The following is a 128,834-nucleotide window of genomic DNA, read 5'->3' on the forward strand; positions in this document are numbered from 1 at the left end:
TTTTAAAGATTTAAGCATACCTACATAGGGACAGACATATATGTATAGGGACAGAGAAAGCGACTTTGTTTATAGTGATTATTCAACACTCGATACTGAAATTTAACTTTTTTTATTTTTTATTGCCTTTGTAGGCAGACGAGCATACGGCCCACCTGATGGTGAGTGGTTACCGTCGCCCATGGACTTCAGCAATGCCAAGGGCAGAGCCAAGCCGCTGCCTACCGCAAACTGAACTGAAGTATACTTTTAATTAAATTGACCATGAATGGGTTGATTAACACATGCAAAAGGGCATTGGAGTCAGAATAAATTTTAAAGGAATTGCATGTAACACTTTTTTTTCTATTATTTGTTGTCCGCCACTTTGGGTTATGGTCACCATAGACGCCAAAGACACATCCTTACCGATCCGCCCAATCCCCTTATATTGTCACTAGACACTTGCACTAGGAGCAGGCATAAGGAACCTGAGTTAGCGATAGGCAGCGGCTTGTCTCTGCCCTGGCATTGTTGACGTCTATGAGCGACGGTGACCACTTACCATCAGGTGGGCCGTATGCTTGTCTGCCTGCTCGGGCAACAAAAAAAACCATAAGGCACCCTGGAAACTGTACTCGTCAAACTCGTTAAACAGTTCAATGTGAAACTTAATCTGTACATCGTCCCGCTGGATTTCTCTACGGCATTCGCGAATCTGCTGCCCTTGAGCTGTTAGGTCTCCTTCGGAGGCTCTCAAATCCCAGGCTGGACCTGTTTTATACTCGATCCGGTGGACCGAATGGTAAACAGTCGACGTCGCCCCAAAACACGTCATTACAGATCCTTCCGATCCATTAACGGTGCTTTTAGGTAGGCACAAGCACCGGTCACCGTCCTTGCCGTACCCGTCGATTGCGACGAAGGGCTCGATGAATAAATTAACCCATAGACACAGCCCACTGAGTTGCTCCCGGATCATCTCAGTGGGTCGCGTTTCCGATCCGGTGGTAAATTCTGCGAAGCACTGCTCTTGCTAGGGCCAGTGTTAGCAACACTCCTGGTTTGAGCCCCGCGACCTCACCTAAAAATGTTTAATCACTGATTGAAGCATCTAATACACAACACAGTAATATCTTATAGTCGGAAGACTTCTTTAAATCTTAAATTTTTCCATCAATCAATGGAACATGTCAGTCTGCAATTATACTTAATAGCGTGTATTTATATACCGAACTCTTAATTAATAGAAGCGTGTTAAACAAACACCGCTACAATGTATACAAACATTTATAATATCTAATTTCAAATGCGTTAGCTCATGGGAACCAATAACAAACGCCGGTTCCGGTTTTTGCAGGAGCCAAGGCTACTGATTCAGAGAAAAATTTGTTACACTGACTAAGAATTATTGGTTGATTACCAATTTCATCGTCGTAGATATGAATGACATTAATACAACGCACAAAATTTTCGTCTGTCTTCGATTTACACTTGAGTTATTTAACTTTACGTCACAGGATGTATGTAGTCACTGTAGTCAGATCAAATACTCAGTATTATAATTTTACGAACATTACTTTTGAATTAAATCGTATATGGCCTTTTTTATTCCATATTTTTCTATAATTCTTAACAGGTATGCGTTGATACGAATATGTCCGGTCACCGTTCTCGTCGAACCCGTCGCTTGCGATAAAAGTCTCAACGAGTAAATTAACCCTCAGACACAACCCACTGAGTTTCTCGCCGGATCTTCTCAGTGGGTCGCGTTTTCGATCCGGTCGCGGTGGTAAATTCTGCGAAGCACGGCTCTTTCTAGGGTTCGTGTTAGCAACGTCGTCAGGTTTGAGCCCCGTGAGCTCACTTACTAGTTAAGGCGACGCTGATATAGCCTCTCAAGGCTATCTATCAGCTTAGGTAGGAAAAAAAGAAAAAAAGAAAACGAATATGTATCTTTGAGACCCCCTCTAACAAATCTCACAGGTTAATGTGCTCTAGGACTACTTATCTTTAATTCGTTACTCAAAGGGAAGAGAGACCGTATATCGTCACACTAGCAGCTGCGATCGGTCTTGGGCGTCCTGGTTCATCGTGCTAAGATTGCTCACTAAAAGATCTATTTATAGCCCTCTTTCGACTTTTCCCAAACCACTAATATCGATTCTTCACTGTTTTTACTTTCAAACTGCCCAAAATACTTTACCAAATTGGTTACTAGCTCTATTCAGTAGTGAGGTCATCTTGAAAAAGTATTGGTAGCAAACTGGTGTTAAGGCGTCTTGTTTATTTATTTATTTATTTATTTATAACTTCTTATACTATAAAGTATAAAGGCGGACTTAATGCCATAGGCATTCTCTAACAGTCTACCTTAGGGGAGTGCAGAGATGAAGCTTGGTAGGTGTAGTGTGAAGGTGATATTACTGAAACATAATAATATGTGTAAATATAACATACATAATATTTATAGATACAAATACTCGTACTTAAATAAATACATATACATAAATATATAGATATACATATATATATACATATACGTATCATAAATATATACATATAAAAACATATATAAACAAATATTATCAATTAGATGACTCTGCTAACTCTCTGAGAAACAGTTCTCGAACCTTCGTCTTAAACGCTTCACGTGTAGTGGCCGACCTTATTTTGAGTGGGAGCGCATTCCATAGAAGAATAGACTGAATAGTGAATGAAGAGTGTAAAAAGTCAGAACTATGTGGAGGACAGCGAAGAAGAAGATTGTGAGATGAACGAAGATTTCGGCTGTGGTCAGACCCTAAGTATTGAAAGGAAGTAGTTAAATAAGCAGGTGGATTTGGGGAGTGCAACAAAGAGTAAAGAGTACTGAGAGCACGCAAGCTACGGCGTTGACGAATGGGGAGCCATTTGAGTTGGGAGCGATAAGAAGATACGTGATCGTATTTCCGAAGATTATAAATAAATCGAATGCAGTTATTGAGAAGATGGTTAAGTTTATTGAGTAGATCTGCATTCAGGTCAAAATAGCACACATCACCATAGTCGATCATGGGGAAGACCAAAGTTTGAACGAGCATTGTCTTGGTCTCGCGCGGAAGGAAATTCTTCAGGCGGTAAAGCATACGGAGTGTAAGTGTAACTCGCTGACACACGGAGATGACCTGGGCTCGCCAACTCAGACTGGAGTCAATAAGTAGGCCTAGGTCCTTTACAACTGAACACCAGTTGATGGTTGAGCCATCATATATAACCGATGGGACATATGCCATATCCAACCGATATAACAAGCGTTGACTTCCAACAATAATAGCCTGACATTTGGCGGGATTCACGCTTATGCCGAAACTGTCAGACCAGGATTTAATGTAGGACAGGTCGTTATTTATTTTTCCAACTGCCGAAGACACACTATCGACTCCAGCCTGAGCATAAAGCTGCAAATCATCGGCATATAGATGGTACGCACATTGAAGATTTTCGGTAATGAGATTAATAAAAATTGAAAATAGTAGAGGAGAAAGAATGCCGCCTTGAGGAATGCCAGAGTGCAGATCACACCAACTAGACGAAGACTCGTTGATGTGTATCGACTGCTGACGACCTCGAAGATAGGACGAGAACCAATCCAATGCTCCAGATGACATCCCAAGATGGGAGAGAATGGATAAGAGGATGTCGTGATTGACGTTATTAAAAGCGTTAGAGAAGTCTATCAGAACCAATACCGTAACCTTTGTGTCCTCCATACCTACTCTAATATCGCCAATCACTTTAAGGAGTGCGGTAGTAGTGCTGTGGCAAGGTCTGAAACCAGACTGTAATGTACTCAATAAATTGTGTGAATGAATAAAGTTAGACAGTTGTTTGTGCGCACAAGCTTCTAAAACCTTAGATAGGAAAGGAAGTATGGATATAGGTCGGAAGTGAGTAACAAGGGTAGGATTCGGTATTTTAGGAAGAGGAATGACATAAGCCTTACGCCATTGGGAGGGAAACATCTTGGTACTAAAGGAGAAATTAATGATGTGGGTTATGGTGAGAATAAGATGATCTAAAGCTGTGGTAATCATGCGACGGGTGATTTTGTCATAACCAACAGCATTAGATCTAATGGATAGGATAATCCTTTTAATATCATCTGAAGTCATTGGAGAAAATTGGAAGGGGTCAATGTCTGGTTTAGGTAACCCAGCTATAAATTCAATAGTGAGACTTTTGACTTGATGATCAATGCCGGCAGATGCGCTGAAATGCCTGTTAAGGTCATCTAAGGCAACGGTCCCCTGGAAGTCTTTATTCTTCTCTCTACCAATACCCAGAGTCTTAAGGAACTTCCAGATATTAGCTGAAGAAGCGGAGGTTATATTTTCGAGAATATGGCGGCGCTTAGCGTTCCGTACCATCTGATTACACCGATTCCTCGCAACCTTAAATGATGTCCAGTTTTCCTCCGTGCGGCGTCTCCTGAATTTTGCCAAGGCCCGATCCCTACGCTTCATCGCCATCCGAACCTCACTCGTCATCCAAGGTGCTGGAGGACGTTTCAACTTGAATTTCCTGACGGGAGCATGAGTGTCATAAAGTGCCTGGAGTTGAGCGTTAAATATAGTCACCTTCTCGTCAATAGATGTAGCTGCCGTCAGTTCATCCCAAGTAATTTTAGCAGCATCCTCACACAACTTGCGTCCATCCATGCGACCAAAACAACACACGCGCAAAACCTTAGGCTTGGATTTGGGAGGTTTAAGGACGTAGGATAAGTAAATGAGGTCATGATGGGAGAAACCAGGAGCAGGAAACTGACCGTGAGAATGAACAAGATCGGGAGTGGAAGTGAGTATTAGGTCAAGCCAGGTATCCTCTCCTTCAATGTTGTGGTGAGTGGCTTGTAAAGGGAGGATGTGTAAACTGACTGACTCAACAAGGTCAAGGAGTTTTCGGGAACGAGTGGAAAAAGGGACAAGGAGGTCGGTGTTGAAGTCTCCCATGATGATGTGGTGTGCGTAATCTGACCCTAAAGATTCCAGAGTTGAGTCAAGACTGGAGAAGTAATCAACACAGGGAGGACAATAAACCACACCAAGTAAAGTTTTGACTCCCTTGACCCAAACCTCAAGGAAAAGGTATTCAGCGGAATTGGAACTCGTGGAAGAGGAAGAGGCTATGACTTTATAAGAAAAGGAGGCTTGGAGATAGATAGCCACACCACCCCCTCTCCTGTCCACCCGATCATTTCGGATTAGAATAAATCCAGGTAGGGGGTATGCGGCGGAAGGAAGATGAGGTTTGAGCCAGTTCTCAGAAACAAGGACGGCGTGCACGTTGGCGTCGGTGAAAGTTACATCTAGTTCACTGTAGTGACTAGCTATACTTTGCGCGTTTACATGACAAACGTTTGTTTGTCATGTAAACATGGATAATGACATGAACGTCTTGTTCATGTCATTATCCATGTTGTGAGTCTGCCCTGCTAGGTACTATCCTTTTAAAAGAAATCCCAAAGTCCACACTTAGACCGGTTAATGGCTTTACAAATGCAAGGGCTAGCTGTTATCTAGATTAATTTTAATGGGTACGTTTTAAAAATTCTTAATCTGTAGACTGGTGGTAGGACCTCTTGTGAGTCCGCGCGGGTAGGTACCACCACCCTGCCTATTTTTGCCGTGAAGCAGTTAATGCGTTTCGGTTTGAAGGGTGGGGCACCCGTTGTAACTATACATACTTGAGACCTTAGAACTTATATCTCAAGGTGGGTGGCGCATTTACGTTGTAGATATCTATGGGCTACAGTAACCACTTAATACCAGGTGGCCTGTGAGCTCGTCCACCCATCTAAGCCACAAAAAAGAATAAAGAAAAAAAAACTTGAAGCGTTGGTGGAACGCATTTAATGTAGTTTCGAATAAATAATAATTATATTGCGCCAATCAGAACCGTTCGACGCAACAATTCGCTCGTCTCGTGTCAACCCGTGTATGCTTTTGCCAGGGCATTTCACGGAATTGGCGCCATTTCGTGGAATTACACTAACGCAATTACTTCATTTAATACAGTTAAGATTGAAATAAAGTTTTGGAATAAAATAATTAATATCCACAGATAAGTTACTTACTTAAGATACGTTACTAATTTAATTTGAAAATTTTTATACAGAATGCCATGTTTTAAATTTTTAATACAAGTAGAAGAAGTTCATTGAACCGATATTGAAGCAACGCCAAACGCCATTACTGTAATCATAACCATACATTTAAGATTCGCGATTATTTAACATTACAATAGAATAATCTTCATCGTTTGAATTTTCACTGGGAATTGAAGTGTTTTTCTTTTATTCCATTTAACTCCACTGGATCTTTAACAAAACTCAAGCTTAGAACCTACCTGTACCTAGGTATATGCTTTAATATAATGCTTGGATAGGTTTTCAAATATTATTAATTACCATTAAATAAAACATATTTTTAGAGGAATAAAATATGAGATACCTAATTAAATTATAGGAAGCTAACAGAGTATTTTAATAAATTATTTGTTGAACATAGCATGTTCTTAGTACGATATGTGATAGTTCATTTATATCGTTAATTGATCATTATACCTTGTAAAATAATTACAATAGAATTGAAATATGTAATTTAAATTTTAAATAATCAATAACTTTTATAGTGGATCTTTGTTGGAAAACTCCTGACGTAAAAGTTTTAGCAAAGTATTCAATAAGTAAATTGATCAGTTTATGTTGTTAGTCGATTTTTCATATAGTTCTGGTACCACCGGCCATATTCTGCCCATGTAGAATGTGCGGTCCCAAGTATCAGTCAAGTCGTACAGTAAACCTCTGAAACATTGAACGTTCGTAAGGAGTTTGGAAGTCGTTTGGGTTGTTAATAGATTTTAGGATCACCAGGCACAATAACGAGTCCGTGATAGGGTAGACAGTTTATTCCCAATCACAGACAGAAGGCACAGATAAAGCGGTAGGAAGTCGAAGAACAATATTAGAAAATAGGCCCAAGCAATAGATCGCAACAAAGCAAAAGAGTACGCGTAAGTGAGGAGTGACATAGGCTTCGCGTGGCGTAGATCAAACCCGACTTAAACCTACCTTAAGCTCGTCGTTAAACCTACAAGGAGTATTTGAAACGTTAACGAGGACCAGAATGATGGAACTGGCTGGAGTTCAGGGTTTTTATTTTATACCATAGATGGGTGGACGAGCTCACAGCCTGGTGTTGAGTGATTAAATGCCGCCACCCACCTTGAGATATGAGTTCTAAGGTCTCAGTATAGTTACAACGGCTGCCCCACCCGTCAAACCTAAACGCATTACTGCTTCATGGCAGAAATAGGCGGGGCGGTGGTACCTACCCGTGCGGACTCACAAGAGGTCCTACCACCAGTAATTACGCAAATTATAATTTTGCGGGTTTGATTTTTATTACACGATGTTATTCCTTCACCGTGGAAGTCAATCGTGAACATTTGTTAAGTACGTATTTAATTAGAAAAATTGGTACCCGCCTGCGGGGTTCGAACACCGGTGCATCGCTAGATACGAATGCACCGGACGTCGTAACCGTTAGGCCACGACGACTTAAATTCGTAAATGGAGGAACAAGTTAAAACCACAAAAAAATATCGCATTGCCTATTTCGGGCGCCAAGCAGTAAAGCGTTTCCGTTTGAAAGATGGGACAACCGTTAAAAGCGTCCCGTGTTGGATGGTAGTGCTTAAGTTGTGGGATCTATGGACTTTGGTAAACATTTCACACTAGGTGTGTTCATTGTACTCATAGCTAGTAGTATTAAAAATAGTTACAATTGATGGTTATTAGATTATAACCATTTTGGAGGGAACGACGAAGGAAAGATCTTCCATCGAGCACGTGAAATTGCTCCTTAGACCGATGCTCTGAATATTATTGATCGGTACTTGTATACATGCTTACTTTGCAAATGCACAACTTTTCTTGCAAATGTTGTTATCGTGATTCAGGCATCTGTCGAAAGTTCTAATTCAAAAATCTGTCATTCTTGTGCTCTATAGTAGCTACCGTTAAGCCATCCATTATATTTTTAATAGCGGCCCGCTCCGGCTGCGCTCGCGTTTTTAACAAAAATTTCAACGATATTTGACGCTGTTTTATTTTTTTAAATAAAATAACACATTGTGCCAAAACTATATTAGACATATGCCGCCGCGACACTTTTTGTAAATACTAATGTTTTCTACAAAGTCGTAGTACATTATTTTATTCTATCACTAGCGACCCGCCCTCGCTTCGCTTCGGAAACATTAAAACACACATGAAACCAAAAAAATAAAATAAAATTAAAATTAAAAAAAGTAGCCTATGTTCATCAGGGACAATGTCAGCTTCTAATGGAAAAAGAATTTTTCAAATCGGTCCAGTAGTTTCGGAGCCTATTCGAAACAAACAAACAAACAAATCTTTCCTCTTTATAATATTAGTATAAATAAATAGTTTTCGCAGGGCACGCGATGTAAAGAATATTTTAGGTAATTTTTTTACACCTTGGGTCCTATGAAGTTTTAGTAAGGATCCCTAACTTTTTTCAAAAAAGATTATAGCCTATGTCACTCAGAAATAGAGCAGCTTCCAAAGAGTGAAAGAATTTTTCAAATCGGTTAAGTAGTTTCAGAGCCTCTTCAATACAAACAAAAAAACAAATCTTTCCTCTTTATAATATTAGTATAGATAGTATAGACTACCTATTGCTACATTTAAAACATAACGTGGAATAATTCTAATTTTCTTTAGAACTAATCATATGTAGCTGGTTTCTAAATCATAAAATAACCAATAACAATATTCGAGTCTGTACTGTAACCTCTTTACTTTGGCGCCAAACTGCTGTATTCTGTTAAAATTTGGCGGCAATTTTGACAAATAAGAACTGTCTGCTTCCTTCACCCAATGCAATTTCATTATTCACATTACATACAAGTTCTGACGGCTATAAAACTTATAATAGGTTGAGTGGCCGAGAGTGACGCGTGGCTGGCGCCTTCCAGACTAGACACTATTTGCTCTCAAGAGCTTAGATCTAGACACAAAGCGTAGATACAGAGTATAGAACGGCGGGTGTGTTGTTTTTTAAATATATGGGAACTTTATTCGAGGCATTCAGAATAAAGTAAAATAAAAAACTTAAAATAAAAAAGTGAAATGGTAAAAATCATGATAAATGATAACAACACGAGCACGACACGTCTGCCGCCGGATGAGTTCTGTCTAAAAACGGTTTAATAAATTTGCAAGAGGTTATAAAGGTTACTGGACTTGAAAAATGACGTCATCGGACATTGTAATACTTATTAGATAGAGAGACTAATTTGAATACTACCTAATACTACTAGTTAAGGTCGTAGCTACTTACGAGAATAATATTGGAAAGCAGTAAAGTTTTTTTTATTGCCCTTATAGGCAGACGAGCATACGGCCCATCTGATGGTGAGTGGTTACCATCGCCCATGGACGTCAGCAATGCTAGGGGCAGAGCCACGCCGCTGCCTACCTTGTTTACTATATTTTCTAAATCTAACTGGTGGTGACACCTTTGACACCACTACTTGGATTAACCACCTCCGGCCTGATAAGCTGAGATATCGGGCGGTCTAATAACCTCAATCTTCTGATTACGCCGTAGTTCCTTAAAAGAAGATATTTTTTCTTATTAATTGCATTTCTCGCATTGACAGACGACATCCAATATCAAGGGCTCATTTTCCAATAGTCCTAGTGGCTAGTGGACAAGTAACCCGGACCCCAAGCCACATGGACTCTATAATCCTTGTCAGGACACCAACCTTTTACGAACTATTATCTATTGTAGCAAATACACTACATATTTCTCAAATTTTAAAAATAACCTTTGCTGATGAATTATTTAAAACAACTCCGTCCAAGATTAAATATTATCAACAAGGAATTAAGATGAACCCTTAAAATTGGGAAGTGGTGATGATTTACTACTACCTCTCCCTGCCTCATGCGAACACCACATGAGCAAACAAAATCTATAAACTTCACTAAAAAACTGTCAAATATCTCAAGATAATGATGATGTAGGCCGCGACTTGGCTCTGCCCCTGGCATTGCTGACGTCTATGGGCGACGGTAACCACTTACCATCAGGTGGGCCGTATGCCTGCTCGGAAAGGTGGTGGCATATGGTAGCAAAGAAACCGCTCGGTCACTTAAAAGTATCCAACAAAAGTGAATCGATAAATTGTGAGATTTTTTTTAACAATAAATAGGTGATAAATTAAGAGTAACAGCCGATGTCGCGACGTCCCTAAAACCATAGCCGGCTCAGAGCGACGCCGAACGCGTTTCTGTCTGTACGTGTTACAACGATTTTAGTTAATAACATTTAAATAAACAAATAGATTGAAATGCTAAAGTAATGTGTACGAAATCAAACAATGTGTTATTAAAATAATTTTTGAAAAACGGACCGTTGAAAAAACATCAATTGTTTGGAGTGTGGGAACGTGTAACCCTGACATGGAAAATTTACCTTAATGGTAAGTTATATGGTAGTTGTTAATTTAAAATGGCCATTTTATTAATGCGCTGGTGTCAGGATTTAGGAAACTATAAAGGAAGGATCTTGGCGGACAGTTCGAATGTTATCTGAACTTGTGAATAAAACGCAAGGTTAATTTAAAAATGTCAGGTTATTTTTTTGTCAATTATCTTGTGGTGCATATATGATAGCCTGTGATGATAGCCAACGCTAAACATTTTTTTAGCGGATATGAGTCTCCAAACTCCCAGCCACCTTGAAGATATGCGGCTATATCGGAGCTAACAGACACGCCAAGCCCTACGAACTGAGCCTTTGCTCGCCCACCTGTCCTGGTAAAGCTAGGGTGTCCCGAAACCACCATTAATTCTTCCTTTATAAAAAAAAAAACATTGCAATATCAATCGTATTTACCTCTAGATATAAGATTGAAGTTTTAATTGCATCGGTACAGTGGTTATTACAGAATAAAACAGTTTCGTCCATAACAAAGTAAGCACGTGAAGCGCTTCCCCGCGGATGACACTCTGTTGGCCTTAACATTAATGTCATGTATTATCAATAGACAGACAGACAGTCACAGTTGCCCGCTGAGTTCCTCGCCGGATTTTCTCAGTGGGTCGCGTTTCCGATCCGGTGGTAGATTCTGCGAAGCACTGCACTTGCTTGGGTTAGTGGTACCAACGTCGTCAGGTTTGAGCCCCGAGAGCTCACACGTTAGGGTTACGCTGACATAGCCTCTCAAGGCCATAAGCTTAGGTAGGAAATAAAAAACAGTTTAATCCATATGCTAAGGGCCAGTGGGAACTATTAAAAAAATATACAAAAACTTCAAAATGTAAATTTGTTTTATTTTAACTTATTATCTATGTGATAAACTCTCTAATTTAATGTAGTAAGCATATTATCTATATTATGTCATCCTCGGTAAACTTTTATCTTCAACTTATGAAGGCACTAGCGACCCGCCCTCGCTTCGCTTCGGAAACATTAAAACACACATGAAACAAAAAATAAAAAATAAATAAAAAAAAGTAGCCTATGTTCATCAGGGACAATGTCGGCTTCTAATGGAAAAAGAATTTTTCAAATCGGTCCAGTAGTTTCGGAGCCTATTCGAAACAAACAAACAAACAAATCTTTCCTCTTTATAATATTAGTATAGATAAGATGATTTTATTCCGCATCTGAGTGTTTTATTTTATTTTTATTAAACACGTTTATACACTCAAATGAGGAATAAAAGTCGCATTGACAGCGAGATCAGCTGATTCTGATCTAATACGAACGATGCATAAATTTACATAATAATTCAGAGCGAGCGTTCTTAGGAAGTTGCAGATTTAAATATCTTCTCAGTGGATAGCGTTTTTTTTTATTGCTTAGATGGGTGGACAAGCTCATAGCTCACCTGGTGTTAAGTGGTTACTCGAGCCCATAGACATCTATGACGTAAATGCGCCACCCACCTTGAGATATGATATATATGATATAAGTTCTAAGGTCTCAGTATAGTTACAACGGCTGCCCCACCCTTCAAACCGAAACGCATTACTGCTTCACGGCAGAAATAGGCAGGGTGGTGGTACCTACCTGTGCGGACTCACAAGAGGTCCTACCACCAGATTCCGATCCGCTCGTAGATTCAGCAAAGCACTGCCCTTGCTAAGGCCAGTGTTAGCAAATTCACCAGGCTGAGCTCCGTGAGCTCACCTACAAATCCGGTAAAGCTAGTATAACCTCTCGATATATATACATATACTAGCATATATATACCTACATAGGCAAAACGCAAGATATTTAAACTTTGATTTTCGTTTTCAACGCTTGTCTAAAATCTCCGTAGCAGTTTATGCAGACCGTACTTACAGTAATAGTTCTGAAAACTGTAGAATTAAAAGTACAATAGTATTAACTCGCATTTTTATTTTAATTATGTTAATTCGAATGCTTTATAATTTGTTGTCACGGAAATGGTTTTTATTGTTCACGATTCTCAAAAACTTATAATGCTGCTTTCTTATTCGATTCCTTGAAGTCGTATACATAATCACAACTAGTTTTATGGTTTAATCGAGACGAGATTCGCCCGTTGTGACCATGAAAACTGTGAACTGTCGAAAACATTGGAGATAGTAGCACGGAAACATCATACCCGAGATAAAATCGTAATAGTAATGTTAATTAAGCTTTGAATTGACCGAAATAGACAGAATGGTTGTAACTAATTACAATTTGCGGGGACAAATGCAATGTGTGCATAGTGTACACTAGTAATTACGCAAATATTTATATAATACATTGTCCCCTAGTGGCAAACGTAGGCAAACGTTCCAACTCCATACAAATTTTGAGTTAACTTTTACGCTATCGAGAACGTTAAAAAACTCGTTCTAAGCACACTACACTCTTCAACGTGCAAATCATACGTGAACACGTTTTAGAAATGTATTTAATGAAATATTGATACCTGCTCGAGGATTTCAATATCCACTAACTAATAGCAATAGAAAAACAAAACATAACTAGAACATGCTCATCCGATTTAAAACTTATCATGTTTGTGATAAACAATAAATTCTATTGACGCAGTAGCTCCTTACGACCTTCAGCTGCTATATCATGGAAGATCTAAAAATGACGAGTTAATTTATTATCTAAACATAATACTCGTATTACTTAGTTTTCGTTGTCACTCACGGATGACTAATGATATTATTATTATGTATTAATCGTGAATACGAACCGCTAAATACAAGGACACGTTTGCGGGAATGCAAAACGCAACTTTGACACCTAAATTTTAAAGTTTATTTTATATAATTCAGAATTAAAGCTTCGGACCTTGTTCTGAGATGAAAATTAAATCAGTCCGTCACGCTATGTAACGCCATCACATTATGTTATATTTGAAATTGTATGTTAATTGTTAAAGTTCCTATTTCGAACGATTCACAATTTTCGTCACTATTTAATTTGGAAGAGCCTTAAATGAAATTACATTGTTGCAGATCTCAGATCCGCAGGCTTCAGCTACATAGTTTGAATTATTATAAAAATGGTTGAAACAGACGGTACCGGTGGAGAACCAACCGAAAAAAACAGTAAAATAGTTAGTAATAACAGGGTTATCAACAATGCTAACGATCGTCTTGATCATGATGTCGTAGCGCAGTACACTAAGGAAACAGAGCCTGAAGCGCTGCTTGAAAAAGTAAAATTTGAAGGACTTGATGATGAAAAGATCACACGTAGGGATGCAGTCACAGCAAGAAAGATACCTGACGGTGGCTGGGGTTGGGTGGTAGTGGCTTCGGCGTTCCTTGTCTCCGCCTGCGCTGATGGTCTCGCCTTCTCTTTCGGACTACTCCACGAAAGGTTGACCAGCTATTTCAACACTACACAATCAAAGACTTCATTAATAGGAAGCCTGTTTATAGCCACTCCGCTACTAGCGGGACCGGTAATGAGTGCTTTGGTCGACAGATATGGCTGTCGAGTTATGACTATAATTGCCGGGCTGCTGTCAACGGTAGGATTTCTGTTAGCAGCTGTGAGTAACTCGATCGGCATGCTGTGTTTGACGTATGGGTTCATAAGCGGTTTGGCTATGGGGATTATGTACGTAACCGCAGTGGTGTCTGTAGCCTTTTGGTTCGACAAAAGAAGGAATCTGGCCGTTTCGTTAGCGTCATGTGGTGTTGGTTTTGGGACGCTGCTTTATTCGCCGATGACCAGCTACTTTTTGGAACTCTACGATTGGAGAAGCACAATAATATTGCTTGCTGGAACGTTGTTGAACATGTGCGTCTGCGGCGCTCTGATGAGAGATCCAGAGTGGCTTATAATTAAACAGGAAAGAGAAAGAAGAGCGTCCAGATCGAAGTCTAGGTCTGCTAGTCTTTCATCGAGAGCCTCGAGTCAAGATTCATTGTTTCTTGGAGCCGATGAAATCAAATCTTTGCTTGAGAGCGGTCAAAGTCCTGAATATATACTAGCAACCTTGGCTTCTAGTATAGCCGAAGCTGAAGAGTTGGAGAACACAACACAAGCTAATGTTGAGCAATCTTATAAGAGAATGCATTCGGCGATACAGCTGCCGACATTCATTCAGCAAAAAGAAAAGGTATGATACAAAAAGGTTTAACTCTTAAATACTATTTACTCTTGCTTATTCGACTACCAACCTATTTTTTGTGTAGGTACCGCCAGAAGTAATGGAAAAATTAATGCACAATAAGAAAATTTACAATATAATAGTAAACAATTATCCTGACTTAATTGCAAGGAGGAAATCTGAAGCCAGTCTAAGCGTTGAATCTCCAACTGCGGATGTCGTCACAGAAGCAGCTGTAATCCCAGTTGAAATACAGGCTATAGATCTTAAAGCGTCTGGATCCAACGCTCACAATAGCGAAGATAAGAAAAAAACCTCAAAAGAAACGAATAAGGCCAAAGATAATGCAAAGCATCAATCCAAAACCGTGCCACCGCAACAGAATTGGTTCAGACAAATATCTATGGACCACCATTATTTGAGAGATGTGCCACTATACAGGAACACGATGATGCGACGCGGGGCCATGATGAGTATCCAGCGCTACCGGCTGAGGGCTGCTTCGTTGCCGGACATGTACAAGAATACAACGGATTCGGAGTCGGATGATGAGTCAGTGAGTGAATGCCTCTATTTCTTTATATCGATGAAGATATTATTACTTTTTAATACGCTTTTATTAGCTTCAGACGTGTGTATGTTAGTATGTAACGGAATCTTTGAATATGATTTTGACCCCCTTCAAAACGTCGGATTAACTGAAAATTTATAAGGTAATTATAAAGGTAAGGTATTCTTATTAAGGACCGATGACAATTCAATATAAAAAAAAATTAAAAAAAAAATTGATACAATTGAAAATCAACTAAAAAATAGAAAATAAATTTTAATAAATTTGAATTAAAAATACTGTAACTACTGACTGAGTTATAACTACTGATACCATGCACCTCACGCTTTTTTACAATAAAATCATTTTTTCTTACAGTATTTTTAATTCAATTTCATTAAAATTTATTTTCTATTTTTTAGTTAGATCATCTATAAAAGCATATTTTGTTAGTTTTTTTAAACTATTATTTATTATAAGACAATATTGCTGTAGGCATCATAAATATATGGCTAGTGGAGAACACATTCCAGTCAATTCAATGAAGCTAAGAATAGTGATGCCCACGTCATTATCTGTAACATTTTGAACGTTTCTCGCTTAATTGTCCTTATTGTTTCAATACATTCAATATTACATATCAACGCTTGAAAGGCAAACGTTACTAAGCGACAATAACTGCTTTACACATAAATGATAGGCAATAACCATATTCGAAGCGCAAAAAATATATATTTTTAGGTCTATTAAAATAATTTCAATCCTACAGCTAGATTCGTTAAAATGGATTTTTTTTTCAGGTATTTCTCAGGTATATTTTAAATTAATTTCAACTTTAAATTAGTTTACTGTAAAGTTCACGCATTGTCGCTTAGTCACGTTTGCCTTTCAAGCGTCGATATGTAAAATGTACACGAAGCGTCAAAATGTCTTTCCTGTTCATTAATTGCATGGACGGGTGGAAGAGCTCACTGTCTACCTGGTGATAATTGGTTATAAGAGTCCATAGACACCACAACGTGAATGCCAAATGAAAAGACTTGAAATCTATGTCGCAATGGTATGTTTACGCAAATGAAATTTTTTGGGGGTTTGATTTTTATTACACGATATTAATCCTTCATCGTGGTAGTCATTCGTGAATATGAGAGATAATTAGTATTTTCATTAGTAAAATTAGTATTTGCGGGATTTGAAGTTGTAGTATGATAGTATAGATTAAATTCAAATGACGTAAAAGGCAAAATTCTTTGAAATTAAATATGTACTTGTTCCTAAAAATACCTTCACATATAATGCTTTATTAGGTAAGCATAAAAAACGCATGGTACCGTCGCATCACTCCTTATGAGTACACCGGGCATCTTATTATCACTTAGACCATGACACCTATCTTTTTTTTTTTATGATTGAAGGATTACTGGTGTACTGTACTGGTACTTTCCAGTTTCACCAGGAGGCACCTACCTCCATATGGAGACGAGTGAACTAATCGAATCGAATTGTATTAAGTCACAATATCGAGCGGCTCAATAAATCAGTTTCAGTCCTGGATACAATACCAACATAAAAAGAAGAAAGAAAGAAAGAAATCATTTATTCGCTAAGCATACCTAGTCAAAATGAGTTATTCCATAAGTTAAAAGCAGCGTGTATGCTTTGTCATTATTTTAGATGCGAATTGTAGTGCAGTGCAAGATATTATCTATATTAATATATAAATCTACAGTGGTTTTTACGGATGTTCCGTTATAACTACTGAACCATGCATCCGATTGACTTGAAACTTGGTATCCATGTATAATATACATGTACTTAATGGATAGGCTAATATTTATATGAGTGTTGGACTCCCTACACCAGTTGCAGGGGCGTTAATGATGTGAATCTTTGTGGGGGTGAGAAATAATAATGTTAATTTTAAATGCCCAGCGAAGCGGACGGGTACAGCTTGTAATATTATATAATTTACCATTAGTTCATCCATAATTCCACCAATTAATTAAAAAATCCATTTATTTTTAATGTCGTCCCTAAGAAAATCATTTATGTGATAATAATTTTTACTAATAAGATTATTTTTTCAAAATGTAAGACAATATCAAAATACGTCATAATTTTCTTCATCTCCTTCCAGGAATGGTACGACCGCTTCGTTAGCGTCCTCAAATCTACATTCGACTTCCGAATGTTCACGGAGTTCCATTTCTTGATGTTTAACCTCTCCTCCCTCATCCTCTCAGTGTGGTTCATTGTTCCTTACTTCTTTCTTAACTCCTACATGTCGAGCCAAAGGATGGACGGTGGTGCTACGATGATCAGTATCATTGGAGTCGCTAGCAGTATTGGAATTGTAAGTTAACCTGTTTTATTGCTATACTTGGGCAAAGGAGCTCACAGCTGACTTGGTATCTAGTTGGTGCCGGAGTCCACAGATATTACAACGTGGATACTGCCATCGACCTTGAAACCCATACAGCAACGTGTACAAATCCAGCGCCATTGTATTTTTTTTATTGCTTAGATGGGTGGACGAGCTCTCAGCCCACCTGGTGTTAAGTGGTTACTGGAGCCCTTAAGCATCTACAACGTAAATGCCGTCACCCACCTTGAGAAATGAGCTCTAAGGTCTCAAGTGTAGTTACAAAATCAGCACCATTGTGTGTACAAATTCACCACATTTGCCTTGCTTAGTCGTGCGCGCATGGCTTATGTTTTGGAAGCCAGTTTTTTTTTTTTTTACCTGTTGTTATTTTTTGTGTATCTTTTTAGCTTGTAATGTGTATTGTGTGTCTAATAAATAAATAAATAACCTTCAGATGTGAGAAGTCTCAATTGTGTAATGTAACGGTTCTCCGATCCCCTGCTTAACGGCAGGAATAGACATGGTGGTACCTAGCAGGCAAGCTCCAATAAAATCTTCAATTTTGGCATTACAATTGATTTGTAAAATTTTAGGTGGCTCTCGGTTGGGCTGGAGATCAGCCATGGATCAACGTCACCAAGACATACGCGGTCTGCCTCATTATCTGCGGCTTCTCCGTTGCGGCCTATCCCCTCTTCATCACCAACTATTGGGCGCTGACTGTGATCTCCACGGTTTTCGGCCTATCATTTGCCAGCTCTTACTCCTACACTCCGACGATCTTGATGGAGCTCATGCCCATTGATCATTTTACCGTGGCCTATGGTCTTATCCTGCTCAGTCAAGGCATCGGTCATCTGGTCGGCCCACCTCTAGGCGGTGAGTTGATTAACTATTTAAATTTATTTTTTATTGTTTTAAGCGGGTCGACGAGCTCACAGCCTACCTGGTGTTAAGTGGTTACTGGAGCCTATAGAAATCTACAACGTAAATGTCGCCACCCACCTTGAGATACGAGTTCTATGGTCTCGGTAAAGTTACAACGGCTACCCCACCCTTCAGACCGAACTGCATTACTGCTTCATGGCAAAAATAGACGGGGTGGTGGAACCTACCCTTGTTGACTCACAAGACGTCCTACCACCAGTAATTACGCAAATTATTATTTTGTGGGTTTGATTTTTATTACAAGATGTTATCGTGGAAATCAATCGTAAAAATTTGGTACGTATTTCATTAGAAAAATTGGTACCCGCCTGCGGCATTCGAACACCGGTGCATCGCTAGATACGAATGCACCGGACGTCTTATCCCTTAGGCCACGACGACTTCGATATATGCCAGCTTACATAACTTGAATATTTCGTAAGTGAGATTCCGAATCGGTTCTGAAGCTATTACAATTTCAATGGGTCTATAAAGACTTACATCAATAAAAGAAAATTTGACAATAATTGTCTTTTTATAATATTTATCCATTGCACATTGCTCATAGAAATAATGACCGTTGGGGCCGAAAGGTTCTTAAGTGGCGATCGTGTAACGGAAGACGTAGCGAGGGTAGGCCTCCCACACACAAGATGGACCGACGTCCTATTGAGGCTCGCGGGGATCCGCTGGATGCAGACAGCACAGGACCGGTCTTTGTGGCGAGCCTTGGGAAAGGTCTATGTCCAGCACTAGACGTCTGTGGGCTGATAGATTAGAATAAAATAGAATACCACCAGTTAAAACTTATCCCAAAATTTTATTTGATTGTTTTATAGGAACACACTAACATAATTACTATTCTAACAAATTCTTACTGAATTTAAAAATGTATCACCCATCATCCTATCTCTTTTAATATTTAGGTCTACGAATAACACCTAAACAATTAGTTAAAGATCTTATCTCTTAGTACACGTGCAAACATGCTTTTGAGATAAGTAAGTGCGTGCGAGAATGATGCAATTTATTTTATGTTATGAAATACTTAGGAAAAAAACAATATTTGAAAAAATCGTATTATAATTTGCATTCTCCAGATTGTGAATGTCTTTTATATGTCTAATGCTAAGAAGAAATAGTCAAAATATCATTACTTCTCATATTGACATATAATAAGATAATAAGATAGATGGATTACGAAAAACTTAGGACACAACATAACAGTATTTTTCTTTTTTATTATTATATAAAGCATAAGTTTGTAAATAAGCGGACGGCCCATCTGGTGAGGTTTCGATCTTCACGACTTAGAACTGTATGTATCTTTAGGTGGCGTCAGAACGCTAGTTTAACAAAGCGGCGCGACACGGATAGAGTAACTTGGCCGCCGCGAATTGCTTAACTGTCACAGGCAACCGAAACAAACGACACGGCTCACGGCTTCTTCGCCCGCTGCCTATGGTCTTCGGTAGCCACATAAAACTCCAGCACGTTCCATTATTCTGGTCCTCGTGTACAGTTCAAATATTGCTTACGAACGTTCAATGTTTCACAGGTTTGTTGTACGACTTGACCGGTGCCTGGGACCTCACATTCTACGTGGGCGGAGTGTGGCTGGTGGTATCAGGACTATGTGTAGGAGTCATCCCTTACACCAAAGACAAGAGGATGTGTGGGGCTGCGCCTCTACTCAAAGAGTCAACGGAGGTGGTGAATGTCTGAAAAGACGAACTTAGTTCCAAGTTTAGTTGAATTTTAATGTCTTCATCGCTGCTCCGTTGCTCAGACGCTCGGAAGACCGGCAAGGCAGATTCTTTGAAAAAAGAGTATTATCTGGACATTGTCTTTTAACGTAATTTTAAAATCGAAGTGTAACGTAGGCCCGTTGTCTGAATCATGCTTCTGTCAAACAACAATAGGCCGACAATAGTCATTGTGAATGCGAAATTAGTCGTCACTCCCATGTTTAATTGTTATATTTTTTTCTATTACGTATTTGGGACATGTAAATGTTCTCTGTGATAAATACAGTTATTATGTATTCGATTCGATTTAGTACATAAGCTTACATTAACGTATTAATATCTCCACGGTGTAATGATTTACAAATAGTTGGTTTATGTGGCTGGCCTGGTTCTGCCCCTGGCATTGCTGACGTCCATGGGCGACGGTGACCACCAGCATCAGGTGGGCCGTATGCTCGCCTGCCTGCACGGACAATAAAAAAAGTATTACTGGTGTAGTTTGTACATATTTGTGTTGTTTAGTTACTAATGTCTTATGTCCGACATCAATCGCATTTGAGTGGTAGCCGCGTGGTAGGAAAAGACCTGTTCGCCCTGTACATACTTGGCGACGCACCGTGGAGAGTAAGATGAGGACTGCCGACGTGTCCTGGAGGAGTGATGTCAAGAAGCAAGACAGGCCAGGGTCAAGTGGAGACGACTTGTGAGGGCCCTATGTACCAGCGGTGTGCCCTAGGACTACAATAACAACAATATCCGAGAGCTCTTATATGTTTTATATAAGTATATGTCCAGACCTCTATTTTGTAGTACTTATTTGTATTCTGTAGCGTTGATTGGTAATTAAAGTTGATTTACAAAAAAAACGAAGTATTTAATATTTTTCCACTTTGAGAGGTATTCCACTTTGGTCACCTCGAAGTCAATTAACATTAGAAAACTGCTGCGTTGAAGTGGCTTGTGACAACCAGCCACCGGTAAAGGGAAGAAGGTTGTCTATTCATTTCTCTAGTCGAGAGGGAGGGAGGGGGGCGGTATTTAGTTTCAATTTTGTTTCTTCTTGCTAACCTAGAGAATTATGTCAGCGTAACCAGGCGAGTAGGTGAGCTCACGGGTTCTAACCTGAGGACATTGCTAAAACTAGCCCCAGCAAGAGCAGTACTTCGCAGAATCTACCACCGAATCGGAAACGCGACCCACTGAGAAGATCTGGCGAGAAACTCAGTGGGCTGTGTCTGTGTGTTAGTTCGCTTGTCGAACTCTGCGTCGTAATCGACGAGTATATTGATGGTTATGGACATCAGCAATGCCAGTGGCGCTGTACTACTACTTGCGAAAAAAATTGAATGCGCGGCTGCCTTTCAAGCGATTAATAAAAAATACTTTTGTAAATTCGGATTGTAGATCGGAAGCGACGGGTTCGAAGAGAACAGTGATTGGTGCTTGAGGCACCTAAAAGCATCGTTAGTGATTCGAGAGAATCCGAAATAATGTGTTTAGGGCGACGTCGACTGTTTACCATTCGGTCCGCAGGATGGCAATGTAGTTACCAGCGGCCACGACAAGAGGGTTTTCATGTCGCGCTGCTTTCTCGAAATGGCGCACTGATGTCGAATATATTTACTTACTGATGGAGTTCAACTCCAAGTCATCGTAAAGATCCACGTTCCTCACGAGCCATGGTGCTCCGACGGCTATCCTGCAAAAACGGGATTGAATGAATTGAAGGGGCTTTAAAGTAGTGCGGGCCGCGTGAGCGAACCCTATACACTTGTATAGATATTGCCTGGACGTATGCAAGTTTTGTAAAGTCACCTTATTACGAAGATACAATTTACTTTATTTTTTATTTTTTTTATTGCTTAGATGGGTGGACGAGCTCACAGCCCTCTTGGTGTTAAGTAGTTACTGAAGCCCATAGACATCTACAACGTAAAGGCGCCACCCACCTTGAGATATAAGTTTTAAGGTCTCAGTATAGTTACAACGGCTGCCCCGCCCTTTAAAACCGAAACGCATTACTGCTTCACGGCAGAATTGGGCAGGCTGGTGGTACCCACCCGTGCGGACTCACAAGAGGTCATACCACCAGTAAGTTACTTCACTTAGTTTCAGAGTGTGGAATAAGTATAGAGCGGTACGGTTCATCGTTGACCAAGATTCACTTATAAGACATCATCCGAATATCCAATCAGCAGCCTTTGTCCAAGCACTAGGAACCTACATTACTTGGTACCAGATGGGAAATAAGCTCGACTGCCCGCCTATTTCTGCCGCGATATAAACTTAAATACGTAAAGTATTACAAACGCCAAAGTATTATTATTATTATTATTATTAATTCTTTATTTCAGTTTTGTTTTTTAAAACCATAACATTTTGTTAGTAGTAATTACTTATATCTATGTTAGTGACTTAAAAAATCTAACACATAACTCTCATTATATATATACATTTTAAACCATTACATTTTTTATTTTATTTTTTTCTCCTTCCAAATGCCTACTGCAAAGGCTATTGATCAGCAGTCCCTCGATCTTGCTCGATATGATTCTCAAAAGACTGTTGCCACTGTCACGAACTCGACGCAATAACGATGCACTTCTCTTCCGCATTATTGCAAAGAAGTCATCGGTGTGAGATGTCGCAAACATTGTGGATGCACTGCAAAAGCGCGGCAGTGACAACATCATCCTAAACGCATTATTATATTGAACGCGTAGGGCATTGTAAGCTCTCCGCGTGTATGTGGTCCACAGACTACTGGCGTAAAAATTCTGGCAATAAGCTTTAAAAATTGTAAGTTTAACATAGCTATCGCAACCAGTAAATCTGCGGGCCAGCATATTGCATCTTACTATCAACGCCCTACGCTCCCTATCTATATCACAATCATCCGTACCATCCTCTGTTACCCAGTGACCGAGGTACTTGAAGCGCTTGACTTGTGTAAGCGTTGCGCCCGCTAGCCAGATTGGAGGTACGTTCTCGTAAGTTTTGTTCTGCGCTTTGAACACTAGCAGTTCACTCTTCTTGGCATTGTACCTCAGCCCGTGGGACTCAGCATAGTTCTCACAAATTTTTAAAAGTTTCCTGAGAGCACTCATAGATGGGCTCAGCAATACCATATCGTCTGCATAACTAATATTGTTAAAAGAAACTCCATCGATCATGCAGCCGACACCCGCACTACTGAGCTCATCGATGAGCTTATTCATGTATATGCTAAATAGCAAAGGTGAGGTTAGACCCCCCTGCCTCACACCACATTCTAAACGGTACGCATCAGAGTGCGCACCGGCCCATCTCACACTATTATTTTGATTGCCATACCAATACTGAAAAATTTTAATTAATTCAGGCGGCAGCTTTACTTCCCTAGCTAACTTATTCCATAGTAAATCATATCGAACAAGATCAAAAGCCCTGGACAGATCCAGGAAACATGCGTACACAGGCGTCTTCCTCCCAGTATAATACTGCACAGTACTCTTAAGTGTCATTATCGCAGTATCAGTCGATAACCCATTCCTAAAACCAAACTGCCTATCATTAAGATGCACTTGTTTATTTAGGCAACTATTTAGTAAGCTATCGAAAATTTTAGCTGCAATTGTGGCCAAAGAAATCGGCCTGTAGTTATTGATGTTTGACAGATCACCTGTTTTGTTCTTAGGAATGGGCGTGACTATAGTCTTCATCATTTCCGCCGGGAGATAAGAATGACTTAAACATAAGTTAAACAATAAAGCCAAAATTCTAGGTAGGTGAACACCCGCGTTTTGTACATGTTCAATACTAAGGTTATCATGTCCTGGAGACTTACCCCTAGCCATATTTTTGACTACCGCAGCAATGTCACGGGCTGAGAAACGCACCTCAGGGCCACTGACGTCATAACAATGCGCTCGAGTAGATGGATCTAACGGTGATGAGATTTTAAAATGTTCTAAAAACTGATTGGCAATATCTACCGGCTCTTTTTTCCCTTCAACATTCGACGGAAGACTCGATCTAGGACTCAACCTATTTACTTCCCTCCAAAAGCTTCCGAAGCTACCATTTACATGATGGGACGCGATTATGTCCATCTTAATCTTACGCTCGTTGTTTTGACACCACTTTAACTTTGCTTTGAAAGCTTTCCGAGATTCACACATTTGCGTGTAAGTCATGCCAGAACTGGGCTTACCATTTTGTAGCCACAGCAGAAACCTATATCGAGCCTCCGCGTGAGCTTCCTTTACGTACTTATTCCATCCCGTGACATGATTGCGCTTCCCACTAGTCCCGCGACAGCAGGTCGCCACAGCTGACTCACTTAAAATACGTATCACAGATTTATATAATTTATCAATATGAAGTCTATGTTCTACGTTCTCACACATCTTATCACCGCACTCCCGAAAAACAATAGGGAAGTCAATGTCTCTTAATTTACTATGACACAGTTTTTGATACTTATCAATATGAAAGGAATCCCGAATACCCCACAAAACCCTATTTACCTCGTGTTTTATATTTGTAATTTTAGGTTCTAACACTGTTATATTACATGTCATCTCCAAAGGTAAGTGATCTGACCAAAAAACATCATACTTTATATTTACATCAACAACAGCCTGCATAGCAGCCTTCGTGAGCACGCAGTGATCCAACCATCTACGACAGTCATGATGAGCATCACTTATATATGTGTATGTGTCCGAATTTATTCCTAGTCTTTCTATATCTGCACATAGCCACTGTTGTTCGTCACAGAAACTCAGCAGTTCATTACAAAAACGCTCACCTGGATGTGAATTGAAATCTCCCAACATGTAAACACTTTCAAGGTTATGGCTTTCAATAATAGTACATATTTCACTAAGACACTCAGTAAACTCATTTAAATTATCTGCTGAGTCTGTCGGCATATAAACTGAAAATACTAAAAACGCACGTTCCGCCACCATAAACTTTGCCGCCGTCATACGTACATTATTGCAATCGATTACTGATACCGATGTAAACAAACTTTTCCTCCACAACAACGCGACACCGCCGTACGGCCTCCCGTGTAGCACTTCAGTGGACGTATTTACAGCTGATTTGCCGGTGAATGCAAACTCCTCGTCTATTGTTCCTAAGAAAGTAATATCATGCGGAAGTAGCCACGTCTCTTGGAGTGCAATGATATCAGCAGATTTACATAATGACTTGACACAATCAATAGATCTATGGATAGATCTACAATTAAAACTCACAAAATGCAATAGATAGTTAGCTTTGTATATCATGTTGAGTGGTAGATAAACTCGTTCGTTCGTTAATTCTATTTCTAAAATTAATAAACTTTCTAAACTTTACACCCTCTGGCCAAAGATTGTCATTCAAGAAAACTGTCAACTTATTATGTGGAACAAAAATCTTGTAGGCATTATATTCTTTTTCTCGTTTCATATCGACTTTTTCTATCTTCACAGACACCTGCGTTTTGTGCAGTATGTAACTAGCTATATCATTCATTACCACACTTTTGTCCACATTATTGATAAATAAGGGTACCAAAAATGAAAAGAAAAAAATGAAAATAAGGAAAATGTCCAACATTTTTAATACAATTTTCGTGGTACGTAAAACGTACAAGCCCTACAACTAATTATGTCAAACTCGCGAAAACAGAAGAAAGTTTTATATCAACATTAAACAACGAAGCAGACTTCTGTCTTTCTTCTGTACTATCACAACCTGGGCAGCAGCGTCCAGAGTGCTGTCCATGGACTATTACAACTATTTAATATAAGACGGGCCATGACATCATAGCCATCGTTAATGTAACTAGTTTTATTTAACCAACTAATGTACCTACAGCAATGACGTCACAGCTTATGTACATATTTAGTGAGTATTTATATAATGTTCAGTTAGATACACGTAGAGTATGAAAACACTGAATAACATGTTTGTGGTTCCAACGGTGATCCGTGTTTGCTTGAAGCGAACACTATCGCCTTACGAAGGATAATAATTCCGTGACTTCCACATTTGAAGAGACGTCTTCGGTAATACGTCCGCATTTTTTCTTTGACGTCAAAATTCCGACTGGATATTCCTCGTCATCGGAACCATAAGAATTGTATATTTGTGGAATCTATATGTAAAGAAAAATCTCTTTGGTTTTAAATAGAATAATTCAAACTTATATATATTGAAGTCGTCGTGGCCTAAAAGATAAGACGTCCGGTGCGTTCGTGTTGAACCGATGCACCGCTGTTCGAATCTCGCAGGCGGGTACCAATTTTTCTATTGAAATACGTACTCAACAAATGTTCACGATTGACTTCCACGGTGAAGGAATAACATCGTGCAATAAAAGTGAAACCCGCAAAATTATAATTTGCGTAATTACTGGTGGTAGGACCTGTTGTGAGTCCGCGCGGGTAGGTACCACCGCCCTGCCTATTTCTGCCGTGAAGCAGTAATGCGTTTCGGTTTGAAGGGTGGGGCAGCCGTTGTAACTATACTGAGACCTTACAACTTATATCTTAAGGTGGGTGGCGCATTTACGTTGTAGATGTCTATGGGCTCCAGTAACCACTTAACACCAGGTGGGCTGTGAGCTCGTCCAACCATCTAAGCAATAAAAAAAAAAAAAAAAACGCGCACATCCCTATTTGTTCTCCTCGTGGCCCTCAGACACAGCCCACTGAGTTTCTCGCCGGATCTTCTCAGTGGGTCGCGTTTCCGATCCGGTGGTAGATTCTGCGAAGCACTGCTCTTGCTAGGGTTCGTGTTAGCAAGTCGTCAGGTTTAAGCCTCGTGAGCTCAACTACTAGTTAAGGCTACGCTGATATAGCCTCTCAAGTGCTTAGGTAGGAAAAAAAAAACTCCTCGTGGTTCTTGGAGGGGCATGCATGCGGGGGAGCGGCAGGGCCGGCCGACCACGAAGTTTCGAGAAAGGAGTAATTTTTTTTTCTTTTCTTTTTCCTACCTATTCTGATAGCCTTCGGAGGCAATTTCATCTTCTCCTTGACGTGTAGGTGAGCTCGCGGGGCTCTAACCAGAGTGCTGCTAACACTGGCCCTAGCAAGAGCAGTGCTTCGCAGAATCTACAACCGGGTCGGAAACGCGACCCACTGAGGAGATCCGGCGAGAAACTCGTGGGCTGTGTCTGTGGGTTAATTCGCTCGTCGATCCCTTCGTCGCAAGCGACGGGTTCGGCGAGGAAGGTGACAGTTTTAGTGGTACTTAAAAGCACCGTTAGCGGATTGGGAGGATCCGTAATGACGTGTTTAGGGTGACGTCGACTGTTTACAATTCGGTCTACAGGATCGGGTATGAGGAATCACTATAGTCGATACCAATATCGAACTATACCTTACATCGACATAAAAAAAATTCAAAACTTAAACTGGGATAGTTTTAATTCGTTAAAAACTTACATAATATAATAATATTATTTAAAATATTTATTTGAATGTTGTTTTCGCATTTATGCTGCTTCCCCTATTTTTGTTGTAAAGCAGCAATGCCTTCCGGTTTCAAGGGTGGAACAGCCGTTATACTATAAAATGTAAATTTTGAGATAGGTACTTTAAAACGCTGGTATTCATGTGTCAAAGCTTCGGTAACCACCGGTTTTATTTTTAATTTTTAATAATTATTATTATATTATAATCCTTTGTATTAATTGTATGTATATTTACGGAGATATGTGTGTGTATATGTATGTGTACATATATGTATATGTATTTCACTGGAATGGTACACCGCGCGTAGTTCGTTTCCAAATGATTATTGTCCACCTGATGGTTGTCTGGAAGAGATCGCTCTTAGCGATAAGACCGCCCATTGTACTTTTTTGTTTTTAATGTATCGCACTGTTTACTTGTTTTTTGGTGTACAATAAAGAATACTCACTCTCTCTCTCTCTCTCTCTAACCACTTAAGATCTAGTTGGCTGTAGACTCGCTCACCAGATTGCAATAAAAATAAAAATACTACGACCATGAGGGTCAAAATGGCGGACAGAGAGCATTGACTGCAAAATAAAATACTGGTCTTCATCTGTTCATTTAAAAAATAATTGTAAATAGACATGCTTCAACAAAAACCGACTTCAAATAGAAAAAAAAGATATTCCAAAACAAATTAATATACACTAAAAACAATAATCATCGAAATCGGTTGATGTAATATTGAGTTATTCAGGTATTTGTCGCGCACGTATTTAATGCAAATTTAAGACTTACTATTTGGTTTTCTCATGGATACCATTATCAGATCTGGACTAAATCGGGACCACACGAGAAACGTCAGCTTTCTAATAAAAAAAGAATCACCAAAATCGATTCACCCAGTCAAAAGTTATGAGGTAACAAACTTAAAAAAAAAACAACATACTGTTGAATTGAGAAGCTCCTCCTTTATTGAAGTCCGTTAAAAAAGGGAAATAAAACCAACAAAAATACAATAACAATATATTCAAGAAGGATACAACAACACAGTAGGAACAATCAACAAATTTAATATTTGTACATATCAATAGGTAATCCTACTTAGCACTTGATGTGTTGAATCTTTAGTTTCAGTTTCTAAGGGACGCTCAATCAGACATAATATTCTCTAAAGCCTTTGTGGGACATGAAATTATCGTCTAATCTCGGTAACGATAGTTTTTATTCTTATTAAATGTTTTAAATAGATAATCACTTACATGCATTGACATATAACGTTTATCTTCTCCACGATAACTTAAAGGATTGTAATCACTACATAGTATAAAACAAAGTCGCTTTCCCTGTCCCTATGTATGCTTAAATCTTTAAAACTACGCAACGGATTTTGATGCGGTTTTTTAATAGATAGAGTGATTGAAGAGGAAGGTTTATATGAATAATAACATCCATTAAATAGTGGAGAAATCAATAATACATTACAGTTTCCGAAGCGAAGCGAGGGCGGGACGCTAGTCTATTATAAAGTATTTGAATATATTAAACTTTTCAAATTACAAATCTTTGACCGAGGATTCTTCTTTAGGTTATGGATGTCGGAAACACGCATGCAATTTAAGAATGACTACACAATAAATAACGTGACTATCACCGAGAATCGAACCTGGACCACTGAAGTAGTATAAATAAAACAGGAAGAGGTCTGAGCGCAAATTTTACATTCGATCAAACTATCTACTCGTATAAGCCTTACAAACTGATAATTGTAATTGATGATTAGCGGAAACATCGGAAAATTGTAGGGAAAAAATCGTTGGAAACATGAATTATTATTTTTTATTGCCCTTGTAGGCAGACGTGCATACGGCCCACCTGATGGTGAGTGGTTACGGTCGCCCATGGACTTCAGCAATGCCAGGGGTAGAGCCAAGCCGCTGCCTACCGTTGAGTACTCTCCACAAGCCTCGTTTGAAGAAGGACAAGTCATAGCGCTCGGGAAACATCGTATTTGAGGTAATGGTAAACCTTCATCCAGTTCGCGGAGAATCTAATACTTTAGGATTACATATTGATAAGTACACAGAGTGACATTCATGTAACACAACCTAATTAGCAGCTAATTTAAATTACTAAAAATCACATCGAATTGTACATATTTTTGAATATCGCTCAGTGAATCATTATTTTCCATCCGAAGTTTATGTGAACGCTGTTTTCAATATAATTCATGTACATTATCAGACATGGACTCGATAAATGCTTCTTATTGTTTTAATTTCGATTTTTGCCGTGCCCACTGGCGTGCAATTAGAGAGGCCTATCATACCTTTTGACACACAACTGATTTTACCCGGCTACGCCTTACTGCAAACTGGCAGCAAAATACTAAAAATTTTCCTCCATATTCTTGTGTCATTTTTGGATAAACACATCCAATTGTACGATGAGCCATTTTTAATTGTACTAATTAAGTTAATCTAAACGCATCATCGTCCGCCCACCGAAGTGCGGTCATCACTGAAATATACATACATAAATATGGAGTTCTATGGAGTTCAAAATTTAGTGAACCTAGAAATTCCGTGTTTGAATATTCATTTTTAATGAAAGCCTGAATCGAGCAAAACTCGTTTTCTTAACCTTTGACCTTGAATAAAAACAATTCTATACACGGGAATGCAATGGCGGATCCAGGGGGGGGGGGTCATGGGGGTCATGACCACCCCCTGAGCTGGTTCCAGGACTTAGGTGGACCACTAATTGAATATAATGATTTTATTTATATATTTTGTCACCATACAGATTTTATGTAACTACATACCTTCAATATTTAATTAATTTAATATAATATAATAACTTTGTATAATGGCAAACGTTTCGGAATGAACTCATCTAAATTTGACTATGTGACCCCCTCCTGGTGCCAAAGCTGGATCCGCCCTTGCGGGAATGATGGGGAACTTTTAAATATTATTTATAATTATGTTTCGAACAATTTTACTGATTTTCAGCTTGTTGGAATTTTATGTACCTTCGCTCTCATTTTTTGGTCTAAATTGATCGGACTAATAGTATCATTGAAACATACTTAAGATTACCAAAACCAATCAAATAAAAAAGATACATTTATTAAAAATAATTATCAGTTACATAAATACATTTAAGTATTACAATGAGTACATTTAAAATATTCCATTCAACTGATACTCATTTTGTACCAACCATTATTATTATTTTTATTGTTATTTAGTCCGCAAGTGAACCATGGTACAATGGTTCAAGTACCGACAGTCATAACGGTCTGTTATTATATAGTTTAAATAATGCCGGTGGGCTAGGTCGCAGAACACACCGAGCTTTTGTATGTACATACACATATGTGGGTTTGTACAAGTTATTAAAAACAAATAATCACTGAACGATATTTTCGATTGAGCAATAATTATACATAAAAATAAAATCGTAGTCCAAAATAGTTTTGTAGTTAGTTTAGTAGCAAACATTACTTGTAACACTAACAGATAAATAGTTTTACAAATGAATAATGCAAGTTGTACTTATTGGGTTATTCGGGAGAGATCTGTTTGATTTCGAACAAAATTATTATAAACAGTATGATCGTATATCACAATTGAGCGAGTAATTAGAAACTAATGTTTATTCGAAGCTATTGGATCGAGCGGAAAATTTTGAAAAATTAATAATCGGGAAAATTTTCATCACACTAAGTATAAATAAATCTATCATCATCATTCATCATTATCCTGCCCTTCTCCCAGTCACCTGGGGTCGGCGCAACATGTTTTCCCCTTCCATACTCTTCTATCATATACAATTTCTTCGCTCACTCCCCTCCTACCCATATCGTCTTTCACACAATCCATCCATTTCTTCTTAGGTCTACCTCTTCCTCTAAATCCTTCCACATTCATAGTTAACACTCTCTTAACAACCTCATTTTCATTCCGTCTCATCACATGTCCATACCATCCCAAACGTGCACTCCTCAGCTTCTCTGTCACAGGTGCCACTTTCAATAAAAATATATAAATAAATATATCTAATATCTATCTATCTATCTAATATCTAGTATAAATAAATCTATATCTGACATATATAACATTTCCTAATCAGCCCAGTATTGTACAGCTAACTTCAAATTACCCACACAATTCTGTTACGTCATTCTGTGAAATTTAAAATACAAAGTTTAGCGAAATTCGACAGACCTCTCCGAACAACTTCTATATATATATATATATATATTTTTTTTAATAAATAGAATTAATTTTATTTATAACAATAACAATTTAAGACAGTGCTTAAAAAATCGCTAATTTATTTCCTGGAGTTGTTTGTACTAAATTTATTTCCTGGATTTGTTTGTACTAACTATTATTTTCGTATTGTCAGATTCATATTATAGCTTTAGTTTTAAATATTGAATTTAAACATAACTATAATAGTAGTTTGTAACAAAAAATTTAGCATTGAAATTTATTACTTTACTTTTATTACTTTTGTGTGTTTTTAAAAAATCTCATCTTAAAGGTATGATTCCGATACTAACGGCAGATTGCAGCGTTACTAATGTCTGCTGCAGTCCGTATAAGACACTATGAATTCGTGTTTAAAAATTCTTATGAAATTAATGTCAAGTACGGCGATACTGTCGCTCGGATTCCTACAAACTGATGCAAACTATTACGGTTCGCCGCCGGTCTCGGAATCACACCTTAAAAACAAATGATCTTCCCATTTAAAAATGTTTATTAAAATTATGAAAAATTTTAAAAATTTAAATTTAAATTTTTTTTAAGTAAAAATTAAATTTAAATATTTTAAATTCCGACCGTCGGAATACCGACGATTAGCACAGTTTGATTATAGGTATTAGGTATTAACCTGTACGACCGTGCGTTAGCGCTCTCATGCACATAAGTTAATAACATTTATAAATAACCATTTAAAAATTATTTTGTTGCGAAATTTAACATTGATTTTTGTAATTTTTTTTAAGTTAGAAGATTCTTATTAAACATCATTTAGCAACTTCTGTAAAATGTGTGAAAATAAGCTCAGAATACTGAAAGGGTTAAAAACCTAGCTTGTTTTTTTGGTACACGTTTAGTGTCTTAATCTAGTCGGATTTTTGGATGCATTTAATATTAGACATTTATTTTTATCGTGCGATTATAGTGACGTACTGAATAATATAGTATCAATAACCAGAATTATCACTATCACTAGTATTCGGGAGCCACCGTACACAGATTCATCTTACAGCACACAGAAGAGGTAGTTTCGGAAATACTTATTAATCTCTAAATACAATTTACTTATTAATTCGATTAAAGAAAGAAAAAAAACATCTTATTATTTTATTCATAAGAAACATTAGTTTAGAAGGTTCTATTAACGATAATATTATAATCAACACCCATTTATTTCATAAGAGGTAATTTCAAGTCGTAAATTTTATGTTTTCAGTAATACACACACATGCACAACTTATGTACTAATGAGGCAATTAATCACAAGTTTAGGAAGGAAGACGATTTACAGAGAGAGAAAAAAAACGTATAATAAATATTACATTAATCTTTAATTTTGTGTCAGAAGCAAAAAGTCCGGTTACTCTATCATCACTTGCCGAAATATTTTGAGAAATGCTTAAATATCGTATAGTTGCAGCCGCAATTAGTGACGATGAGAGCCATCTATTGGCTGATAGCGGCACTGTCAAATAGTGAAATCCAGCCTTTCCCAAATACGAGCGCTAACGCCCCTTTTTGGGCGCTGCAGGCTTAAAGGGGGCGGATAATTACGATGTCTGTTTACAATGTAAATTGTTTAAATGTATACATATATATAAATGTATACATCGTACTGTAATTAACGCCATCTAGTAGGGTGCGGACGAACATTCAGAAGACGATGGAGAACTCATTAGAGATAGTATTCACGTCGATTAGGACGAAGAGTTCAACATGCAACGTAGCCCATAGACACAGCCCAGTTTCTCGCCGGATCTTCTCAGTGGGTTGTGATTCCGATCCAGTGATAGTGCTTTTTTGCCTACCTATGCTGATAGCCTTGACAGGCCATATCAGCGTTACTCTATCGTGTAGGTGAGCTCTCGGGGCTCAAACCGGAGGTGTGGCTAACATCTACCACCGGATCGGAAACGCAACCCACAGAGACAATCCGTCGAGAAACTCAGTGGGCTTAGATTCTGCGAAGCACTGCTCTTGCTAGGATTTGTGTTAACCAATTCTCTCAGTTTGAGCCCCATGAGACCACCCATTCGTCTAAGCGTAGTTGGGATAGCCCCCTAGGCTAATAACGATTAGATAGGGGGAAAATATGTAGGATGGCATATCTTGTTTTATTTTTATTTTTTGTTAAAATACGATAATAATAAAAAAAAACAGAAGGTTTATGTAGATACGTATTTAAAGAACTCAAGCTACATATTATATTTGAAACAATAAGCGCCTTTTGTATTTAGCTTAGAGCGATCTGTTTTGGGAACTTTACAGCGATAAGGCAATTTCATTTTTATTACGCAAAAAACCACCGAGCCTACATCTAAGCAATAAATAATTAGGTTTTTAATTAATTTGGTAGTAGACTAAGCTCACTTCGTACAATCCAAATTCGTGTGATTGAATTCATGTACATCTCAAAATAAAACGGGCTTATGCTCACTTTTATGCTAAAAGATTTAAAGCTTTATGTCCAAATGGCGCGATCGAATTTTCATTATTTTGATTGCACGACTGATTTGACCATTTGCTTCTGACAACAATATCGGCCTACGCAATACCTACAAGACAATAATGTAAGAGCGCCTCAGGCCCTTCGTACACAAGGCTACGCAAATATTCGATACTAATGTTGTCAACGACATTAGTATCAAGTCGCGAGTATCGAGTATTCGCGCGTAACGACGCGAGTTGCCTATTTAGTCACTATACCATTAATTTAACATCAGATATTACTTGTTGTATTGTTTATGGTATAGTGGATACGGATATCTGGTACGCTAGATAATGATCCTAGATCACAACAACAGCGTCGGCAATCCGGCTTACAACATCGGCTATCATAATAAAATGTACACAAAATTCATGTAAATACCTAAAACAAAAGCTTAATAAAAAGAATATACTGCCTAAAAGTGTTTTTTCATTACAAAACTATGTACTGACATGTTATATGTTATATTAACGGCCTTTCCTACGACTACGAAAAGCTTTTTCTGTTATTTCCTTTTTTGAGTATTCCTTTAATTTATAATTATATAAACAAGGATATTTTTCCACCTCAGAAATAAATGTAATATTAAAAAATTGCTCCACTATCTTGGAAATCGCCGAGACTTATGTAGCGAAGATCTCGACAGGCAGGTCGCGCGCGATTGGCACGACGCGAGTCGCGGGACGAATATCGGCGACGCGACTCGTATACGAACCTCAATGGATTTATTTCTATGGCGGTAGTCGCTTGGAGACTAAAATCGTCGAGTATCTAAGATTTGCGTAGCCTTGTGTACGAAGGGCCTTAGAGTGACAAAAGTTAAAAACGTGCGAGTCTAAATTCAAATGAAAAAAGACATCAAAATTTTGTTTTAATACTTAGTAATTATTTTATAAAATTTTCAAATAGCCCAATTTCAATGGCCAACAACGTTAATACTACCTTATCGATACTCGACCAAAATGTTATAATTAATCACAATCCAATTATAACGTAGGACTTTACTGACACATTATTACACTCAAATAACGCTTTTGATTGGTCTATAGTTTTAAATAGTTAGTTAAGTGCTGATAATGAGCACTCATGAGCAATTCCACGACGGTTATGAGCAGCAAATATCCTATGGAATCGTGATTAATTACAATACTCAACGATATTACAACGCTAACATTAAATGATATAGAAAAGGACATAGAAAAGACTTACAGGCGATTTTATTCTCACTTTCGAATCACTTTACGTTATATCAGACGCGACGACCTCACCCTGGAGACCTCAACAATTTATGAACATATGTATATGTAATATATGTATATAATGATTCAACCATTATAACGGAAATTTTTCGTCACAAGCACGAGTTTTCTACTAAAACATACCTATTTTGTACTTTTTGAGAAAATCTTCGAATATTCACTGATCTCTTTTGCGGAATAATGTCTCATCTTTTTTTTGTTTGGAATTTACAAATGCATCTACATTTCGTTATCACCCGGAAATACTTTCGAAATATTTTTCGACTTTACTATGCTAAATGACAGAATATTATAAGATATTAAATTAAAATTTTATATTAAACTTTTTTTATCATTATAACCTTAATTTACAAAAAAAAAACTAACCTATCGAAATAACATCGATTTAAAAAAGAAATCGAACGCGCATCATTTTGACTCGATCACGAAATACCAAATATTTACAATAGTTTTTTTTTTTTTATAACGTCCGTATTTAGCGAATATCTTTTAAAATCAATAACATTTTAAATGACTACTTACAAACTTAAGACGTGTTGAGGGGCGTTAAGAACGAGATTTGAAGAATTCTTAAAAACTAACCTCAAAGTTACTCGTAATTTGAAGCGTGACAGTTGAACGGGGAATGTGTGTGTAAAGATATAAAAGCAGTCGAAATGTTTTGTAACAACCATCGTTAACAATCAACAACCATATTGATAAATTACGAAAACCATGGTCACATCTTCATGGCGAACTATTTATACATAATATTATTATAAACAACGTTTAGTCTTGTAGAAGTCTTATGGATTATGACAAGATTGATATACAACCCACAGGGTATAAACACGCTGAGAGCGTTTTGTAAACATGTATTATATACAAAAGGTTTTTTTAATGCTTTTTCTTTTTTTTTTTGACTTTAACGCATCGATATCTTACCACGTAATAAATTTATGTTTTCACAAGGAGCATTGACGTTTTTGTATTATTATTACTTTTTTTTTTTGAGATTTTTTAACAATTTGATATGTAAAGGTGATATTTAAATGTACATTCATTTATAACTAATTGACGAAGAACATTTTTAAAAAATATATTTTTTGTTGTTACTTGTAGTAGGTAGGTACGTGATTTTTTTTTTATGACAAGAATCGTGACCAGTAAAGTCATTTATCTGTTTTAGTAATTTTTTAATTTTAATTTTTAATTAGAACACGCATATTTCATGCTCATAAGCGCTCACAAGCTCATAAAATAGTTTTCATATACATTTATTAATAATATGATAACTAACACTCCAAAGTTTTCGTTATTTTTTTTTATAGCAAGTTTATAATAAAATGTATTTACATTTATTTACCTATTTGTACCTAATACTATATACATAGCTGAAATGTCAAAAATTCATTTCAATTTTTTTTTTGCAACACGTTACTAAAGAATTTTGTCTATATAGTTTTTAATCAGTAATTTAGTTTTAATTTTTAAATGACATTCCAACAATCTTAGGCCATAATGTATGGTGGTTTTGAAAGTTTTGATGTCTGCCATTATTCTTATTTTGAGTTAAGTTAAAAAACTTCTTATATTTTACAAACTTGACGTAAATTTAAATAGATTAAGTCTAGGACGTAGCAAAAAAATGGTGTGCATGCAGCTTGGTGCAAGTGAAAGAAGTGAAACTTCTAAATTGTATCTTTTCTCTCTAGCCGTAACGATCTGTCGTGAGTTAAATTTTACTCACGACGCGCCTAAAGAAGATTCACTTCAATAAAAAACACATTCGATACAACTTTGTTTTGAAATGCTAATTTTAAAATTGTTACACGTCAACAACAGTAATATTAGCAAAATTAGTTAGTTACTCTTTGTAATTAAATATACGATAACAGTATTTCCCGGATCATGGTTTTTGTTAGAATTATTTTATTCAAATCAGACTTGCAGTCAAAGAATAATGTTATAGTAAGTAATCTATGGCTGGCGTGGGTAATCTATGTATTCTATATCAACTGTCATTGCAAAAAAAATCGTTTATTTATGATTTATAGGGCAAAAGTAAGGAGCACCATCTCAGTGTATTAAAAATTGTCAATTAAGGTGGCGCCACAGTAGTAAGTGGAATGATTTTACAAACAGCGCTATAAGCACCACATTTCACTCTGTTTAAAACTGCTATATTCTATTTCCAGTTCCTACACTAGCGCTATTTCGGTAAGTCTTCAAACAATAGCTTGCTGTTGACAGGGGCATAGTTTTTCAACTTAGCCCCTATAGAAGATGGTACTCTTTTTTTTTTTAAGAGATTTTATGACCTGGTAACTAAGACCTTTAAGTCATGTCTTATTTTACTTTATTTTCTTAATTTTATGAAAAATGATAATATGGAGTGAAATGAAATGAAGATGATTAATTTGAGACATTAATCAACTGGGATGAAATTTAATGAAATGAGATGATATGGGATGAAATATAATCGCAGTAAAATGGTGGTCATTTACTGAGATTTTTTCAGTGGACTTTTTGGAGGAACCCGAGAAGTTACGTCCAGCAGCTTTGTTTCATTTTCCCACATTTGTGCACTTTCACAGATATTAAACAGTTAATAAACCACCATTATTACACATTTAAACCTGAAGAAACACTAAATAGACAAAATAAAACAAATCACACAACTTCACTCCTCGCGTTCCCGCCAAAAAGTCAGATGGTACTCTTTATCTCTACCCTCCATAGATTATGAGGAAATGTCTGTCTGTCTGCACAAACGTCAGATGTTTCACCATGAACTTATTTTAATACTAGGCTTATTTGAAAGCAGTTTTGATTGACGCGGCCTTAATCTGTAGTCAGGCAACTTGAGTCACACGTCCACTAAGAACAGTTTCAGAGAAGCGAGTTTTCATGTTGACTGTTTTGAATTCTTCATAGCTGTGTTATAATAATAACCTAAGGTACTAAAAGTAGGTGATTTTTCTTATATACGAAGAAGTGATACAGAAACGTTTTCGTGGTGCACTAAGAAACTGTGTGCTTAGTAGGATCTTTTTAACGTTCTCGATAGCGTAAAAGTTAACTCAAATTTTTATACAGTTGGAACAGCGCCTCTAGCGGAAAACCCAGGTAAACGTTAAAACGGTAAACTTTTACGCTATCGAGAACGTTAAAAAGCTCACACTATGCACACTGAAACGAGTCTCGTTCACAACTACGCACACTGTGGAGTGAGTGAACTCAAATATTTTACAAGCGTCATTATTTTCCCGCGCACTATTATCAAGCGTTTTTCATTTAGAAAAGTTGAACTAAGCGACTTTTTTCTGCACAAGAAGTTCAAATAATAAAATTTCACACAACGTCCGATTATTATGTGTTTATATTATTATTATTATGTGTCTATGTATAGACAGCGTATGCTAAGCCAAGCGCGCGTGCGGCTCAGCGCTCGTGCCGGAGCGGCGCCAGCGCGGCGAGCGAGGCGCGGCGCCGGCGCTAGGACGCGGGGGAGCTCAGCCCCGCGCCCGACCCGCGCGCCGCCCGCGGCTCCAGCTCCAGCGACAGCGTGTACTGCCGCTCCTCGGGGATGATCAGCGACCGCTCCAGCAGGAAGTCGCACACCTGCCACGGGACAACCAGCTCGCGTTTCGCCACCATGTCGACGTTACTCTTAGAGGTGTGACATTTCGTAGAGATGCGAACGGTATCGCGGCCGATCTCTTAACGGTAGACAGCGACTTGACTGTGTCTCTACCTTTGCTGCGGTCCATGGGCGACAGTAACCACTCACCATCAAGTAGGCCGTATGCTCCTCTGCCTTTTTTTATTGCTTAGATGTGTGGACGAGCTCACAGCCCACCTGGTGTTAAGTGGCTACTGGAGCCCATAGATATCTACGACGCAAGTGCGCCACCCACCTTGAGATATAAGTTCTAAGATCTCAGTATAGTTACAACGGCTGCCCCGCCCGTCAAACCGAAACGCATTACTACTTCACGGCAGAAATAGGCAGGGTGGTGGTACCCACCCGCGCGGACTCACAAGAGGTCCTACCACCAGTAAAAAATCAGTGTGACATTTTTCGCAGAGATGCGAACGGTATGACGGCCGATTTCTTAACGGTAGGCAGCGACCATTGCTGCGGTCCATGGGCGACGGTAACCACTCCAAGTGGGCCGTATGCTCATCTGCCTACAAGGGCAATAAAAAAAACATCGTATATCGAAATCGCAGTTTCATCAGTGCATCAATCGACTCTTACCTTTCAATTCATTTTTATTTCCTTGTTCTCATAGGCGAACTTTAGTTTTATCAATAAAAATATTAGAAGCATTTAATCCTAAAATTGTAGATAAGAAAACAAAAGTGATACTCTAACACACAAATAGAATCTAAATCTTGAGAGGCTGAACATTAATGACACAAAAATCGTACCTTTGGGATGTGTTCGATTTTGTATGGAGTTTGCTGGAAATTTCTTATTTCACGGATAACATGAGCAATCTGAAATCGCAAGTATAGATAAGACGTTAACCCACACTGAACTACCCTCGAAGTCGTCAGCGCTAAGGAAAACGCGTCGCAAAAACGTTAACACTGCCTTAAGGAATGAGCTCTCATATACAGGGCCGGATTAAAATTTAATGCCACTTCTGGGCACCGGAAAAAAATCCGCCCCAATACTGGAATTTTACCTAAACTTATAGTTTATATCATATATTTTATTTTTAAAAATTAAAATAACTAATTTATTGCGGAAACTTTATCGTATTATGTCATATATTCCAAAAACATATTTGTTTTTTTTTCTGACAATTATAAATTTTGACTAAGGGTGACTCATAATTATATTACTTTAAAAAAAGTAGATTAATTAAATCTTTAATTACAGAAAATGGAAAAATCGATTATTATTATAAATCTCTAAGGAAATAAATTGATTAAATCATTTTGATCATTAATTTTTACCATAAGTACCAGAATTATAATTCACAAATAATGGATGAATTGAATTTCTTGAATTATCAATTAAAAAGAAAATTATTAATTATTTGAAATCATTAATTTTATTGAGCAATCTTGATAAAACTAAAAAAAAAATTGTTACTTTCAAAATTTTTCCGCCCTTCAAAAAATTGCCGCCCTGGGCACTCGCCCCTACTGCCCCTAGTCTAAATCCACCACTGCTCATATAATAACAGAGCAGCCACTCACCATTCTCATTTTGGAGAAGTTGAGTAGACCGTCGGGAGTGTAGTTGGACGTGCCTTCGTCGATGAACGACAAGTCGGACAGGTACATGCCCAGGTAGGGGATGCAGGGGGGGTCGCACCTGGAAACGATATGCTCACGGGAGAATGAGTCCGCTTCAACGGTCTGTCATAATTATAAGTAGGCCTTTGTGTGTCTTCCCAAGCAAATCAACCCAACCACCAATAAATATAATGCTACATTGTTTTTTTGGTGGGTGGACGAGCTCACAGCCCACCTGGTGTTAAATGGTTACCGGAGCCATAGACGTAACAGCTGAAATGCCGCCATCTACCTTGAGATATAAGTTCTAAGGTCTCAGTATAGTTACAACGGCTGTCCTACCCTTTGAACCGAATCGCAATACTGCTTCGTGACAGAAATAGGCGGAGCGGTGGTACCTACCCGTGCGGACTCACAAGACACAATTCATACCATCAGTAGTTACGCAAATTATAATTATGTAGGCTTAATGATGTATTTAATCTTGCGTAATGAAAAGAATGTGATAATATCCGTACATATTATGTGAACTCACCTGTGCAAGGCGTCTCTTAGTATTCTGAAGCGGCACTCTGACGATATGATGGTCTGCATGCGCTCGATCGTGTGTCGGCTCTAGAAGTTCGAAGGTTATATTAAGGTTCAGTCAGCAACTTAATCCCTTAGTTCCCTAAACGACCCCCGGTGAGACTTACTCCTTACTGACTAATAATGGTTTTAACCGTCTTTTCTGGTGCGTTCTCAAGAGTGAAGGTCATATTAAGGCTCAGCCGGCAATGTAATCTGTTAGTGCCCTAAACGACCCCCGGTTGGGCTTATTCCTTACAAGCTGAACATATAGTTTTTAACCGCCTTTTCTAAAGCGTTCTCAGGAGTGAATTTAGTTTGCAAGAATGATATACTTTTTTTTGGCTCTGGTAGATAGATGAGGCTACTTGATGACGTCAACAAGGCCAGTTTATAAACGACTTACGGTTTTCGACACCTTGTCCCAGGTCTTCTTGAGTCGGTACACGGAGGTGTTGGACAGCGCCGCGCACACCTGAAGGACACCGTTGAAGTTGTGGAGGCAGCGCGCGATGTCCGCCACCGCCGCCCACTTCTCGATGGCCGCCACGCGACCTGCCGACGCACGGTACCGGCCGCTATGGAACTCATCCTAATGCAGGGTCAACGAACTCACCCGGTGCGAAGTCCGGAGACCATGGTCAGCGTGACATAGCACCGCCATCCACCATCCTTCACTGATGGTAGGACGTCTTGCGAGTCCGCACGGATAGGTACCACCACCCTGCCTAGTTCTGCCGTGAAGCAGTAATCCGTTTCGGTTTGAAAGGTAGGACAGCCGTTGTAACTGTACGAGACCTTAGAACCCAAATCTCAAGGTAGTTGGCGGCATTTACGCTGTAGATGTTTATGGGTTCCGATAACCACTTAACATCTGGTGGGCCGTGAGATTGTCTACCCATATAAGCAAAAAAATAAAAATAAACCTATAGGCATGTCAGTCTCAAATGTATTGCACAACGACTGTCCCATCGAGCCGGTAATGTCCAATGTTTTTTTTTTTTTTTTTTTTTTATTGCCTTTGTAGGCAGACGGGCATACGGCCCACCTGATGGTGAGTGGTTACCGTCGCCCATGGACTTCAGCAATGCCAGGGGCAGAGCCAAGCCGCTGACGCTGAATGTGACGTAAAGGCGTTGAGATGTCGACATGCAAGGACCACGATAGCTAAAATGGGGTACTTTAGCAATGCGAGGATCCTCGCCTTTGGGGAAATAGTCATGTAAGATTTACACGAGCACAAGACCTTACCCGCCAGAGTGTATTTCCTGAGTATTTCCGAAATAACCAGATTCGAGATGTGATTGAAGTGGGAGGTCATCATGAGGATGTGCGGCGCGCGCTCCGCCTTGTCCGCCTTCGTCCACGCCTGGCCGAGGAACTCCCTGCAGACAGCAATTAAAAAAGAACACAGTTTGTTCAGAAGTTCTCCGTGCAATAGTCAAATTGTTTCAACCAAAATAGGTTTCACATTAATTACTACATTCAAGACCGCTCACAGCCAATGATAGATTAATATCAGAATGTTGAATAGAAAATTGTAAATCAGGATTAGTTAGTATTGAACGAAACAATAGCTTAACACGCATATACCTAGTCAGGTCATAAATTCTGTCACATGTTTAATGTAAAATAATTGAAACAAGTTTATTCATTATGTAACCATTCATATACCAAAATGAACTTAACAAAACATAGATTCTTATGACACTAAAGTTTATTCAAAATTACCTCCGTGATTTTGAATACAGGCCTTCAATCTGCGCGGCCAGTCGTCTATCGCAGCACGAACGAGGTCCATGTCAATATCGGCGGCTGTCTTAATCAAGGATGTCTTGAGTGACTCCAAATTGGGATGAGGCTTTGAGCACGCCTTTTCCTCCAAGTGTTGCCATATCTTGTAATCTAACGGATTCAAATCTGGACTGGAGGAGGGCCAGTCTTCGTGCCGGATAAAGTCGATTTCACGCGCCGCCAGCCAGTCTTGTGTGCTCTTCGCTCTATGAGCTGGCGCCGAATCTTGTTGGAATACCCAGTGTCTGCTATTTAACATGGTATGAGAAACAGGTTCCACAAGGTTCGTCAGGACTGTATTTTGATACACAACTGCATTCGTTTTTACACCTTTCTCACAAAAATGTACCTCTGTTAAGCCCCAATAAGAAACTCCCAACCATACCATGAGCGAGGATGGAAAATGACCTCGTTGGACACGCGGAATACGGTTGCTCGCTTCTTCACTACTGTGTGCGTACACCTTATCATTTTGTTTGTTGTAGCTCTCTTCTACGGTAAAAAATTTTTCATCCGAAAAAAGAATTTCCCGATTTTTTTTTCCCGCGTACCGCTTCAACAAAGCGCGGCATCTCTTCAGTCTCAGGTCCATTAGACGAGCATTCAAACGATGTCCTGTTTTTCTTCGATATGCCCGAAGCCCTAAGTCTTCATTTAACACCCTTTTCACCGTGGTTCTGCTTAAGCCCATCTGAAGGGCCAACAGTTTCTGCTTACGTTTGGGATTTCTTTGAATTCGCGCCTTCACAGCTTTTATCACTGCTGGAGTCCTAACAGACCGAGGGCGACCACTTCTTGACCTGTCATCTACACTAGAGTCTTCATTGTATCGTTTGATGGTACGATAAACGAATCTTTTGGTTATATTCAAATTTTTCAGTATGTTAAAAATTTGAATTGGCGCGTAACCGCAACGATGCAACGCAATAACTGCAACACGGTCTTCTTTAAGCGTCCACTCCATATTTAAAAATGAGTAAAATTCTAAAAGTATACATTTTTATTTTCATGAACAATTCGAATTCAATAAACTTTTGTGTGGCCAGAATTCTAAAAGAAAAGTTTTTACTGTGTGACAATACTTATGACCTGACTAGTTATTAGATCTAAAAACGAATGAAATAATCATTGGTTCTCTAAGACCATTTCGATACTCACTCGCTGTTGATAGAGCTGAATATCTGGTAGTCGAGATAGGTCATTTGCTCTGCTATCTCCAGGGCTGATAGTGTTTCTACGCTCTCTTTGGTCGGAACCTGAAATAAGTCGGGCACTCCTCTCTCAGTCATTGTTCTATTGCAGTTCTAATCGCAGTCTTTATATCATTACAAGGGACTGATAGAAACACAATTTTCGACTTGCCACCATTGTAACTGCAATGAATTGGGCTATAATATTTAACAATATCGTGACGCCGGTAAGAGTAACGCCATCTATCGCCGAATAGTCGAACGAATGTCGAAGGATCTAGTAGCACCTAAAACGATCGAGAAGTACAACGCCATCTATTGTCAGATAGCGGAAATATAATACTAGAGATATGTGGAGTATTCTCGATAATTCTAGGGATGAGGTATCGACTATAAAAGCGTTGCAGAGATGCCACACAGTCAGTCAGTAATCGGAACTACTCGAAGCGAAACAGCGAACGGATCACCTGAAGCGAGCCGGAAGAAGCGAATTGAGAGTTTTAAAGTGTTAGTTGTGTGTTTTAAGTTTTGAATACAGTTTTTTACTTGAACTTTGGTGGAATTTTATTCATCCCCCACCCCAACGGGTAACAATATGTACCCTATAATATGTTATACGACTACATAGAATATTGTACCACTGCAGGGGGTACTCACAGGGGGTGCCGCAAACAGCGCCTTCAGGTCGACGGTCCGGTCCGGCGCCCGCTCCAGCAGACGGAGCAGCTGGGCCGCGGCCTTATGCTCCGCCGGCAGCAGGCCCGGGCTCCCCTCGATCTCCTTGAGGAAGTCCATGGTCAAGCCCCGGAGACGCTCGTTGGACCAGAAGTCGTACGAGTGCTTAGAGATCCAGTGTCTAATGAGAAACGTGAAGTTAAATCATCGCGAAAATTAACTTTGACTTTCTACGTTTATGTATGATTTCGGGTAAATAAAGTTTTCTTTTTTTCTATCCTTATTAAAGTATCGTTAAGTAAAATAGCTAAGGGCATAAGGGCAGTAAAGTGATCGATCCCGGAGTCGAAGCAGCAAGCGATTGCTGCCATAATCTCAACACAAGCATTAAACATTAAAATAAGGGTCAGTGCCAAGTGTAGATGTATATCTTGCAGCTCGCAACTCTACACACGCTTGCAACACTTCGTGAATTTAAATTTTTCTGCGTTAAAAATGTATACAGTGATTCAATTTGAAAAAGTATTTTTTATTGCTCTGTGAATATTATATGTTTTAAGTGGCTAACAGAGTTCATAGATCTAAAAAATTTACACAGACAGAAGGATGTGCCTTATCCAAATCAAATGTGTTTGGCCTGGATACAGTTTTGAAATATTGTGTATGAGAATCATAACGTGTCCATCAATCGGAGATTTTATTTTACTGGCACTGTAAAGAAGAAGATAATAGAAGATAAAAGAAAAATATATAGATAGATAAAATAAAATATATAGATAATAATATAGATAGAATAAAGAAGAAGGTAAATAAGATGTAGAATAAATAGAAGATAAGATAAGAAGATAATGATAGATGAATAAAGACACAGTTGTGAACAGCTCCATGGTGACAATTACCGCAGCACGTTGAGCACCCTCATGGTGGCGGCGGTGGATATGACGGAGTCGCGTCGCGCGGGCGGCGGGGAGGTCGGCGGGGGGGAGCGCGGGTTGGACGACGCGGAAGTCGCGACAGCAAAAGCGACAGCCGCCGTCGATGTACTGCTCCTAGACCAAGACAACTGTATACAACTTGGAGCTCTACTTGAAGCAGCTGAACTTAAAATGGACGAATATTAGGTATCTGAAGAACGAAAGAAAGAGGCTCAAAAGTTGGTTGATTCAAAATGAGACAGTGCTGATGCATGCAGAGAGATAAAATAAAAAAAATTGCGAGTGATATAGAGTTTGGTTCATGTACAGATATGGTGAGGTGCGAATTATTTTCCTCACAGAAAGCGTGTTAAAACTTCAACCATGCAGACAATTTTTGAAACTAAATCTATTCAAAGGTAATTTTGATTAAATGTAGTTAATAGAAAAAAAATCACTACCTAAATTAAGATCCATTTGCCTTTTGTTTAAATCTTTCTAATTTATAAATCAAAAACTATAACTCACAGGTGCTTATTTTTATATTCATACTAAATTACGCATCAATCCGAGTCGAGAGCCTATAAAGCGAATATCTACAAACTGTTTAAAAAAGCCTTTTGAATCTATACAATATAAATTTTGTTAGTGCAGATTTATTCTTCATTCCTACCTTTTAGGAGATATAAAATTAAGACGAATTTGAATAGAACTTATGGTAAACGGTCAACGTCGCCCTAAACACGTAATTTCGGATCTTCCCGATCACCTGTCGGTGCCTTTAGGTACCCCAAGAATCCGTTGTTGTCGAAACCGTCGCTTGCGACGAAGAGTTGGGTGAGCAAATTAACCCATAGATACACCCCACTGAGTTTCTCGCCGAATCTTCTCAGTGAGTCGCGATTCCGATCCGGTGGTAGATTCTGCGAAGCACTGCTGCACTTGATAGGGCTAATGTTAGCAATGTCCTTAGGTCCGTGAGCTCACATACTCATTCAGGGAATCTAGTATGACCCCTCGAGGTCACTAGAATAGGGAGGATAAAAAAAATAGTAGTTGTTCCGGTGTAAGGATGATTGAATAAAAGTGTTTATTCCGGTGCCCAAGACATTAATATGTGTGTGAGGGAAATTTTGAGAGTGCCTTAATTACTTTAGGAGATCAGTAGGGCATGACGGTTGCCGGACAAAAAACATTACTTCGTAACTTGGCAACGGTATACGTTTGTGTAGGATAACTTAAGGAAAAACGTGAATACGTCATGGTTTAATACCAGTATGGTGCGTGTATATGTATATAAAAAAGTCGCAATATTTTCCTGTTTGTGTCCATTGTGGTGGAGTGCTACAGGGCCGTCTACTACCTTTAAAGGTTCAGCACTAAAACTCTCGTAGTCAAGAGTAAAGAAAGTTCATAATGCTCTAGGGTAAGCTATAAAATTATCAAAATACTCCTCTACTTCAGTCTACTTGGTCTTCTACCTTTATCTGTGCCAATCACTCACCACAACAGGTCTTTTCCGAAGCTGTTAAATGAATATCATTTGTTTATTAATTTAGAATCTATTCGATCACTAGAATGATTTAGAAACTTCGATGATTTAGAAAAAAAATAGTATCGACAGAGAATGTCATCATGCAGAAGAGTTTGTGAACGCCGATGAGATATATGAAGAGATTGAAATCTTTGAGTTCACAGACATGCCACAACACGTATAGTTGAGAGGCGCGGCGGGGCGGCCGTGACGGAACAGTCGACGAGTCCTTACCTCCGGTGCGATTGGCGGAACGAGGTGATGACCACTCCTGCTTTGGGTTGGCTGGTCTCGCGGCGGTAGTTCTGTGAGACGTGAAGACAAAAAGCTTAGCGTAACTTTGTGCATAGATCAGTGTGTTTGTTGGGAGCCGTTCCCACCTGCGTGACTTGTGATATCTGTGAGGTTACGGAGGAGCGCGGCTCGGAGCCCCCCCAGTAGCGGCGTCGCTCGCTGTTGATCGACGAGTTGGTGTAGCGTCGCTCGCTGGAAGGTAACAGCTTCCTCAATGTTCCTCATCACATTCACAATCATCATATATTTTTTTAATTGGGTACCAACATGTTACACATCAGCACAGAAAATCACAGGTATCATATACATTGATATTACAATAAATGCTAACACAATTACAGGTACCGACTGCATGCATTGAAAAAAAAACTATATATAACATTACATGAAGACCTTACATTATTACACATTTACTACCAAATACGCTATTACTTAATTGAAAAAGCTCATTGAGCAAGGCTGTAGACTTCTCGTCTAAAACTGTCAACAGTGCCAGCAAAAACGTCCAGAGAATACTTGTTATGCAAATTATTTAATTCCCCAACTAGTCTGCTGAGAGGCATCAAGAGGACTGCGCTTAAATAAACCAAGTAATAAAATCCAGTAGCCTCACCTAACAGACCTTCTACCACCAAACCTAGTTCCCGAATCGGACGCTCTCCTGGGTTCCTCTGGGGCGGCGGCGCCGGAGTCCCGCGCGCTCTCGGAGCAGCGCCTGGCCTCGGACGCCGCGGTGGCCGCCGAGGGCTGGAGGCGACGTGGACTCTCCGACGATGTCCGAACGCGCTGTGTGGACATCATCATGGCTTAGATGGGTAAACGAGACTACATACGCGGTCAACAAATCGTTTATACGAAGAATCCCAACATTTTCCATTACATATTTTTGTAGTTTGAAAAAAACCAACTTGATTTTTCAAGTTCGTAACATGGTCGGCCAACAGACACTCATTATGACCAGATTACTTTTTTTTTTTTTTTTTTATAACAACTAAGAGGCAAACGAGCAAGACGGGTCACCTGCTGGTAAGTGATTCACCGCCGCCCACGGTCACCAGCGTTTACGCCAGTGCGTTGCCTACCCTTCAGATAAGAATATGCTCTTTTCTTGAATAACCCAATGTCGCAGTTGTTGGGGAAGACCGCTGATGGCAACGAATTCCAGAGATTTACTGTGCGTGGCAGAAAACTGTTTTTAAAACGCATTGTAGTGGAACGCCAACCATCCAGATGGTGCGGATGATAGTTCCGGCGAGACGATCGGTTGCGAAAATCAGCGGCTTCTATTAAATTGAACAACTCCTCGGAACACTCCCCATTGTAAATTCTGTAAAGTATGCATAGGGAAGATAGATCCCTACGTAGTGCCAAAGGATCTAGCCGATCGGCAAGTACAGGATCGTCGACAATCCGAGATGCCCTACGTTGGATTCGGTCAAAGGGAGATAGCTGATAACCCGGAGCCCCGGCCCAAAGGCGGCAGCAATACTCCATGTGAGGCCGCACCTGCGCCTTATACAGCTTAAGGCGGTGAGCCGGCTTGAAGTACTGTTTGGCCCTGTTGAGTACTCCGAGTTTTTTGGAGGCCATTTTAGCCTTGCTCTCCAAATGCCCGCCAAACTGGACAACACTCGAAATGTCTACGCCCAGAATGCCCATGTTCGACTTTGCACAAAGGTGAGTGTTTCCGAAGAGTGGCGATGCGACAAAGGGGGCTTTTTTAGCGGTGAACGCGCAAACTTGAGTCTTAGAAGGGTTAAACTGGACTAGATTTAGTCCCCCCCAATCAGAAATCTTCACAAGGGATGATTCGATTTCAGACACAAGTTTGTTCCGACACTCATCGACGTGATCCCGAGAGATATTGCTGCGGCCGAAATACAGTGCATCCACGGTACTGTCATCCGCATAGCAATGAATGCCACTGGTATGCAACAAATCATTGATATGCAGAATGAACAATGTCGGGGAACTGAATACTGATTAACTGAATACTGAATGAATACTGATTAAAAGGCACTTTGAGATTGAAATTATAGACTCATTTACTTTGAAGCGATAACCTTTTAGACTGAAACATGCGTGATTTTTACATGCCTTGCCTGCACCATTGCCTATGGGATATTGTGTAATAAAAACAATAAAAGCAAGATGTTGTCACAAGATTTGACAGCACCCGCAGAAGACTCCACCTCTGAGAACCGCTGCGACAGCTTAAACTTATCATCCGTCTTGTATTTATTCTTCTCCTGTTCTTCTTCCTTGTACTTAATGTCCTCGTCGCTCTGGTCCACCATCTCGATGCTCTCGTCCTTCATGATGGCAGCGGCTGCGTCGTTGTCCTTGGTGGGAGACTTGCGGTCCGACTTAGCGCCGTCGTCCGGGCCGGGCTTCTTGGGGCTCCCGACCAGGGTCACGGAGCTGAGGGCGCCAGGAGATGACGGCGACGTGCCTGACGAGGGCGATGGGGTATTATGTGGTTGTTGTTCCCGTGTGGTTAACTTGTATGAAGTGGAAATTGATCGTTACCTTTCAGTGTTTCATTGCTAGACGACGTCGCCATTATTTTGGGTATGGTCAAGTGACTGTTGTCCTCCTCGGTCTTCGGTAGCGTGTTAAACATAATTTTATGAAGATTCCAGATATATTTATGCATGTATGTACGTATGTAGGTATGCATGCGAGGATCAGCTTCTAAAGCTCAAAATCACTTAACCAAAATGTTAAGTGACTGGTAGAGATACATCGTGAGCACGTAAACGCTTTAATTTCAAACCGTAGTTCGGAAAGACTCGTGTGGAATGTTCTGGTTGTTAGCCTACCATACCCTCATGGTGGAGGTGGCACGGAACACACCAAAAACTCCTTGAATTCTGTCGTAGCTACGAGTTTTATTGGAGCAAAATGTCGAAGGCTTAAACAAAACCAAACAGTAAATCTCCTTACCTCCTTGCCTCCCTTACTGACTGAGGACGTTCTTCGCGACGGGGCCATCAGGTATGGAGACAACTTATCTTCTTCCTCGCCTAAAACAAGAACAGAATAGATAAGGTATAATTCTTAAAAATCTGTTTATATAAAAGAATGTATGGCTATGGATGGTCGCTCACTCTTTCTAGAAGCCCTCCAGAAACGCGACTGCCAATCGCGATCGCTGTACTCCGACCCGTAACCTGCGCGGAAACCACTCGCGTTACAAGAAGCTGTGGCGGTAGCCACCAGACAACACAAGATATTTGACATGCGCCTGAATCTCACCAATGATATTTTCAAGATAAGCTTGTTTATGAGGCCATCAGCGCAAAAGTGGCCTAACCCACATTTTTTATATTCAAGCTTATAAGACGTATATTGAAATTTATTTAAAATATAATAAATTTTGATGCAAATCTGGCCTATCCATAGTTTCACCCGTAGATAACAGATAGCTTTGTAAACATTATTTCTACGCGTATAGTTTTTTTTTTGCCTACTCAAATTCAAATTCATGAAAATTCAAACCTAATTGCTCCATAATAACTATGGTAAGCTTAGGCCACTTTTGCGCTGACGGCCTAATTTATACAAGTTCCGAACAACAACATTTGGACCGTCAGTCTACCGAGCAATATCACCTGCTCGGTGGAAGATCTTTGCTACGTATATACCCCACAAATTATTGAACCAAAAGCATGCTACTAATGGATCAGCCAACCGACCAGACAATAATATGTAAACAAACGAATGCGAAGGAATACAAACGGACAATGATGGTGAAAATCCAGGGGTCGGTTTTGTGTCCGTAAGAGCAGGAGAGACCTTTAATCAGCTTGGTTTACTTCAGTCCGGTTTGGGAAGCAAATTAAGTTGTTTATACAAGTAGGTAGACCTGGACTCGTGGTGTGCAGAGTCTTCGACCACCGGAGCGGGATTCGCTCTGCGCCACTAACAAGAGTGTAGTAACATTCCGAGTGTGTTCACGGTAGTAATAGTGCGAGATTTATTAAAACACACATATTTTATATTTAATCAAACGAGACTTTGATGTATATTTTCAAGGCAGGCAACATTTCCGTTTAAAAATTCCAGTAAAGTCCTCGCCCCTCGCCAGCAGGTTCTTAGTTTTGCACAGTTTCTATCAATAAAATTATTATTTAATCTCTAAAATCAAAGAATCACGAATCCTATTGGAACACTGGGATCCCCTCACCAGAGACGGTGCTTGCGGCACTGGTCTTCCTAGTGGCATCCGGCGGTGGGGCCAGCTCCATCTCCTGCTGCGACTGCTCGTAGAAGACCTGCTTGAGAGCCTCCAGCACCGCCACGCCGTCCGTGAACACGCGGTAGGTGAGCAGGAATGTGTTCAGGAAGTCCACGGACAGGAAGCGCAGGTCTGAGTGGCACGAGATACAAAACTGTACACCGAACGTCAATGTCGCGTGACATGAATATTTTTGAATATTTTTTTATGATTGAGGGATTACTGGTGGCCCGGAGGCATTCCAGCTTCACCAGGACAGGTGGGCGAGCAAAGGCTCAGCCAGGAGGGGTGGGATTTGCTAACAGCTGCCCGAGCGCCTCCGAAGGAGACCTAACAACTCAAGAGCAATTGCTTCGCGAATGAATCTACTACCGGATCGGTATCGCGACCCGCTGAGAAAATCCGGCGAGAAAGTCAGCGGGCTGAGGCACGAGATTCGACGAGTACGGCTCCTGGGGTTCCTAAGCCTGCTCCTAGTGCTACAGCTGAAGGCGTCTAATGCAAAGGTTATTGGATGGATCAGTAAGGACGTGTGGTCAACCAGAATAGTAACGTTAACCCTGACCCGCCCACACGTGTGGCACTGTCCCCAAGCGTGGCAACCAACCGGTGAGTCTCTGCAGCAGGCGCTGCGGCGTGGCGGACCGGATCTGCGGCACCTTGCAGGAGTTGAGCGTCCTGCTGAAGCGGATGTCGACGTCGTCGGTGAAGAGCGCGCGGTCGGAGCGGCAGGCGGGCAGGCTGGCGGAGGCGCCGCCGCACGCGCCGCACGCGCGCAGCAGCGCCGTCAGCGCCGCGCTCTCCATGCACTGCGCCAGCTCGCTCGTCCACGCCGCCTTCTCCTCCACCGTCGCCGCCACTGACGGACCACACATAACAACTCTAGACTCTAGGCTTTTTTTAATACGCTTTTATTTGCTTCAGACGGATGTATATTTGTAACGGAATCTTTGAATATGATTTTGACCCCCTTCAAAACCTCGGATTAACTCGAAATTTGGTATACTTATTAAAGACCAATGACAATTGAATATAAAAAAAATATTGAAATAATTGAAATTATACTTAATGGATAGGCTAATATTTATATGGGTCTTAGACTCCCTAATAATAATGACAATAAATAATAATGTTAATTTGAAATGCCCAGCGAAGCGGGCGAGTACGGGTAGCTTAAACATAAAATTAGACATTTAACTGAGACTTAGCTGAGACACACATCACTTTCACAAATACATTTAAGCACAACAGGTTACATTTAAGCACAACAAGTTACAGATAAGCACAACAAGCAGCAGAGTGACGCCACGTGAGCTCACCTAAGTGCGCGCAGATCTGTTCTCCCTTCACTTCTACGCGGATCTTAAAATCTTTCCCCTGGTACATGTCCCCCCCGGGAGACGAACACACTGATGTGGAATCTAGATCAAACGTGAGAGTTTAATAATAAGTGTGCCATATATATGCAAAGATATTTATAATATTTTCTTTATTGCCCTTGTAGACAGACGTGTACAAGGCCCACCTGAAGGTGAGAGGTTACCATCGCCCATGGACTTCGGCAATACCAGGGGCAGAGACAATCCGCTGCCTACGGTTAATCGCAGATCTCTTGACATTGAGCTAGGCACCGAAAATATCTCATATACTAAAAACACTGACTTGCAATAACTTGAATTAGAGAGCACATACATTTCATGTTAGATGTTGGTTATATTTCAAACATCTAAACAAAACAAGTTACAATTAAAAATAATAAAAGCAATTTTAATTTGAAAACTATCTTCTTAAATTATTTAAAAAATTTAAATGTATGGAACGACCCTACCCCAATATTTAAAAAAAATAGGCATGAGGCTTTTCTCTTCTCCCTCTCTTCCCAACAATATATACTCTAGTTAATAGGTAAGTATTGTATCTATATATTAATACGTGAAGCAAAAACTTTGTATCCCTTTTTACGAAAATTGCGCGGACGGAGGAGTATGAAATTTTCCACATTTATAGAGAATATAGAGAACAAGTGGACAATGCTAATATCTTTTTTAAAATAATGCATAAAAGATACATTAAATTAATAAAGAAAACATTACACACACTACATACCATGTATTTGACGCACACACGCATGCATACTATTTATTTATTGTCAAACTTTTGTTCTTGACGTCTGTGGTCAAATTGAGAATAGATTAAATATTGTTTGTCTTTATTAATTTTTTTTTATAGTGTAGCCTTGGCGAAATTTGTGATTATAGTATGTGTACAAACTTACAATTCCAATTACTTATAGTCGAATTTCGACTACTGTGGGACTTCTAGTTTCATTAAAAAACCGAAGCATGAAGGACACAAGCGGCGCTTACCGTCGTCGTCGTGGTTTGACGGGTCTTCGATGAGCAACGCGTCGTGCAGGGGCAGCCTCCCGGCAGCAGGCAGGTGCAGCCTGCCCCCAGCTGCTCGTGTGGTCAGCAGCAGGTGGTTGCTGAAGAGGAACGCCTGTCGAGCCTGGAGCGACGCTCGTCTGCCTTTGCCCACCACTTGCGACAATGTACCTGACAAAACACACATTCGCAAACTTCAAGCACTAGTAAGCCCACACGGGCAGGTACCACCGTCTTCTTATGGTTGATGCGATCCCGATTTAGAACTTAGAACTCATAGTTCAAGGCCCACCCAAAGTGTCGGTATGCACTATGTGAGGTCGATTGGATCTGGCTATCGCTTAACGTCAGGGGACCCGGTTCCCCCTGATCCAACAAATAACAACGCTGGAAACACAAGAACAATCCGAGCGGAAGTAACCCACACCCCATAGTGGTCACGCGACTGATCAGCTGACTAACTAGGCGGTAGATGTAAATCAATGTACAGTGCCCGGCGATAAGCATTGCACATCGACCTTCGGTACGAGACAATCGGCCAATCTCGGCTTCGTAGAGCGTTATCTCTGTCACACGCCGCCTATGAGACGTTTCGTCCTTGTTCAAGTGCACTAGTGCCGTAGCGGTCGGGCAGTATTTATTGTCAGGTACTGTAATTAATAATACCTGCGTTTTAATGACGTCAAGTGGAATTTTAACTTTAAGTTACAAATTAAATGACAACCTTGCCGAATGAAGACTTGGTTGACGTCCAGCAGAATGTCGCAGCCCTCGATGATCATCCGCTCCACGGCGAGGTTTTTGCGAAGGTTCTCTGTCTCGCTCACCTGCAATTTGTACGCTTTAAAAGACCTGTTTAAAAGACGGTGTTTCCCGAGCGCTATGACATGTCCTTCTTCAAAAGAGGCTTGTGGTATTAAGAGTATTAAGCGGTAGCCAGCGGCTTGGCTCTGCCCCTGGCATTACTGCAGTCCATGGGCGACGGTAACCATTCACCATCAGGTGGGCCGTATGCTCATCTGCCTACAAGGGCAATAAAAAAAAGCCTGAGCACACGTTAGCAGTTTCTGAAAAGTTACATCAGACTATGCTTTTTTTATGGTACATTATTCTTTTATATGTATTTTAGGATACCAGTTCCGTTAATGTAAACTAATATCAAAAATTTGAGTCAAGTGGTTGAGAACTAAGCCTAAATCTTTAAATTTGCTTAGCTATCCTTAAAATAACGATAATAAAGTTAGCATTGGGTATCTCTGTGAAATTTTCACCGCAATCGCACCCCTGGCAAGGTCCCCCTGTCCTGTTCTGTGTCGGGCTCATGTTCACGAATGACTACCATGAAAAAGTAAAAATATCTTGTCTTAAAAATCATACCCGTGAGGTTTTTTTTTATGTTTGCATGAGTACTTGTGCTAGGGCGGCTTGGGAACCTGAACCGCTAGGTTAGATACCGTCATCCTGTATGTTTCTGAAGTAAAGCAGTCTTGCGTTACTATTTGAAACTTCACGTCTCGAGGTGTCTTTATAACATAAAAATGTAAAGAGCTTTGGAAGCTGAACAAACTTCTAGAGAGAGACAGAAACAACTTGAGATAGAAACTTGGCATTCAACTTCGGTTTTCATTCATGTAATCTTATTATGCTAGGAAGTTTAATTACTGGTGGTAGTCTTGTAAGTCCGCACGTGTAGGTACCACCACCCCGCCTATTTCTAACGTGAAGCAGTAATGCGTTTCGGTTTGAAGGCTGGGGCAGCCGCTGTAACTATACTAAGACCTCAGAAACTCAGAACTCATATCTCAAGGTGGGTGGCGGCATTTACGTTATAGCTGTCTATGGGATCCAGTAACCACCAGTCCACCCATCTAAGCAATAAATAATAAATAATTACAAAAGTCGGTTTCCTTACCTCGTCGTGCATCTGCCTGGAGAGTTCTTCTAGCTGCGCCCGCGCGTGCTGGAGGCTGCGTCGCTCCACGTGGTCGTGCGGAGTGTGCGCCAATAGCTCGTGCAGAGTTATTATGTAACGCGGTATCTGGACAACGGTCGCGTATATAGGTATCCACAGCTTATGTGATATACAAACATTAACGCACTCGTTGTGAGTGCTGTTTTTGTCAAGGAACAGCACGAAAGCTCTTCATTGGTCAATAGCACGGTGAACATCATTAACAAATATTTTGTTTGTAAAATAGTGGCAAGGTGGTTGAACCTACATGCACAAACTTCCAACTATGTTACTGTAGTCCTAAGGAACCCCGCAGGTACAAAGGACCTCCATACGGTTATTGTTCGCAGCACGCTGATGTAATATAATATAAATACTCAGAGAGTATGTACTACTTCCCATTCACCGATAAATCCTTTAGTCGCCTTTTATGACGCCCACGGGAAGTGATGAGGTGGTGCTATTCTAGGCCGGTACTAGACAGTTGTGGTCATTCATTTTGGTACTGTGTGAAACTGAGTGAGCATGGAATTTGAGTTCCAAGCTTTACGACATTTACTGAGTCGGTTTTTCCTTGAACTAAATAGATGAATGAGCACATGAACCATGTGGCTTTAAGGCGCTATCGTAGCCTATTGAAATGATTCGTGAATGTTTTGCACTCGACTTTTAGGCTTGGCTAAAATTAAGTTTGGTTCACGTTGCGACTTCGGATACGAAAACTTTGTGTATACTAAAAGAGTACAGTTCCAACAAAGTCGGTTATTTACCTGATGCATTGGATAAGTGAGGAAAGTCTCCAATGATCGTCCCTGACAAGCGGGCTTGCTTTCGAGGCGTGTCAGCAGATGAGCAAAGGGCTGACTTTGCTTGCACTCTGTCAGAACTTGTAGCGAATAATGATGGTTCCTCACGTATTCCTGGTAGATGGTCAGCATCGGTAGGAGCATGTCGAATAAGTCTCCTGCAATTTCAGGTCAGCAGTTCACTTGGACAAGAACCGTTGACAAATCTACCAGCCTAAATTTACCTATTTTCATAACTTCTTTGATTTTTTGGCAAACATATATAATATTATATGGACAGATATGTATTATATCATATAAATAGAATATTGTGTTACAGTAGCTGGAGTTACTGGTATTATAAACACACAGATCGCTTGGCATAGTTTTGAAGTAAAGATTTATTGGCACAATTTCATATTGAGGTTCGCTATTTCAGACTTATCTCTTGCTTTTTACTAAATATTTATTTTCCCCTGGCATTCTCAAGCTTAGATAAAAAAGAAAAGATCATGTTTCCAAATAAACCTCTCAACTAAAAAAAACATAGAGACCTAACAAGCGTTAGAGGGATTCTGCGGAAGAAGACCTTGGATGAATAGGAAAAGTAAACCCTCACAAATAGAAGCAAGAGATGGAGCGAAACGGAAAATAAATGTAGAAGAAACCAAAACACGGAATACCCTATAGCGACCGAGGAATGAATGGATCTGCGAATGTTTCTAGATAATGCCGTCCAGCTATTAAAAAGATTTAACTCGTTCTTCTTGGACCAGATCCCTACCCGTAGAAATAGCACATTGTTTTCTTATTTAACCCTGATACAAATTCGACCTCCAAAACCACACCTGCCCAGGATTGGCCATAGGTTACGAAAATCTACGGCCAATGCAAATATTAAGCTATGATTTAGAACGCGACATTAACGTATCTGAAAAGTAAAAGTAGTGATTAATTTTTAATTTAACTGTAAGTTAACTAAACTATTGTCCTAATCTACTTTTAATTTTACGCTCTACTCAAAATTGGTACTATTTCTACATTAAATATTGTGTATTACTCTGCAGCTCTCTACAATAAAGAATGTTATAACCTCGACTAATTCTCTACGAATAAATAAATGCTCTTAAATATTCTAATCTATGTCCAAAAATAAATTATAATTATTATCGCTCCAGATTGTACTAATCTAGATTCGTTGAATATATTAATAGAATCTATAAAATTGGTAACAGGGGGTGCTGTCAAATCGCACGGTACCCTCGCCCTGGCTATTTTTGATGAAAGCTATGATTGCGAAGCGGTGAAGTTTTCCGGTTTGATTTATAAGTATATGTACTAAAGCTACGTATAAATGACTAAATGATATTTTGGATATAACAGAAAAACAGTTACACTTTGATATAATGTCTTTAGGTGAGCAAAAGTTTTGTATGTGTGGATTCCAACTGTTTTGAATTTAGATATGTTTGGGACTGGGAAAAGGATAAGTTTTAGGACTCACTCAGTAGCTCGTTGATGCACTATTAAATTTTCTCACTGGCTAGAGTTATATGTACTGATTGATCAACAAATCACAATTTTATGGTTTAGCACCGGCACCATGTTTTTTTTTACACACTTTTCGCGCCGTTTTCACACGCACAGTTTTTCTTGTAATGTAATGTAATGAAGGAATAAGGAAAAGGAAGTCCCAATACCAACAACCCAACGAGGTAGGAAGTGCGCCTGTTCGCCGTCCTAACCCTAATTGTGCAGTAATGTATTTATGATATACTGCCATTTGTGGCTTAGGATACCTACCTACATTCAGTTTCACGCCGTGATGTCTATGTGTGATTACAATAAGCACTCGATGCCAAACAATGCGTAATCTTCATTTAAAGATTTCATGGATTTATGTCAGTTTATTAACAATTTCATGTATATGTATGATTTTTTTTTTCAAGTTTTGAGTTCACGCATTATTTAACATATTGAGTTTGAAACTTTATATATTTTCACCTAAAATCTTTGGTAGCCTATAGGGCTATTCCAACTACGTCGGTTTGGTAGGTGAGCTCATGGCGCTCAATCTGGGGAACTTACTACCACTAGCTTGATACATCTGCTAGAAGATCAATAAAAGTTTCTGGAACATTATCAAAGTCATCAGGATATACAAAAGATTCTGCATTAGTCACAGCGAAGCGTGGCTGGGATTCACTAAATCGTTCCAAAGCGTATTCTAATGAAACTAAAACCTTTTTATTTGGACTAAATTTTGTGTAAAAATCAATTTATAAAAAATCTTCTACCAAATTTCGCTATGAAGAAGAAGAATCTCGGTACCTAACTTACCCAACACGAGCGTGGGCCAGGACTCCATTCTAGAAGTCAAACCCTTGAAGAAGATCTGGTGGAGGAACAGAACCGTCTCGCTGTTCAGGAATATGGAGTTTACGTCCTCGTGCGTGCAAGGTGGCTTCTTCGAACTGGCTGCCATTTTGAACGGGCGAAGGAAACATGTTACCTTAAAGAGATTTTATAGTTAAGAGAAAGTTCGTTTCAAGAAAGTCCTGGTGGGACTAAAGTCTTTTCTGCTTCGCTAAGATGGGTGCATGAGCTCTAGGACACGATCGGAAAGAAAGGATGCTAACAGTAGCCAGAGCGCTTTTTAAGCAAGCCTCACAACTCAAGGGTAGCTGCTCCGCAAATGTATCTACTACCAGAGATCGCAATCACGATTTTTCGAGGAAATCCGACCGGAAACTAAGGAAGCTAATACTAAGAACTAAGTGTCAAATCGAATTCTTCAAGCCCGGTTTTGGTACTTTGGTTGCTGCTAGCATTAGAATTAGTAGCGGCCAACATCACCTAGAGCAGATCAGGTAGATCCAGAGAAACAGTCATTGTACAAACAAATTAAGACGTGACCTCCTGAAAGGTGAAAAGTGGGTGGCAGTTTCCATGATCCAATGTTTACGAGCACCGGGGCTTATCTAAAGAAGTAAAACCAAGGCTTCGATTGTTGGACGAGCTTACGGCCCACCTGGTGTTAAGTGGTTACTGTAGCCCATAGACGTCTTTAACGGAAATGCCGCCACCCACCTTGAGATATGAGTTCTATGGTCTCAGTATAGTTACAACGGCTGCCCAATCCTTCGAACCGAAATGCATTACTGCTTCACGGCAGAAATAGGCAGGGTGGTGGTGTCCACGAGTGCAGTGTCGAGCCTCATTACTGTTGAGCGTGAGGCTAGTATTTGGATGGGCTACGAAAGTGTTTGTTGTACAAAATTTAGAGCTTACCAGTATCTCCAATTGTTCCAGATATTCTTCTTCGGCTTCAACCATTTTGAAAACAAGACTGCAACAGATAGTTAAATAATTATTCTATTGTACAAAATGACAATAAAGTTTAAAAAAAACACGATTGGTTTTCATATCTCGAAATATCACGTCTATGTTAACATTACATAATTGTATTTGTTTGTCTTTCCTCTAAATATTATTTCTTGTACTAATTCACCTGTTTCGTTTCCTCATGCTCTCGGCGTGTGGACTCTTGATGTACTGGTCCACAATCTGCTTCCAGCGCCTTCTGCACAACCAGCCTCTGAAGAAACTCTGCAACCAATGAATGGCCATTTCGATAATCCAATTGAGTAGTTTTATTTTAATATTTTAATCACAATTTTGCATAAAAAAATTGTAAGTGAAATTCTTTTATTGCATAGCGTACATCTCATTTGCTGTTTTTATTACTTAAAATTTATTATAAAATTTTTCAATAAATTCATTTTGAACAATATTTTTAAAAATAAATCCTTGATATTAGACTCTTTGTATGTGGGTATACAGCTAGCACTTCGTGGCTATGCTGCTAGCCTCCGAGGACTTGGTTAGTGAGGAGCTTAGTAGGAGGTTAGTCGGACCGAGCCCTGAGCTCAGGACCCGTCTCATTGTAAATTTTAAGTCTGGTCATCTGGTCATCATCATAAACTGCACACTCAATATTTCGAGTCTTTGGTATTGACCGCAGTATAGCGCCTTTATCTAGGAGACATTTTTTATTGCTTAAATGTGTAAATGAAGCTTACGGCCCGCCTGATTTTAAGTGATTACTAGAGCCCGTAGGCATCAACAACGTAAATGCCGCAACCCACCTTGGGACATGAGTCACATGGTCTCAGTTAAAGTAAAACAACAAATTCTTGACATCGATTTAGATCACGTTCAATTTAGACCTCACAAGAGTTGACCCAAACATGCGGACATTAAAAGTTGAGATTGTACTCATAGTATTATATATTGCACATGCGTGACGACTTTCAAACTGGATATTCAGATGTATTAATGGCCATTAAATACCTAACCCATAGAAACTGCTCATTGAGTTTCTCGGTGGATTTTCTGAGTGGGCCGCGATTCCCACCCGGTAGTATATTCAGTGAAGCATTGCTTTTACTAGGGCCAGTGTTAGCAAATCCTCTTATGTGCTCCCCGTGAGCTCACCTAACCGTCCGCCCGTAGCTGGAAAGCTCCCTTAGGCTACCAGCAAATAAATAGGGAAACAATTATTAAATACAGCGTACCTGTACTTTTTTTATCTTCCGGAGCTCCACCGGATCTATCTCCGGAGAATGACCGGGCGATGAGCTGGACTCGGATGCAGCTCTCGTCGAGGGCTCGTGCTCTTTCTTATACGAACACAGCTGATGACAATATATAACAATCAATAAAATGATACGCATCCAGTTTTAATCATTCGAAACTACTTCTAATTACCTTCTACCATTACTTGAATAATGTCACTCACGTTTTCTATATTAATCTACATTTCCATATTTATTTGGATGTTTAGGATCTTTATTAATAAAGGAAAATTAAGATATACATACACATATTATATCACTAAGCGCTTCGGAAACTGTAATTTATTATTATTTTTTCCACTATTTAGTGGATGTTATTATACATATAAACCTTCCTCTTTAATCACTCTATCTATTAAAAAAAACTGCATCAAAATCCGTTGCGTAGTTTTAAAGATTGAAGCATACATAGGGATATAGGGACAGAGAAAGCGACTTTATTTTGTGTACTATGTCACTCATGAGTCCAGTAGAACGGAGGACCCTGATTTAATACCAGATTACCATGTGCGATTTGTGTCTTATGTATTATTTCACTGTTTTACAAGTTTTACGTTAAATAATTACCCTCCAATGGAGCGAACATTAACTTAATATCGATATAATTTAACTATACGTCCTCCCGCCGACGTATATTATTTTGACAGGGTTAACGACGAAAGGAAAATTTTCCACCGAGCCGGTGTGATTGCTCGCTAGACCGATGGTTCGGAACTTGTATATACCTAATCAGGTCATAAATTCTGTCACATGTTTAATGTAAAATAATTGAAACATTATGTAACCATTCATATACCAAAATGAACTTAACAAAACATAGATTCTTATGACACTAAAGTTTATTCAAAATGACCTCCGTGATTTTGTATACAGGCCTTCAATCTGCGCGGCCAGTCGTCTATCGCAGCACGAACGAGGTCCATGTCAATATCGGCGGCTGCCTTAATCAAAGATGTCTTGAGTGTCTCCAAATTAGGATGAGGCTTTGAGCACGCCTTTTCCTCCAAGTGTTGCCATATCTTGTAATCTAACGGATTCAAATCTGGACTGGAGAAGGGCCAGTCTTCGTGCCGGATGAAGTCGATTTCACGCGCCGCCAGCCAGTCTTGTGTGCTCTTCGCTCTATGAGCTGGCGCCGAATCTTATTGGAATACCCAGTGCCTGTTATTGAGCATGGTATGAGAAACAGGTTCCACAAGGTTCGTCAGGACTGTATTTTGATACACAACTGCATTCGTTTTTACGCCTTTCTCACAAAAATGTACCTCTGTTAAGCCCCAATAAGAAACTCCCAACCATACCATGAGCGAGGATGGAAAATGACCTCGTTGGACACGCGGAATACGGTTGCTCGCTTCTTCACTACTGTGTGCGTACACCTTATCATTTTGTTTGTTGTAGCTCTCTTCTACGGTAAAAATTTTTTCATCCGAAAAAATAATTTCCCGATATTTTTTTCCCGCGTACCGCTTCAACAAAGCGCGGCATCTCTTCAGTCTCAGGTCCATTAGACGAGCATTCAAACGATGTCCTGTTTTTCTTCGATATGCCCGAAGCCCTAAGTCTTCATTTAACACCCTTTTCACCGTGGTTCTGCTTAACCCCATCTGAAGGGCCAACAGTTTCTGCTTACGTTTGGGATTTCTTTGAATTCGCGCCTTCACAGCTTTTATCACTGCTGGAGTCCTAACAGACCGAGGGCGACCACTTCTTGACCTGTCATCTACACTAGAGTCTTCATTGTATCGTTTGATGGTATGATAAACGAATCTTTTGGTTATATTCAAATTTTTCAGTATGTTAAAAATTTGAATTGGCGCGTAACCGCAACGATGCAACGCAATAACTGCAACACGGTCATCTTTAAGCGTCCACTCCATATTTAAAAATTAGTAAAAATTCTAAAAGTATACATTTTTATTTTCATGAACAATTCGAAATTCGAATTCAATAAACTTTTTTGTGGCCAGCATTCTAAAAGAAAAGTTTTTACTGTGTGACAATACTTATGGCCTGACTAGGTATATAAGCTTATCTTGAAAATGTCATAAGCTGGGATTCAGGCTCAGGATTCATTTGTCAAATTTCTTGTGTTCTATGACGGCTATCGCCACAATTAGCCCCCTGAGTTTCTCGCCGGATCTTCTCAGTGGGTCGCGTTACCGATCCTGTGGTAGATTCCGCGAAGCAATGCTCTTGATAGGGCCAGTGTTAGCAACGCTCCCAGGCTTGAGCCGAGAGCTTAACTACACGTTAGGTTACGCTGGCGTAGCCTTTAAAGGCTACCGGATCAGGAAGGAAAAAAGAGCCACAATTATGTATTACTAGCGACTCGCCCTCGCTTCGCTTCGGAAACATTAAGTTTTATTATTAATAGGCGAAACCCGCCATATTGCGTGCGGTACGATAATAACTGCGGGTGACGCCGCGGGGCGAAGCTAGTCTAAAAAAAGTAGCCTAAGTTACTCCTTATATCATCAGCTACCTATTAGTGAAAGTTTTTTTTCTTTTTTTTATTGCCCTTGTAGGCAGACGAGCACACGGCCCACTTGATGGTGAGTGGTTACCGTCGCCCATGGACTTCAGCAATTCCAGGGGCAAAGCAAAGCCGCTGCCTACCGCTTAATACTCTCCACAAGCCTCGTTAGAAGAAGGACATGTCATAGCGCTCGAGAAACACCGTGGAGGGGAGCTCATTCCAGTATCATCTCGAACAATGATATCATCTCAAGTCTCATCAAAATCGGTCCAGCCGTTCCAGAGATTAGCCGGAACAAACAGACAGAGACAAAAATTTGTAAAAAATTACATCTTGGTGTATCTACCGTATATATATTCATATGCATGTAGTAAAAAGCGGTTATTTCAATATCACAAACAGACACTCCAATTTTATTTATATGTATATAGATAAGTGATGAACTTACCTCAGCCCGTAATTTTTTGACCTCGTTGGCCAGTTCATCGCACTGCTGCGCGTACTGCCATCGGGAAGTGCGCTCGCTCTCGACCACCTGCAGAAGATGCAGCTGCTTCTGCTCCAACTCCTCTTTTTGGAGGAGCAGCTTGTTGAAACTGCACATTCGTAAAATCAAACGGTGTGACATCGCCAAAGTTAATTGTTTTTTTTTTTTAATATAATAAATATTTACTAACAATCACGCCACGTTAACTGATCCCGTGTTAAGTTCGTAAACAACTTGTGTTACAGGTACCAGATAACGGAAATAAATGTAAGATTTTTATTATACACATACATATATTTAATAAACATCCATAACCCTGGAAAATACATTTTATTTTTATCATACAAATATCTTCCCTTGGCGGGATTCGAACCCGCGACCCCCGTGTGTAGTGACCATGTCACTTACCACTACACCAGACAGCCGTTAAAGGACATTGGACATTGAACAAAGGATATTAATGCGTGGACGAGCTCACCGGCCGCCTGGTGTTAAATGGTTACCGGAGCCCATAGACATCTACAAAGTAAATGCCGCCACCCACCGTGAGATATGAGTTCTAAGGTCTCAGTATAGTTAAAACGACTGCCCCATCCTTCAAACCGAAACGCATTACTGCTTCACGACAGAAATAAGCAGGGTGGTGGTACTTGCCCGTGCGGACTAGCATGACGTCCTACCACCACTGGGCCCCTGTATAAGTTACTTGGTTCACAGTTTCGCAGCTATCTATTCAATTATGACGCCAATCAAGTAACGTGTAGGCAGTTTAGTAGGCAGCGGCTTGGCTCTGCCCCTGGCATTGCTGAAGTCCATGGGCGACGGTAACCACTCACCATCAGGTGGGCCGTATGCTCGTCTGCCTACAAGGGCAATAAAAAAAAAAAAAAAAAACGTGTAACATAGCTTGTTACAAGCGTTAGGTGCCACCCCTGTCTATTTCTGTCGTGAAGCAGTAATGCGGTTCAGTTTGAAGGGCAAGGCAGCCGTTGTATGGTAAAACTGAGACTATAGGACTCATGTCTCATGATGGGTTGTGGCATTGACGCTGTCTATGTATATAGTATAATTACTCGCAAAAAACCGAATTGAATACACTTTAACATTCAAATAGTTAGTGGTGTTAGAGTTTAATAAGATCCCATCCGGGTCGGTACAAAAGTCCCGCGTATTTCTGCAGAATCGCACTCGTGCTTTCCCGCTTTAAGAACACTAATTTAGAGTTTGAAGTCGTCGTGGCCTAAAGGATAAGACGTCCGGTGCATTCGTATCTAGCGATGCAACGGTGTTCGAATCCCGCAGGCGGGTACCAATTTTTCTAATCAAATACGTACTTAACCATTGTTCACGATTGACTTCCACGGTGAAGGAATAGCATCGTGTAATAAAAATCTTTATTTCTAAGCATCTGTCATTTTTGTACATATATTACTTTGACATTGGCAAAATCAATGCCAAAGGCGTTGGAGCCAAATACTTATTTAAAAAAAAAAAACAAAAAAACACATTCTCTTGCAAAGCAAATAAAATTATCTTAATGAAATTATTATCTAAATAGCTTCTAAGTAAGTTGATTGTCCTCGACACAATAACCCATACAGGGTAATTATTATACGAGGCTATTACATGTTCCAGCTTCCTCCCTTTTTAATTATCAGACCCTTAGTGAAGCTCGTATCGCCGTGATAAATTATTCTCTAGTACCTTCCGAATTTACAGTCACGTCGGGAATTTTTATCGGGTTGGAATTTCAATTTAGCCGTCAAATGTTGTAGCAGAAATGTGTCGACAATGATTTATCGCAATTGATTGGTTTTTTTTTTTTGAAGTGATATTTTTTTTTATGGGAGAGTAAGCCCCAACGTAACGCGTTACGGTGGTAGTTGGTTTGGCTTCCCTTTCTCTCACATATACGGCAGCGGTTCTAAAAACGTAACTCCTAACTATTTATATATCTTTTCCAATTTATGTTACAATTTTCCTTACATTATCCTATGAATATACCTACAATTTAAGTTGTCAGGCGTCCCGAGACGCGCATTTTTTATTTATTAAGGAACAAATTCTTGTATGATTATCCGATTTACATATAGTAAAAATAATGCATTAAAATTTTAAAATTTGTCTTTTGTTTCATTTTAAATTGAATACTGTTACGGATGTATTTCAGCACGCATATGATGAAAACTGATGTAAAATTAACTTCTTTATATCACAAACCATGCGACGACTTAGTTTTTAATGACAGGCGAGTTCATGGTCACCATTTACCGCTGAAACCTACAGATATCACCACATAATTGCCTCAACTGTATACAGCTGTAAGAAGTATGGTACGTAAAGGTGGACTATCAATTTGGAACGCATGGCTCTTTCAAAAACACCATTATCCATAAACAGGTAAACGGTAGGCAGCGGCTTGGCTCTGCACATGGCATTGCCGACGTCCATGGCGACGGTAACCACTCATCATATGCTATATACTCGTCTTCCTACAAGGGCAATAAAAAAGGTAAGGTAGTGGCAGCGGTGGATTTACACTAAGGGCAGTCGGTGAAAGTGCCCAGAGCGACAATTTTTTTAGGGCGGCCAAATTTTGAAAGTGAAAAAAAATTATAATTGTTAGAAAAAAAACAAATATTTATTTATATTTTTGGAGTACATAATAAAGTTTCTGGAATAAATTAGTTATTTTAATTTTAAAAGTAAAGTTTAAGTAAAATTCCAGTATATGGGCGGCTTTTTTTCCGGTGCCCATGAGCGGTGTTAAGTTTAAATCCGGTCCTGGGTAGTGGTGCCCGTGTGGACAGGCAACAGATTTTCATCACAACTTTTTGTCTGACAGATCGTGTGTTGGTTCAGACTAGGCTCCACGGCGCGGCGGATCCTTACTAAAACTCCAGTAATATAACCGAAGGTGTAAAAAAATTACCTAAAATATTCTTTACATCGCGTGCCCTGCGAAAACTATTGATGATAGAATATAATAATGCACTACGACTTTGTAGAACACATTGTTATTTAAAAAAAGTGTCGCGACAGCATATGTCTAACTATTATGGTTATGCCGCAATAAGTGTTGTTTTATTTAAAAAAAAACAGCGTTAAATATCGTTGTAATTTTTGTTAAAGACCCGAGCGAAGCCGGAGCGGGCCGTCTGTTGGTTATAAAATGGAAATCTTATATCATAATTCCGGATCCTGTGTATCGGCTCGCGTATGTCGGCGCGTCCTCGACCCGGTCTCTGTAGCAACATCGCGCATCTCCGCCACGCTACCGATTATTGCTCGTCGGCCGTGTGATTGCGAATATCATACGCAAACGGTCGCTTCGGATATATCTACAACTAGCTGACCCGGCAAACATTGTTTTGCCATATATAAGATTTCTAGGGAATTTCTAGTGTAGAAAAAAAAACTAACTTATTGTAAGTGTGTAAGGATGTGGTAAATGAGTGAAAGAGGTATGTAGTGCTGTGAACGATGAGGGAATATATAATAAAAATAACAAAACCTCATTCAACCACATAATACCTCATTATAGAATCCAAAAGGTAGACGTTAAAGGAACGAGATCTTCCGGTGTCTTACTTAATATGGGTGTTCCTCAGGGTTCCATATTGGGTCCCTTCCTATTTCTTGTATATATCAATGATTTACCTAAGTTTATTGAAACCCGTCACGAGGTCGTATTATTCGCTGATGATACATCATTATTGTTTAAAATTAAACGACATTTGGAAGATTATGACGATGTGAATGATGCTATCTCGCGCGTGGTACATTGGTTTAGTGTTAATAATCTGTTATTAAATAACAAAAAAACAAAATGTATAAAATTTACTACACCTAATGTTAGACAAGTTGACACTAATATTACTGTAAGTGGAGAGACACTGGAGCTTGTGGATTCGACAGTTTTTCTTGGTATAACAGTTGATTCTAAGCTGCAGTGGGGTCCTCACTTATGCAAGTTAGCGAGTAGGCTTAGTTCTGCAGCATTTGCGGTAAAAAAAATACGAATGTATATTAATGAAGATACGGCACGCTTGGTTTATTTTAGTTATTTTCATAGTGTTATGTCCTATGGCATTTTGCTATGGGGCAATGCTGCCGATGTCGAAACGATTTTCATCCTGCAGAAGAGGGCTATTCGTGCTATTTATAATATGCACCCGAGGGAATCCTTGAGGGACAAGTTTAAGGAAATCAAAATTCTAACTTTAGCGTCCCAATACATTTTTGAAAATTTATTGTACGTGCGTAAAAACATTGAAGAATTCCCCAGAGTCTGCGATTTGCACAATGTGAACACTAGGAACAAACATAGGCTTGCGTTGCCGGCGGCTCGAATTAAGAAAATAAGCAACTCTTTTAGGGGGCTGGGTGTACAGCTTTTCAACAAGATCCCACTAAACGTTCAACTACTACCTGTTCATAGATTTAAGAAAACTGTTAAGGAACGTTTGTGCAACAAGGCATATTATAAAGTTAAGGATTATTTACTAGATGGCACTACGTGGGAATGAGGCGCTCGCTCCTGGCCTTTTCATTTTTCATTATTATTATTATTTTTTTAGACTTGTTTTTTCTTTTATTGTGAATATTTCTATTTATTTAAAAAAAAGAATATATTTGAGAAAAAACAAAAAGAAAAAAAAGCCCGCTGAGTTTGTTTCGCCGGTTCTTCTCAGGACTGTGGCTTTTTTTGGAACCGGTGGTAGAGTTAACATTGTTATTTGTATTTTGACATTCAACAAGTGTGTCATACTGACATCTAAGTTGAAATAAATGATTTTGAATTTGAATTTGAATTTTATAACAAAAAAAAAATGTCCAAATAAAAAAAAATTTTAGGGGTGGACAACCCTAATCACTTAGGGGTGTAAAAAATTGATAGTAGCCGATTCTCAGGCTTACTGAATATGCATAAAAAATTTCATGAGAATCGGTCAAGCGGTTTCGGAGGAGTATGGGAACGAACATTGTGACACGAGAATTTTATATATTAGATAAGGCTCACTACACAAGCAGCTGGAAATGAAACCGTAAAAATAACTTCGTATTCGTTGGTTCGTATTATGGAGGGTGGAATTAAGGAGGACCGCGGATCGCGATCCGGTAGTAGATTCATTCGCGAAGCAGTTGCTCTTGAGTTGTTAGGTCTCCTTCGGAAGCGCTCGGGCAGGTGCTAGCAAATCCCACCCCTCCGTGCTGAGCCTTTGCTCGCCCACCTGTCCTGGTGAAACTGGAAATGTCTCCGGGCCCCCAGTAATTCTTCAAACATAAAAAAAATTTAAGGAGGACCATTGGTAGGACCTCTTGTGAGTCCGCACAGATAGGTATCACTGCCCTGCCTATTTCTGCCGTGAAGCAGTAATGCGTTTCGGTTTGAAGTGTGGGGCAGCCGTTGTATCGTTGCATGATATCAGTAGTTATAAATATTTTATTATCAGATATGAGTAGAAGGGTTATTTTGATAATATCCAGAAAAACACCCCACGCTTTTTTACCATAAAATCCTTTTTCTTACACTATTTTAAATTCAAATTTATTAAAATTTATATTCTATTTTTTAGTTAAATTTCTTTTCTTTAATATTTTTGAAATATTGAATTGTCATCGGTCCTTAATGAGTATACCGAATTTCGAGTTAATCCAACGTTTTGAAGGGGGTCAAAATCATGTTCAAAGATTCCGTTACAAACATACATACGTCTGAAGCTAATAAAAAAGCGTATTAAAAAAAAAAAAAGCTTTCGAACACGCTTCTTTTTTCGAAATAGGTTAAAATCGTCTAATATTAGGAGCTTCGGTTAACATCGCACGACCGCTACCCAAATAGATATGTGAGCGAAGCGCACTAATAGCTTTTATCGATTCATCATTGAAAATACTACACACAGAAATAAACGTGTAATGAACGTCCGATGTTACGAAGGATTTTTGTAATGACAGGACCAAGTTTTTTTTCCTAGTGTGCTGTAATCAATGGTTTTTTAAAAAAATATATGGCGATTAAAAATGTCCCTTCCGCGTCTATGTTTTTTTTTTTTTTTTATGATTGAAGGATTACTGGTGGCCCGGAGGCCTTTCCAGTTTCACCAGGACAGGTGGGCGAGCAAAGGCTCAGCCAGGAGGGGTGGGATTTGCTAACAGCTGCCCGAGCGCCTCCGAAGGAGACCTAACAACTCAAGAGTAGCTGCTTCGCGAATGAATCTACTACCGGATCGGAATCGCGACCCGCTGAGAAGATCCGGCGAGAAACTCAGCGAGCTGATTCATGGGTTAGGTTGTACGGCGAACTCTTTGTCGAGTTCGACGAGTACGGTTACCGAGGTCCCTAAGCCTGCTCCTAGAGCTGAAGGCGTCTAGTGCAAAGGTTATTGGATCTGATGGATCCGTAAGGACGTGTCTAGGGCGTCGACGGTGACTGGCTCCTGCATGATCAGGATTCGGGGAGTAGTCAGCGGCGGCTACGATAAGGCGATTATCATGACGCATAGCCTTATCGAAGTACCGTTCCGACGCTGACTTCGTGTATTTCTGTATAGATTCGAGGCCCAGGTCGTCGTGTAGGTCAACGTTCCTCACGAACCACGGAGCTCCGACGGCTAACCTGCAAAAGCGGGATTGTAGAGATTGAAGGGTGTCTATGTGTGTGCGGGCCGCGTGAGCGAACACCACACTCGCGTAAGTCATGACGGGCCTTATGCAAGTTTTGTAAAGTGTCACCTTGTTCCGAAGGGACATTTTACTCCGCTTACAGATCATGGGGTAGAGTCTACCGAGAATAAACGCGGCACGGTCACGGACTGATTTTATATGCGGGCGGAATGTCATCGATGCATCCAGGGTAACGCCCAGGTACTTGACCTTCCTGGCCCAGGGTATGGATTGACTAAAGAGAGTAATCGGGGGTGTGAGATTCCTCCTCCTAATACGGGAGGAAATCCGTGTGGAGCTTCCCCTCTGAAATAGCACCGCAGTACTTTTCGCTGGGTTGATGTCTATGCGCCATTTTCGGAACCACTGTCCTAGGGCTAGGGCTGCGCTCTGAAGCTTCTTCGCGATTAGGGACTTGTTTCTACTGGAATAGTAAACAGTCGTGTCGTCGGCGAATAAAGCTAAATGGGTCGGCGGCGACCGGGGAATATCGTTAACGAATAAGCTAAATAGGAGGGGTGAAAGGACAGAGCCTTGCGGGACTCCAGCTGTGAGAGGTCGTGGGGAGGAGCGGGTTCCCTCGACTCGATATCGAAAAGTGCGGTTCGACAAGAAGTCCCGTATGATGAGCACGAGACTATCCGGCACACCCATGTTGAATAGTTTGAAAATCAAACCGTTGTGCCAGACTTTGTCGAACGCTTTTGCGACGTCGAAGAAGAGAGCTCCCGTGTATAACGGTTTTGGTCGATTAAGCCCCACAAGAATGTGCTCCGTGAGGCGGTGCACCTGTTGAACATATGAGTGACTTGTACGGAATCCGAATTGTTCATCGATGAGAATGCCCTTGGATGAGACGAAGTCTCTGAGGCGTTTGTAGAGCAGACGCTCATACAGTTTGCCTAGAGACATGAGGAGGCTAATCGGGCGGTAGCTCGTCGGATGATTTTTTGGTTTACCGGGTTTATGTATGCCGATAACGTCCGCTTCTTTCCACACCGCGGGAAAGATACAGTTCGCCATAGCGGCATTGAAAATAGATGCCAACATCACGATGAGTTGGACGGGTAGAAGTTTAATAACGCGGTTGGATATACCGTCGGAACCGGGAGCCTTGCGAGGACGTAGGTCTTTGATCAAGTCTTTAACTTCCATCGGGGTGACGGGTGGTAACGCATCCGAAGGTGGCAAGGAGACTCTGCGTTCTACCTCACTGTCTACTAATTCTACATGAACAGGGTCCACGGATTGAGTGCTGGGCGTGCACTGGGTTTGCAATGTATCGGCCAGCAACTCTGCTTTTTCGTCATCATCAAACGCCGCGAGTCGCCCTGAGGGGCCTACGAGGGGGGGCATAGTTACTACCGTATCCGATTTGAGAGTACGAGCTAAGCGGTAGTAAGACCTTTGGGAGGGCGCGAGTCCTTCTAAGAAATCAGACCATCTGGCATCTCGGACTTCGGCGATGCGAGATTTTACGTCGCGTTGTAGGGCACGCATTCGAATACGATTTTCCGTGGTAGGATACCTGTCGTAGGCGCGTATCGAGGCATTCTTAGCTCTAAGGAGTTCCCTAATATCATCGGACAATTTGAAGCGGTGAAGGAAGTCCTCCGCTACAACTTGTTTCGATGATCTATCTAATGTTGAGGTGATGTGTACACGTTAAGATGTCTATGGCTTCAGCGGTATCCTGAGGAGACGGAATAGAGTCCGGGTTAAACGGGAGCGATGTTGGATCAGATTCAGCCAGGCTGATGCCCAGCGTGTGCCAATCCACCACAGTCCTCGTGACGGGAACGGAGTCGGGAGCGCGACCGAGCTTCATAACGACGGGACGGTGGTCTGAATCTAACTCTGAAACTACTTCGATCGAGTGTAAGCTCAGAGTTACGTTTTTTAATAACGCTATGTCGAGTATATCCGGGCGATGCGCGATATTTAGCGGGTAGTGAGTCGGTGTAAGCGGAGCGACGATATCGAAAGCGAGATCATCGACTAACGCGTCAAGCCGCCTGCCATTCGGGGTTGTGGTGTGTGAGTTCCACCTGATGTGTTTACAATTTAGGTCGCCCGCCAGAATGACAGAGCTCCCCATGCCGAGCAGCGCCTCGATATCACTGCTTAGAACGATCTTATCCGGTGGAAGATAAACGGACGCGATAACGATCGGCGCGTGTCCAGTCAGTGAGATTCGGCATACTGATGCTTCGATGTTAGAAAGCGCGGGGGGGTCGAGTGGGACGCAGTGCAGGGCTCGTCTATAGTAAATGACGGTACCACCACCACGAGCAGAGAGCCTGTCGTTCCTGACCATGTTATAGTTCGCGATTTTAGGGTCACGGCGCGCGGGCTTAAGTAGGGTCTCCTGCACTAAAAAGATATCAATTTGATGGTCACGCAAAAAGTCAGAAACCTGATCACGTTGATTTGCGAGACCGTAAGCGTTAAAAAATCCTATCGTTACGGATAGGGGCTTTATTCTAGTTATATACGCCATTGATTACCGGCGGAGTGAGGGGAGGACGTACGTATTTAATGACGCGTATACGTCGGCGTATTCTTGCACAACGGCGATAAAGTGTTGTGCAGTGGAGGCAGCGCGAATGGCGTCGCCCAAAGCGTTGACGCGCTCAAAGTTGATCGACTGAAAGAAGTCGATCGCTAAAGCGAGATTGTCGGACGCGGTCGGAGGGCAAGTCGCGGGAGAGGGACGAATCGCGGAGGAGGGAGTTGTAACCGTGTTCGTGTACGGCAGCGGTTTCGCCCAAGCCGAGACACTGGGCACCGGCGCCGGAACGAACGCTGGCTTAGCCTGCGACACAGAGGGTGCCGAGGCTTTGATGTCTGGGCCGGAAGCTCGGAGGCGGTTTTGGCGGGCGACGCGGCGATTTATTTTCGGGGCTCGGGGGCATCCGCGGTAATTTGCGGGGTGACCCTGTGTACGACACAGGACGCAGCTAGGCGGTTCCGTCGCGGTTTTTTGATCGCGAGTACAGAGGGCCGTGGCGTGATCTCCTAAACACTTGACGCATCGGGGGCGCGCGTGACAGTTACGGGAAGAATGCCCGTATAATTGGCAGTTATGGCACTGGCTAGGTGTGCCTTTCTTGTGTGGGGTTTTGACGGCGATTCCGGAAAGGCTACAGACCGTTCGGATGTTGAATATTTGCTTACCCTCGGGGGTAGGCTGGAGGGCGACGAGAACCATGTTATATGGCTCCCTTCCGCGACCTGTGTGCATGCGGTGTACGGAGTTAACCGGTAGGCCTTGTTCGAGAAGGTCGGCCTTGACTAGCTCGGCATCCAACTCTTTAGGGATGCCACGTATGACGGCACGGAGTTCGCGCTCCTCCTGGAGCGTATACGTGTGGAAACTTATACGCTCCTTACGGAGGTAAGAAGAGAGGGCCCTATGGTCGTCGGGTGTTCGAACCTTAATTTGAATGCCGTTCGCGAGGTTACGGGCATTCGTGAAGTTGATATTTTTGGCCTTAAGGGCCAGGGAAACTCGATCCCAAGCTGCCTTCTCTTGGAGGATTACCGGGGGAGGGGTCTGGGTTTTATTTTGTGCCACCGGACGCGGCGACGGAGTGGCACGGGCTGGAGGCACAACGGGAGTCTGAGGGCGGGGGCGCGACGCGTTCGCGGCTTTGCTAATTTTAGCGGCCGCGGGAGCTCGAGACTCCGCGGCACGCTTCTTACCCTTTTGTACTAGGGTGAATCCATCCGTCGATGGGGCGGGAGCGAGGTCGACCTCCATCTCCGAGTCAGAGTCGGAGGAATTCCGTGAATACAGCGTCCATGATCGCTGAGTGCCCAGGTGGGGCGGCCCCGGGTCTTGAAAACACTCGCCTTGCGGCGAGGCCCCAACTTCTCAGACCTGAGCGGTTCTATTGAACACAGGTGGCGATGCGGCACGATTACTACAGGACAAAGAAAAAACACAACAAAACGGAAATAACAAAAAGAAACAGAACAATTAAACACTTCCAGGAAGAGCACTTAGTCGGCAGATGTACCACGAACACAGGCCGCGCGAACAATGACCGGGCTAACAAAAGCCGGGCGAACAAAGACCGGGCGATCGAGTGGTCGATGAGCACGTCCGCACGTGACGGGTGCCTCTATCGGAATGCCGCGTCTATGTAAAAAGACTTCAACCTATTTGGCAGTCAAAAGCGGAAATAAAAATGACAAATAACATTGCCATAAAGAAAGGATAAAAAAAATTACATTTAAGACAATCTTATGGAAAACTGATTGAGATATAAAATAAAACACACTTTATAGATAACCGTTGTTTCAATAAACAGACCCTTTATGAAAGGTCTTTAAAAATGCGCCTATATATTTCTGTTGCTCTTATACTTGACTCTCGTAGACGGCACTCACGGTCTGATGTTGAACGGTAGATGGAAGTAACTCCAAGCCAGAAATACCAGGGATACCAAAAAGTTATTATAACGTTTTGTAGTAGACGTTTTATTCTCAGGTATAAAGGGCTCCTCCACCCTTAAATCAAACCTCAATGCACGACCACTTCGCGGCAATTTTTATTTATTGCTTAGATGTGTGGACGAGGTCACGGGCCCACCTGGTGTAAAGTGGTTACTGGAGCCCATAAACGTCTACAACGAAATGCGCCACCCACCTTGAGATATAAGTTCTAAGGTCTCAAAGTATAGTTACAACGTCTGCCCTACTCTTTAAACCGAAACGCATTATTGCTTCACGACAGAAATAGGCAGGATGTTGGTACCTACCCGCGCGGACTCACAAGAGGTCTTACAACCAGTAAAAATAGCAATAGCAATAGTATAGCAATTATTTCAGTGCAACCGAGACTTTTTATTTCTATATCTTACTTAAAGAGCTTAGTGCGCTCTGACGACTGCCTTGTATGAGACAGAAAGAAGATCCGACTTCCTATCTTTGAGGTCGACTGAGTGTTCAGACACAGCCATTATCAGTCATTAAGGTCAATTTCCGTAACGCGATACTTGTGTTGCAAAATGTCGAAAGTGCCAAAAATCGTCCGATCGAAACTCGCACCTAAATCTGAGGGTACACTAGTCAGAGCCATTTACTACAAGATCAATTGGGACAACCACGAAAAACGACCTATAGTGGGTCAGTTGCATATACGGTCCTCCAGTTTTGCGCAAAAAATAGACCACGTGTGGACCATTGGATCATGGACATTGTGTCTATGCGACCAACAACCCGCTCTACCTTTTCTTTTTTATGATTGATAGTTTACTGGTGGCCCGAAGGCCTTTCCAGTTTCACCAGGACAGGTGGGCGAGCAAAGGCTCAGCCAGGAGGGGTGGGATTTGCTAACAACTGCCCGAGCGCCTCCGAAGGAGACCTAACAACTCAAGAGCAATTGCTTCGCGAATGAATCTACTACCGGATCGGAATCGCGACCCGCTGAGAAGATTCGGCGAGAAACTCAGCGAGCTGATTCATGGGTTAGGTTGCACGGCGAACTCTTTGTCGAGTTCGGCGAGTACGGTTACCGAGGTCCCTAAGCCTGCTCCTAGTGTTAGAGCTGAAGGCGTCTAATGCAAAGGTTATTGGATCTGATGGATCCGTAAGGACGTGCCGCTCTACCTACCGATAATGCTCACCAATAGATTCAGATTCCCTTGTACTACAAAGAAATTCCCCAACGAAGCTTACTTTCTAAAAAAAGCTATCTACTTTTCATGAAACGTTCTATCCGTCCTTGAAATTGGGAAAAAATTATATTGGCCAAAACGTCAATGGACTTAACATTACAAATAGTTGTCGTAAATAAGCTCTTATCTCGAATGACTAAAAGTGATATTCCTTTACGTGCTTCTCCCCGGTACCCCGAATTACAGTATTTAAATTATTCAAGAGCCATTCTTGCTCGCAGCCGTTTCTCGGAAAACGGCGGAGCTCACTTTGAGTAATATATAAGGTACAAGGGAATCTACGGGCGGATTGGCTTTTTCAAAAATTAAAATGTAATTTACGAAAGCTGTTTTAGACAAATTTAGTGTTGATTAAAAACACTATTGCGATTTAATCGTGCGTTTTGTTTATTTGTTTACCGGTGGTAGGACCTCTTGTGAGTCCGCACGGGTAGGTACCACCACCTCTCCTGTTTCTACCGTGAAGCAGTAATGCGTTTCGGTTTGAAGGATGGGGCAGCCGTTGTAACTATACTGAGACCTTAAAACTTATATCTCGAAGTGCGTGGCACATTTGTTTTGTAGATGTCTATGGGCTCCAGTAACCACTTGACACCAGGTGGGCTGTGACATCGTCCAGCCATCTAAGCAAAAAAAAAAATTGTAGCTCAGTTTTTAGCTCGGAGGTCCGGTTCAAATGATAACTGCAAACCGTATTAAACAACTCTTCGCTGCAGACGTAATTACTGGTGGTAGGAAGCACGTCCGCACGTGTAGTTACCATCACCCTGCCTATTTCTGCTGTGAAGCAGTAATTTTGATTTGAAGGGTGGGGCAATCCTCGTACTGCTACAACTGAGACCTTAGAACTTAAATCTCAAGGTGTGTGGCGGAATTTACGGCTCTGGTAACCACTTAACACCAGATAGGCCGTGAGGTCGTCCACCCATCTAACCAATAAATAAAAAAGTCCTACCTAGTTCCTACCAAAGAAAGAAAGGAGAGACTTAGGCCTTATGTTTAAGCGTGATGCCGGCAATCATTGTCCCCCGACCTCAAATAACTAAATAACTAACAGACCATACCATTACAAATTGACTAACATAGAGATGGTCAAATTATCCGATGCATGGTAAGGGATGACCGGACACATCGTGAAAGACAACAATTGAATTGGGAAAATTAAAGAAGACAGTGAGACCAATCTTTTTGTAAACGTTTTTGCCAAAATGGGAATCCTATTAAAAGGTACAGGCGTGTAATTTGTTTTCTAAAGTGATTCTTTTCCACCAGTGACGGTTGTCTGGAAGAAATCGCTCTTAGTGACAAGACTGCCCTTGGTACTTTTTTCTGTATGTAATGTTTTGCATTTTTATTTCTTTTTTGTACAATAAAATTAGAAACATTTTCTATGGTATATCCGTATTTTAATAATATGTAAATACTATATCGGGATTATCTTATATATAAAATTCTCGTGTCACAATGTTAGTTACGATACTCCTCTGAAACGGTTTGACCGATTTTTATGAAAATTTATATGCATGCTCAGTAGGTCTGAGAATCAGCTACTATCTATTTTCATGCCCCCCTAAATGATAAGGCTGATCCACCCCTAACATTTATTTCTTTATTTTGTGGACATTTTTTTTGTTATAATGTGACATTATGTGGTTGAATGAGGTTTTGTTATTTTTATATTCCCTCATCGTTCACAGCGCTACATGCCTCTTTCACTCATTTACCACATCCTTACACACTTACAATAATTTGTTTTTCTACACCTGAAATTCCCTAGATATCTTATATATGAGTCGACTATTATCAAAGCCGGCAATCTGACTTTTGGACAATTATTGGTAAATCAGAAAAACGAATTATTGACTTTGTATTCCATTGGCAGTCACAAAACTCTTCGGAACGACATCTTAGATAAATAACAGGTTAACTATTAACCTTTATTTAATGCAGGTTTTGAACCGTATTCTTTGAAGGAGACGATTATATTCAAATCAATCTGTATTGACATATCAATAACATTTTTTTTTCCAAATGCACAGATTGCCACCTTTGATAATAGACGACTCATATGGCAAAACAACGTTTGCCGGGTCAGCTAGTAAGCCTATAAATGTAATGAATAATCAACACAGAGGACAACATTAAAAGTCGTATTTCCGTTAGAAACAAAATAAAAATATTCAAATAAAGTTTTAATTGCAATCTGTTAGAGAAACAACAATGTTTCGAATAACAATCATTAGCGCAAGTCTATCTTGTAATGTAGGTCACGGCTGCGACCCTACAGCATCCTAGGAACAGTGCGCCGGAAGCTAGATCCAACCTTGAACCAGTTTCCGACTACCTAGTTTGCCTACGTTACATACTAAGGCGTTGAATAAAAGGAACTAAAACATATAAATAGCAACAAGCATGAAAAATTTTTCATACTGGCTGAGCCTTTGCTCGCCCACCTGTCCTGGTGAAACTGGAAAGGTCTCCGGGTCACCAGTAATCTTTCAATCATACAAAGAAATCACATTTTCATAAAAAAAAAAAATATTAGCCTACTTCAAAAATGGTAATCATGTTTGAAAAGAAAAAATATAGGTTTTAATATTTAATTGAACTAGCATTCGACCATAATTACCGAGCTTCAAGATATAGAATAACATGTAATTTAATTTTAGATAATGATAATATTGAAAGAAAAAACGGACTATTTCCTTAATAGTAATTATGTTTATTGACAACGATACTGACCAATATCATCGTCACTATTACACAAAATAAATAAAACAAAAAAAATGTATCGGTCGACAAAGTTTTACCTATTTTGTCTTTGTTCAATAAAAATAAATAAATAAGTATTCAATGTTCGAATGGCTGTTAATTTCCTCAAAAAAGTTTCTAAGTAGCTTATTGAATGAAAATTTGAATGAAATTTGTTGAACAACATCTAAAAGTTCGATGTTGTAACTGAATATTTAAGTCAACAATTGTTTTTATTTATTTATTGCTTAGATAGGTGGACGAGCTCACGGCCCACCTGATGTTAAGTGGTTACTGGGGCATATAGACATCTACCACGTAAATACCGCCACCTAACTTGACTCTAAGGCCTCGGTATAGTTACAACGGCTGCCCCATCCTTCAAACCGAAACGCATTACTGCTTCACGGTAGAAATAGGCAAGGTGGTGGTATCTGAACGTGCAGACTCACAAGACGTCCTACCACCAGTAATAACGCAAATTATAATCGCAAATTATAATTTTGCGGGTGTGATTTTTATTACACGATATTATTCCTTCACCGTGGAAGTCAATCGTGAACATTTGTTAAGTACGTATTTCAATAAAAAAATTAGTACTTTCCAGCGGGATTCGAAACCGTTGCATCGCTAGATAAATGCACCGGACGTCTTATCTTTTAGGCCACGACGACTTTTTACTTTTTATCGTATTAATCCAACTTGTAGTAAAAATTAGTTACCTTCGTATTATTAAGGCATATCAAAGGGATACTTTTCAATATAAATCTGGGAGTCTCATTGTATAACGTAACAGATGACGTTATCTATGTCGGCGTTAAGTCAGGATTTACACACATAAGTTCTTTTACAATGAAAATACAATACAATTCTATAAAACTTTAACATTACTTGTTTACAACAAAAAGCCACGCCTGAGTTATTCAGTGGTTCTTACACAATTAGCCATTTTGTGTTGGTTATAACAACTACAACTTCTTTTATACAAACAAATGTAATTACTGCGAAACAATTCACAAAACATAGCTTAATATTCAAAATACATATTTTAGTGATTTTACATGACTCACATTTAATTTAATTTACATGAATTACTTTTAAGTAATATTAACTAACATTGTTATTATCCAGCCTAATAATAGATGGCGCCAACAACATCATTGCATAACAATTACAATACTTAATTAAATTATTAGTACTGTTAATTATCATATAAATTATTATTAATATTTATGCTTTATTCATATTTAATCATTTATACAGTCATTTGTGTTTTTAAACAATAATATAAACATTAAACATATTCTGAACATTTTCACATCAAAACAGTGTCTGCTAATTATTAAATATGGTAGAATAACAGTTTTGTTGCTAATAATAAATAAATATTAACATATAATAAACTAAACTATATATTATTATGTTAATTATTGCCAACAGTGGCGTTTGCGCCCATACGGCCATACTGATTCCAGCGCGTCCCTTGCGCTGTTTTAGCATTTCACATAACAGTAAACAAGGCATATCCCCTACTGGGATCTACCCAACACACAAAGCACCATTCACCCTTACGAGATCTAGCTAACACACAAGAGGATTACCCAACGGGATTTACCAAACACACAAAGCATCACCCATACGGGTCTAGTTAACTCGCAAGCCATCACCCTTACAGGATCTAACCAACTTACCAGGCATCACCCTTACGGGATCTAGCCAACACACTCGGCATCACCCATTCGGGATCTAGCCAACTCACAAGGCATCACCCACTTGGGATCTAGCCAACCCACAAGGCATCACCCTCTCGGGATCTAGCCAACCCACAAGGCATCACCCATTCGGGATCTAGCCAACTCATAAGGCATCACCCATTCGGGATCTAGCCAACTCATAAGGCATCACCCATACGGGATCTAGCCAACTCATAAGGCATCACCCATACGGGATCTAGCCAACTCATAAGGCATCACCCATACGGGATCTAGCCAACTCATAAGGCATCACCCATACGGGATCTAGCCAACAAGACCAGGTTTAAGGATTCGCATGGTGGCCCGCCAGCGTTTTAGGAAGGATAATTGGATAGGAAAATAAAAGTAGATACCATAACAAATTATAAATCATTTTACAGCAGAACAAATCTCTCTGCCCATACGGTCAATTTGTCAGTTATCAGAATCCTCTGACATTAAGAGGATAGATTTACCTATATCAAACCGTTACCATTACCAAACCTTTACCTTTACCAAAACACATTAGATGACAGAGACCGCTCGTCCATCCATTTTTTACCAGCTGATTCAACTTCCCCTAATTCATCATTCAGCGGACCATTTTCAATTTGCTTTATTTTAATGACTGGTAGGGAACATCATCCTTCTAATGCCTCTGCATTTTTGTTTTATTGTTGTGCTGCAGCTTTTAATCAACTAATTCTTAAAGCTGCCTGTCAGATCTTATTAATTGATATTACAAACATGTTACATTTATGACCCATCAATCGTTCAGCATGCCTGTTGGCCATACTCACTCTCTTTGGAAATAATGTAGTACTGAATTTCATACAGTTCACAAGTTTTTGAAACTCCTGAATTATCTTTTGTCTTGGTGAATTTTTAAAAGTGACAGGGTTCCAAAAATGTAACTAAGATTTTGAAAACAGAAATCAATACATAAATATCTGTGCAATCCTTTTTCTTGACTAATAATGAAGTGGCATCCCCACTAGAAACCTAGGGTGCAGAGAGTTAATCACTCATCCAAAAATAAATAATTATGAAAGGAAAAGTAATAATATGGAGCTGCTGAACAAGGATGAGCTGTCTCTTATTATGGCATTTTATTACAAGTTTATTTTTATTTTTATTGTAATATGCTTGAACTCCTCACAATAAACAGGAGACATACAGTATGTACAGCGTTATACTATGCTATCCAAATTAATTATTTCAAATCCAACTTTTATCTGCCTGATCACCATCTATGAGACATGATTTGCAAAAGTTACATGATGATTGAATAATTACTCCAAACTTGAGCATTCACTAGATAGAAACTTATAAAAATAGATAAGTTCTCTTCAAAGAGTGCAACACTGAGAACAGTTATTTTTAAAAGATTAAAACCTATTAGGATGTCAGCAAGACTGTCAGTATTACCATATGATTATGATTACCATATGAAATTCTATAATAGTTCTAATATTTCTCTCCATTAAAAGTCACAATGCTTTGTTTTGAAATCAGTTGACCCCTTATGCTCAAAAACTTTACATGAAGTTGTTTAGCTTACTAAACTAGATCTGCAATAATTTAAGTCTTATTTGTGGTGATAGGTTTGTCATCTTGACGGCGGTAACAAGTTTTCTCGAAATGACGCAAGTGACGCAGTAACCACATTTAAAACCTTAGTGTTACTAAAAGTGCCACGAAAACTGAGGGAATCATTATGTGATTGTGATAAAACTGAGTTATATTTAGATTATTAACATTATATTTACTGTCTATTTTCAATTTGACGCTTTCGGAACGTTTATAGAATCGATATTATTTAGGAAGCGAAATACATACCACCGCGTATTTCTCAATAACTTGGATCGAATAAATTTAAGTTAAATACCTGAAATCAGTATTTTTACCATCTCAGCGTCGGTAGCTTTTCTAAAACATCCACGGTCGAGAACTCATTTTAAACATCCAAATCCTTACTGAATGCATGGATCAGTTCGTCCCTCACTTGCTCCAATGTGGTCCAATACAAAGACCAGATATCGGCTTGTCTTGCTTGCTCTTTTGAACTCGATGTTCATGCGATGAAACAATTAGCATCATGATAGTTTCGTCCACATTTCCGCATCGGTCTTGATGTCACGCCCTCATCGGAACTGAACGGCGGCAAATAAAAGTTATAATGCCACCACAAGCCACAAGGGTACAGCATTTGCAGATAACATCACTTTTCGCCTTTTTAATACAGGTTGAGAGACCCATCACTTGTTCAACAGTGGGTTGTAGACATGTGTAAGTAATGCGAGTGATATTACTCGGGTAATATTACTCTACGATGTAATGCAACATCACACATTACGCGAAGGAAACAAACATCACACCATCACCCAACATGTTTCTTTCTTTGTCGTGTAATGTTGCTTAATACACGAACGGAACCGAGCGAGCGAGACAGACCGATCGACGCAAAATAAATGAGCAAGCGACACGGAATTATTCCTAGTGATTTGGAACCGTATGTCCTGGCCGCTAGGTACATTTTTATACCTATGGTACGTCTGAATTTTAATATAGGTATTTGTGTTTATATTTTTCATGCGGCCAGCCGGTAGTTTCCCGCAAGTACTTACTTAATTTTTTATTCGCAACTTTTGTAAAATCGCTAGTCGCTCGTAATTGTTTAGTAATATTTCATATTAATTTTTGTGTTTGATTTGAATTACTTAAGCACTTGTTTGAAGATAGTTTTATTATTTGTTTTAATGCGTGTTTAATAAGTGAAAGAAATAACGGCGTCTAAATGAAAGTACAGTCCTCCTTGGATGCACTTTGAGGATATCGCGCCGAAACAATGCATCTACTGCTCTCGTATATTAACATTATTGTCGAGCTCAATTTGCAGTCTAAGTCGCCATATGAAATCCGTTCATCCCACAATAAATTATATTAAGTAAAAAATAAAATTATTATATTATTAAGTAAGTCAATCTCTGTCAAGTAATATAACAGTGTATTACAATACAAAGTTCATACTTTGTATTGTAATACACTACTGTAATGACACACCCGAATCATTACCTAAGTGATGTGTATCAACACATCACTTAGGTAATGATTCGGGTGTATAGATACAATGTATTCGTCGTCACAGTATCTATTGAACGCACCGAGTAATGTTAAGAGTGATGTGTAATGTTTTCGAGTAATATCACCTGTCTGTAAAAGTGATGTCATATCACATTACATTGGGAAGTGATGTTTTGCGCAAGTCTAGTGGGTTGCTTCATTCGGAGGCTTACGATTCATTTTGGGGCTGTGATCCCACTTCTGATGTCGGCGTTAAGTCAGGATTTACACACATAAGTTCTTTTACAATGAAAATACAATACAATTCTATAAAACTTTAACATTACTTGTTTACAACAAAAAGCCACGCCTGAGTTATTCAGTGGTTCTTACACAATTAGCCATTTTGTGTTGGTTATAACAACTACAACTTCTTTTATACAAACAAATGTAATTACTGCGAAACAATTCACAAAACATAGCTTAATATTCAAAATACATATTTTAGTGATTTTACATGACTCACATTTAATTTAATTTACATGAATTACTTTTAAGTAATATTAACTAACATTGTTATTATCCAGCCTAATAATAGATGGCGCCAACAACATCATTGCATAACAATTACAATACTTAATTAAATTATTAGTACTGTTAATTATCATATAAATTATTATTAATATTTATGCTTTATTCATATTTAATCATTTATACAGTCATTTGTGTTTTTAAACAATAATATAAACATTAAACATATTCTGAACATTTTCACATCAAAACAGTGTCTGCTAATTATTAAATATGGTAGAATAACAGTTTTGTTGCTAATAATAAATAAATATTAACATATAATAAACTAAACTATATATTATTATGTTAATTATTGCCAACAGTGGCGTTTGCGCCCATATCTACATATCTGCGTGCGCCCGTTGCCACGGCGACCGCGGAATTAAGGGCGGACCGACCCTGACACGATCCCGCTTCCCACGGAGCCTCCCTGTCTCAAACCTCTGCACTGGGGCCTCCGACGTACATTCCAATATCATGTATATATTAAATCCGTCCACGTATACCACCAGACAAAGGATCAGAAACAATTCAAGCTTCACTATTACCTTCTTCCTTCAAAGGACGGTGAAATGTAAAAGAAACATTTAAAGTTTTGAGAACGCGTAATGTACAATATTAATCTACTGATGCTAATTATTATAATAGTACTAGCTGACCCGGCAAACATTGTTTTGCCATATATAAGATTTCTAGGGAATTTCTAGTGTAGAAAAAAAAACTAACTTATTGTAAGTGTGCAAGGATGTGGTAAATGAGTGAAAGAGGTATGTAGTGCTGTGAACGATGAGGGAATATATAATAAAAATAACAAAACCTCATTCAACCACATAATACCTCATTATAACAAAAAAAATATGTCCAAATAAAAAAAAAAAGTTAGGGGTGGACAACCCTAATCACTTAGGGGTATGAAAAATAGATAGTAGCCGATTCTCAGGCTTACTGAATATGCATAAAAAATTTCATGAGAATCAGTCAAGCGGCTTCGGAAGAGTATGGGAACGAACATTGTGACACGAGAATTTTATATATTAGATTATAAATGTACGTATTTATATATAAATACGAGAAACAAAACAATTCAGTACCATTTCCCGTCTGTTTGTCAATAGATTTTTTAAATGTTTTTGTTTATAGTGTCTACCGAAGAACTTCATTATTATTAAGAATATTTGTTTCAGAATATTCAGATTGTTTTTCCTTTCAAAATGTCAACAATGAAACAAACAGAGAAATGAGAATTTAATTCTTAATGACTTTTGGCGGGAACGCGAGGAGCGAAGTTGTTGCGAATTGTTTTATTTTTATTAATTTGTTTCTTCGGGATTAAATATGTAATAAGGGAGGTGTATTAATAGTTTATCATCTGTGAAGGAGCAAAAAAATGGAAAAATAAAACATAGCCACTGAACGTAACTTCTCGGGCTTTCCCAACTGAAAAAAATCCCACTGAAAAAGTCTCAGTAAAAGAACACTATTTTACTGAGACTTTATTTCAAGTAGTTAAGTCTCAAATTAATCAACCTTATCTCGTTTCGATCCATTTTTCAAATCATAATAAAAAAGTAAAAGAAAATATAAAACTTGTTTTAAAGGTCTCGTTACCAGCTCATAAAATCGGCAAAAAAAGATGTCGATGATTGCATAGAACTAGTTAACAATATAATTGAGGACGTAATTTGAAAAGAAAATGTTACAGCGGAAACGGGTAAGCTTAGATTCTTTTATTTCCATTGTGGACAAGTCTTATGCCCGTATCTTTAGACGTTTCGTAAAATAGTCCTCCACTCTTAACTCATCCGATGATGCTCGAGAATTCCCTCCAAACTTACTCGAGTTTGGTATTTTTAGTCGACCATTACAATATTCCTCAACTGTCCTCGAGTGAGGTAAAGTAACGTTATTGCGTCACCACGACAACATCAGTTTGGGGAAATTTTGATCAAGCTAGCATCAAACCCATAGAGTTCTGTAGTCTATGGTCATTGTTTAATGTCAAAGTCGAGCTGCCACTGTCTGTTTGACACTAGATGAACTTGTTTGATGTTTTGGTTGCTGAGTTATTCGTAAATATGTGTGCGTGCGGTAAATCTGAAAGTGTATTTATTCTCTAACCTATTATTATTTTAGATTTCGGATCCGGCTTTGTATTTTTATTCGCCGCTTTTGTGTGATTTTGATTGCATCATGTTGTTGAAGTGCTTTTCCATTACCACCAGTTTATTATTAAATAAATAAAACTTATAATCGCATTGACTTTAATTATCAGGTAGTAAGCAAAATATGACTCCTAAGTAGGTAAATAAAATAAAAAGATTCAAATGTCTAACCTCGAACTATTTACTTTATTAATAAATATTATCAAACTTAAATTATCAAAATATGCGGGAATCATGCACAGATCCAGGCCATTGCACAACAATATCATATATTTCCATTTGCGGTCCACGTACTATTTGGACATTGATAGAAAACCAGCCTTGAGGATCGTTCATGGTACGTCGCGACGTACCTTGACTTGACAGTTCGCTTACTTCACTCCGGTTAGGAAAATTTTCCAATGACGTTTGAGTGGAGTTTATTTTTACGACTAATCATACCAAAACGCGCGTTGGAGGTTGAGTCGAGTCGAGTTAAGCTCGTGTAAACGACTAAAGATACGGGGGTCAGTGTAAGTAGCCACCATCGCTTATCAAAAATGCGGGGACACAGCCAAAGTGCCTCCTACAAGACGTCGAATATTTTGTAAGAACAAGCCGCTAAAGTCAATAAGTACCATATCCCTTTTTAAAACCGGAAATCGAGATTAGTAGTAGTAGTTTTATTTTTCCAACTGGAAAGGCAAAAGTGTCACACCATACAGCCTTTTAATACACATTTACATATTTTTTTATATGAAAAATGATATAATGAAGTGAAATGAAATGAAGTTGATTAATATGAAACATGGCGTAAAATGAAATGAGATGATATGACATATATATGAAATATAATCTTAGTAAAATGGTGGTCATTTACTGAGACTTTTTCAGTGGGCTTTTTGGAGGATCCCGAGAAACTACGTCCAGCGAATCTTCGAGATTAGTGTGGTCGAGTGTGTAATCGAGAGTCTGTATCTGTGGTCGATATGACATGCTCTGACAAGCAACAATTGACATTTACATATCGTCTTCTCGTATTAAAACTGTATAATCTCAAAACTTAGTAATTTTACAGAAGAGTGTTTTAAAGGTTTAACATGTAATATTTTTAATATTAATCATCTTTGCAACATTTATTTTTCATCTTTTGCCCGTTACATTATCTGTCTTTTAAAGTACGATAAAATTATGTATTAATTTTGTTAATAGTAGTCAAAACATAGGTAAACTAAAAAAAAAAAACTAAAACTAAACTACGCTCTTTTGACAGTATTTATGAGAAAAATACTGGTGATACTAACTGATTCCGCATATTAACTCAATTTCGAATATTTTTGGAAATTGTACACTTTTAATGCGAAAAGACGATATGTCTAAATAGATGTAATTTGAATATGGTCGGGCAGAATCGGGTAGCTTTCAGGTAACGTAACGAAATCAAAGATTTACCGAACCGAGGCGCATTTAAAGTTGCTTTATTGTATTTAGCTTGTTTAAGGCTCTCCCTCACTTGTAGGCTGCGTGGTGCGTGAGTAAATACATACGTGGCGGAAGGCGTTTTAATAATCGAATATCGAAAAAGGAAAGACAACATAAGGTAAATTAAAAAAAAAAAACTGGTTATAGGACCTCTTGTGAGTCCGCGCGGGTAGGTACCACCGCTCTGCCTATTTTTGCCGTAACTTTCGGTTTGAAGGGTGGGGCAGCCGTTGTAGCTTTACGTGAGACCTTAGAACGTATATCTCATGGTGGGCGGCGCATTTACGTTGCAGATGTCTATGGGCTCCAGTAACCACTTAACACCAGGTGGGCTGTGAGCTCGTCCATCTAAGCAATAAAAACAACAAAAAAACACCTGGCGGAAGTCGTGGATCGAATATCGAAAAAGGCAAGTCGAGATAACGAAAATACGCTGAGAATGATATTATACAAAATCCGACACGAACATGTAATATGGAAAATAAGCCACGGAGGACGAAATGTAAACAATGCAACTACATACAGAACGTTTTTAATACGCTTTTATTTGTTTCATACGTATCGTCGTTGTGAAACCAAAATCTGATATGTGCACTTTTTGAGATTTTCGTATATTTCACAGCCCTATTTAGCGTACCTATAAAAAAACTGTTACGTGTCTATAGCTTTAATATTTATCTATAGCTTTCATTCATTTCATTCGTGGATTTACACTAGGAGCAGTCGGGGCAAGTGCCCAGGGTGGCAAATTTTTTAGGGCAGCAATTTTTTAAAGTTAGGAAAAAAACAAATATTTATTTAAATTTTTTTTAATATATAACATCTTGTAGGAACCACAAATGTCCCCATAGTAACTATTAATATGTATGTGTGAGCGCACACATATATATTGCGCAGTGCACAAATAAGTGACTACCACCACCCACTTTGCGACAAGAGGTAATTTTTTTATAATATAGTGTTACGCTTCTAACTTCCTTCAAACGTAAACAAATGACTGCTTCAGCCGAATTTTTTTTTTCTTTTTTTTGTTTGAAGACTTACCCGGACGCCTTTCCAGTTTCACCAGGACAAGTGGACGAGCAAAGGCTCAGCCAGAGGTGTGACATTAGCTAACAGCTGCCCGAGCGCCTCCGAGGGAGACTTCACAACTCGAGAGCAGCTGCTTCGCGGATAAATCTACTACCGGATCGGAATCGCGACCCGCTGAGAAGATCCGCCGAAGGCCGAAATAAGGACACTCTATGGGGACAGAACGCACCCTACCACAAGTTAAATAAGTTAAGTTAATTTTAGACACAGTTTGTATTATTCGGTTTAGAATCTTCACGGTTGTGGGCAATTGCCATTTCCGATCGATTTAGAACTTCGATTACAACTAAATCGGACTGTCACTATTAAAGGTTTTCATATAAATATATTAACTCTATTTGTCTATTGTCTCGCTACATAATGGCGTACTAGCCTATGCACCGGATGCGGATATATTCCATTACGATTTGCAGCGATTTGTAGAGAAAGAGAGAGTGAGAGAGAGAGAGAAAAAAGAAGAAGAAAGAGATCAAGAGACTCAAAACAAATTCATCACCCCTGCCTCGTTAGGCAGGGAGTCTACACCCAGGCAGAGGGGTTTGCCCCGAGGTCAGATCCCCGGCCCCATAAGGGCCCTGTAAGGACCCTATAGCAACAGCGATATGCAGATCTTTCTAGAAGCTACTGAAGTTACCGTTAACACCTTATAAATGCTTTGGTTCAACTGTTAGTTTGTAAGAAGACTGTAAAAAGATGTGTGGTGTCGTGGGACACCGGATAGGAACGAAGTTCCATATAAAAAATAAAAAAAAGAATTACGAGAAAAAAATGGCGCGGTGAAATATCGATGTGCGGAAAACAAGGCCTTATTCCACGGACTCTTTCTTACGGTTTTTACTATCACATTTTTTTCAGTTCGGTCGTGCAGCAAAATCCCTATCTGCTCCAAGCCTGCCGTAAGGCACTTCGTTCCAATAAACAATTAATTAAACACGAAGTCATGTAGTAAAGACGAATCTGTTTGAATTTCAAGTTCGATCAATATTAGGCACGTATCGTCTATGATTAAATATTTACATTCACGGTAAAGGAATAACACCGCGTAATGAAAATGAGACCCGTAAAATTTTAATCAGCCATTGAACACTTGAACACAACGAGGACATGGTCTCATCATTCGCGCATGGGTCCTACAAGGGGTCTTTCAGTCCCCTCTCAAAACGCGAGCATATTTTTTATCTACCTATTAGGTTAGGGCTCACGGACTTAACCTTAGAGAATTTGTTAACACTGGCCCTAGTAAGAACGGCGCATTGAAGAATCTACTACCTTATCGAAATCGCGACCCACTGAAAAGATCCGGCGAGAAACTCAGTGGTCTGACACCCGTATCTTTAGTCGTTCACACGAGCATAACTCGACTCGACTCAACCTCCAACGCGCGTTTTGGTATGCTTAGTCGTAAAAATAAACTCCACTCAAACGTCCTTGGAAAATTTTCCTAACCGGAGTGAAGTAAGCGAACTGTCAAGTCAAGGTACGTCGCGACGTACCTTGAACGTTCCTCAAGGCTGGTTTTCTATCAAAGTCCAAATAGTATGTGGACCGCAAATGGAAATATATGATATTGTTGTGCAATGACCTGGATCTTTGCATGATTCGCGCATATTTTGATAATTTAATTTTGATAATTTTTATTAATAAAGTAAATAGTTCGAGGTTAGATTCTTGTTTAGACTCGTGGTTAGACATTTGAAACTCTTTAGTTTATTTACCTACATAAGAGTCATATTTTGCTTACTACCTGATAAATAAAGTCAATGCGATTATAAGTTTTATTTATATAATAATAAACTGGTGGTTGTGGAAAAGCACTTCAACAAGACAATGTAATCAAAATCACACAAAAGTGGCGAATAAAAATACAAAGCCGGATCCGAAATCTAAAATAATAATAGGTTAGAAAATAAATAATACACTTTCAGATTTACCGCACGTACACATATTTACGAATAACTCAGCAACCAAAACATCAAACAAGTTCATCTAGTGTCAAACAGACAACGGCAGCTTGACTTTGACATTAAACTATGACCATAGACTACAGAACTCTATGGGTTTGATGCTAGCTTGATCAAATTTTCCTCAAACTGATGTTGTTGTGGTGACGCAATAACACCTCTCTACCTCACTCGAGGACAGTTGAGGAATATTGTAATGGTCGACTAAAAATACCAAAATCGAGTAAGTTTGGGAGGAATGCTCGAGCACCATCGGATGAGTTAAGAGTGGAGGACTATTTTACAAAACGTCTAAAGATACGGGCATGTGTGTACGGGGGCGAGCTTATGTATCGTATTTGTAGCGCACTATTGAACTTGAACGTCATTGTTCAAAAAAGAGGACTCTTTGGGGTGAACTAACTAAATCCAGCTACAATTTTAATAGTTTAAAACTAACAAAATACGCTTTTATAGAAAATCAACTAAAATATAGAATTTTTTTTTTTTTTAAATTTGAATTAAAAATATTGTAAGAAAAAATGATTTTATTGTAAAAAAGCGTGGGTTGCTTTTCAAGACAATATCAAAATAACCCTTCTACTCATATCTGTTCATAAAATATTTATAACTACTGATACCATGCACCCCAAGTTCGATTCTCATTAATCCTAACTTGGTCTAATTGTTGGATGTCTTGTTTTCTGTCTTATAAAATAATATACGAGCTTTTACTCGCGACTTCGTCGGCGTGAAATAGTTACTTTGGCATAACGCTAAATTTTACCCGCGACTTCATGTACGTGTAGAATTTTTTCAATAATAGAATGTTAAGGAGCTATTTAATAGAGGAGATTATCAATTCGACCACCATTTTTTTATCTAACTATGTGCACCGATTTCTTGAGAATGCTTGAACCCATTCCGATAATTCTTTTTTTGTTCGAAAGAATAGACTTCTCGAACGGTCCTGTAATCATCAAGATCTGATGATGGGATCCTGGAGAAATCCTGAAAAATCTATAATTTTCAAAGCCTATCTTGAAGTTGTTTGGGTGTTTATTGTTATTTTTCTTATTCTGTGCCGCCGCGCACCGGCCGGCCGGCGTCTTGTACATCTATATTACGAGCTTGATCATTATTTCGCTGCGATGTTATTTTAAAATTGCGATATCTCATCTTATACTCATTAAAATACTCATAGCGATTAAAATTAAGTGAGTAGCTCCTGAGATTAGATTACACTCAAACCCCGCCATAAATTAAATACTGTCTCTTATTTATAGACGCTGATGGAGCTGTAAACAAAAAATTATTGATATGTAAATATATTTTATGGATTCGTTCAGTGTCCGTTGTGACACACGCGATCCACTCATTTGAGCCTAGATGCGTCTTCATATTATAGAATCGATCCCTTACATAACTTAACCTAACCTACATAGGTCGTATTACCATGAAGTTTGAAAATTCCTTTGTTGATTTTTTTTTATTGCTTAGATGTGTGGACGAGCTCACAGCCCACCTGGTGCTAAGTGGTTACTGGAGCCCATAGACATCTACAACGTAAATGCGCCACACACCTTGAGATATAGTTTTAAGGTCTCAGTATACACAACGGCTGCCCCACCCTTCAAACCAAAACGCATTACTGCTTCACGGCAGAAATAGGCGGGGCGGTGGTACCTACCCGTGCGGACTCACAAGAGGTCCTACCACCAGTAATTACGCAAATTATAATTTTGCGGGTTTGATTTTTATTACACGATGTTTTTCCTTCACCGTGGAAGTCAATCGTGAACATTTGTTAAGTACGTATTTCATTAGAAAAATTGGTACCCGCCTGCGGGATTCGAACACCGGTGCATCGCTCGATACGAATGCACCGGACGTCTTATCCTTTAGGCCACGACGACTTCACCAATTTTATTTTCCCGAACTGGTCGGACGTCAACGACATCTCAAATGGCAAACGCGTATGCAGATTTCCAAGCTTACACCTTACATTGGTCCTCCAAAACTATAAACCCTATTTTTTTTTCATTTATATATTATGAAAGACTGTGTAAACTAATATTGTTTTACTATTAAAATGTGTTTGCTAGACGTCAGCTTACTGCGAAATAATACGGCAATTGTCATAAATAATGTTGTAAATATCACAGGAATCTATATAAATATTCATTTTAGAATATAAGGTATTTTTGTCTGGGAAGTAAGCATTTTAGACATGAGGTCCCGACGAAGAAGCTCAGTAGGGTTATTGATATAGTTCTTCGTCTAAAAGTTATATTATTTAGTACACTTTAGGGTTGGTCCACAGCTAACACATGCGAGTTCAAATCTCATTTGATATACATAATCGTGGCTGACAACCCTACAGCCCTCTCTGATCTATTTAAATCACACGGAGCCCGTCTACTCCAACATATACCTGCCACATTAAATGGAAATAATTCAGTCGCACAACTATAAACGTTACGCTTTCTGTATTAAGTATCATATTTGCTTGCTTCCTAATAGTTCACCTTCAACATCTAAAGAGACTTTGATCTCCGGTTCATAATGTACCTACATATTATTTAAGGCAATGTTAATATCGCGAAATGGCTTATAACTTGGAATACGAATTTTGAATGGAAAATTGGTAACTCTAGTTTAGAAAAATAATAATTTCATAAATGAAAGCTTTAAATTGACTATCAATAATTTCAAACATCGGGTGGGTAGTTGTTAAGAACTCGAATTGCATAGTAAATCATAACGTCAATTGCAGATAAAAGATTTCACCGTTTACAAAACTATTCCTTACACGAGCTAGACACACTTTTTTCCTACCTATGCTGCTAAGCTAGGAGGTTATGCCAGCGAAACCGGACGGGTAGGTGAGCTCACGAGGCTCTAACCTGACTACGTTGCTAACATCAACCCTAGCAAGACCCGTGCTTCGTTGAATCTACCACTGGATCGGAAACGCGACCCAATGAGAAGATCCGGCGAGAAACTCAGTGACCTGTATATCTGAGGATAGACAAACTTCGAACTGAGGTATACATCCGAAAAGCTACAATTAATGTCAGCATTATTGCCATGGGTCTGGGTAGACTGTGGTCTGCACGGAAATGCTTCCATTTGAACTCCATACAGAAGAGGGCCGTTCGGATTGTCGATAATCCCATTCTCACGGATCGTTTGTAGCCTCTGGGTCTGCGGAGGGACTACGGTTCCCTCTGTATTTTGTACCGTATGTTCCATGGGGAGTGCTCTGAGGATTTGTTTGAGATGTTGATCATCTCCTTTTTACCATCGCACCTCCCGCCATCGGAGCAGAGTTCATCCATATTATCTGGAACCGCTGCGTTTATCGACAGTGCGTTTCTCGTGGTCTTTTTTGCCACGTACCATCCGGCTATGAAATGAGCTCCCCTCCACGGTGTTTCCCGAGCGCTATTACATGTCCTTCTTCGTGAGCAGAAAAACCGTAGACAAATTCCTTCTGATTAATCTTGATGTCAGCACGCTTTATTGAAGTTTTACATCAATTCGTAACACTTTATCGTTTTCGTTTCGCGCTTGCATATCTATATATTAATACGTGAAGCAAAAACTTTGTATCCCTTTTTACGAAAATTGCGCGGACGGAGGTGTATGAAATTTTCCACGCTTATAGAGAATATAGAGAGGAAGTGCACATTGCTAATATTTCTTTTAAATAATGCATAAATAAGATATATTAAATCAATAAAGAAAACATTACACACACTACATACCACGTATTTGACGCACACACGCATGCATACTATTTATTGTCAAACTTTTGTTCTTGACGTCTGTTGTCAAATTGAGAATATATTAAATATTGTTTGCCTTTGATAATATTTTTTATAGTGTAGTCTTCGCGAAATTTGTGATTATAGAAGTATAAAATACAATCATAATAATGTACAAACTTACAATTCCAATTCATTATAGTCGAATTTCGACTACTGCGGGACCTCTAGTAATATTTAAACACTGACCTCGCCTCCCTGATGGCGTCCACCCAGTGCACGCAATCCACTTCGGAAGCTGCCCGCAGCTCGTACTGCCTCTGACTCTCACGACGGTACGAGATCGTGAAACAGAACTGTTTGAGAAATGACATAAATTAATTTATACATTATTGAAGTCGTCGTGGCCTAAGGGATAAGACGTCCGGTGCATTCGTGTTGAGCGATGCAAAATAAACAAACAAATCTTTCTTCTTTATAATATTGGTATAGATATAGATGAACACTGACCGAAGCATTGCGTTCCATGGGCGATTTGCTAAGTCTCTCGCAGTATGATCCTTCCAGCAGGAGCACGCCAGTGGGACGAGTGTTGTTCTCCGATTCGTAATAAAACAGTATGTTCTGCGAAAATTTTGAAAATTAAGCAAATCGCTTAACAATACCAAACATACCTAGTTTTACTGGTGGTAGGACCTTTTGAGAGTCCGCGCAGGGTGGGTACCACCACCCTGCCTATTTCTGCTGTGAAGCGTTTCGGTTTGAAGGGTGGGGCAACCGTTGTAACTATACTGAGACCTTAGAACTCTCAAAGTGGGTGGCGCATTTACATTGTAGATGTCTATGGGCTCCAGTAACCACCTAACACCAGGTGGGCTGTGAGCTCGTCCACCCATCTAAGCAATAAAGATAAAAAACAACAATATCAAGCGCATTTTTTCCAATTCATCTTGATCATTCGAATAATTAAGTGACTGTTAGCTGTGCGCAATTTGTTAGCTTTTTAGGGCTGTAAGGATTGCCGGCAGCTCGGAGGTAATTTCAGCGGCACCAGAACGGGAGGTCGCGCTCGAGGGATCAGCTAGGAGGAGGAGGTTAAATGGCGACTGCCCGAACGACTTCAAGGGAGGCCCAAGAACTTAAAGGTAGCTTCACGAATGAACCTTATCCGAATTACAAACAGTTGAGGACATGCGGCTAGAAAGAGCGAGATAACGCTATCCTAGGGTTGATATCACGTCGAACTCTTAGTATGGCGACCTAATAGGTTAAATCTAATTGCATTCAATCGAGATTGGATAAGGTGATATTAACACGTGTCTAGGGTGTCGAGGGTGATTGGATGCTAATTCAGGCGAGTCGGGTCTAAGGAAATCCTGTCTTATTGGTGTGGAAAAAGTTTGTTAGCAATTTATTGACATAAAGGTAGGAAGCCACAAGCCTAATAGCGTGGATCCTACTGCCTAACTTATGACATAAGCTTGAAGTCTTCAATGCGTTGATGGAACGTGTGTCCTACCCTTTATGCCAGTGCCGATGATTACAAATGAGGCAGTAAGGGCAAAAATTACTTAACCCACAATTTTTTCATATTTGTCCTTCTAAGTATATTGCAATTTATTTAAAACCTATTAAAACAAGGCCTATCCCGAGTTTCGCCGATAAATAACAGATGGATTTGCAAACATGATTTTTACGGGTATTATGTTTGCCTTCGAAGCAGTTTAAAAGTAAATTCAAACCATATTATCTCCATACTAACTATGGTATGCTTAGGCCACTTTTGCACTGACACGGCCTCAAATATGCACAACAGTCGCACACATCGTACGGGTTATTGTGGACTCACAACATGCACCATCCGTGTTCCTTGCCCTGAAGGCTTACCCTTTCACAAAACAATTGAGACTTCAATCTCATCAAACCTCGGAGCTGCTGAACGTTTTACTAAAATACAATTCTATGTAAGCTTTGCTAGTTTCTAATCTATATCTATATATTTAAAAATGAATTGCTGTTCGTTAGTCTCGCTGAAACTCGAGAACGACTAGACCGATTTGGCTAATTTTGGTCTTAAATTATTTGAGGAAGTCCAGAGAAGGTTTAAAAGGTTTAAAATATGAAAATGCTCTGAATTAAATAAAAAAAACAATTTTGTTTTTCCTTTGATGTGTTACCCGTCGGACGGATTCCTTTTGTTTGTTTTAAGTTTATTTTATACAATAGTTTAGGTCTTTTATTTATCGATTGAGGCACTACGAAGTCTGCCGGGTCAGCTAGTTCAAAAATAATAAAATAGTAACATCACTCATTCATTAAAATTACACAAATTCACAAAAATTAATCCTTCATGGAGCAAACCGATCCAAGAAGAATATTCAAAAAAACATTATGTTACAGTTAGCTATATTTCGTAAAGATTTTTTTTTTAATTCTTATTTATCGTTCATAAATATTGCCGTACCAAAAAATAATGATTAAATACGCGGAAACGTTCAAAAATATCTGCGGAAAAAAAAAGCGCTAAAAATAATCCTGTTTACCGGGCAAAGGGTTATTTAATATTAAATTTAAGCTTTCAAACGTACCTGATACAGAACGAACCATCTTAACTGCCATTTCGTGTTGTCGGAACTCCGCTTGTGCAAGTACCCGGCCTGAAACAAACGCACAACTTACAGACCCGCGTTACGCGTAAAAGTAATACGTTCAACTTTAGGGTGAACCTTCAAATGGCTTTGAGTTTAATGTATCGCATTCTTCCCCGCTGCTTTTACTCGGTAGATTGCGTATTAAAAGGCATATATAGTTAGGAACTGAAAATATGTTTGTTTATTGCTCAATCCGGGCAAACAGAGTTCGTTCTCCTAGGCGTTATAGTGGTCCTAGAAAACCTTATGAATCCGTCATCCACCTTGAAATTGGAATTTAAATTACATTTTTTTTTATTGCTTAGATGGGTGGACGAACTCACAGCCCACCTGGTGTTAAGTGGTTACTGGAGCCCATAGACATCTACAACGTAAATGCGCCACCCACCTTGAGATATAAGTTCTACGATCTCAGTATAGTTACAACGGCTGCCCCACCCTTCAAACCGAAACGCATTACTACTTCACGGCAGAAATAGGCAGACCTACCCGGGCGGACTCTCAAGAGGTCCTACCACCAGTAAAAAATGTTTGTTTATTGCTCAATCCGGGTAGACAAAGTTCGTTCTTCTAGGCGTTAATTGGTTACAGTGGTCCTAGAAAACCTTATTAATCCGTCACTCACCTTGAAATTGGAGTTTAAATTGCATTACCTATCTAATAACAGTCCTATTAGACTCGCAGTAAATGAACAATGTTGCATGCCCGGCGGGCTCCCATTACGCCAAGTCACATTGTAAGTTGATTTATTAATTCTGCTATTTTGATTTGTTTTATTATTTTCATCAAGAATTAAATTACTTTTGAAAATTGAAATTGTTTACTATTTATATTAACAAACAAAAAAAAATAAAAATTAAATTGCCATACCGGCTCTCTACAGTTTTTTTTTTATTACCCGTGTAGGCAGACGAGCATACGGCCCACCTGGTGGTGAGGGGTTACCGTCGCCCATGGACTTCAGCAATGCCAGGGGCAGAGCCAAGCCGCTGCCTACCGTTAAGTACTCTCCACAAGCCTCGTTTGAAAAAGGATATGTCATAGCGCTCGGGAAACACCATGGAGGTGAGCTCATTCCAAAGCAGGATGGTACGTGGCAAAAAATATATCTGAAAGCGGACGGTGGATGACCGCAGTGGCTTCAGATAGTATGGATAAACTCTACTCCGGTGGCGGGCGGTGCGATGGTAAAAACGAGATGATGGTATCATCTCAAGCAATTCCTCAGAGCACTCCCCATGGAACATGCGGTACAAAATACAGAGGGAACCGAAGTACCTCCGCAGACCCAGAGGTTCCAAACGATCCGTAAGATTATATCTAAATATCTATGAACAATCACGAAAAATCTTTTGCTATTAGCAAATTTAATGGTCACTAGAAAAAAAAAAAAATTAAGAATACCTGTGAGTGATCAAATTGCGCTCTATCCGATAGCGCAAGGAGCTGGCCGTCATTGACTCTGACTGAACGCTGAATCTTAGGACTCAACATGATGATGCTGCAAAAAACACACACATTAAACACCTACGTTTGTGGAGCTGTTACGAGAAAACAATGAGAAATAGCTTTTCAAACTAAAGTCCAGCAAAGTCGGTAAAGTTTGCCGGTACTATGGACAAAACGGATTCCTGAAGCTACCATCTTATTTATTTTAATGATGTTTAATACCAGGAATACTTTAAAAAAATATGAAATGAGTATTTAAATTTAAGGTTATTATAAATTTGTGTATTTAAATAGGATTGTGTGATGATTTTAATGCGCAGTAATTTTGTACCTGCTCAAAACGATTTTTATTAGGAATTTATTGATTCTTGAGATATTAAATTACGTGATTTTTTCTTTAAATTAAAGGTAAAAAAATTATTTCTCCATATATTATTATGTTATTATTACCTTTCGATATTTACTAAGATATGAATAAATTCACATTTTATTAACGTCACTTTATAATTAACTCAGTTTTCACGAAAAACAAAAGCTACATAATACAGATGTAAGACTTAGATACAGATTCCACGACAGCTCCGAGACCACGCAACTAAAAGTTTAATTTACAAATTTTTTAACACTGAACACAGAGCGCCTGTTGAACTTAAGTACGCAAACCACAAACAATATGCAATGAACACATTTTGTACAGGCGTTGACGTGTGTGAGAGCCTTTTGAGTGAATAATTTGTTTGTATTGAGTTCACTCAGTCATGTTTGCCTTCGCCTTGGTTTTTACTACAATTGGCGAGAGTCGTAAGGTGTTGGCTTGTAGAGGTCGACGGTTCGACTGCCGGGCCAGCACCTGTGGCTGGCTGAATCGACCGAGGCGCGCTTGCGTGCCCTTGATGACGTACGCGATAGAGCACAGAGTTAGAAACGCTTAGAAATCAAATCATAACAATAAATATGTATTATCATTGAACACCGAAAAATACCCTTGCATTAGACGCCTTCAACTCTAACACTAGCAGTAGGGACCCCGGTAACTGTACTCCTAACCTAAGCATCAGCCCGCTGAGTTTCTTGTCGGATCTTCTCAGCGGGTCGCGATTCCGATCCGATAGTAGATTCATTCGCGAAGTAGCTACTCTTGAGCTGTTAGCTCTCCTTTGGAGGCGCAGGGGTAGCTGTTAGCAAATCCCACCCCTCCTGGCCGAGACCTTTCTCGCCCACCTGTTCTGGTGAAATTGGAACTGGCAACCAGTAATCCCACAAAAAAAAATAACAAAAAAAAAATCGTTACTTATACAATTGGAAGACTAAAACACTTTGGACGCGGCGGTATTTTTGATAGAAGCAATCGCCAAGAAGGACCAACAACTAATCAATACAATAATCAGATTTCAATAATTATTATAAATATTATATGTGATACTATTAAAATAAGACCGCAGAAGTTTCTAATACTTTCTTTATGGGGACAAGGAATCGGAAGTATCGGTATGCCTGGAGAAAGTCTAGGGGGTATCATTTTAAAGTAAATCGGTATGTAGATGTTCACAAAACATAAAATGCAAAACATGAAACTTTTTTTTTGTGCACAATTACTAGTGGCAGATGAATTTACCTACTTTAAGCAGTAACCCTAATAGGCAGGAAAAAACATCCTTATTCCGTAAACATGTCTCTACACGCATAGCACTGCATTTTCCCCGAAGAATCGCAGAATCCGCAGCAATAACACTACAGAGCTTTGCTCTCCCGTATTTTTATTAATTATTAACTACACTGCATTTTGTATAGGTTCTATTTTCACACTCTTCCTATTTATTTGACGTACATATGTGTAATAAGGTAGGCAGATATGGCTAATGGAACAGTTCAATTGTTATTTTCCATTTCTAATTGCTTTTAAAAAAATCATCAATTTTAACTTAAAATTGTGTATTTTGAAAAAGCAATATTGCACTTAAACTAGGTCTGATTTTGAATTTGAAAGGTGGATTACAAAACGCTTGCTTGGTGACTAGTAAAGAACCTAATCGAGATTCCTCGAACTCTGCAAAGAGTTCGACGTGCAACCTAACCCATTCGTCAGCCCGCTGAGTTTCTCGTCAGATCTTCTCAGTGGGTCGCGATTCCGATTCAGTAATCGATGCATTCGGGAAGCAGCTGCCCTTGGGCCGTTAGGTCTCCTTCGTAGGCGCTCGGGCAGCTGTTAGCAAATCCCACCCCTCCTGGCTGAACCCGTGCTCGCTCTGTCCAGGTGAAACTGGAACGGCCTCCGGGTAACCGGTAATCCTTCCATCCTAAAAAAAAAGATTCCGCAAAATGTATTATTTTTAGTCTGCTTGAAATAAATAAGAAAGCAGATTCTAAATTATATAATTTCAGGCATCAACGATTACTCTGATTTACTGCAGTTCTAATACATGTACAAAATCTTCCAATAATTAGATTTATTTATTTATTTATTGCTCTAGTGAGCTTGAAAATTTAATTGAATTGGAGTGTATACCTATTAGGTACCTACCGTTGTTGAATTTTTAATTTATAGACCCTCTAAAATTGATAGTTATATTGCGATAATATGCCATGACTGAAATATGCTCTTTACCAAACATATTTGAAATATGAATTGAGTTAGAGTAAATTAATTCATTGCGTTATTATAAAATTGAGGGAAATTTTCACCCTATACTCGGCTTAAATTTGGGTAATGGCATCCACGCAGATGTCTAATAATTAATGTCTCATATGGATTTACCAATAAGTAAGCTCACTTTGCACCACATGAGATGTAACCTCTCTCGCAGATTTACGATCTATGAAAATTAATTTTAATTACAACTTCTACGACTACGCCGTGAACAGAAGAAATCATTTGCTTACCATCTCAATTAAGTCTCATTTCTGTAGAGTGTGTGAATTGTATACCTTAGGTCTTAGCTATAAAAACTGTTAAGCGAAGTCTGCCGAAAGACCAAGAACTTCTCCAATTTATCTATTTAAATCCCAAACTGACTGGTCACTGGCTTAATAGTGTTCTGTGGGCTTAACACTACCTAACAGGCAACACTGTTTCATGTCAAAATTTTGTCGAAAAGTCGAAAGGAAACTAATTGCAAATTATCAACAAATCGACCAATAATTGCCCAATAAATCAGTTTATATTGTTAAATTCTTCAAACGTATATTAATAAACCAAATTAAATAAAAACTTACCTACCTACTAAAAAAAATTACACCGGCACTTACTGTGATGTTCATTAATTAAAACTGCTGAGTTAGGTATGGCATCTTCGTCTAAAAATGATTTAGTTGTGAACAGACTGCTGAATGCGAGGCTTGAAGAAGGCGGCGGCGCCGACGAGCTGCCGCCGCAGAACATGCTGCCCTCGCACCAACACCTACGGCAAGTCGGACATCTTCATGAAGACGAGAATGGTCACGCACCAGACCCTGCCCCTTCCGCTACAGAGAATCTGCAGCCGTCCAACACTGCAGGCCGCTTGCATAATTGGCAAGCTACCAAAACAACAGTTAAGGAACGTTTGTCTTTCCTTTTTAACAACGAAATTCTTTGCGATGTACATTTCGTTGTCGGTAAAGGCGCAAATCAGCAAATTATACCTGCCCACAAGTTCGTGCTGTCTGTCGGCAGTGCGGTGTTCGATGCCATGTTCAATGGAGTACTCGCAACCAAGTCTAATGAGGTAGAACTACCTGATGTAGAACCGGCAGCTTTTCTCCATTTACTAAAGTTTCTGTACTCCGATGAAGTGCGCATTGGTCCAGAGAGTGTTATGACGACACTGTACACAGCCAAGAAATATGCTGTTGCAGCCTTAGAGGAGCATTGTGTAGACTTTTTGAAAAGTAATTTAGGAACAGATAATGCATTTTTATTGTTGACCCAAGCTCGGTTGTTTGATGAACCACAGTTGGCAGCATTGTGTCTTGAAATGATTGACAAAAATACAGCTGATGCACTGAATGCTGAGGGCTTCACAGACATTGATCAGGATACACTAAATGCAGTATTGGAAAGGTAAAAATTAAATTAATAGTTCATATTTTTACCATAAAAGTTCTTCAGTTTGTTAAATGCATTCAGGTCTTTTATGATATCAATGCTGGAAATACTGACCTTAAAAATGGCAATGATAGGTCATATTGGATGTAGTAACAATATTTTTTATGGAAATTAACTTAAAACTAACAGCATGAGAAAATCATTACATTTCCCAAATGTGATTATTATTTTGTAAATATAACATTTTCATGTGTGTCTAATACACATTTGAAGCAACAAGAAATTTTTTGCTAAATGTTTATTACTAATAAAAAATAAAATATAATCAGTATGTATTCTTATCTGATTACTTTACAAAGACCGTGATAATATTCTAAACACTGACCTCTAAACATTTTATATTGCAGAGATACCTTACGCATCAGAGAGGCAAAAATATTCTCAGCAGTATTACGCTGGTCAGAAGCTGAGTGCCTTAGACGGCAACTACCTGTCACTCCAGGAAACCAAAGAACTGTCTTAGGCCGAGCATTCAATGCTATTCGATTCCCTCTGATGTCGGTGGAAGAATTTGCCATGGGACCTGCTCAAAGCGGGCTGTTAGATGATAGAGAAATTGTGCAGTTGTTCTTGTATTTCACAGTGAATCCTAAGCCAAATGTGGGGTTTCTAGACACCCCTCGCTGCTGCATGACTGGGAAGGATCTGACAGTGAACAGGTTTCCTCAGACGGAATCACGATGGGGCTACAGTGGGACTACGGATAGGATTAGGTTCACTGTGGGTCAAAGAATTTTCGTGGTTGGCTTTGGTCTGTATGGATCTTATTTTGGCCCTAGCGAATATGAGGTTCACTTGCAGGTACAGAACTATTTTCCTTGAATCATATAGACTAATATAGAGTAACAAACATTTTATAGTTGTAATATTGCGTGATGCATTGGTGTTCGAATCCCCCTGGCAGGTGTCAATTTTTTCAATGAAATACATACCTAAAAAATTATCACAATTAACTTCCACAGTGAAGGAATAACATCGTGTAATAAAAATCAAACCTGCAAAATTATAATTTGTGTAATCACTGGTGGTAGGACATCTTATGAGTTCATATGGGTAGATACCACCACCCTGCCTATTTCTGCCGTGAAGCAGTAATGCGTTTCGATTTGAAGAGTGAGGCAGCCATTTTGCTGTTAAAACGGAGACCTTATACTCCATGTCTCAAGGTGGGTGGACGCATTTACGTTGTAGATTGGCTATGGTCTATGGACTCCAATAACCACTTAACATCAGGTGGGCCACGAGCTCGTCCACTCATCTATGCCAAAAAAAAAAAGATAGTTGCTATTTATTAGATACCGCAATACTAGGGGTACTGCAGTGCTGCAGAATTGAAATTAAATATGTACATAAATAACTGTTAACAATTGACTCACCAGCAAGGAATTATTCTGTGTAAAAATTTTAAATTTGCAATTATTCTTATTTTTATTATGGTGACAAGGCATCATGCGAGATCTGCCTATTTACGCCCCAAATCAGTATTGTGTGCCAGCCAAAGAGTGGGACGAGTTATTCTATACAATTAAGACTTAGAACTCATGTGAATACATGATGATAGATGACCATATTCACATTACTATATCTATGGGCTCTGATGACCAACCACTTAACACCAGGTGTTTGTCATTTTGTTCCCCATTTTGTTTTTGTTTTTTTTAATATTTAACACCTATTGCAGATCATCCACTTGGCTACAAAGAAAATATGCGGCTCTAACACCACTACGTTCTGTTCGGATGGTACAGATGATACATTTCGAGCTATGTTCAAAGAACCCGTTGAGATTCTACCAAACACTTCATATATTGCTAGTGCTAAATTAAAGGTGAGTGCATCTAAAAATAAGCAAGCTTTAGAAAAATATTAAAATTTCCTCTAGTTTAAGAATATTTTAAATTATATAAAGAATTCAAAGGTTGGCTAACCCTCTCTCTCTTTAGCCAGCTTTTTTATTTTATACTGACATAAAAATGTATTCTGTACACAATTTTCTATGGTGCTTCAAATACGAGTCCTAACAGCTTGGCCACGGGACATTTGCCGATACGAATATTCGCGCGGTGCGAACGGCGAAGCGTCTAGCGACTAAAATAAGAGCATAGAAATGTACCTAACAAGCCACGCGCACGGGCGACCGGCGAAGCGACCGGCGGAATGTACCGAGCGAATCGCGCGGGCGACTTACGATGCGGCGGGCGAGTAAAACAAATGCATGAATAAGGACGGCGCGAGCCACGGAGTCGAGCGGTAGTCGCGGCGAATAGTGCAGTGATTAAATGAGTTTAGTTGTTTTCGCCGCGAAAAATGAACGCCGAAATTTTTAAATTTTTTATTAATTTTTTTTTTTTTTTTATACTCGTGGCCGAACGGATAAGACGTCCGGTGTTGAGCGATGCACCGGTAGTCGAATATCAGGCGGGTACCAATTTTTGTAATGAAATACGTACTCAAAAAATTTTAATGTTCACGATTGATTTCCACGGTGAAGGAATAACATCGTGTAATAAAAATGAAACCCTCAAAATTATAATTTGCGTAATTACTGGGAGTAGGACCTCTTGTGAGTCCGCGCGGGTGGGTACCACAACCCTGCCTGTTTCTGCCGTGAAGTAGTAATGCGTTTCGGTTTGAAGGGTGGGGCAGCCAATGTAACTATACTTGAGACCTTAGAACTTATATCTCAAGGTGGGTGGCGCATTTACGTTGTGGATATCTATGGGCTTCAGTAACCACTTAACACAAGGTGGACTGTGAGCTCATCCACCCATCTAAGCAATAAAAAAAAAATATAGCTGAAATACTAGCTAGACCAGCTATTTGGAAGTCTAGCCACCCAAAGTATTTCTCGTACTTCTTGTGGAATTCTCCATCTATAGGTATACTCCGATTCTTATTCAAATCATGTACTTCACAATCTTTTCCAAATAATAGGTCCTGAACCAAAAAACTATTAATTTGTAAGCAATATCGAGATAATTTCGATATAGACATTTCGCTGTCGGACTTCCTTACTAGTCGCGGCGGCGAACGTGAGTACCCGTGGCCTGCAAACGGTGCTGCGTGAATGGTCGCCTCGTCCACCGCTTCGCTGTTCGCACCGCCGATCCCCGTGGCCAGGCCGTAAAATGTTTCAAGAGTCATCCTGTACTTAATAACACATTATCTCAGATGAGTCTCTCTATTCTCTCTTTTTCATTATTCTTTATCCTTTGATCAACAAGAATTGTACTCGTATTGTACAAGTTTGTGCTTAAATATTTAAATATTTGTCGATAAGATCGTCCCGCTTCAATGTTAATTTGTTACTTGACCTAAACTTTATGTAAATTCGTTTCAGGGCATGGATTCTTACTACGGTACAAAAGGATTGCGTCGAGTAACAGTTGACTGTAACAACGGTGAAAAAGTAGTTTTTCAATTTTCCTACGCCGCCGGCAACAACAACGGGACCTCAGTCGAAGATGGTCAAATTCCCGCTATAATATTTTATATTTAGAATTTTTTATTTAGATTCTGTGATAGTATATTCCTTTCTCGCTCGTTCTGTTCGATAGTGAATGACAGTGACAGTTCTTGTTAACCTTCGTAATGTCAAATGTCAAAGTCAACAAGTCAAACAGATGCAACAGAGGTTACCGTGCGATTGGATATACCTACCATTGTTATGTACCGTTATTATTAATATAACAATTAGAATCCTTATGGCTTACAGCTTGCCTGCTGTGAGCATTTTCAGAAAATCAAATGAGCCGTTAAATAAAAGTGAACCAAAGTTGAACATCAATGCCTCTACAAGAGTTTAAAATGATTTTTTGGAAGCAAATGTTTTCTTTCTTATAGACAGGTTAATGATATTATAGTAGTAGAATATACACAATAGTAGAATATATTTAAAATCAGGAACATGATGTTATTGAGCAAAAGTTAAGTAATAGGTTTTAGTGTGGCCTTGAAATATTACACCACAACATGGTATGATTTAAGATCATCATTCACACCCTACCATAAATGGATACTGTGTTAAAAAACATTATTTTTGCCTTTAAAATTTTAATTAAATAATATGCGAGGTATACACTGATCAGTTGAAAGCTAATTAATAAGTATATATATTGATGAATCTACTAAAGAAGAATCTAAGCTAATACATAATCATATAAAGTTAAAAAAATCACATTTTATATTCGTCAATCAATTTAGCTTAAAGCATAATATAACTCCAACATTCAGAACCTTTTATGCGTAAACGCTCTGAGTATTTCTTTTTAGATATTCTTTTTCAATTCTCAGTTAAGCCATGTATAATCACCTCAAGATTCAAATTCAATTAATGTATAACACTTTCTTTTATTTTACTAATGAGATTTTGAAAAAAAAAAAAATATTGATAACTCTCGAGTAGCTCTAAACAAAAAAGGCTGGTTGACAAACTGTTGAGAATGATCAACTGTTATGCCTTTTCCCATTTAAATATAGATTTCATAAGTTCAAAATGGTACACCAAAAATCACAATAATACATCATTATTAATTCAAAGGTTACCCACCTCCAGTCTATCGTCATATCAGTTTCACTGTCCCATGTACTATTATCAGAATTACAAAGAAACTTCGATATTTGAATAATTAGAACCAGGAAAATATTCAAAAGGATTTTCCATCGTACATTTGTAAATGTCTTAAATAAAAATGAAAGTTATAAATTCTGCCCACCTTAAGACGTCACATCACAGTCATTGCACCAGAACAATGGTTATCATGCTCTTCACACCAAAATGAATACCTATTCATGCTAGAAATAGGCTAGATGGTGGAATGTTCTCATGCAAGCCTGGGACATTCTCCATCATGAGCTTTGTAGATATATTTTTTCAGAGTGATCCATATGAAAGTTATTTCTTCCAGTTTAAAAGAGTACATTATCCTTTACAATAAACTCAAGACGTATCTAATCTCTGATTTCAACATCAAGTAATCACACTTTTAATGTAGAAATAAATTAGAAAATCATTGCTAAATTCCTAAGATTGAAACAAAAAAGTCATTTCGTAGATGATAAGCATTTTAGATGACTCCTCGCTTAATCTGTGATAGATAATAGTACCTATGTGAATAAAATTTTGTGTATAAAACATGTTATTTTACAAAAAAAAAAAAACCTAAGCACTTTCCAAAATTTTGGTCACAAACATTTGCCTTGCATGTTGATGGTAAGTGCAACGCGAATTCGTAGGAAATATGCCCACAGGAATTACAAAATTGTACCAAATAACCCAATAACCAGTGTATATTTTTGTCAAAATAAAAAGTCTTATTGTAAGTTTATGGTGAAGCTAAATTATGTTCAAACACTAGTGAAGATAAGGTCGACTTTACACTTTTAAAAATACCGACTTGAGATCTTAATTTACTGTTATCGTTGGATTAAGGATGTGGCTATGAATGTGTATGCGTGTGTGCGTGTTTTTAGTTTTAGTGCAGGAATTATGAATAGGTAAGAAATAATTCTTGAATTTAAACCCTTGGATTTATTATTTGTCATTTTCCGTTTTGTTCTTTTCTTTTCTGATCTCTACCTAACAAATAATTGATTGGTTTATTTTTCTGTCGTGAATCTTCCTGAGTGACGCTTAAAACGACAATCGTGCTTAGAGAATGATTTGAAATTTGAATGAGTCTCTTTCAAAAACACGATTTCTTTGTAACATCCAATAACAAACAAGCACCTAAAAATGCTTATGACCTATATTTATAAGCGGTAGGCAGCGGCTTGACTCTGCCCCTGGCATTGCTGAAGATCATGGGCGACGGTAACCACTCACCATCAGGTGGGCCGTATGCTCGTCTGCCTACAAGGGCAATAAAAAAAAAATAACTTGGAATTTAATTACGCGAGGTTTAAACACATCTGGTAATAATGCCTTACTATAAGGGCTTATCTCCAGTTCCCAAGACTTCAATATACGAGAATTTAAAAAAATTCTTCACAAGCAGATTATAGTGTTATCATATTTTGAATAAAATGTTCAATTAATCTATGATACGTTTCTCAGTTTTGTGATGTCTTTAAAATTATTAAGGTGTCTATAATCTATGCCATGTATCTGACGATTAAAAAATATTAGTAATTAAATTCCGAAACATACAACCTTTGACGTATACAAAAATAGTGTAGGTATATTAACCCTTTAATTGCGCTGTAGGTCACCGGTGTCCTACGCGGCGCCCTCAAGTAATTATGTCGTCTTCTGTTACTAAAGCGCCTGGATCGCCTAGCTTTGCTTTTAATTTGTTTGTTACTGTATGTTTCATACTTTTAGGTCACTTAGAAATAGATTCATTTTCAGTATCTTCGGATTACTCCCAGAGTCTGCTAGATATTCCGACGCCTTAGTCACAGAAATCAACATAATTACTTTAGTCCGTCGCGTAGGGCATCGGTGACCTACATACCAGGCGAAGGGTTAAACAGGGTGTATTGAAATCTCATCTGAATACGAATGTCAATAATCAATGATTACCCAAATAGCGTTTAAATGTAACACAATGAGCGATCAGCTGACGCGCGAGGTCAATGGCCTCGCTTGGACGCAGCGAAACTTCAAGTTACATTGCTCGCTTCTCCGTATACTTTGCGATATCATAATTCGGCTTCGGGAAGACTACAACACGCCTGTGTTCTATTAATTATCTATGTAGTAGGAGTAGTAGTAGTAGTAGTGTTTTTCTCGGAGAGAAAGGCAAAGGAACTAAGCCAATTCTCAAGTTTTATATTTTCATATACAATTTTATATTTCAAGGCAAAGAAGCCAATTCTTAAGTATTCTTCATTTATCTTTTTCAAATCCGTATAAATGTCTATTCAGATAATTTTTTTCATTATGTTTCGGTTGAGTGTTGTCGCAATCGTGTTATCTATGTAGTCAAAACACTGAAACGTCTATGTACCAAGTATTTAATTATTTATGTGGTTAAGTGTAGGGATTGCGTTTTACTGTCATTTAGTTGTTGATATTGTTTACATTGAAACGAAATTCACGACGCAGGTTGAGGTTTGCGGGGAGGAAATTGAGGAAGGGAGTTGTAGAAGGGAATTCGGAGTGCGCGTACCCACTATAGTTGAATTATTTTGTCCATGCAGTTTGGATCATAAAACATAGCCAGGCTAGGGCGGTGAGCATGCTGCGCGGGCGCAATACCATAATCGATAAAAGCAAATGAGTCATCGAAGGCAGGTACACGGCGGCGGGGTGGTATACGAAGGGCGGTGAGACATTGTTATGTTATGAGTCATTTGGACTTACCTGCAAATTATAGTACATTGTGTCGAAGAGAAATGTGATTTTATGCATTCGTTCTCTGAATTTCTTTAGTGACACAATGGCTACTCCTTTGTTTTGTGTCAAAACGGCAGAATTTATTCAAAATAATATTTGCACGTGTTGATATCAACAATGTGTTAAAAAAATTTCACTGAAATAAGAATAGATCCCGAAAAGTTACAAAGTGTTAATTTCTGCCGTTCTCGTTAACTTGCTGCGGCGATATGTGGTGTAGTGTTCGATTAGTGAATTTTTCATTCATTTTTATCACTAACCCACAAAATTACAAAACTAAATACACTATCGATAACGCTTATCGAGAACGTTAAAAAATTCGCATGCTAAGAGCGACCAACCATTGAGTGAACATAAGGCACAGATTTAGGTAGGCAGCGGCTCGGTTCTGCCCCTGGCATTGCTGAAGTCCATGGGCGACGGTAACCACTCACCGTGGTAGGCCGTGTGCTCGTCTGCCTACAAGGGCAATAAAAAAAAGATCGTCTGAACCATAGTGTCGCTTGATTGATGAGGACACAATCTCATTTTTTCTAAAGACAAGCTAGTAGTTTACTGGGATTGGGAGCAAGGATGAGCAACACGCGGCCCGCCATGCATTTCTAAAATTGATCGACTTTCTCCCATCAATTCGTTTTTCTGTTCTTTTCTTGTTTGTTTTTAATAAAGAAATAAAGTCTCGTAAATTATTAATTAACAAGAGCAAAACTATGTGCGGCCCGCCAAAAAAAAATTTAATTTAAATTGGCCCATTGATTAAAAAGGTTGTTCACCTCTGGTCTGTAGCAAGGTATTAACACTGGCGCATGGGATATCAACCGCTCATTGGCTATAGAAAAAAAAAGTCATGGTTATTATAAGTAGCAATAGCCTTATATAGCATCGTTATACCAGCAAATTATAGTACAGGTATAAACAGGATACAGGAATGGACCGTTTGGTGTTTGTTTCTTGTATTGAAACTAAAGAAAGGAGAAAAGAAAAACAATTGAGAAGGTATTTTGTATAGATCAAAAATGTTTATTTTACGAGTCATTAAAAGTTACAAAGATATCGCTGTTTTATTTTATGACCAGTGTGGCAACAACTCCCCTAGCGGCAAACGTTCCAACTCCATGCAAATTTGAGTTAACTTTTACGTTATCGAGAACGTTCAAAAACTCGCACTTAGTTTGTAGGCGGCAAGTCTGTGGCTCTTTACGTTAACTTGCATCTACTTGCGGTACCAAAAAGTATAAATATGTATTTATAAATATTGCTGACGTAATGGTAATATGAAGAAAAGTTTTTGAACAGAAATACACCGTTATTTTGTTTCAAAATTAAACGCTAAGCACTGGTTAGTTTGTATATATATTTTATATTATTCGACTCGTAAGTTGTATTCGTTAGATGTTTGAAGACGCCGGAATTACGAGGCAATAATCCTAATTTTGGAAGGATGTTAATTATCAAGAAAATATGTATATTATAAACAATTAGATCGCATCCCTTCTAAGAGATTCCCAAGTAGGCAAGTAATACCATTGTCATACCTTGAGAACTTAGTCTGACATTTCTAATTTCCTTAAAATAACAACTAGCAACCCTCAAGACGCTCTTCTCGTCGATCGCCAAAAAACTTATACAATTCAACAATGTTTCTGACGTGATAACATCGTATAAATCGATGAACACCGGCTGCACGCACGGAAAAGTGTCACGTTCCGTCTGAGCCTAAGCGTGTAAGCGAGAGCGCTAGAAAGAGATAGAGAGGCACAATCGGCCCAAACATTGGCTTGTGACATTTATGTCTCTTCTCGCGTGACGTCAGAGCTAGCAGTTCGAATAGTTCTGCTACTGACGATTTTACAGACAACCAATTAATTTTTCTTTAAAAATTCAATTCTAAATGTACTAACTACTTCGTACAGATACGTCTGAACCAGTCTCGCTTTCATTACGTTTAAGAACAGCCCATCTCGTTCTGCCACTTCTCGTGTTTGTTCGCCAAGTTTTTGGACACGGGTTTCGTTTTCTCGATAGCGACTAGAACATCATCGATGCCCAGTCTGTCTCTACGACTGCCGGTGCCAGCTGCGAAATTTTAAACAATTTCCTGAAAGAATATTACAGAGAATATTCTGCGGTTTTCAGTGAAATGATAAAATGCAAAATAATTCACACGCGCAACACACTTAACATATATTTTAGGTTTAAATACAAAACACTTAATGGCATCTAAAAGTGACTACAGTAGCGCCGACTTAAATTTCCTACAGCTAAGCGTGCAATGGCGCTTCAAACTCACACGTACTTTAGGCTTAAACTTAAATGTAGTTATGACATTTCTCTAGTGACATATAACAATAAAAATCTCACACGTACTGTTTCCCGGCAAATTCGGTAACAATTTCCTCACGGTGGACATCAGCGCCTCCTTACACACCAGCTTAATGTCGCTGCCCGAATAGCCTTCGGTCTTCGAAGCTAACTCATTATAATCCATCTTAGGATACAGCTCGATGTTTCTGCTATTCAGAAACTTCCGGAAGAGCTCTTCGCGCGTTTTTGCATCCGGCAGCGGAATGTGAATCCTTTTTTCTAGACGTCTCAACATAGCCGGATCCAAATCCCTATTACAACAAATCCATTTTTTCATTTCGGGTTAATTAAGTATTATTTTCAGATTCACTTTAGTCAATAATTACCAAGGCATATTAGAATTGGCCAGTAAAAATACAATGCCTTCTCTCTCATTTATGCCGTCCAGTTCCGTTAGAAGTTGGGACTTCAATCTCCGGGAAGCCTCGTGCTCGCCAGCAGCAGACCGATCCGAGGCCAGAGTCTCCACTTCATCAATGAAGATTATCGAAGGCGAGTAGTACGATGCCATTTCGAATAAAACCTAAACATTTAAATCGAAAATTACTTCAGTTAGATCTTCATTTTAATTGGTATAAACCTAAGGTTTTTAGGTGGGTGGCCACATGCATCCTCTGAACATGTATGTGGGGTTTTCTATTCAAGTTGGGCCAGTAAAATAGTTGATATACCTTGCAGATGGTCAAGTCCCACATACCCCGCGCGCCCCCTTGGCGCGGGGACCTCGTAGGAGGTTCGGCCCCCGGCCCGAAAAAAAAAAAGAAGTAAAATAGTTGATGACTTCACACAAACTTGATTTTTATTACGTCTTTCTAAATCTATGCAACTAAAATATAAACGTCTTACGTCTTCAGAGTTACACCGAGTCTGTCTGCCGTCGCGTCCGGTAACTACTAACTACCCTCCTCTCACTTAAAAAATAAAACTATGTGTTCCGCATTCATTCGCCGTCTTTCTTACTTCCTAACACGACATCTCTTATCTCTCTCACTCAGTCATGCTCTATACCGCTCCATTCGGTTCCTACATGTATGTCAACAGACAAAAGAAAATGGCCGACCCGCTCTTCAAATCTGAATGCATAGTTGCGACTGAGATAGACAAAACGCCCTACGATCAGTAAAAACAAGTTTTAATAAAAACCCACAGATTGCACAAGTTTGCATAGTTATACCGGCTGTACATATTTTGATCTCTTGACGTACTTAAGTACCACCATCTACTGCAGCAGTCTGGTGTTCCGGTTTTTAGACTGGTACACCCACTTTTCCTATCAAAAGGAAAACATCAATCACACATCTCAAACAACAATACCTTTACAATCTTCTCAGACTCGCCTCTCCACTTGTTAACGATCGTGCTGCAAGATATATTAAAGAAAGTGCAGCAGCTTTCGCTGGCCACTGCTTTCGCGAGCAGCGTCTTGCCTGTGCCTGGAGGACCGTGAAGCAGTACCCCTCGCCAGGGCTCGAGAAGCCCGGTAAACATGTCCGGGTACCTGCGTTATTGAATTGACCGTCAGTCTATGATGAATACGTGCTAATCCGAAAATAAATCTGTTATTTTACTGAATAAGAAATATTATCTTTAACTCGTAAATTTCAAGCCATCGGACAAACTTTCCACCACGTCACATTAATAGTCCGTTTCTAAGCACCATGAATCTCACTAATCTACTTGTTTAATTTGAGGCTACTGTCGAAATGGAGGTAGGTGGACTTTCTAATCTCCAGATTGATATCCAGACAGTTCGTAATTGTGTATTACTTTCATACCTCATAGTAGATACTTACTACTCTAATATATGTATTTAGTGGTGCTACAGTGACCATATCCGAGCAAAGACATCCGCTAGGTAGGTAGTAGATCGCAACATGCCTTCCAGAAGAAGTGTCTAACTAATGAAGAATCATCAATTAGTTTTAATACCACTTGTTATCCAGCCTATTGGCAAAATCAATATATTGGTAGCAAGCTATAAACAGCATCACTCATAAACGCCTCCTACATTGCATTATCCCGCATTATACTACCAGGCCACGAAAAAGAACTTTGTTTGTCTATATTTAGCACTGGGTACCTTTAAGTATTTAACAAACCTAACAGGATATATGACGGACTCCATCAACAAACTCTTGGCGGAATTCAAGCCTTTAATATCGTCCCACGTTACTCCTGAACTCCTGATAATATTTTGGTATAGAAGCTCCGCCAACTGCTTCTTTTCAGGAGCAGCGCTGGTCAAGAAGCCGGATAACGATTTCCTGTCGAGAGCTGTAGATGTATTCTGTATCTCTGAAAACTCCTAAAGAGGTAATACAGGAATTTAGATAATAACAACATAACAGCGCAGCCTAATATTTACAAACAATGAATAGATTTAAATATCTTTTCTGTATATTTTTTTGACAATAAATGCTTACCGGAGCCCATAGGCACCTAACCGTGAATACCACCAGGAATATTAAGGCTTTAGATAAAGATAACCAGTTGCATTGCGAAGCGGTTATCCTGAACACTGCGAGGAGGAAACGGAAAATGGTGACTTCTACCCATAGATGATCAAAACTCTCTTTATCATCAGTATTTAAGATGAGAGATAGTAAGGCGCAGACTCTACTACAATGGAAGTATGATACGGAAGTAATCTCGAGGGGGCTAGGGTTGCATTTCTAAAGCTATCATCATCCTGAAATTCATATTAAAAGACGATGTTACCTTCAGTAAGCTTGTCACAGTGAAAGTAGAAGGCAAATCCAGATCATTTTTCTCGACCACATCGAGAACTTGGCTTCGTTCTGGCTTCACCTTCCTGGTCTGCGGACGTACTGGTTTCTCCTCCACTTTACGACAGAACTGGGGCTGCTTGTTAAATCGTATAAGATAATAGCTGCAATAATCCTGTAGGCATTTTAAAATTGATATTTCCTTTTACGGTTACACTTACTTTTAGAACACAAAGCTTACAAGTTAAGAACGGAGTTAATTCTTCTGGTGGTAGGACCTCTTGTGAGTCCGCGCGGGTGGGTACCACCACCCTGCCTATTTCTGCCGTGAAGCAGTAATGCGTTTCGGTTTGAAGGGATGGGCAGCCGTTGTAGCTATACTGAGATCTTAGAACTTATATCTCAAGGTGGGTGGCGCATTTACGTTGTAGATGTCCATGGACTCCAGTAACCACTTTACACCAGGTGGGCTTTGAGCTCGTCCACCCATCTAAGCAATAAAAAAAAATAAAAAATTAAATAACGAAATCGCTTGCATCGTTATCATCACCTGATTGTTGTTGTCACGGATGTTCACTGCTGGAAGTATATAGTTCACCATAATAGCCGATCCTGCGCTGCCAGACACAGGGGGTGTTTGCACCCTTCAGCAGTCGCAGGTCCACCTTCTGGGAGGCCGTCAGCGCAAAAGTGACCTAACCCACAATTCATATTCGTGCTTATGTATTGCAATTTATTTAAAACATAATAATTTTTGATGCAAAATCGGCCTATCCGTAGTTTCATCCATAGATAATAGATATCTTTGTAAACATAATTTTAGCGCGTACTTTTTTGCCTACGAAGTATTGTAAAGGTAAATTCGAACCTCATTATCTCCATACTAACTATGGTAAGCTTAGGCCACTTTTGCGCTGACGGCCTCAATTGTAATGGAATTCTTGTGTATCAAAATTCAATATTGAACGAATATTTTCACCTGGAGTATAATATCCAAGTCAATATTGTCGCAGACTTCATACTCTCCTGTAAGATTCGCTTCTGTGTTAAAAGTCTCTGCTGTTAGCAGATATCCCTCCTGCTTCAAATAGCCAAGAACCATGTACTTGAGTATACGTTTCCTTGCTCTGAATAAGGCTTCTTTCTGTAACAAAACGTTGGAAAACACATTTTTTTTAATTATTTATGGTTAACATGAATATAATCGAGCAGAGGTTGCGTGTATGAAGCAGATAGCCACCCATCTTAGACACAGGATCGAATTCTCAATTCGATAGCACCTGATCAGGTGACTTCTTCATCGGAGAAATGGACAAAATAACGCGATCTCACATTACGTTCCTGAACTCGGTCAACCGCCGAGTATAACATGAAACCGAAAACCTAGACTCATATTCGCCAGAAATAGACAAGTTAATAGTACCTATGTGGGCTTTGTAACGCTTTTCTTTATTGAATATATGGATGGACAAGCTCATAGCCCACCTGGTGTTAGAACTATAACCTAGATACCTTTACTAATCTTTACTAACCTACTAACTAGAACCCATAAACTTTTATAACGTAGATGCCGCCACCCACGTTGAGATATGAGTTCTAAGGTCTCAGTATAGTTACAACGGCTGCCCCCACCCTTCAAACCGAAATGCATTGCTGCTTCACGGCAGATATAGTTGGGGTGGTCGTACCTACCCGTGCGGACTCACAAGAGGTCCTACTACCAATAATTAAACGTCCTAACCTAATAAGAATACATCAATTGAAATACGAAGTTGAATGCCCAGTACTACCATACCTACTTTATGTGTATTATCTATGGTACCTACCCGTACGAACTCACAAGTCTGAAGTCGTCCTACTACCAATAATTACGCAAATTATAATTTTGCAGGATTGATTTTTGTTACACGATACTGTTCCTTCACTGTGGAGGTCAATCATGAACATTTATTAAGTAGCTCTCTTTTTTTAAGGGTCATGGGCCACCTGGTGTCAAGTAGTTACCGAATAAACAACAACGTAAGCCATACCCGATCCTGTGTACCGAATGGTAAACAGTCGACGTCGCCCTAAACACATCATTACGGATCCTCCCGATCCATTAACGATGCTTTTAGGTACCACACGCACCAGTTACCGTCCTCGTCGAACCCGTCGCTTACGACGAAGGGCTCGACGAGTGAATTAACACATAGACACAGCCCACTAAGTTTCTCGCCGGATCTTCTCAGTGGGTCGCGTTTCCGATCCGGTGATAGATTCTGCGAAGCACTGCTTTTGCTAAGGCCTGTGTTAGCAACACTCTCGGTTTGAGCTCCGTGAGCTCACCTACACGCCAAGGAGAAGCTGAAATAGCCTCTCAAGGCTATCAGCATAAGTAGGAAAAAAAAACATAAATGCCGCCACCACCTTGGAGCCAAAGAATTATGAAAATAGCTAGTAAAATAATCTCTTTATTGCACTGATGCGGTGATGATAGCGTATTATCGGGACATTAATCAGAAGGTATGGGTAAGTGACAGCGGCTACCTCCAGCTGTTCCATTCACATCACATGCTTCATAGCCCACAGTAATATTAGCCGGTAGTAGCCAACAAGAGCGTTTTGAAAAAGTCCTTTGACATAAAACAGTTTCGCACTACTTAGATAAAACCAAAGTAAAACTCACCGACTCGATCATTCTCATTTTGCTCATGGGTCTATTATTAGTCGTCATCTCGAATTAATTATATTAGAGCACCACTCAAAGATGACACGATCGTTTCTCAATTATTTGATTAATTAGGTTACTTGAGTTTTTTACTAAAATAGGTCTATAAATAATTTTTGTCAGAATACCAAAACAGTTTTTCGGGATTTGAAGAAAAAGCAATCACTACGTTTCTGTAGGAATCAATTGTTGTCTCATAATATCAATGTCAGACACGTCTAACAACCCCGTAACCAAGGGATGTTTGTCACTTGACTACGAAGGTTCGGAACGAATACAAAAGGGTCATTATGAATGTGTATAAATAATTCATTGACCCCATTTGATGTTGCGGTCGATTTGCGACGTTCGTCAGTTAGGACTGGATTAATGAAGCAAATAATAATAATTGTATATTCATTTACGTATTAACTCGCGGTATTGTGAGCTCAAACGTGTAAATAGCGCCGACACACCTATATTTGTTTGGTTTAAATTATTTTACTCGTCAATATATTGTTAGGAACATTATATTTATTAACGTACTAGCGGCCCGCTCCGGCTCCGCTCGGGTTTTTAATAAAAAAATCAACGACGTTGTTTTATTTTTAAAATAAAATAACACTTATTGCGGCATAACTATAATAGTTAGACATATGCTTTTTGTAAATAATAATGTGTTCTACAAAGTCATATTGCATTATTTTATTCTATCATCAATAGTTTTCGCAGGGCACGCGATGTAAAGAATATTTTAGAAAAAAAATTTACGTCTCGGGTTGCATTATTGGAGTTTTAGTAAGGATCCCTATTTTTTTTCAAAAAAGATTATAGCCTATGTCACTCGGGAATAGTGTAGCTTTCAAACAGTGAAAGAATTTTTCAAATCGGTTCAGTAGTTTCGGAGCCTATTCAATACTAACAAACAAACAAATCTTTCCTCTTTATAATATTAGTATAGATTTTAAATAAATAGAGCGAAAACATCATTGTAAATAAGTTACTGATTTCATTTCTACATTATAGTCATGAAACTGTTAGAATTCTTTTATTGAAATTAAGTACAGTAGGTACTAGAAACATCGAAGTAAAATTAATAGCAAACTCTATCGAAGTATGATTGAAATATATTTATTTAGAGTCAATCCTCATGCACATCATTAATGTAAATATTAAGAGTAATAAATAATTAAGACACATAAACTATTGAATTGTATTCATGACTTAAATACTAGTTTCATGACCATTTGATGATATACATACTCGTATGATAACGATATATGAAATTTTTGCTTACATCCGCCTTGGAAAAAAAACGCGAGGCAACGCACACAATGACGGACTTCACTGATTGAGCGAGGACAGAATCAGGACGGTCTTTCGAAGTGCACCAGATAAGGCAATTGAGTCGTCTATTATCAAAGGTGGCAATCTGTGCATTTGGACAAAAAAATGTTATTGATATGTCAATACAGATTGATTTGAATATAACCGTCTCCTTCAAAGAATACGGTTCAAAACCTGCATTCAATAAAGGTTAATACTTAACCTGTTATTTATCTAAGATGTCGTTCAGAAGAGTTTTGTGACTGCAAATGGAATACAAAGTCAATAATTCGTTTTTCTGATTTACCAATAATTGTTCAAAAGTCACATTGCCGGCTCTGATAATAGTCGACTCATTTTATGTACTTTAAATAAAGCGAAGCCTATTTGAAACTGTAGTAATAAAGGAAGTATAACTGAACAGCGCTGGAATTCTTCGGCGAAAAGCAAAATATGCTGCTACGGTATTTACTATTTCCACTAAATTAACTGCGTGCGTTTCTGAAGATAATTATTGTTACGCGCCATTAGTTTCTGTACTAAACACCTCTTAATGCCTTCTCAATACTACGTTATACCTTTATTCAAATGATTTATTAAAAAAGTATGTATTTTGAGTATTTTTATAATTTAAACATTTTAAAAAAAATCCCGCGAAGTAAATTTTTTTCTATGTTTGTGAAGTTACTGGTGACCCGGAGGCCTTTCCAGCTGTACCAGGGCAGGTGGGCGAGCAAAGACTCAGCCAGGAGGGGTGGAATTTGCTAACAACTGCCCGAGCACCTCCGAATGAGACCTAACAACTCAAGAGCAATTGCTTCGCGAATGAATCTACTACCGGATCGGAATCGCAACCCGCTGAGAAGATCCGGCGAGAAACTCCGCGGGCTGATGTTTAGGTAGGTACTCCTAGTACACCGAGTTTTTTTTTTTTTTATTGCTTAGATGGATGGACGAGCTCACAGCCCACCTGGTGTTAAGTGGTTACTGGAGCCCATAGACATCTACAACGTAAATGCGCCACCCACCTCGAGATATAAGTTCTAAGGTCTCAAGTATAGTTACGACGGCTGCCAAGCCCTTCAAACCGAAACGCATTACTGCTTCACGGCAGAAATAGGCAGGGCGGTGGTACCTACCCGCGCGGACTCACAAGAGGTCCTACCACCAGTGAAGAGGTCCTACCACCAGTGAGTAACAGTGAACTACGAGTACTCCTAGTGTTAGAGCTAAATGATTTTTGGGTTCCAATGCAAGGGTTTTTGGATCTGATGGATCCGTAAGAACGTGTCTAGGGCGTCGACGGTGACAGGCTCGTGCGTGATCAGGATTCAGGGAGTAATCACCGGTGGCAAAGATAAGGTGATTATCATGAAGACGAAGTAATTTGTTAAATTGCCCCATGTAGGTCATGATGATTTTCAATCGTTCAATCAATTGTCGGTCCCCTTGTGTATGTCTTAACTGCATTCCCCGGACAACATTTTAGTGTTTGTCGTTTGCTTCACAAACATTTGAGTTCTGAAACAGGATAAGCATGGGATCAGGTTTACATAACCTAACTATCATGAAAAAATATATATTAAATTCAATGAATATTGGTTATAAGAACCTCGTTATCAACTTTTGTGTCATTAACCTAAAAAATGTTAAAAGTCAAATGAAATTTAAGCGCGAAAACTCTATAAAGTCGCAACGTTAGAATTAATTAATTCTTTGTTACTCCAGTCGGAATATAAATGAAGAACTGTATCAACAGATCAGCCGATCTCGCTCTTAAATAATTAATTTACAAAGTACTCGCTGATTGAAGTAAACATGAATATGGAACATTGGCTATCTTCGATCTTTTTGAAATCGACGAAACTCTGAAATGAAAAAAAAAGCATACGTCGGTTTGTAAGACTCTAGTTCCAAAGCCAGTAAATAAATACACAGATTGCAATAGTTCACTGAATATTGCTTTATTTGTAACTCCACTTGTACAATCCTTAGATTTTTTTTTATGATTGAAAGATTACTGGTGGCCCGAAGGCCTTTTTAGTTTCACCAGGACAGGACTTTAGATATCTGCTCACTACTGAATACACTGCTTTCTATTCCGTTTTTCAGACTACCGCCTTTTTTATTATGTCACGTCTCCACTGCTGTCTTTGCTCCCACCAACAGTGTTGCTATTTGGCAATCCGATAATTACCTTAACTTTATTTATTTTAATTATTTTACAACAAACCTTACGGGTTGCATACCTTACAAATTGAAATGAAACTTTTTTCTTTGTTTTCTAAAACTTCCTACATATTTATGATTTTAATATAAATCTCCTTTAATTAAAGAAGTCGAGTGTGGAAGGCAGCAGGCACGGATTTGGGATTTTAGCTGTTTTTAATCATTTTACTAGCGGTCGACTGACTAAAAAATTGAACTATGATGTCTGACGATGGTCTTAATAATGCGGTTTCTCCGACATATTTATATTACTGTAAGTTATATTATTGTAGATGGTAAAAGAGTGTCAGTCCAGGACAATTATTGTTTTTTTGGCTTTACGTGGCCTTTAGTTCAAGAGAAACTAGTGTTCTTGGTCTGTGAATAAAGAGCGCATTATACCAGAAACTGTGTGTGTACATTTTTGATCTTACTAGAGGTCCCGCAGTAGTAGAAATTCGACTATAATTAATTGGAATTGTAAGTTTGTACAATATTATGATTGTATTTTATACTTCTATAATCACAAATTTCGCAAAGACTACACTATAAAAAAAAATTAACAAAGACAAACAATATTTAATCTATACTCAATTTGACCACAGACGTCAAGAACAAAAGTTGGACAATAAATAGTATGCATGCGTGTGTGCGTCAAATACGCGGTATCATAGAGTAAGATTTTAAATAACCTACGCGGTATGTAGTGTGTGTAATGTTTTCTTTATTGATTTAATGTATCTTTTATGCATTATTTTAAAAAAATATTAGCATTGTGCACTTCTTCTCTGTATTCTCTATAAGTGTGAAAATTTCATACTCCGTCCGCGCAATTTTCGTAAAAGGGATACAAAGTTTTTGCTTCACGTATTAATAGGTATGTAGACTAATTAACTAAGATATAACAAAAACAAAGCTCGATTTTGTAGATTAATTGACTAAGACTTCAGAACGGTAAACTAAAGTTTTATTTAGAGACGAGCTTATTTCAATCATATAGGTGTTTATGTTCTTACGCGTCCGATTTCCTCCCTGTCCCGGGAGTTTGGAAGCGACCTCGTCAGGGCTTAATGAAAGTGACGTGCCTTGACCTGGGAGCTCGCAAAGTATGAGGGCAAGTATGACGGGGAAGGCTTTGTTCCGCTTGTTATTAGAGTCCTCTTTCTTTTCACGTATGTCAGTTTGTGATATGTGAAATTTTATCTTGAATGTCTGAGCGCAGACCAAGTAAAGTGAGCTATTGGAACTTTCGCGAAATGAAAGCGAGTTTATGCTGTTAACTGTGTCTTTCACCCGCAAGAGCTTTAAGCTTTGCCTTCATCTGTTATCATCAGGATTTTAAATCTGCAAGCACTGTAAGGCACGTGCATTCCGATGTGTGATTAAGTGCTCGCCACGATGAGTCGTTACATTTTTAAAGATTTTATTTATTTATTTATTGCCTTTGTAGGCAAACGAGCATACGGCCCACCTGATGGTAAGTGGTCACCGTCGCTCATGGACGTCAGCAATGCCAGGGGCAGAGCCAAGCCGCTGCCTACCATAAAGTACTCTCCGCAAGCCTCGTTTGAAGAAGGACATGTCATAGCGCTCGGAAAACACCGTGGAGGGGAGTTCATTCCAAAGCCGGATGGTACGTGGCAAAAAAGATCTTTGGAAACGCACTGTCGATGAACGCAGCGGTTTCAGATAATATGGATGAACTCTGCTCCGATGGCGGGAGGTGCGATGATAAAAAGGAGATGAGGGAATCATCTCGAATAATTCCTCAGAGCATTCCCCATGGACCATGCGGTATAAAACCTAAAACCTAAAATATAAAATATTTTAGGCAGCGGCTTGGCTCTGCCCTTGGCATTGCTGAAGTCCATGGACGACGGTAACCACTCACCATCAGGTGGGCCGTATGCTCGTCTGCCTAGAAAGGCAATAAAAAATAAAAATAAAAAAAACACAGAGAGAACTGAAGTCCCTCCGTAGACCCGGAGGTTCCAAGCGATCCGCGAGAGCAGGACTATCGACCATCCGAACAGCCCGTTTCTGTATGGAGTCAAATGGAAGTAGCTGGTATTTGGGAGCCCCGGCCCAGAGGTGAGAGCAGTACTCCACGCGAGGTCGGACCTGCGCTTTATAAAGCGCAAGTCTCTGACGAGGCGTGAAATACCGCTTCGCTCTGTTGAGAACTCCCAACATTTTAGAGGCCAATTTGGCTTTACCTTCCAAATGACTCCGAAACTGGACATCGCTCGAAATATCGACCCCCAGAATCCCGATACTCGCGGAAAGCTGCAGGGATACTCCTTGAAATTCCGGCGCCATGACAAAAGGGTCCTTCTTCGCAGTGAACGCGCAAACCTGTGTCTTCAATGGGTTGAACTGAACTGAATTCAGTTCACCCCACTTGGAGACCCGCCCCAGAGAGTTCTCCACTTCAGACACAAGTTTTAATCGCCTCTCGTGTACAACGCTTCGAGAGAGACTCTGATGGCCGATATATCGCGCATCCCCCGTGCTATCATCCGCATAGCAATGCATGCCATCAATAGATAGCATGTTATTGATATGCAGTATGAAAAGCGTGGGGGAGAGCACCGAACCTTGTGGAACACCAGCGTTGATGTTCATGGTATCGGAGCAGCAGCCGTCGACGACAACTGTGATGCTCCGTCCATCCAAAAAGCTAGCGATCCACTTGCAGAGTCCTTCAGGGATCCCGTATGCTGGAAGCTTCGATAGAAGTGCCCTATGCCAGACCCTGTCGAAGGCCTTCGCGATGTCAAGGCTCACAGCGAGAGCCTCGCCCTTGCTTTCCAAGGCTTCAGCCCATTTATGTGTGAGGTATACAAGAAGATCGCCAGCTGAGCGACCATGACGGAAACCGTACTGCCGGTCACTGATCAGCTGGCGATCCTCAAGATACTTAAGAAGAAGATACTTAAAGAAGAATCTTAACCGTAGATTGTAACATTTTTTTTAGACGCATGACATTTTTTTCAATGATAATATAATTATATAATATGATTTAGTAATAAATTGTAGTAAAATAAAAATAAAATCAATAACACAAAAAGTTCAACGACCTAATAGTAAGAAAACGAATGTAAATATTAATAAATAAAAAACTTAAGAATAGCACCACAACAACAAAAAAACTAGAATAAAAAATGAAAAATCACTCCAATAATCCCCTCATAATTATTTAAATAATGCCATGTCAGTGCACAGTTTGGGAGTGAAAAGTTCAACACCGAAGCTTTCATTGTCAAGCTGGTTTGAAGTTGTCGTGCAGAAAGCAGACATTCTTCTTGGGAGGAGGCTTTTCACTGTGAAGCTCTAACAACCGGTGGCTTCTGTCGTAGACATCGCCAGCGCTACCAACGCAATATATTCTTTGTACAGTATTTAAAAAAACATTAATCGTAATCTTAAAAAAAAAAAGTGTCATAGTTATCATATCAAGATCGAAGGTCTTCTAATTAATAGCCTTTGCAGCAGGCACTTGGGAAACAATAATTGAAACAAATAGTGTAATAGTTGTGTTAGGTTTTGAAGTTATTAACATAGATTATAAATAAGACTTACTAACATAACGTTACGGTTTGTACTGAAATAAAGTATTCATAATAATAATAATAATAAATATATTTAATAAGCTTTCAATTTTACATATAAATAATACTTGAATGAACTCAAAGATATTGAAAAGATGCCGACAATTATCAAGTTATTCCACGAACGGGACGAGATAAGACCGGTACAGTCTGCAAATTTGGCTATGCGTTATTTAAATAACATTTTGATCGTGAATACCTAATTGAAACAAGATAACGTAAAGAAAAAAGAAAGAAAAGTACTAAGTAGTCTCACAAAATCAGCGTCGTTTATTTAGCGCATTCGAGTAAGCGCACCAATTTACTTTGGCTCCGTCGCAAAAGGAATTACGGAGACCATCTCATCCATAATCGGCCAGGCTTCATTCGTGCACGCAGTAAGCTCCGATAAAAACTTCTAAAGAATGTTGCCAGTGCTTCTGAGGAATTTCGATAGTTTATCCTCACTGATTACCGCAGAATTACATCAGCAAGAACCAAAGGTGCGTATGATATAGCCTCTCAAGGCATCAGCTTAGGTAGGACAAAAAAAAGGTGCATATGCAGTTAAATTTAAATCCCGTTAATTTACTAAATCAGTAACTCTGTGCGTCTGTGGAACTCAGTTCCGCACTCAATCCGTGCAAGCCCCTCACTTGAAGTATTCAGGAAGGCATTAAAGGAGCACTATCTATCGATTTTGTATTTATTTTATGTATTTCATTATATGTGTACGTGTATGTATATGTTTATGTTATTTATGTGTATAATTGTGTATGTATATAGTCTGATATCTTATGTATTAGTGTTTTTTTATTATTATTATTATTATGTTCATAGGTTTTTCCTTTCTTCAGTCTGTCGACAGAGCCGGTAGAACGGTATATACGGGCTTTTGGCCACGTAATATACAGTAGCTATGAGTTATTATGCTAGTTTTTATTACGTGTAGTAAGTTTGGTTTTCTTCAAGCTGCAGGAAATTTCTTACTATTTTATTATTATTATTATTATTGTTATTTTGTATTGTATCAATAAGTAAATTGATTAGATTGTATTCTTCTACCCGCTTATGTAAAGCTCTCCCTCTTTAAGAACGGTTAGCCGGTAGATAGCTCAATTGTTGAGCTAAGCTCGCCATTTTATAACATTTCGCAATTATTGTATTGTATTAACTGTGTGTACAATAAAGAATAAAGAACAATATTTTTTACAGTACTACACGGAAAGGTTTTTTTTTTTTTTTTGTCAGGATGAAATCGCCGGACTTCCGCCCTTCACTGGGGATGGAGGGCGGGGCATGTCGGAGTCGAACCGACTAAAACCTCCTGTCTCTCAACAACCAACGTCCAAACCTCGCATGAGACAAAACTCATGAAAAGGCAAAGGGGGAAAGTGAAGCGTTTAGTGCGGAGCACATCTCTCCCATCACCCTCCCCCTCGGGACGCCGGACTGGCGGTCGTCGGCGCCACGACCACCAGCCCTCTCGGTCGGCAGGCTATCCGAAGCCCGCCTAGATGGCGCCGGTTAGAATGGTCTATCCTACGGAATACCCCACTGGGTCAGAACCAGCGTGGGTTGAGGATAGCCGGCCTTCCATCACCCGGATGCTCATGCATAAAACGCGTGCAGAGCAGCTTGCACGTCGTCATCTTAGGCCCCCTTCGCCGGTCCCCAGGCCGACATGTGAGGGAGACCCGAAACACTTAGAGGGCCAGGGCTTGGGCGAGATCCGCCTCCTTGGCCCCCGCTCGACGGCGGCGGGATTGTGCGTCTCTCACGCGCCCCGCCGCCTCCTTCTGCGAGATGGTGCACTCGCAGAAGTCGAGCATCGCCTTCCACGACTCGTCGTCACCGAGCATCGATGCCACAACACTCGGCAACGACAAGTCGTTTCCTGTTTTTGCGACGAGGACACGGCGCCACCCCTCCCATGTGGGGCAGGCGACGAGCGTGTGCTCCGCCGTGTCCAAGTCGCAACCACAATGGTGGCACTCTGCCGTCGGCTCGGCTCCGATCCGGTGCAGGAACTCACCGAAGCAACCATGCCCAGTGAGCACCTGCGTGAGCCGGAAAGGGAGGCGTCCTCTGTCACGATTCACCCAGTTCATAAGAACCGGGCGAATCGCCTCGACGGTCCTACGACCAGCCGAAGGATCGGCCAGCCGTCTGGACCATGACTCCAGCACGGAAAGGTACGCTAAGCTATAACTTTCAAATCTTATGGGTAAGTAGCAAAAGTGATTCCGAAAACACTTGCTGTGGACGAATCATTGACGAGCTCTCGCCTTTTATCAAACCTTTTCTAAATCATAAGTGCGATTTATTTGACTGTCTATGTTTTACGATTTAAAAGAGACAACCGTAAAACAATACAACAAAATTGGCTCATAGACACAGCCCACTGAGTTTCTCGCCGGATCTTCCCAGTGGATCGCGATTCCGATCCGGTGGTAGATACTGCGAAATACTGCTTTGCTAGGGCTAGTGCTAGCAAATTTTCTCAGGTTGAGCCCGTGAGCTCACCTACCCGTCTGCGCGTAGCTGAAATAGCCTCGCTACCAGCGAATAGGTAGGGGGATAAAACAACAAAATTGACATATAAGTCATCATGGCCTAAAGGATAAGACGTCCGGTGC

General features: G+C 39.5%; 4 protein-coding genes and 1 long non-coding RNA gene across 6 annotated transcripts; 2 read left to right on the forward strand and 3 right to left on the reverse strand.

Annotated features, from left to right (window-relative positions):
- The first annotated feature begins 10,339 nt into the window (after positions 1-10,339).
- Positions 10,340-21,114, forward strand: LOC149500509 (monocarboxylate transporter 9). Its single transcript, XM_089736237.1, has 6 exons — positions 10,340-10,539; positions 13,553-14,667; positions 14,744-15,214; positions 17,346-17,561; positions 18,167-18,452; positions 20,059-21,114. The coding sequence occupies exons 2-6, from the start codon at positions 13,600-13,602 to the stop codon at positions 20,223-20,225; spliced, it is 2,208 nt and encodes a 735-aa protein (XP_089592363.1). The 5' UTR covers positions 10,340-10,539; positions 13,553-13,599; the 3' UTR covers positions 20,226-21,114.
- Positions 21,115-28,696: 7,582 nt separating this feature from the next.
- LOC149500510 (ras-specific guanine nucleotide-releasing factor 1) lies at positions 28,697-101,026 on the reverse strand. Its single transcript, XM_089736238.1, has 34 exons — positions 100,320-101,026; positions 99,825-99,921; positions 98,358-98,426; positions 96,280-96,393; positions 96,019-96,125; positions 64,836-64,983; positions 61,849-61,968; positions 60,783-60,880; positions 60,563-60,620; positions 59,603-59,783; positions 57,257-57,450; positions 56,448-56,573; positions 55,260-55,362; positions 54,518-54,706; positions 53,471-53,572; positions 52,759-53,010; positions 52,101-52,283; positions 51,022-51,084; positions 50,858-50,937; positions 50,441-50,513; positions 50,104-50,363; positions 48,525-48,697; positions 47,998-48,103; positions 47,852-47,922; positions 47,588-47,608; positions 46,069-46,218; positions 45,152-45,350; positions 44,463-44,560; positions 42,762-42,895; positions 41,917-42,065; positions 41,479-41,558; positions 40,905-41,022; positions 40,125-40,193; positions 28,697-39,311 (listed from the first exon to the last, which is right to left on the reverse strand). Exons 2-34 carry the CDS (start codon positions 99,912-99,914, stop codon positions 39,186-39,188), a joined length of 4,104 nt encoding a protein of 1,367 aa, XP_089592364.1. The 5' UTR covers positions 99,915-99,921; positions 100,320-101,026; the 3' UTR covers positions 28,697-39,185.
- On the reverse strand, positions 80,850-86,384 carry LOC149500511 (uncharacterized). Its single transcript, XR_016324863.1, has 2 exons — positions 83,597-86,384; positions 80,850-83,279 (listed from the first exon to the last, which is right to left on the reverse strand). It is a non-coding gene; the product is annotated as an uncharacterized LOC149500511 (long non-coding RNA).
- A 1,871-nt stretch (positions 101,027-102,897) lies between the features above and the next one.
- On the forward strand, positions 102,898-109,087 carry LOC149500512 (BTB/POZ domain-containing protein 2). The gene is made up of 4 exons (XM_089736315.1): positions 102,898-103,908; positions 104,301-104,754; positions 105,635-105,781; positions 107,294-109,087. Exons 1-4 carry the CDS (start codon positions 103,151-103,153, stop codon positions 107,450-107,452), a joined length of 1,518 nt encoding a protein of 505 aa, XP_089592441.1. The 5' UTR covers positions 102,898-103,150; the 3' UTR covers positions 107,453-109,087.
- Positions 109,088-112,291: 3,204 nt separating this feature from the next.
- On the reverse strand, positions 112,292-121,921 carry LOC149500513 (katanin p60 ATPase-containing subunit A-like 2). Of its 2 annotated transcripts, none has more exons than XM_089736316.1 (8): positions 121,744-121,921; positions 117,362-117,526; positions 116,375-116,557; positions 115,756-115,961; positions 114,971-115,154; positions 113,983-114,179; positions 113,660-113,907; positions 112,292-113,368 (listed from the first exon to the last, which is right to left on the reverse strand). In XM_089736316.1, exons 1-8 carry the CDS (start codon positions 121,768-121,770, stop codon positions 113,238-113,240), a joined length of 1,341 nt encoding a protein of 446 aa, XP_089592442.1. In that variant the 5' UTR covers positions 121,771-121,921; the 3' UTR covers positions 112,292-113,237. The 2 variants fall into 2 exon arrangements, with proteins under 2 accessions (XP_089592442.1, XP_089592443.1); XM_089736317.1 differs by lacking the exon at positions 121,744-121,921 and adding an exon at positions 119,051-119,575.
- Positions 121,922-128,834: the final 6,913 nt, after the last annotated feature.

The sequence above is a fragment of the Bombyx mandarina genome, chromosome 21 (genome assembly GCF_030267445.1).
Source record: "Bombyx mandarina strain Sakado chromosome 21, ASM3026744v2".
In the NCBI taxonomy this organism is placed as follows: Eukaryota; Metazoa; Arthropoda; class Insecta; order Lepidoptera; family Bombycidae; genus Bombyx; species Bombyx mandarina.

Coding starts and splice junctions, on each gene's coding strand:
- LOC149500509 (XM_089736237.1), top strand. CDS start 13,600: ATGGTTGAAACAGACGGTACCGGTGGAGAACCAACCGAAAAAAACAGT. Junction 15,215..17,345: donor CGGAGTCGGATGATGAGTCA/GTGAGTGAATGC, acceptor ATCTCCTTCCAG/GAATGGTACGACCGCTTCGT. Junction 17,562..18,166: donor TCGCTAGCAGTATTGGAATT/GTAAGTTAACCT, acceptor GTAAAATTTTAG/GTGGCTCTCGGTTGGGCTGG.
- LOC149500510 (XM_089736238.1), bottom strand. CDS start 99,914: ATGTTGAGTCCTAAGATTCAGCGTTCAGTCAGAGTCAATGACGGCCAG. Junction 59,784..60,562: donor TGGAACAATTGGAGATACTG/GTAAGCTCTAAA, acceptor AATCTCTTTAAG/GTAACATGTTTCCTTCGCCC. Junction 55,363..56,447: donor CCAGGCAGATGCACGACGAG/GTAAGGAAACCG, acceptor TACAAATTGCAG/GTGAGCGAGACAGAGAACCT.
- LOC149500512 (XM_089736315.1), top strand. CDS start 103,151: ATGGCATCTTCGTCTAAAAATGATTTAGTTGTGAACAGACTGCTGAAT. Junction 103,909..104,300: donor CTAAATGCAGTATTGGAAAG/GTAAAAATTAAA, acceptor TTTATATTGCAG/AGATACCTTACGCATCAGAG. Junction 105,782..107,293: donor TTGCTAGTGCTAAATTAAAG/GTGAGTGCATCT, acceptor AATTCGTTTCAG/GGCATGGATTCTTACTACGG.
- LOC149500513 (XM_089736317.1), bottom strand. CDS start 119,098: ATGACGACTAATAATAGACCCATGAGCAAAATGAGAATGATCGAGTCG. Junction 114,180..114,970: donor AGTCTGAGAAGATTGTAAAG/GTATTGTTGTTT, acceptor TTAAATGTTTAG/GTTTTATTCGAAATGGCATC. Junction 113,369..113,659: donor ACCGAATTTGCCGGGAAACA/GTACGTGTGAGA, acceptor AAAATTTCGCAG/CTGGCACCGGCAGTCGTAGA.